Consider the following 144,179-nt stretch of genomic DNA (forward strand, 5'->3'; position numbering starts at 1 on the left):
AATGGACACAAGTGCCATGGCTGGGACTATTATTGACCATGAACTCTGTGATTAACTCACGCTCCCATTATGTATCTAATAGTGACTACTCACTCTCTGTCTGTCTTGTCAGTCTCTCTCTCTCTCTCTCCCTCTCTTGATCTCCAATTATCTCTCTTTATCTGTCTATCTATCACTTAGTAAACTCTTGTTCCACCTCTCTACCCCTTCTTCTCTCGTGTCTCTTTTGCAAGTGCATTCAATTTCAAATTTTCTCTCTTTTTGTTCCTTCTTGTAATTATTTATTACTTATCTATTTTTTATATCATCATCTTTTAGGGAGGGTGTTATTGTACAACAAAAAATCATAATAAAGAAGTAATCATGAGTTCACACAGGAAAACAGTCCCATATTTTATTATTGGCAATATCATTTCCAATTTTAGGTCACTTTCAAACTCTGTACATGTGAATTGTCAGGTTGTCTACGATTAGAGAGTCTTAACACAAATTTCTATCTTTATTTCATCACTTTACAAAAATGTCTTCCTATAGAAAAACAAGAATATTCACATTGTCTTACCCATACTACTTGCATACTGGTTATCACATATTTCTGAATATATACATCATCACATTTCAATGAAATGACACTGCAAACATGATGCAAAAACTCATTTCTGGGGGGTGTTTCACAAAGATCCTAAGTCAAACTTAACTCTAAGTTGGACCTAAATATTATGGAGAGCCATTAGTAGCCTTAAAATAAAATGTGTTCAAAGCGAAAATTCCAAGTATTTTAGACTTTTTATAAATTCCACATCAAGAACATGAATTCTCCTTGATAATAGAAAATTATGAATGATTTGAATCAACATTTTATGCCTCTTAAAAAAGCTTTTACAAAATAATTTCAAAGATGCTAACGGCTTTCCATAATTTTTAAGTCCAACTTAGAGATAAGTTCAACTTAGGATCTTTGTGAAACACCCTCCTGGTGTTACATGGGCAAGCTTATATTGAATACTTACAAACTGACAGCAATGGTTAAGGTACCTGGTACATGCATATTGCAAGGAAATTCTGAATAAATAGCAAATGTCCAGTAACCCATGTATACAAACTCACTCAGTGATTATTTCAAGCCAGGCTGAAAATTTAAATTAATTCACAAATTCTACAACTACAATGCAAATGAGAAATAAGGGGTCACCTTAAAATAACCCTGCCTAGAGAAAACATTCACAACATGCAATTTAGTCATTGGATCTACAAGCCGGGAATAATGTTCCAATTTTCATATATCAATACTTCCATCAATTTAGTGTTTCTCAACAAAATTTGATGACAGTCATCATTTTGGGGGATCTTTGAGATACAAATTATTCACTGACATTTCCAATTCACAAAAACAACAGAAAAAGCTATACATCACTCTAAAGAAGAAAAACAAAAGGACCGTACTCAAGAAACTTATGATGATGCAAGTATACAAATAACCAAGATTATAGATGAACCGAGGCATTTACCACACTTTCACATAAACAAGATGTTACTTGTATCACTGAATGTACTATATTACTAGCATCTTTGGATATCACCAATATACTAACTATTACAATCATATTGCAAAGAAAAGCACATATGTAACATAAATGTAATTTTCTACCTGTCTCCCTTCCCGACTTATTTACTGTTTCTGCTGTTGTTGATGAAGGGAAAATCCTCCTGGGAGGAGAACAATTAATTTTGCCAGAATAAATCATGTACAGTGATACATATTCTTGTACAAAAACAGGTGTATAGAATCAGAGAAGTGTATAAGGCACTTTCATTTGGACTGTAGAGGTATTTTCTTTTTTTTTTACGTCTTTGTAATTTAACTTATACCCAACAACTTTCTCAAAAACTTGGTGAAGTAGAAACAGCTGACTAAAATGAACACATGGCCTTTTTACTTATTATTGTGAACTGATGGTGTTGATGATCTAACATTTCACATATCATGAAAGAAATATACAGGTGAAAGAGACATAAGAAAAAACACTGTGTACGAAAATTACCAACCCCAACCTCACACCCAAAGCCTCCCCCCCCCCCCCCCCCCACCCTACAAAAATAGAGGACAGAGAAGCAAAGAAACTTTTCCACATCTTCACATCAACATAAAATTGCATTTACTAGAAACCTGTGTAATAAAGTATTAAACACAAGAAAGGTTTACAAAACTATCCTTCAATATACCTCGTTCAAACAAACAATTTGAAAGAAAATGCATGAATCTAGAAACTCTTGTAATATAAGCTTGGCATTTGAGGTATTGCCATTTTTATCAGCAAATCGAATTCCGTCAATTTGGCATTCGTTTCAGACAACAAAAAAAGACACAGCTCAACTTATGATAGATTGAAATAGGGGTGATAATTGTTGATTGTCAGAGTTCACAACGATTCACAACACAAAAGTTAACAATCTAGAAACGATACCCAACTGACCAAAAAGCAATGACAATAATGAAAATGTGAACGCATGGAATACAACATTAAACAAAGATTTTTTGTTGACATAATATATACCAAATAAAGTAGGGGGTAAAAGGGGCGAAAATTAGATCAGCCACAGGAAAAACTTTAAAGGAGTCACCCAAAGAAAATTCATGACAACTGATAATCATGGACAAATTAAATATGGATGGAAAGATTTTCTCTTGAATAACATTAATAATTTGCTGAAATAATAATATAGATATCATAATCTTGACGCTCTACGGAGGACCGCTGAAGACACAAAATCTGAATCTCAAAATTAACATTTTTGAGAGATGATTACTGCTGACCCCAAACATATTTTGAAGAGGGAAGTTGTTATATTTGATTAGTAAGGTTTCCTTTTTGCAATGATATGAATTTTGCATCAATACAAAACACTTTTGATTCTTCAGGTGACTACTTTAAGGAAATCTTGACTTCTGGTTATTTCCAAAAAATGGGATTTCACAGATTTAAAAAAAGTATACTGTCATTTTATTAACTACAAAGATAAGATATCTGCTGCACTTGTATCATAGGTGAGATAGGAAAATTGAAGTAGTTGTCCTAACGGCATGTTAAACAATACAACAGTCATCAGTTTCATCGACTGTGATTTCCAGCAAATTTTACATAGTTTGTTTACATTTTGATGATCTAAACTACTTATCTGATGCATGGTAAACAATTCAAGGTTATTTTGAGCTTGTTTTTATTCTATACAATTTTATCACCAGAAGGTTCAGGTAAATTTAGCTTTAAGCCAGAAACCTGGGATGTATCTTGGTTTATAACCAACCAATTGAAATACTGTTGGTCATTAAAGATGATGACAGACTTTGCCTTCTTCACTCTTCACCCATCGATAGAGACATAATTTGAGTTCCACAGCAAAACCATACAATTTGAAAGACATTAACCTCACAACTGGTTTCAAGTCTGAGGCAAAAGCTGCCAAAATAATAGCCTTTCTGCCGTATACAGCACTTTTAGATTACATTCTGCCTTGTAAGCAAAAAGAAAGAAAACCAACAAAAAAATGATAATTTTCTTATTCAACCAAATCCATTAGGTAAGTTCATATCACAGACATAATTTTAAAATAGTAGGAACTCACAGAATAGAAGAATTCATCAAACATTAAATTGAAGGATCAAACTATTTCATATCAAGTCTTTCTGTCATGTCTTTCAAACAGCACCAACTGCATAAGGATCCTCCATCCCTGGCTCACTGAAAATCAAGTGATGAGTTCCTTGCATAATCCTTTTACACGATTCCTAAAATGTAGCATGTAGCCACACAAAGAATCCCAAATAAGTGTTGCATTGGGATGTAAGAAAGGCTAAGCTGTGTGATACAAAACTACCCGACACACCTATGCAGTCCATTTGAAAGACTTAAAGATTTAACTAAACATTTCCATCATTCAAAGAAAGAAGGGCCATTCTCTACAGCTCATTCTCATGTTAAGATGATAGATCACTTAAAATCAACATGAGAAATATTAATAAGGTATCAAAGTTCCCTCTTTCCTTCAATTCCCTGACATGATATCTATCATACTTTAACAAAACATTTAAGGGATCCGGTTACTTTGTCGAAGATCCTTAACCAAAATCCTTGATTTAGCTCATGCTGCAATCATAATTATAAACCTTTAGGTCAGTCAGGAATCCCATGACTTATACAAGCTGATCGCCTCTATGATTATCAAGATATTTATGATTGAAAATCGAAATTTCATTTCGCGTTTTCATGACACTACATTCTATTGGGGAAAATGAGTACGGTAAAACCGGTCACTCAAAGATTTTTACTTTTTTGAGGCACTTCATGATCACTTTGAAGCGCAATTTTTTTTGGGCTTCAATATTACACCATACCACAGAAACCGATAACACGTAGGGCCATGCATCTCAGATTTAACATTGTTAAATGATGCTTTTAATCTACATACCGGTATGCCACTTTCATTTCAATATCAAACCATGCACAGAGAGGGGAAAAGATGATAAATGGAATGGAGGACGGCATTTAAACCAAGGGTACTAACAGAGTAAATTGTTTCAGTGATTAGCGAAAGGATGAAATGAATTGGAATTTTCATGGAAGGAACAGAAAAGGACATGGCAAGTTGATTTCTCAGGAACATAACTTGCATCTCTGACCATTCCAGAGGAACTCCTATGCTTCCAAAGATACGGGAGATTCCACCTTACTCTCGCCATCCTTCCCTCCTTCCATTCCTTTATCTTCCTCCTCTCCACCATCGTCTCCTCCTGCCGCTACACTCTGCACAGCTTCCACCGCCTCCTCCTTCCCTTCCTCTGCCTTCTTCTCCTCCTCCCCCTCCTCCCCCTCCTCTCCAACTCCTCCTTCGCCTCTATCTCCTCCTCCAACCTTCTCTCCCTCCGTGCTTACTGCGGTGCTGTCCTCTGATGGGCTACTCTGCGTCGGTTCGCTGACAGGGTTGGCCTCGGGCTGTGGGTTTGAGATGATCTCCCCGTTGCAGGTTGGTTCTTGGGCTGAGTTGAGTTCTAGGACCAGGTCTGATGCCGATGAAGGGGTCTCATCTACATATAATAATAATAATAATGATAGTGGGTTCTTGTATAGCGCTCATGTCTGTCAGACTTGACTCTCCTGGCACTCCCGATTATTACCCTTGCTTTAGCACGGCTGCCATTACGGCGCTCTAGCATTTCAAGGAATTAATTCCTGCCAGGTTACGAGGTACCCATTTACATCACCTGGGTTGAGTGTGGCAAATGTAGATCAATTCATAAGAAGTAGGATATTTCAATCATTTTACCCCCTCTGTGAAACTATATTCACAAACAAATATAAAGCATTCAAGTGTCAATTTCACAATCATTCACAATACAAAAGTTAACAATTTATAAATGATACCAAACTGGGGAACAAGTAATGGCAATATGAATGCATGGTAGTGTAATTTTTTCATTTCATTAATAACTTCGGTATGAGATATTTCTTATGGGAAAACCCTTAAAGGTAAAGACCAGTTATGGTCGTGCGATTGCATTGTGAAAGAAACGTTGTGGAATCGATCAGAAAAGGTTGATCATCTAGCATCTAGCATCTGCAAGGTTCTGGAATCATCAAAATGATAAGAAATTTGGCCCATTCTTCGTAAAGTTACAAGCAATATACACAGAAAGATGTATATGGGACTACCCTATATCTCTCACAGACCATGAGAGAAACAAATTTACCAAATATATGAATTAGTAGGCGGTTTCCCGGCAAATTTTTTATCATCATGTATTAGTCAAAACATATTCTTTCACATGATTGGTAATGAGAACTTCCATTTCATTTTTTGAATTTGGGGCGTTTCCAATACTGGTCTCTACCTTTAACAACTTAAATTACGGTAGACCATGTAATTACTTTGACAGTATTTGCAATCCACAGCAAAGAAGCAAAGTCATTCAAGAATATAACCCTAACTTAATGACATTCAGCAGTCCAGGCTAGATATTAGGGGTGTGTGGTTAGTGTAGAAAATTACTCTAGAGGATTTGTTGCAGGAGCATGTGTCGTACCAACCGTTGGTAAAGACTGCTTACCTGTTCTTGCTTTGCCTATGAGGGCGTTCCTCTCTGCCTGCAGGGCTCGACATAGCTTCTCTAGTCTGTTGATCTTTATCAGCTTGTCGGACATGTCCTTCTCATGCCGTCCTTTCTGTAACGGGATTGAAATCAATCACAAACTCAACATCAAAAATCGTGTTGAGCACTTTAGAGTCAAAACAAAAGCAGAACAATCAAACATAACAAAACTAGTTCAACAAAAATAGCTATGACATAAATATCAAAATCACAATTTCAGAATGACAAATTGGCAACTTGGTCATGACTTTATGTTATTCCCTTACTTTTTGTTCTGCATATTTTGAAACATGTATGTCCCAATTTTGTTACAAGAAATTAATTTCCTTATTACTTCACGAGGGTTGATGGGCCTATCTTCACAAGTACATACATTTATTTAGGAAACAACTTTTTTTTACTTTCAGAATTATGAAAAAGAGGAATTTTTTTATTAAAATGTAAAATAAATAAAGAATATTTATGAACACACAAGATTTATGAAATTAATATTCTTAATCTTATGAAACATTATGACAGAAAATACTCATTGTGGTGGTGCATACATGCAATAGCATTTAAACTGCTTTTAACTTTGACAGAGGCATGAAGTAAACAGTGTCTTGGGGTCCTATATCTCTTCTGGCGATGGAGTTGCAAATATAGGTTAATATTTTGCCAAAGGACGTATGTGCCATCCTGGTGTTGAACCCAGGACCTTTTGCAGCCCCATTGATCAAACCAGTCAACTACAGCAACCCTTTATGAGAATCTTACCTCTTCCACCATAGTCATGAGTGATTTGTTACTGGTCTCCCATCGGCCTCTCCAAAGGTTTGTCTCTTTCTCTAGCTTCTTGATCTTCTTGGTCATCTGTAGAATGAGAGGAGGATAATAATAATAGATGAATTTATATAGCACAGCTACTATAGAATATACTTTATTGAGCTTAAAGCAGGACTGCACTACTTGGAGCTAAGTACTTGCGCCCTCTATATAGCCAACAATGCCCAAGCGATACCTCTTGATCCCTCATGGCCCCCTTTTTCTTATGTTAATTGAGAGCTGATTTGATGAGATAAACACCTGTCAGTGACAACGCATGGAGGTCTAATCCCTCCAGGCAAAACTAGTGCATATAGGCTTTAATACAAAGTATCATATTATTAACCCCGGCTGTAGCTGAGCCGCCATAAAAAAAGAAACTAAAGCATTTGAGGAATTTCTTCCAACCAGGTTCTAATTGCCTTCACCCACGTGGAGAGTGGCAAATGTAGATTAATGTCTGGCCAATGATCATTGGTACAGTGGATCCACGGTCCGGTGATATAAACACTACACCATATAGCCTCTTCAATATAAGGAGTTACGTCTTAATTCTTGAATGACAACAGGCAATATGATACAGCATTGAGACAACAGCAGACAATTTTATTCAGGACCACACCCCCCCCCCCCCCAAAAAAAAAAAAGCGAGAGAAATATCAATTTTTCTGCACATTGCTGGTGAAGCTAAAGGATGGTTTCCATACTTATTTTATTTATTTTTTACAATACTACGCCCCGAATACGACAGTAGAGTTAATCAGTTCCTCACAAAATTTATAATAATGAATTTAGTCACTCTTGAATCTCCTTTTCCCTCTCTACTCCTTTATTTACTCTCCAGTCTCACACATTTCTAACTTAATTTTTTTAAACATTAAATAGACTTTAAGTCATTATCTAACAAATACCTAAAAGATATTCAATTTGTTTTTTTCTTACCTTGTCCATTTCTTGTTTAAATGTCTGGAAGACTTCATTGCTCTTTGTTAAGGTACTCTGGAACTCTTCGAACTTCTCGGTATACACTGCCAACTGTATAATGAACATAATGTACAGATTAAACAACACGCTTGTCACTACCGGTTTTAGCTAATCTAGAGTCCTGGTGCGAATGAATAGTTAATCATACAGTAGAATTTCTCCCTCCCTCCCTTTTAAAACATATATCTGTACAAAGCAACACATGAACTATACATACATTTAAAGATTATGGTAGCAATGATACTAAATAACTTTAGGGGCCTGTCTTAATTCATAAAGAGTTGCGATTGATCCAAATCGATCGCAATTCCTCCAACTATTGCAAGCTTGCAGTCTCCCATCTCTTGTGTACATAGTTGTGATTAATATAAATCTCAATCAAATTTTGATTAATATCAACTGTTTATAGGACTGGGCCCAGATCTAAATTAATAATAGCTTGACTTATAGGAAGTGAATAAAAACTCTCATAGAAAATACAGGGCATATATATATACATGATTTTGGATCTCACCTGAGCTTTCAACTGTGCCTCTTGTTTCGTGAACATTTCCAATCTTCTTTTTGAATCTACCGATTCTGCAATTAACTGGAGGAATGAAATGAACAAACAACATAAGAAATGAACATACACCATGAGGAATGAGCAACACATCATATGGGCAGCCAATCAGTGATCAGTACATGAGTGAGTAGACAATATACCCGGAACTTTAAGTCCGATATTCAGAGTTCTCAAAAGCAGTCAAATGAAATATAAACAATAAGTGACAATCTTAAATGGAGTTAAAACATGATGTACAGCTATGAAAACAAGCTATGAGTGTTAATCAATACATCAATGCTAGTCAATGTTGGTCAAATCACAATCACAAATCACAATGAACAAGACTTGTCAAGCTCATTGAAACTATGTGCATTTCACCGCGTCTTAATTTTGCACGCACCAGATGTATACATACGATCATCTAATACATGTGCATTATCACTTTTATGATGGGAAATTCTTTGCAAAGTAGGTGTAGTAGGAGAGAATAATTCACATTCATGTGCCTACATTTAAGAACTCATTTTATAAATACTGATATATGTATTGCTGCATTTTTAGGACTACAAAATTACAACTAATATACTAATTACTTACCAATTCTTTTTCTCGTTTATTCCGTTCTTTCTCCTCCGCTAACGCTAGATTTGACTGCTGCAGTTTGGCATCATAGAGCTGCGATTCCAAGTCTTTATGCTTGAATAACTTCTCTATGTGCTGAGGAGGAGGGACAAAAGAGGAAAGATAAGTTACGTTTATTGATATTACATCAACTTATGCAGTGGAGTCTGAATATGGATGAACATGAAAAAGAATATACAAATTTAAACCAATAAAATCTATTGTATTTAATAATCAAATAAAAAATTTGTAATTCCTGTACAAGTAAGCTCCCTAATGAGTAGAGGAAAAGAAAATCTCTTTATTGGACATTACGAATTAAAAATTCTTATTGTGAAAATCTTGCTGATGAGAAGCTGATGAGTTCTTGGAATTAATGGCTACCATTATGCTGTAAGGTACACAAGTATACTCATCCTTATTCTAAATGGGTTGTACAGTCAAATCTGCTTTAGTGACCACCTGTCTACAAAGACCGCGTTTTGTGTTGCCCTTGTATGGTTTCTCATTAAAACATGTACTAAAGGAACCTGTCTATAGAGACCACTTTTTGTGTTTCTGTTGGGTGGTCACTATAGACAGGTTCGACTGTATTACATATGCTTCAGCAACAATTGTTCTGCAGTGTATTCCCTTCACTAACTAAATTCCCAACTGTAACCCTGGATCAAATATCATACATTCAAACCCCAAGACAAAATAAACCTGAAGCAAATATCAGGGACGGTATTCTGAGATGCATTTTATCTTTAATCAGCGAGATAAAATACCCCTTAAAACTTTCATAAACCGGTATTCTGAAAATCAATTTAGGAAGGTTTTATCCCACTAAGACATGCCCATTTGTGATGCGATAACCAATAAGAACTATTTCAATGTCGCATTTACTATGCATCCAAAAGATAAAATAGCCCCTACCCTATTTTCAGCTTAACAATAGCATTAAAGTCAAACTTATTATGCAACGTAACTTAGATGGGCATGTGAGAAGTAAGAGATTAAGATAAAATATTAGATAAAGAGTAGTCTCAGAATACCAATTATTCTATGAAGATAAAATGCATATTTTAGGGATAAAATTGGACTCAGAATACCACCAAATGATAGAATGACAAGGAAGATGTTAGTGCACTTACCTCCTCTCTTCTCTCATACTGCTCTACAAGGTTCTTGAGTTTGGACGCTAGCTCAATGTTCTCCTCTTTCAGTTTGATGTTTCTGGTGTGGTTATCCTGCATTTGTGTCGTGATCTCGTTGATCGTTTGCTGCAGAACATAACAGATTAAATGATTCATTCTCATGAGCATTTTTGATTTCATTTTATTTTTCCAAATATAATATATAACTGAGTAACAAAGAACATATAAATGTAAGGTATAATACAACATGTACACACAATAATTTCCTCATTTCAAAATGATTTTTTACATAATATATGTACATATAATAACGAAACTTAATATTTCCATAACATATTATCATAAATTTTGAGTATTATCCGAACTATCTGTTGAAAAAGTGCAGGAGACCGCCATCATAAGTGATGCTTGACTAGGATGGCGGCCTCAAAAACAAAACAAAATCTGAAGGTAAAACTTCAAATGAAAAAGTGTTTAAATGATCTTTGTGTATGATTTGGTTTGGAAACAAGTGAGGAATACTGGAGGGATAAAGGGGCCTGTACACACTTAATGATAATGTCAGGGGTGGATGACTGCGGTCAAAGTGGTGGGATGTTAATAATAATTCATGCATGTTCACATTTCAACATGAACTTAAAAGTTATTCTGAAACATACAATACAATATCTTTTTAATGTTGTGATGGTGCATATTCAAAATCACTCACTTCACACACGTGTGTAATTGTAGATTGACTACAAAAGAGATTTTGCCATATCAATTGGACTTAATGTGTGATTGTATACAATGCATACGAAAAGGGACTTTATCTTGTTGGTGGTACTCAAGCACACTTCTTGTTTGGATATAACATCTTGCCAATGTAAGTTCATATGACTACCAGCATACCAAGTTTACCATCAATCCTGCAATCCAGACACTTACCTGGAACTTATTGGAAACCTCCTTTCTTTTCTCATCTTCCTCCCTGGCTCTCTGAAGACTCTCCTCCTATAAAAGAATTGAAAATTGAGAGATCAAGAGATGAAATTTGGAGAATAATAAATTATTTGTTTGGGGAAAAATTAAATTGGCATAAATAAATGATATGATGAATGATACGCACCATTAAAACAACAACAACAAAACCACAACAACATTGAGAATATATTCAAAGCAGGAAAAGTTTATCGTGGACAATAGCATATAGTTTTCTTTAGGCATGTATAGGACATTGTTATTCATTCTGGATGTTGTTGGTGATGAATCCTGTTATGTACTTTATCTATGCAAGAAACCAGGTTAAACCAGATACAACTAGATGGAACCAAATACCTTGATAGTCTTACTGTGCCTCTGTAGCTCCCTACACAAGCTGTATGGAACAGCTTCTCTACAAACAAGTGGAAATCTAGTGAAAACTATATACCTTGAAGATATACAAGCTGCATGGAACATTTTTTTTAGAAAAACCAGTTGAGCCAGTTATAGCCAGTTAAAACTATATGAAATCACTTCATAGTCTTGTTATGCCCCGAAGCTCCATACACAAGCTGTAGGGAAGTGGAAACCTGATGAAATCCATGAAGGTACACAAGCTGCATGTAATAGTTAGAGAAGAAACGAGTTGAAACCGGTTGAAACCAATTGCAACCAGTTGAAACTGCTAACCTTGATAGTCTTATTCTGCCTCTGAAGCTCAGTTAAAACAAGTTGAAACCAATTGTACCCAGTTGAAACTTCTTACCCTGATAGTCTTATTGTGCCTCTGAAGTTTGTTAAACTGGTTGAAACCAATTGTAACCAGTTGAAACTGCTAACCTTGATAGTCTTGTTGTGCCTCTGAAGCTCCCTGCACAGGCTCTCCAGCTTGCTCTTCGCCAGGAGTGCTCTCCCATGCTCACTCTGGAGGTGATCTCGTTCACGCTGGATCTGAGAAAGCTGCTTGGTCTGCGTCTTGCTATCTCGCTGAAGAGACTTGTGCTCACCAAGCTGAACGAAACAAGAAATTTCATAAAATCTGATATGCCGTCCATTTACACATCCTAAACACCATTTAGAAAATTCATTGATTTTTAAGACTGCCTTTTACACTTACATTGACACGTATATCACAGTTTTACGAGTATATAAGGTAAACAGAGAGAATATTTTATAGTGATCTTCTTGACGACAGGCTTTTGGACATTGAACATTTTCTATTTTCTAGAATAATCCATTGAAGGCTGGCAAGTTAAAAAATATCCTCTCTCTCTCTCTCTCTCTACAGCCCATAAACATGATGACGTGCCACCTCTATGCACTTCTACAGTGCTTTGGAATTTATCAATCTGTGTTTAAACTCGTAAACTTACCAGCTCTGCATATTTTTTACATAAGGCAGCTATCTTATCCTCTGGCGTTTCTAATCCATTCAAGGCTTGCATGATGGCGCGACTCATGTGTTCGGCATCTTTGCCTGAGAAACAAAGGAAAGGTTGTACAAACAATATCAAATATAGCACATCAACTCTTTACACTGTCTAATATAAGAACTTGGAATCAATTTATATTGCACAGGAAAGATTGGAGGACAAAAGATGATCAGAGAGAAAGATAAATAATGTTGTCTGATTTTAAAAATATCCATAAATACAGAGAGAAAAGGTGATGCTTTAATTAATAGAACTTGAAAATACACTGAACACCTAATTGTAGTTCTTATCTTAACATTCACTCATTTGGCAAGACTAGAAATCATTGTTCGCATCTAAATAAATTCACCTTTACAGGAAAGAAGTTATATTACATTTGTAATTTACATTCAAGCTGGCACAACACAATTTATAGAACCAAAACTATAGATAAGGGTTGTGTAAGCACCCTAATTCGGCCTTACCTTTCTTGCTTTTCTTCCCTTCTTTCTTTGTTTCCTTGGACGTCTTTTCTACGGCTAGGACCGGGGTGGCCGTCTCCGCTCCTTCGGAAAGCACCTCTTCTGTACTGGTTTGCACATCCTCCTTGGTCTGGAGATCACCGTTCACTTGCTTGCTGGACTGTTCCGGCTCAGACTGCACCACGATGGATTCAACAGCCGGACTCTCCTTGCTGAGAATGACCTCATTTACTGGCTCTGTCAGGACAAGGGGTTAAAGGTTAAATAGTCATGCTTCTGTAAGAACTTGAAAGGGCTTGCCTAGAAAAAATTGTTTGTGCATTGAAAGTCTTTAACCACTAAGTGGCTTTAACAGAAATTTTAATTGTTTTTGAAGTATATTTGCATGTAAGTGGGGATACAATTTGAAAAGGAAATCATGAAGACTACAATTCTTTATTTTCCATCCAAGCACCCATATTCATCCATCCCCCCCCCCTCCTCCTTCTCTCTCTCTCTCCTCCTTCTTTTCATTTTCTTTCTCTCTTTCCAACATTAATCTCTGTCTTTAATATCGTCCTTCCCTTTCTCTCAATGATCTCTTTTCCATAACCTTTTTATTGATCATAAACAAAATATAAACAATAAAAAAAAAATCACCATCCTGAGTGGTTAAGGCATCTGCAAAGTTTTCTGAGAGGTTGTCCGCACTTTCTTCCCTGGGGAGCTCTGGGACATCCTTCTCACTTGATGGATCTTCACTGGTCAACAGCTCAACAGAGCTAGACTCCAACGATGCTTCTCCGGTCTCCTCCATTTCTAATGATTCGCTCGTTTGTTGGTTGTTGCTCTGTGAAAACTGCACATTGAAGAGAATATAGTTCCAGTAAAGGCGAAATATGTATTTGTGAGCTACCCATTTCTTTTTTAATTAAATCCTCATGGAACAATATCAATGTAACAATTTTATATGGAAAGAAGTACTCTTGAAATGGCAATATATTTCAAATATAACCAAAAATAGAATGAACTTCTTCTTCTCCTTTAAATATTCATTCTTCTTCTCCTCCGCTTCCTCACATAAGATTTTAATTGTATACTTAATTAGAACTACAGCCTACAGGGCTGCATCTCACGAAACCCGTCATTAGTACAGAAAAAATGTGTGTATTTAGTTTAACACGCGTTTCGAAGGGATGTCGCTCAACTTGTACTTATGACGGTTTTTTGAGACGCAGCCGGCAGCCGAGGTATTGATCACATTGCTGCTGTACAAATTGTTTCAGAAATTTACCTTGTATTGCTTGTTGCAAAATCAATTGTTTCATAGACTATATATTCATTTTCACTTTGTTCTTTTTTCATGTTTTTCATTTAATCCTTATTGGAGTCATAGGCTCATGGCTTCATGCTACTTTTCTTTTGTTCAAGTTCAAGCATGACATCTCACTAAACTAGTTATGTCTAGATTCAAGATTGCTGAACATTAAAATTGGTTTAGATTAGGCCCATAGCCACTAGGGTCTATGGACTCAAGATTTATTCTATTTTCTTTTCTTTTTAACATTTTAAAAAAAAGTTGCACACCTCTTTTCTGCAAAAAAAAAATGAAAAAAATATTATGATGTTGACCTTGCTTGCTCCGTAACTAATCTCTTTCTTATTTCTCAGTCTGTATAAAGTGTAAACCAAAAAATAAGAATGTTCAAGCCGATGCAGTCTAGAGGTCTAGGCCTAGACCGTCCTAGTCTACTTTTTCACTGTAAATTTCACACAAAGACAAAGTTTCAAAGTGGTCAACCCTGGTCAATCGTCGCCTTCAGTTTCAAATTAGAAGCCCCATAATCCTCACCCCCAAAATATTAAATGACCACTCGCAAGAGTCACATTACCTAGCCAAATATTTGGAAGGACAACCCAAGATCAAACTCAATGATCCTTGAAAAGCCATCCACTAAGTATTGGCCGTGGCCGTGCATATTCATGGCACCATGGTCACGGCGCAGCTAGCTCCAGGAGCGGAGAGGACGGCGAAATCTCGCCATAACGACCCGGCTATATTTGGCCATGTTATGCTCCAATACTCGATGCGCAGCGGAACACAAGAAAGTGAACTACGACTTCATGTCGAGCAATCAAAGTCATTCAATATTGAAATAGGCACGCACAAAATCACATTATAACCTGCTAAATATTGTCGTTTCTTTATTATGCATCGTTAAAATATCATATTCTCTTGAGCACATGCACAGAATGAATTCAACCACAGAAAATTTAAAATAAACTTACGTGTGAAAGGATACTTCCCATGCTCTCCGCCATAGCAATTTTCATCATGTTATTTGCTGCCCTCTGCGCTAACTTTGTGACAACAGACATAAATAAAGTTGAATTTGAGTGGTCGAGCTAGCGAAATGTGATTAATTTGTGGGGTTTATTGGATATGTTTAAATAAATTTGACTTCTTAACGTTCACATCATAAGGGGAATTGCGTGATATCTTCGATTGTACTACATCATTGACTCAATCTCGATTTTAAGTGTGTTACAACTTACAAGAGGTGCCCCTTTCTCTTTCATCGAATTGAATACGTGGGCACATCAGATCAGAAGCAAAATCCAAATAAAGGCAAAGAACACGTGCTTCTGCGAATATGGGAGAAGACAAGTCGGACAAAAGTGACAGTTCTGTCGGTTCAAACAGCATTGGAGAACCAGAATATGGCTGCCAACTCAAAATTCTGAAGTTAGACAACCAGATACGAGAGCTTCAGACCCTCATTAGAGATAAGTAAGTAAATTTCCAGGACATGAAATTCTTGAAAATTGAGGAATAGATCTATCTAGATCTATGGATTATGGTGATTTCCCTCTCTTGATTCAAACCAAGTTGTTAAATCAAAAATCCAATTAAAATAATCTGAGCTTCAGTTAAGACTTAAATTTGACCTTTTTTACAAGACTATGTGTTGTTCTTTACTTCAGCAGTGTTCAAATTGCTCATTTGTTAATCATAATGTAATAAAATACTCTGAGTCTGAGTCTGATTTTGATGCTTGATGGGAGTTTAACATTGTGATTGTTGCAGTTTCAGTTTCATAGTTACTGGTCACAGGACTCGCAGTTTGCAATCACTGCACAGCAGAGTGATACTAGTTTATTGAGTATTGACAATATATTTCTGTATTTTTTGTCTTACTTTTTTGCTTTTCAGAAGCTTTATTCAGAAATGATTGATTTGTACTTAGTTTTTACTATATTTGTTCTTGTTTTGTTGCAGGACAACTTCGAGAGGTGACTTTGTATTTTATGCAAACAGACTGGTGAGATATCTATAGTTATTTTGACTTCCACACTTTATGATATGTGATTTTGTGGTTGTTGTTATTGTTATTGTTATATTTGTTAAATTAGTTAAGAGTTTATTAATTTGATAACTTTGTGGCCCAAATTCACAAAGGAGGTTTGTCAACATTTATGTACGTCATATGACACGTTTTTGACTCGTCTTTTACAAACCTGGTTTGTAAAAACGCGTCGAAAACAAAGGTTTGTCAACAAACCTCCTTTGTGAATTCGGGCCTGTGAGTTTGTGTACACTCTGCGCATTTTGCAATTGTCGGGTCAGATTATACACTTTCAAAGAAAGCTGCATATGTTTCCCAAATAACCAGCCCCACCCAAAATGCCCTGTACTTCTTCCCTAATTTTCTTGCCTCAAGACATGTTTTTATGATAGCTTTCTCCACAAAACAGACAATATAATGCAACGATTCATTCCCTAGAAATTGAGAAAAGCCAGTTAATACATTTTCTCTTGCTTCTTGTATTCAATTGTTATTATTATGTTATTATTATTATTATTTCTTTATTGCAACTAAAACTGGAGGTTGGATTTCAAATACAAATAAAAATACTATCATACACATAACAAAGGTAGAAATAATTTAAATGTTTTTCAACATCCAGTGAGGAGAAGAGTATAGAATTTGAATTCCACTTTATGATTGCCCTGTATTGAAGCATGATAAGTGAAAGATTGATGAAATATAAATCTTGTAAGACAATTTGTTTTAAATATACATTGTGCAATTTGAATCATATCATTTTCCATACTTCCTTTGCTCCCATGTTCTCAGATCCGATTGGTTGTTGAGGAGGGTTTGAACCAGCTACCTTACAAGACATGTGAAGTGACTACACCAACAGGGGAACCCTTTGAAGGGGTAGAGTTCCTGCATGGAAACTGTGGCGTCAGCATCATGCGAAGTGGTGAGTTATTTAATTTATTTCCTCATTCTCTCCCCCCCCCCCCATTTTCTCTCTCCCTCGCTCTGTTGCTCTCACTACCCCTCCCTATCTCTCGCTCTATTTCTGTTTTTCTCTCTCTCCCTTGCTTTGTTGCTCTCACTACCCCTCCCTATCTCTCGCTCTATTTCTGTTTCTCTCTCTCTCTCCCTTGCTCTGTTGCTCTCACTAACCCTCCCTATCTCTCTCTCTATTTCTCTTTGTTTCTCTCTCTCTCTTTCTCTCTGTTGCTCTCACTACCCCTCCCTATCTCTCTCTCTCTTCCCCATTTAAAGTGGTGGAGTTCCTGCATGGAAACTGTGGCGTCAGCATCATGAGAAGTGGTGAGCTATTTCATTCTTTCTTCATTCTTTCTTTCTCTCCCTCGCTCTCTCTTTCTATGTTTATTTATATTTGGCAAGGATTCATATTTATACTCACAGAGCTTTTTTTTCCTTCATTGTCTTGCATATATATTTTTTTTCCCAATTATTTATACAATTTGAAATTATATGGATATTATATTACCCATGTAGTGAACTTATTTGGACGCAAACACATGTACTAGAAACGTACCTACTTTTAACCCTTGTATACATTGGAGATTAATCTTGCACAGTTGCACAAGCCAATATTTGAGCTCATATGTTCCATACCGTACTCGTTCGTTTGTACAACCAAATGGAGTGAGAAGCATGTGGGCCCAAGTATCGGCTTGGCATGGTTTTCCTTCCTTCCTTCACACTGATCTTCTATTCTTTTTCATCATTTTCAATGTGTAATGTATGAGAATATTTCTGTTTTGTCTACCTTTTATTTTGATGGTTCTTCTATGATTATAAACACAATGATATAGTTTCTCATATATATATTACCGTAATTAACGGTGTATAAACCGCACTCTTTTGCCGCCGAAAAAAATTCAAAGTCTGGGGTGCGGCTTATACGCGGTACACCAAAAAAAAAAAAAAAAAGTTTTTAAGTTTTGATTTTTGACCCTCCACCTGGCGCTATGCCTGGCAATGTCTCCCAGCTCAGTAATCGGTGTGTTGACTTACCACTCGAAATTAGAACAACACTCAAAGTTGTCTGTCATCTTGGTTTGAAAGTAATCTTTCTGATAGATCTCAATAGTTTATAATAATAATTCCTCCAATTTTTCTTCTATTACATGGCGTATCACAAGGTTCTATCCTACAGTAGGTCCTCTACTGTTTTTTAATTTACAACAATGATCTTACACATTCAGCAGCAAATTTTTTTTTTTTTTAAGGGCGAAAAAGAGAGGTGCTGTTAATACACGAGGGCAGTTTATACACAGTTATTTACGGCATATTTTAACAATGTGTGACCAAAACAAATTTCCATTTATTCTTGTGATATTGGATGAATAAAAAAAAATTGAATTGAATTGACACAGTTTTGAAGCCTTTGGTATATATCTATCCCATGATGAATACAATGTGTCACAGGGAGATTATTTGTGTAGCATTTAAAGATTTTTTTTTTCATGTTTCAAAGATTCGCAAGTTACAATGTTTATCTTAAAATGATAGGATAGAAAGTTAATTTTTTTTTTTTTTTTGTGCTCTATCTAAAGGTGAGGCCATGGAACATGGTCTTAGAGACTGCTGCAGATCGATACGTATTGGTAAGATTCTGATCAAAACGAATGAAGAGACGGATGAAGCCAAGGTGTACTATGCCAAGTTTCCTCCCGACATCAGTAAAAGGAGAGTGCTTCTCATGTACCCAATACTCAGTAAGTCTCTACTTAAAGATATAGATCGGTAGTGGTAAAATTGCAGTTCAAGGGTTTCAAGGGTGCAAAATATTCATTCAATATTGTTTAAATATTGCCTTCAGAGGTTTAGATAGCGATACTGCAACCTAAATTCGCAAAAAAAGCAGAAATATAAGCCCAAATTTTCAATGTTGAAATGCATTCTCGATATCTATCCAGGCCGGATCGATATGATAATTTTCCAAATATATCAATTAGTAGGTGGTTTCCCGGCAAAATTTGTATTATATATTAGTCAAAACATATCCTTTCACACGATTGGTAATAAGAGCTTCCATTTCATTTTTTGAGAGAGGGGCATTTCCAAAACTGGTCTATACCTTTAAAGTGTTTTGTAATTGAAAAGCAGGAGGTTAGTAGGTATTTTCAAGATTCTGATCAAAATAAATATAGAAACAATACAATAAGTTTCTGACCATTTGAGCTGTACCCCAAAATATGTTACATTGTAATTTCCATTAGAATTATTTCCGTCCAGATTTACCCATAAATCATTTGCCATAATTAATGCAATGCTCGTGTGAAGCAGTGAAAAAAATACACGGGGGCTCAGGGCGAAATAGCCCCCGAAATGCCTAAAAGAGCCCCCGAAAATAAGAAAAGAGCCCTGTAAATTTGCATAGAGTTCAATGCAAAACAAATTTTAGAATGTTATTTTCATGCAGGCAAGCTTGAAAAGTAGCCCCCGAAAAAGAAATATTAATTTTTTCCCTGGTGTGAAGGATGCTGAATTCATCTTCTTTCATTTCTCTTGAAACCAGATTCAGGGAACACAGTGATACAGGCAGTAAGGGTTCTACAGGAACATGGAGTCAAGGACAAGAACATTCTTCTTCTCACTTTGTTCTGTACTCCACATGGTAAGAATGGTCTGCTACCGCATTTCCTGTTTCTCTTCTTTCATCACAGTGACACTTCCATTGCGGGCACGATTTTCCCCTAATATCAGGGGGGGGGGTGTTTCACAAAGATCCTAAGTTAACAATTATGGAAAGCCATTAGCATCCTCGAAAACATTTTGTAAAAGTTATTTTAAAAGGCATAAAACGTTTATTCAAATCACTCATATTTTGTTTTTGAATATATTTCATTTTAAGGCTACAAATGGCTTTCCATAATTTTTAAGTCCAAATCAGAGTTAAGTTTGACTTAAAATCTTTGTGAAACACCCCCCCCCCCCCCCCCCGATTTTTTCTATGATTTTTCTGCTTCAGGGAAGCTTTGCATCAATAATACAATTCAAAGATTTCATCTTTATATTGTAATACTTCATGTCTGCTGACGGCATCCAAAAAGAAATGACGCACAACTGTTCAATTTGAGGGCATCATTTTTCTAACTTTTATTTTGGTTTTAAAATTTTTCCAATAATAGAAGATCCTTCAAACGACATGTATTTTGATATAGATTCTAGCATCATCATTCAATCTTAGGGCCATCAAAATAAAAATCATCATCAACATGCTCTTTATTTAAATATATTTGCTATATCTCAAACACACTCAGAGCAGTTAAGCATGTACATGTATTCATTTATAAATTCCAATACCATCAATGATCATTCAATATTACTTTGACCCGTTCCTCACTTTATACAGGTGTACAGACTGTGATCAAGGAATTTCCAAACATCACCGTGCTGTCGTCAGAGAAGGACCCAGTTCCTCCCATCCACTTTGGACAGAAATATTTTGGGACGGATTGACACGGTATTCATAAATGAATGATGGACATTTAATGCAATATTATAAGCTCCAGGATGCCAGTCTTTTAGGCTGTCACCTCTCCGCGTTCAGGGCATTTCAGGCTTCATGTTGTACAGAACATGTAGGGATCTGACGTTCAAAGGTCCCTTTTCGGACAGGGTCAAACCTAGTGGTACCTCCGAAAAGCCCAACACAGCAGAGAGAGGCACTCCAAAACATTTTGTTGTACAGACTGACTGTACTGTTGGCATATAATAGCTTACGTGGTTGTCTTTTGTTTCTTTTCTTTTTTTCTTTTTTTTTTCTTCTTTTTTTTTTTTTCTTTTTTCCCCCAGGCATTATTCCTAGGCTGAAATATTTATTTCATTTTTTGGTAGTTTTGTCTTGTTTTATTTTAAAGAGTATTGTGTAGTATCTGAATTTTGTAAATTCTATATAAAATAAATGAATACAGTCATCCGTATACATGTTTCTCTTTTAGTTTTGTAAACGTCTGGTTTCCAAAACTGTTGTTTTGCTCCCTTTTCAATGCAAAGTCAGGCCTTAAATTTCAATATTTTTAGGGCAAGGCCATTTTTCTGTAGGGCACATTCCTATATTACAGCACAAATAGGAAGAATTGGAAAGGGCACAAAAAATCTCCAAGGCCAATGAGAGGGGCATTGAGGCCAATCAAAGGGGCATCCACGGCCATGGCCTTGGTGGCCTTGGATTAATTTAAGCCCTACAAAGAAGTGTATTTTGGTGAATTTCAGTCAATCAGATAATGTAGATTTTCTCTAACTTTTTTCATCTCACTTTACATGGCTGATTTATGGTATCCATTGGAAAGTTAAAAGAAAAAAATGTCTTTATGAATACTTGTGGCCTCCATCATACCCTCCCCCCCCCCCCCCCCCTCCATACACACACACTCACGACTGCTGCAAAATGTGCCTTTACGCAACTTTTTGTAAAATACCACGACAATCAGTGAGATCAAGCAACACTTATTAGTCAGTTTCAGGCCATAAATGAAACATAAATGAACTTTTTGCACGTTTCTGTACAAACCAAAATGCACATTAATTTCTCTTTTAAGTGGTCTGTGTTCTTAATTCAGAAAAGGGCAGTTTTCTTTTCACAATGCAGTGTTCTGTTTAATAATTTCAAATACGAACAGTTGTCCCAAACCGCTCCCTTTCCAACATGGCAATACTGATTGAAAATAGAAAAGATATTTATATCCATTTGTGTGTGTACCGTATGTGTTTCCATGCGGACAAATTATTGCCCTTCATTTTCAATAATAATGCCAGTATTGTGCTCTTCTACAAAAAATTATGGCATTCCAAATTTTAGGTGTATCAGAGAATTTCAACAATGGAAGGATTTCTCAAAGGTCATCCTAATGCACAAGTGTACATGTTTGTAAAGATTTTGGGTAAATTAATTTGGGACAGTGAAAAACAACTTTGTTTGAAAAGCATTTGGAAGATGTTTGTGCTGGAAGAGACATGGCAGTATGTATGAAAATTTTTGGAATATGTTTTACAGTTATACTTTTATTTATTACTTAGAAGTAGTGGAAACTTGTTATAACGAAGTCCTGGGGACCAAGGAAATTTCCCTTGTTTTATCAGGAATCTTTTTATTTCAGGGTTAAAAAACATAAATGAATAAAGAGCCGATGCCATCAAAATCACCTTGTTATATCGGAGCTCTATGTACTGAATTTCCACTGTATAACAATTCTTGTACTTAGGATTGCAGAACATCTATTAATCATCGAGATTGAAATTTGTGCTATAAATTAATATCCTGTAAAATGTATTTGTAGTGATGTGTAGTTATGTACAGGAAAGAGATAAAGTTAGTAAGAAGTGCATGTGTGTGTACAAGTGTCTTGATAATGTACATGCATTTTGTTTACTCCAGATTTTTTTATGAAAATAAATTTATTCAGCATATGAATAAATGAATGAACTACATGTTCTAGCAGTCTGAATGTTTCTTTTTACATGTGTATTGTTGTGAGCATGCTTTTTTCCCCTCTTCATTTATATATCTCCTATAAAACCAGAAGTTTTAGGGACATTAAAGGGACTTGGTAACATTGTTCAGATGAGAGAAAATGGTGCTAAGGTGGTGACCTTAATGCTAGATGTACAATTCAAAATAATCTGAAAGTTTGAGTGAAAATAGACCATTATTAATGATAACTAGATGGAATTTTGACTGCGCGCAGTCGAAAATGATGCCTCCGCCATAGAGCAATTTAAACAAGTTTGGAGTTTAAATCTCCAGTGGTTCTTGAGATATCATGATAACAATCTCAATGTATGGAATTTCATAAGTTGACCTCTGTGACCCTTGACCTTTGACCTACGTGCTCCAAAATCTAATCAGATTGTCTTCCTATGGTGATACACACTATCATTAAGTTTGAAGTTTAAATCTCCAGTGGTTCTTGAGATATTATGATATGGTGATACATACTATCATTAAGTTTGAAGTGAAAATTCTCCAGTGGTTCTTGAGATATCGCGATAACGATCTCAATGTATGGAATTTCATAAGTTGACCTCTGTGACCCTTGACCTTTGACCTACGTGCTCCAAAATCTAATCAGATTGTCTTCCTATGGTGATACACACTATCATTAAGTTTGAAGTTTAAATCTCCAGTGGTTCTTGACATATCGCGATAACGATCTCAATGTATGGAATTTCATAAGTTGACCTCTGTGACCCTTGACCTTTGACCTACGTGCTCCAAAATCTACTCAGATTGTCTTCCTATGGTGATACACACTATCATTAAGTTTGAAGTTTAAATCTCCAGTGGTTCTTGAGATATTATGATAACAATCTCAATGTATGGAATTTCATAAGTTGACCTCTGTGACCCTTGACCTTTGACCTACGTGCTCCAAAATCTAATCAGACCGTCTTCCTATGGTGATACATACTATCCTTAAGTTTGAAGTTTTTACATCTCCAGTGGTTCTTGAGATATCATAACAATCTCAATGTATGGAATTTCATAAGTTGACCTTATGACCCTTGACCTACGTGCTCCAAAATGTAATCAGATTGTTTTCCTATAGTGATACACACTATCACTAAGTTTGAAGTTTAAATCTCCAGTGGTTCTTGAGATATCATAACAATCTCAATGTATGGAATTTCATAAGTTGACCTCTGTGACCCTTGACCTTTGACCTACGTGCTCCAAAATCTAATCAGATCGTCTTCCTATGGTGATACATACTATCCTTAAGTTTGAAGTTTAAATCTCAAATGGTTCTTGAGATATCGCGCTAACAAACTCAATACAAGGAATTTCATAAGTTGACCTCTGTGACCTGTGACCTTTGACCTACGTACTCCAAAATCTATTCAGATCGTCTTCCTATGGTGATAAATACTATTCCCGAGTCTTAAGTTTAAATCTTAAATGGTTCTTGAGATATTGTGATAATGGTCAAACGGGACGGACGTACGGACGGACAACCCGAAAACATGATGCCTCCGGCACCACCTTCGGTGGCGGAGGCATAAAAATTGGGGATAACTGATCTGATCAATTCCTTAATTCTCCCAACTGTATTATTACAATTTACGGTAAATACATTTTAGGCAAATTTATGTAAATTGTCAAAAAGCAATGTATTTGCTCTATATACTATTCCAGACGTGTAAGTGTTGAAAGATTTTTTAAATCCCATCTTACGTCCTATTTTCATGGGAAAACAGTTGCGAAAATTAAAAAATGGTTGGAAGAATGTACCGTTAGAGGGCGTCGCACAGCGACACCTTCAAATAAAACCATGCATATCTTTGTGGTTTTCATCAACCTTCAACAATGTTACTGAGTCACTTCAAGATTTTACCAATTTTTCATGACGGCTATTTTCACAAAAAGAAGCTTTCCCACAAATTTCTGGTTTGTGCATTATCGTGTTCATAGCACTCAAAGACAATGGGACAGACATTTTGCTCTCATTCAGTAGCACCTCTGTCACTTCACTGATGAAGCATGTAAATGCATCATCTTTTTCTGTCCGATTATCTACAATTTTCACAAAGTCTGTTTCTCTAATATTCTACATTTACAGGGATGAATTTGAATGCTTCATTCCCCTATAAACCAGACACATTACACAACGTATCACACTCGAGTCGCACTGCCAAACCATCGATTCCCCTATAACATATAAACCAGGAACACCACACACCCATATCATTGATACTACTCGAGTCACACTCCAAACCGACTCCAAACCAACAGATTCTTTGCCATCTGTCATGAGCCTTGTTATGTGTGCTGTCGGTTTTATTGCTGTGACTCAAGGTATCAGCATCCATATTCACATCAGGCAACATTCACAACGTCTAACAGAGCTGCCAACCAAACCGTTTTTGCCGGAATTACTGTTTTTTCCTCCATAATTTTTTTTCCCCCTTTTTTTTCACATACCGCACGTCAAACAACTGCCCTAAAATGTTGATTTGATCACAAATTCAATAGAAGACCAAGTTTAAAACATACTTGAAAGAGAAAAGTATTCTCAAAAAGAATGAAATGCCGATAATACCAAAATAACCACACACACAAAATACCTGCTTGAAAGGAAAAAACAGCATGAGGAATGGACATTTCTGCATTGGAAGTGTGTCATGCGTGGTTTTAAGTTTTGTTTTAATGAATTCCTTTTTTTGCTTGAAATTCCTTTTTTTGCCATCATGGTTCCTTTTTTTGGTCGCAAAAGGTTGGCAGCTCTGGTCTAATAATTCAGCAGGCAATGGACATGAAGCTTTCTTTAAGTCAACCAACTCACAACATCAACAGTCTTGCTAAAAGAATTAAAAGACGGACACATTGGCATACTGTAGTATCAACATAATCTTTATTTGTGACTTGGAATTGTCCTTGTTGTTTTACGCCTCTAGCCATGTTGCAATTCATATGACAGTGGGTTGAAGACTTAACAGTTCTATGAATGGTTTGGGTTCATGATGTTGTTGGAGTTCATGATGATCAGATGGTGTCCTGGTAGGAGTGGCGGCTTACACTCTCTGGGCGATCCTCTTCTCGCGCTCCTCTGCGATGGTGAGACGGATTCCCTTGCCCTTGGGGAGGGAGACATAGGCCTTGTTGGCCTTGCCGATGACAAACACGTTGCCCAGACGGGTGGCATAGGTGTGATCTGAAAGCCAAAGCAAGAATGGAAGTTTGTGGTAGGATCAAGATGACACGGGCAACAAATTTCACTCCCAAACCTCAACATTTCTGAATAGTAATTCAGAGATTTACTGCCCCCACCCCTCTTCAAAGCTATTGCTATGCACAAGTTGGCTTGTAGCATTTAACAGGATACTGTAGACTGCTGTAAAACCCGAAACTCTGTGAACTGAAAATTTCAAGCGTTTTTAATCTATTTCCTAGTTTGAATCCCTACTGACATTACTGAAGTTCATTTATGCAAAAGTTGTTTGTTTTACAGAATGTTCACAGTTGCACACTATAAAAATTTGTTTCTTGTCCCCCCCCCCCCCCATTTTGCATCACCCTTTTCTTGTTTCACTCTTTTTCTCTCCCCCCCCCCCCTAACCCCTGCCCCATTTTCTTTTCTTTTCTTTTTTTTTTTTTTGGGGGGGGGGGGGGGGAGGGGGATATGAGCCCCCATCTACGGCTACACCATTGTATATACCGCTGAGTACTTGGGTTGTTTCTTGACTTACCTGAGGCATCCTTGATGTGGACGATCTCGAAAGATCCAGGGTGCTTCTCCCTGTGGGTGATGGTACCTACACGTCCCAAGTTACGACCTCCGGTGATCATGCACAAGTGACCTGAGAAATAAGAAATAATGAAATCAGCAGTGTTCTCAATAGTGCATTAGTGCGCACCCTTAGATAAAATGGGTCAAATTCATGTAAGAGTTTAAACATTCTAAACCATGGTTAAACCCTCCCCTGAACTAAATTAAAGTGTAAAATAGCGTCCAGAAATATACATGTATACATCGGCGGTTCCGGAGGACACTTACGTACAATGCTAATAGAGGTTTAAACCTATGGGTTAAAGCTTATCTGCACTAGTTTGGCCAGGAGGGATTAGACCACACAACATAGCACAGAATAGACCTGTCAATGATATTAGTCTACTGATCAACAAACAAACTCATGTGCTTTCCCTGGGTGATGCCAAAATGGTACCATATTACAACCAAGCTGACGACCTTATGGGAAAGCAATTTGATTTAGGCCTTGATTATGAACAATGCAACCAGTGGTAAAATCAGTTACACTGCCTTCGATGAGGCCACACCAAACTTAATTTTTTTGACGTTTGTACTTTTAATTAATAGTTAAATGGTTTTTAATTAGAGCACATGGGTCAAATTCACATTAGAGTCTAAGTTTAACCAACGGTCTTAACCATGGTTAAACCCTTCCCTGAACTAAATTCAACTAAATATTATTTGGCAGTGAAGACGCAATTGTTGAAACAAATTTATATTATTTGAAGGTGCTGACAGGTGTCCAGGGACACCAACAAAAAAATACAAGTTACACTAATAGGGTCCCAACAAAGGCTATAAACTGCACTCCTGGCACAAGTCATCATCAGTCTACAGCTATATGCTAATTAAACCTTGTAATAGATGATGCCTGCATTTCTCTATTTTTGAAACCCATCATATCCTATAAATACACAGGGTTCTGGATTTCAATGAAGAAGGCTTTCATCTGGGATGTTCTCACTACTCAATCATTAATATTGAACTCATCCTTCCCCCCCCCCCCCTCCCAAAGGTGCGTAAATTTATCATGGTTCTCTTGTTATCTACTCTCTACTTTATTGATCGATTGATGACTGGATTACCCGACTGCTAAGAAAGCATGTGTATGCTTGTAAGTAAGCAACCAGGGGACAGAAAGCTTGAAGTCCTCTCCAAGACTTGGTCATGAGGATTAATGCCTTACCAAAGGGCACAAGGTCATCAACTTGGTTTCAAACCAGGGGCCTTCCAATAACGAGACCACTGCTCTACAACCTAGCATTCACATACAGTCAAACTTGCTTTAGTGACCACCTGTCTACAAGGACCACCTGTCTACAACAAGCACATTTTTTTTGTTTCCCTTGAAAATGGTTTTTCATTGAAACATGTACTAAAGGAACATGTCTACAAAGACCACTTTTTGTGTTCCCCCTGGGCGGTCGCTACAAACAGGTTTGACTGTATTACAATTCATTCAGCAGCACTCACCACTGTCAAACTTGATGTGGTCTGTGATCTTGCCGGTGGTGATGTCTACCTTGATGGTATCGTAGACCTTCACCAGGGGGTCTGGGTAGCGGATGGTGCGAGCGTCGTGGGTGCTCAGGTAGGGCACTCCCTTGGGTCCAGTCCACACCTTGCGTACCTTGCACAGCTTGAACTATAGTCAAAAATTGAAAATGAACATGCATCACAGGGGAAAAAATATTTTAAAAATTTCGGGGGCTACTTTTCAAGCTTGTTTGCATGAAATAACACTCTTTAATTTGTATTACATTGAACTTCACACAAATTTTGGGGGCACATTCGCCCCGAGCCCCCATGAATTTTTTGCCCTGATGCATCATATGAGAGAATTCAACTTGACTTGCTCATACAATATCAGCAAAATAGCTAAACACAAAAAAGGGCAGGTATACCAGTTCGCATACCTAAGCTCAAGAAATTAGGAGCCTGAGATTTGCTTTATGATGTACGAGCAAGAAAACTGTTCATACAGCTTGTTGTTTATTTAGTTTTGCTAGCAATCAAATGATCAAAGATGATGGCCCGAATTCACAAAGGAGGTTTGTCGACAAACCTTGGTTTTCGGACGTCATATGACGCGTTTTTACGCGTTTTTTACAAACCTGGTTTGTAAAGAACAAAAGGAGGTTTGGCAAAACAAAAAGAGGTTTGTCGACAAACCTAAACCTTGGTTTATCGACAAACCTCCTTTGTGAATTCGGGCCGATGAGTTTGTGGAAAAGGGGGTGTTCCTTCTAGTTCCGGAGTGGCCAATTCCCAATGTAAAATGCTTAGCTTTAAAATAAACCTATTGCATACAAGATTCTCTTAATATCATTCAGTGCTAGACTGTTTACCAAGGGTTTATAATCATTTTTTCTCCAAACACATGTATACAAAGCATGGTGGAACATGTAAAATAAAATGTTCTTTCCTTGGGTGATGCCAGCATGGTACAAAGATCAACCGTGATGACGACCTTTAGGAAAGTTTTTTATCTTGGCTGATGTAATAAAACAAAGGAGCATGTGAGAGGCGCATTCTCCATTGCCTTCCATCAGCCGTCTTCTATTTCACCTCCAAATACTGATACAGTCAAACCTGTCTATAGTGTCCACTCAAGGGAAACACATATAGAGGCTGTTGTAGACGGGTGGTTGTTAAGACAGGTTTGACTATATCAGCTTCATAATAAACTAATTAGTAATAGTCTAACTTTTCCATGCATATTTTTAGTAAGAACCCTGCGTTTCTCATGTTTGTTTGTCAACGTATTTGTGAAGGGGGTTTGGAAAGAGTTTAATCATTATTGTGCCATCAAAATAAAGTTTACTACAAAACAATTAAATAATTAACTGTTCTTTTAGAAACTTCAATTTACATTTTCTATACACGTCCTTCAAGGGGAGGAACCTTTTAAACGAGGATGAATAACGAATCTTACCTTGGCTTCTTCGCTGCCGATCCTGTGGACAACAAAGCGTCCCTTGACGTTGTAGATGAGACGGAAGTTCTCTCCAGTCTTGTTGATGGAGATCACATCTAAAAATGAATAATGAAGGAATAAGTCAGCCTATAAGAGCTCACAGAATTATTCCTATGAAAATCTGTCATACAGGCATTGAACTCGTCTATAATGTTTAACCCACTTCACACGATCAGCTTTTAAGGGCAATCAAACCCTTGTAATAAGTTCATTTATATGAAAAACACAACAGACTTATCGATGATATTAGTCTACTGATCAACAAATTAACTCATGTGCTTTCCCTGGGTGATGCCAAAATGGTACCATATTTCAACCAAGCTGACGACCTTTAGGAAAGCAATTTATTTTAGGCCTTGATATTGAACAATGCAACCAGTGGTAAAATCAGTTACACTGCCTTCGATGAGGCCACACCAAACTTATTTGTTTGACGTATGTACTTTTGGGTCAAAGTCAGGATGGAGGCTAAGTTTAACCAAAGGTCTTAAATGCTTTTAAGTAGACAAAAGAATCCGACAACATCCATCATATACCCCCAATTATTCTCTATCAACACTATTAGGTTGTGAGCTTTTGGGAGAAAAACATTGTGTGTCATCATACCAAAAAAAAAGTTGAAGATTTTGAATGAATATTTTGCATCACCCCCCCCCCCCACAAGATTGCTAGATCTTAATATTCTCTACAGACATGTATGAACTTCTAACCCGTGCATAACACCCTTAGTCCTTACAGCTTATACCAAGCGTGGGGACGAGAGGAAGATAGTGAGGGCACATTCTCCCCAGATACCACAAGGGAGGGAAATACGTCACTTCTTATTATAAAACCTACAGAACTGATTTGATCCTCCTAAATTAGGCTCTCAATGCTGCACAGCCATATTTCACTCAGTCACGACAACAGTAAACAATTTCAGCCTAGAAGCTTGCACACACACCAGGGAAAATTTTCAAAAATTGGGGGGGGGGGGGGGCTACTTTTCAAGCTTGCTCGCATGAACATAACACTTTATAATTTGTTTTCCTTTGAACTCTATGCAAATTTCTGGGGGCATTTTATGACTTCCTGGGGCTCTGTTGGGCATTTTGGGGGCTAATTCGCCCTGAGCCCCCCTTTTTTTTCCTGACACACACAGAGATACAAAGAGCTACTAACCCATGAATCCAGCCGGGTAGGTGATATCAGTGCGCACCTTGCCGTCAACCTTGATCAGACGCTGCATCATGATCTTCTTGGTCTCGACGTAGGTCAGGGCGTACTTGAGACGGTTGCGGAGGAAGATGATGAGAGGTAAGCATTCTCTTAGCTTGTGGGGTCCGGTAGATGCACGAGGAGCCTGAAAACAATCGACAGGTTGAATACACATTATTACAGAATATATGAATCAAGCATATATTATCTAGGTCTACCTCTTACAAACAATTCTCACTTATTTCATCATCCCACTGTGACCATTCCAGCAGGAAAAGATGAGCAGATAACAATTGTTCTCATTCACTGCCTAACCCATGTGAATCGCTCATCTCACCAAAAGTCGATCAATGCTGTAGAAGTAGTACCAAAAACTTGCATTGTGTTCCGTTTCAAGAATAAGCATTTGTAATCCTTTACTAATGATTGCATATTTCTCTTCATATCAGTGGAGAACAGGGCTACCGAGAACGAAAAATACTTGACATAAACTCTTGAATTGACCCAAAAGGAATGTTGGGAAATTCATGTTTCGTCACAGTGAACAACAGTTCTATCAATAACATTCTCTGCGTACCATTACTCCTTTTCTAAGCTAACATACAATTTTCCCTCTCTGTAACTACAGGCTATCAATACAGTCAAACCTGCTTTAGAGACCACCTGTCTACAAAGACCACTTTTTGTGTTTCCATTGGGTAGTCGCTGTAGACAGGTTTGTCTGTACTTTGCAATTTCAAATTTCTAAAAAAAGAAAATGAAATGGTCATACTTACAAAATTTCCGGTGAGCTTCGCAAGCATCCAATGCTTGGGAGCATTTAAGCGCTTCAGATGCTTCTTTGGCCCGCGTGCCTGTAACAAAGAAAAAACAAATAAAAATATAATTATTAGCCTACTACCAAATAAACAGAGGTTGGAATTTGTTTTATTTTATTAGCATCTAAGTTATCATAGGATGTGTGGAACAAATCATGTCACAGTGGAGGTTTAATCTAAATCGTGAAATTTTTCCTTTTCGATGTTGTCATGCTGCTGTACACTAACAAATTTCATACCAGTTCAAACAATTAGGGTGGTTTCACAGCGATTATTCTTAAATTCTTGACTTGGCCAGCACTTTTAATGGAATCGCATTCCAACATGTTACAAAAGTGAGTCAGAATGATGATGAAACAGACCTCTGGGCCCTGCTCCAGAATGTCTATCTTAGACTTAGGCCACTATATTATCATGGTCCAATTGAATGAAGAGGAACTGGATATGGCTGGAATTTTTTTGCAGCAAGTTTTATCTCTCCTTTTAATCTGGTTGTCTCTTGTAATTATGAATTAGAGTCTAGTTCTTCCTAATGCCATTTTGGGAAACAATCGGTGGCATGGCATATGCTTTGCGCCCTCAATCCCACTTCACATGTCCATGGTTGTGCAACTGTAGGTGCACAACTGTTTATTAGATTGGCAGTAGGGGCACTGATCCGAGATTGAGGATCGTCCACATTAACGAGGATATTAATTAAGATTGTCCGCATTTTGGCGGAAATTATTTTGTCTTCGGCTCTCTGCAGGTGTAGATCTAGGGTTCCTTGTCAGCGCGCTGGCAATGCGAGAAACTGATTCTTGGTAACTAATAAAATACCCTCAGTTCACCGTCTACTTTTACAGGTTGTCCATCTTCCCGTGGATTTATCGATCATAACGTGAAAACCTCTGTGATGCATCAATTAGAAATGCATCATGGACTGATGGAGCATCACCGCGGAATCTGTTTATCGCATCGCCAATGCACGGATCGTCCGCGAAAAATGCAGACGATCCACATTATTAAGGATGTGATTTGTCCGCGTTTACGAGGATATCCTCGTTGATGGCGCGGACGATCCTTATTCTCGGACCAGTCTACCGATTCATTCTTGGACCAGCACCCCTACTGATTCGGACTCTTTCTGTTTCTTTAGTCAAACAGACACTATCGTCTATATAGTCAAGATTTCGGTGAGTAAATTAGGAGACAGTGACCATGGTGACAGTCTCCCATTCAGGATAGGCTATCCCATTTTTCCCTTTCATAAAATTAAAAAATCATGTTGCAAAAAGGTGAAAAGGAATGTTTCAACTGAACTTGAACAAGTGATAAGTAGATTCCTTACAAAAATTACCACTTTAGACCGTCTTATCTAAGCATTCATTGTATAAACTTATTTTGTTATAACAATTTTTGTTAATAATGATACAAAATCAACCGAAAAGCTGGGCAGGTAAAAATATAATTCCTACACATACGTACGATACGGGGACACGCACACACAATACACGAATCTTTCACACATGAACATACAGACTGCGGCGAACATGGATACAACCATACATTTGGACCCTATTTTGTCTCTTTTACAAAGGTATTTTTCATCAAATACTTATATCTTCATAACGAAATTATTCTGATTTACATCATTTGCCTTCCTGGTGTAATCTAATAAACGGATTTTAAAGATTGACAGAGATTTTGATTGAGTTTCATGTATGATCTACGTACCATTTTGCTTGGCTAGAGTTAAAGGCCGATTGGAGGAGTGTCTCATTAGAGCGGATTTCGGTCTTTTTAATAATTTGTTTGAAGTCTTAGAATTATTTGACGATGTTTTATTCATAACAAAAAATCTTTAAATTATTAAATATTTTTTAATATAATTTTTAAATTAAAAACTATTGATAAAATTACTGTTAATTTTATCTGTAATGTTCTTGTAGATCATAGACCGGAAGTGAATTGCTCTAAATGAAAACAAAAAGTCTTGATATTTTGTCGCAGTGCATGCATAGCAAATTGATTACCTAACGAGATCTGAGATAAACCCTTAATTAATTGTTAGTCTATTTCTCTTTGTTTGTTTGTTCTTGACAAGAATATGGATATGCTAAGCAACTGGTGGGGTGGAAAGCCAGAGAAGAAAATATCGGAGGAGAAAATAGCAGATCAAGATGCTGGTGGCGGAGAAGCTGAAGTGCCCACGGACCGTAATGATGACAGTGCTCCAGCTTCGGAAGACACAACTCTACGTAATGATGCGCCAGCAGACACGGCGGCGGGGCAAGGGAAGAGCTCTCCCGCCACCGATGAGCAGCCGAGTGGAGATAACAAAGAAACTGCCGACAATACAAAAGTGAACGACGAAACGGAGAAGGCTGCAAATAGTGAAAACAAGGAAGCTTCTGCGCCTCTTGGTGGCTTGACCAAAATGACTAAAGAAGAAGCAGCTGAAGCTGCAGAGGCCGCTCTTAATTCCGCATATAATTTTGGCAGTGAGTTGATCCATCAAAAAATCAACTTGAGAGTTGAGAGTCGAGATCGAGGTTGAAAATATTATTTTTTGTATTAAATAATATTCTGTAATAGAGTCTAAATGATGATGATGATAGTAATGGAAAATCATAATATGCCTCTGCCATAATAATAGGTCTAATGATGAAAAAAGCAACAATAAACAAAGATGACGATGTTGATACTATTACTTGTTCATGCATATTGCAATATTGATCATTATTTTTACTCAAACGCATTAGATTGCTGATACAAATTTCATCCAACAAAAATAGACATTAAATACCCCTCTATTGATGCCTTCAAGGTCTTCTTGAGTGGGATGCAGATGTAATGTCTAAGTACAAGACCGGGAATGTTGTATATGCACCTGCACAACAAGAACAAATGTTAAAATGTGGAATTACAGGATATGTGAAAGTCTCCACATATACACACACAATCAGTGCGTTTATCTTCATCAACTTGAAGCAGCACTTACACTGGAAGAAGAAGAAGAAGATTGAATCAAAATTATCAAAATCGGACTTAAAACTTGTGAGGTATTGGCGAAGAGTGAATAAAAGAATGGTGTTCTATGAAATAAAAGAAGAAATGTTTTACCTAGTACTATTTAGAAAAGTCCACCTAGAATTCAAGTTCAAGTAGATGAAATAACATTGAAAGTATGAAAAACAAATGAGGCTGATGAAGAATTACCTTTCTGATTCTTTTTTTAATCTTTTTTTTAAAGATGAATTGGCAGTCTAGATATATGTCTGCATCTGGGGCCCGTTCCTAGAAACCGTCATAAGTCTAACTTCTTGACTATCCCTTTGAAACGTGTGTTAATTATATAACACGCATTTCAAAGGGATGGTCAAGAAGTTAGACTTAAAGTTATGATGGTTTCTAGGAACGGGCCCCAGGGGCCTCTCAGAATTTTTTGGTTACCATACCCACATCTAACTATGCTCGAGGCAACATTGTACCTATTACATGTACATTTATTACGCACTCCACCTTTATGAAAATAGATACAGGTGTAACTATATTTATTTTTTAATGAAAGATAAAATGGTAACTGATAGGAGATTACCAGTAGTGAAGTAACAACAAAAGGTGTTGGCAAAACTTGAGAATGGCAAGATAATTTGGTAGTACATTTATGCACTCCCCACAAGAATGTACCGTAATTAACGGTGTATTAACCGCACCTTTTTGCCGCCGAAAAAAATTCAAAGTCGGTTTATACACGGTACGCCAAAAAAAAAAAAAAAAAATTTAAGTTTCGATTTATGCCCCTCCATCTGGCGCTATGCTTGGCAATGTCTCCCAGCTCAGTAATCGGTGTGTTGACTCACCACTTGGAAACTAGAACAACTCTCAAATTTGTCTGTCATCTTGGTTTGAAAGTAATCTTTCTGATAGATTTCAATATGTAGTTTATAATAATAATTCATCCAACTTTTACACACGGCGTACCACAAGGTTCTATCCTAGGTCCTCTACTGTTTTTAATTTACATTAATGATCTTACACATTCTTCTAAAAACGACATTGTTACTATTACTTGTGACAAGTTCACAAGCACAAATCAGCGCCTTCAAATGCACCTCGCAGTTAAATGAAAGTCCTTCCCGCTTTTTCACATGGACCTCGCTTGCTGCCGACAGAGTCGATCAAAAAAAAAAAGATTTAAAAAAAAAAAAAATTATATTTGTTTTTATTTTATTTTTTTAATCGTTTAACCGAAAACCGTCCGGTTTTGACTGGCGGTTAAACGGAATTGGAGATATCCGTGATCTGCACTAATTTATGCACTCCCCACAAGAATGTATACCTGCAGGTAGACTACCTTTTTAAAGTTTTCTTCTGCCTTCATTAGCTCCTTCAATCCTGAAGAGTGTTGGTGGCAGTACTTTGTATGTTGTTTGTGCATCAGTATGATATATGCCTTGTGGTTTTGTTAATGATTTATAATTTAGGTTTGCTTGCAATTTAGCTAACAAAATTATCATTTTGTTATCTGTCATTTTAACAGGCTTCTTGTTCAAGAAGGTGTCAGATACTGCATCTAAGACAGCCAACATGATTCAGAAGACAGTTGAAGAACAGGTATAACTCACTTTTTACTTCTTCTTTTTTTACACAACAGAAAATAGATCATTGAATGTGAAATCCTGCTACTAGCCTCTCAAAGGAATACTATATCTTATCTTATTGATATTCGTGATATACCACTTCTGCATGTCATTGAATTATCATTAGGTAAAAAATGTAGAATATTTAATTAGAACATGAAAATTGTCAGTGCTGCAACATCAGCATCTATGATAAAACTCATACTTCACAGGCATTTGTACTTGTTGTCAGGAGGAGCTTGCCAATTGTTTACCAAGTTCACAAAGTTTTATAATTTTTACAAAGCAAATTAGGCACCAAAATAGGTTCATACATGGTTACTGGTGGTTTACTGATAACATAAACAAATCATGAAATTATGTTTCACAAATACATGGGCCTGAATTCACAAAGGAGGTTTAAATTTAACCCATGGTTTAAAGTTTAAACCCTCATTTACATAACCCATGGTCTAAAATTAGCGCAAAATAAGCGGACCTTGTCTTGCGCGCGTCAAATAGTGGACATCTGACCGTTCCACGCTTATTTTGCACTAATTTTAGACCATGGGTTATGTAATGAAATGTTATGTACCGGTAATGTAATCTGTGATTTTTTTTTTATTTTTTTTTTGACAGACAATAGTTGGAGAGTTTTCCAGGGAACAGCAGAAGTTTGTGAAGGAGAAGCATTCCAAGAGATCTGATGCAGCCGTTCCACCATGGGTTGGGTACAATGAAGAGGAACAGATGAAAGAACAAATACTTGCATTATCACAGGTATGCAAGAAAGACGTAATAGTGACAAAATTGGTTGATAAGCCCCCCCCCCCCCCCCTCCCCCCATCGGCAAAAGCTAAGATTTTGTTAAGATGGTAGCAATCCTAAGATATTTACAGGTATCAACTAAATTATTCATACCGTTACTAAGTTTTATGATTTTTTTTTAATATTTGATAAATTCGTCCTTGTTTTCACGAAGTGATGGTAGTGAGGAAAATCGTAACGCAAAGTGAATGCGATTTTTTTTTCACTACCGTCACTTCATGAAAACAAATTGATTTGTCCCAATTTATGTTTCTTGAGAATGTGACAAATCAAAGCATACATAAAAACAAGTATTTGATAAAGGCCCGTAGAATTCAACAGTCCACCTTTCATTCTTGAATTAAACCAAAAACAAAAACATCAAATTTACAAGGCGTATTTAGTTGTTGCCTGTATATGATATTGAATGGCCTTGAGTGGGATGCAAGGGTATATCCCACATGCTGATATGAGCATATTTCAGGAGTTGTCACGATGAGCGAAATGTTCTCAAAGTGAGTGTGATTTACCCTTGTGTCCCATTAATTAAAGAAAAAAACAGTCAATATTATTATTAATTACACCTACTACCTCAATGAAACCAATATTTGGTTACTTTATTTTTTTCATTAAAAAGTATAGAAAAAATGTCAAATTTCATAGCCCACATTTTAGTTAGGGTATCTCTTATAATATTGTGTAAGTATACTTACTGAAATTCCAAGGACATTTCAGAAAATGTGCACATAATCATCAATGGTATGCTATTTAAAGACAGGTGTACTTATGAGATACCGATATGTTCTTATGGAGATACTTTCTTTCTTTTTTTTTCTTTTCTTTTTTTCGTCTTTTTTTCTCATGACAACTGCATGTACTCAAATACTCTTCATGAATTAGGAGATTTGTTTGTTTAATTTGATTTCTGCATTTTTCAACATAACAAAAAGTAATATACAAACTAGGCTCATATAACAAAATTCTAAATCAATTCAATAATTATACCTTTCAATAACACATAGTTGACGAATCATTTCAAAATTGATGTATGCAAGAAATCACCATCTTAAGCTAAAGCTTGAACGTGAAAGTGGCCTTTTGTTTTTGCCATGCTCCTTTGCCCCTATTTTTCTCCTCTTGGGAACCTACAAAAACAAGCTATGCTTTCCAGATGGTTCCTGTTTCATTTCATAATTTTGAACTTACTTTGTCAACTATGTTCTTTATTGTGCAAACAATTGATATATGAAATGGAATCAATTCAAATCAATCAATCTATTATCATGATTTCTTCTTCTTTTTTCATCCGATAGGACAAGAGAAATTTCATGAGGAATCCACCAGCAGGTGTCCAGTTCCACTTTGACTATAACACCATCCATCCAATCGCCATGGCAACCCTCCAAGAGGACCCCAATCTCCAAAAGATGAGATTTGCGCTGGTCCCAAAGAAGTAAGTGCTTTAAATACTTCCAAAAAATTGAGTTAGAATTGTATATATCAGGAGGCAGTCAAATGAAGTAAGATGTATGTGTCAAGATAAGTATAATACCAGGAAACTTAAAGACATTATTATGTATGTGACTTGTTAGCAATAAGAATAATAATATTCTGCGTATATAGCGCTTAATAAAATGTCTCTAAGCGCTTTACAGATATCATGTCAATCTATACTGAGAAAATGGTATTTCACAATGATTGGTTAAATTTGCTAAATGAACATTCCAGACTCAATAACATGAAACTTTCATGATTGTAGTGTTCCAGCTTTGTTTTTACTGCAAGAAATCTCCATGAAGTGCATAAATTCAATCTTGTATTCGACTAGCACTTGTGCTAACTTCTGGTACCCCCTTTAACAACAAAAGTGTACACATAATATTTTATTCCATTTGTATACGACATACTTTGTAAAACAATATTTATATTATTCATGTGAAATGTTATCGATCTTGTGTTATATTGTTATATTTTATGTAATCATGCTTGATATATTATGTTTTACTTGTTATTATTTTTGTTGTTAATAAACTCAAACTCAAACTCAAAAAAAAAAAAAAAAAAAAAATCATTTTGTGGCCTGAAACTTTCACAAAGCTGGAACACTACAATCATTAAATTGTCATGTTATTGATGCTGGAATGTTCATTTAGCTAATTTAACCAATCATTGTGAAATACCATTTTCTTAGTATAGATGGACATGATATCAATCTTTTGTTTTCAGCAATTTCTTTCAGGCTTCTCTGTTCTTGTGAATGATGTTGCATCAATTTTTGTTATTTTCGTCCAATTTGAATTGTCCCCATTCATCAAATTCTAATAGGAGGATAAAGCTAGGTATAGCATTTACGTGACATACAGTGAAACCTGCATGTTAAAGGTACTATGTCCCTTTTGCAGCCAACCTCAAATTCTGTAGAACTTTGCAGGAATTATGAATATGTCATGTATGTCCTATCTGTGAAATTTAAACGTTAGCAGTGTCCTCATATTCAAATTATGCAAGGAAACCCGTTTACTTGCTAGACTTCACTGTCAAACACTATTGAGTGACTGACTGGCTTTTTTTCTTCTTTGGTAATAACATACATGAAAAGAGTTGTAAAGGGTACATGAGCATTTTTCTACATCAATAACCCACTTCTTGTGATGGCCAAGATTAAACTGATTGAATCTTTGCGCAGCATAAAACATATGACCATTTGGTACAATTGTCTGAAAATCAAGACTATTACTTTTGGGCTCTATAGCCCAAAGTCGATTTGACAACTAATAGTCATTATTTTCCTACTTGAAGACATTTTCAAGCCCCACCTTTTTTAGGGAAGTTCTAAATAAGTATTATCTTTCAAATGCAGTTGGAATTTAACTTTTTCATTTTTTTGGCCTGCAAATGGGACATAGTACCTTTAAGACCACCCACGGGAGACAAGAAAAGTGGTCTATATAGGCAGGTGGTCTTGGTAGGCAGGTGCCTATAGTACTTGTTTCAATGAGAAACCTTTTTCAAGTGAGACAAAAAATGTGGTCTTTGTGGACAGGTGATCACTAAAGCAGGTTTGACTGTATACATGTAGATTGGTAATCTTCACCCAGTAGTAACCTGATATGTCATCCTTGATATAGTGTTAGGAATAGGTTTAGTGTATGATCTTGAGGTTGTTTCACAAAGACTAAGATCGACTTTAAAGTTGGACTTTACTATGGCAGGCCGTTCATGCCACTGTTTGCTCTAACCATTTACTGGCATTGGTCTCTCAAGGGACATACAAATCATGGTCGCATATCTACAGAATTATTATCTACATTATTGAAGGAAAAAAAAATTAAAGATCATAATGGTGAGAGCAAACAGTGGCATGAACAGTCTGCCATAGTTAAGTCCATCTTAAAGTCGATCTTAGTCTTTGTGAAACATTACCATGGTGTTAAAATCAGGAATGTGGTAAGCTTGAAAAAATTGATCACGGATCAATTCCTGGGATGGCATTGCAAGATTGAAGAATATTTCTGCCACCAATGTCCTAGACCCTCACCAGGTATAGGATCTGAACTTTTTTCATCTCCTCCAAAACATGAGATCACCTATATTTATTTGATCTTTCAGGATATCAGAAGAGAATTTCTGGAGGAATTACTTCTACCGTGTGTCCCTTATCAAGCAGTCATCACAGCTAACGTCATTGGCAAGCAAGTCAGGTGAGGGGTAAAGTGCAAATGGAGATTCAGATTTTCAATCCATTTTGGTTCTATTTTCAATCAAACATTGATTCTGCATAATAATAATTAAACATTTTTTATATAGTGCATAACACATGGGAAAAATAGCATGTCTCTATGTACTTCAAGAAAAAGAAAAAACAATACACTGGGTTCATGATTCTGATTATTATGAAGTGGTGAAGAAATATGTCTTCAGAGAATCGATAAAGGTTTTATAGGATCCTATACATTTCAGTTGTTCAGGCAACTTTATTTCAATTCCTGTTGTAAGCTGGTATGCTGCATAACATGTTGGACTAAATAACCTGTAGTAAATACTTAAACACCGGGCTACTACCAGCTTAATTAAAATAGGACCATTAAATATTTTTACTGTCGGGTTATTGTCAATAATTTGTTTTATCATTCATCTCTTTATTAAAGATGTTACATTCTTGGTCTCAACTCTTTCATTCATTTCTTTATTAAAGATGTTACATTCTTGGTCTCAACTCCAGGACCTTATAGACAACTTTAACCAAAAAAAAAATTCTGCTTTCTGCTCTTGATCTAAACTACTTCTTAAATTACTATCAAGTACAATAATTCCAAATCATGATTATAGGAATCTTTAAATCTTCAATCTTATCAAAAGAATATCATAATATACCCAATAAACGTAGAATGATAACAAAAACAGTAATCAGTTTCTGGAAATACATGATTAAAATAACTCAAAATATTGCAGGAAATAATTTAATATGGGTACAATTCGTGTATACATGGTTTTTAACCAAACAATTTTAATCCTTGTCAATTCAATTGGAGGTTTGCGATTATGGAATATTTTTAAAAATTCTTCTAATCAAAAAACAAATTTTCATAAAAGGATTCTTGTTTTTTGTAAGAACAGACATGAACATCTTCCCAATTTAAATTATAATAGAAATTATTCAAATAATGTTTTAGCAGTTATTCTTTGAGGTGTAGATGATAGCGATTGTTTTCTAAAAACCAATCCAACCCATGAAGTTGTTCTACCAGATCATGATAGTGACGAGAAGTTGGTGGATAGATTTGGCGAATTCTTTCATGGCAAAATCTTTCAATAGTTCTTATATTTGAAGTTTGAAGTTTGAACCCGTCCCTGTGCAAGTCCGACTGGTTATGCATATATTAGGAGAAACATTTGAGCCAGGACCAATTTCAGTTGGCTATAACAATTAACATACTTATCACTAAAATGAATTTATTTATGAAGCCTATTTGATTATCATTTACAAAGAAAATGTTTGACAATATTTTGACTTGCAGGGGATGAAAAGAGAAAGAGTGGTTCTGCTTCACATTCCTCAGATGAAGGTTCATCACTCAAAGGAGGTGAGCAATACAAATCATCATGCCATTGGCAGAAGGGCATATATGCACGTTTGCAGCATTCTGCTAGTTTGATAAGCAGAAGGTCGTTAGCATTAGATTGTCCATAACTCAAAGAAATTGTGTTTATGTGGTACGAAACTAGCCATATTCACATCTTCTACAGCTCATTAATCCCAGTTTTCGAGGAGAATATTCTCAGACTTTATTTGATTAATGGGGTGTATAAGATTCTCTTCCCTTTTGGGACCAGGCAGCCACAAATAATTGCTCCGTATGTTTGAGGTTCCATGGAAATATGCCGTTTTCAAAATCAGCATTGAATATTTGTTGATACCATACTTTTTCGAGATATTGCAAGTATAGTGGTATTGTCATTGCATACTTAAACTTAAAATTGCATAATTCCACTTCAAATATAAGGGAAAAGTAACAATATGTATACATGCATGGAAAGTTACCCTGAGTTAACTTGTAAGCCTGGATATGAAATTATTTAATCCTCTTTTATCCTTAATGAAGGTCTCTTATAATTTGTATGTCTTTATATGATACAAAATGTTCCTAATGGTATACAAGATCACCTGAAACCAAAAGGTGATTATTTGCTTTATATTTCACATCAGAAACATTTCACTTCTTCCGTCATTTTAGAGCAACAAATCATCATTACATACTGCAGGCAACAAACTTTTCTTCTCCCATCAATCAGGGAGGTGAAAGAAAAGGAGGCGAAAGTCTTGTAATTTATTCAAACGCATTCTTGAGTTCTAAAGCGTAACAATGGGATGTGTAACATTCCACTTGGCTTTGAAGTTCCATGCTCCGAACCGTGCTTCCATTGCGGGGACTTTCGGAAGCCAGGCACCAGTTTTACATTTATTACAAAATATTAAATTACCGGCAAAATTTCAGTGTAAGTCAAAAACTTTATATGGGGATTTTATTGGGAATAGTGCATCAAACAAATTTTCAAATTTAGAACTCCGTCCTTCCTTTAATTTGTGTGCCAGAGTTGGTAAAAGAAAAATTACATCCTTACAATCTTCAATAATATTAAGTTTGCTAATGCGTGTTTTCGCGTGTTTTTTGTATTTTTCAAGTTTAAAAAAGGATGAAAGTACACAAGTTTGTGTTCACTTGTTCTACTCTTTACACATTCAACAATGGATGAGAAATCATTGGAAGGGACAGCGATCAGTTGCAGTGATACCATTTTCTGATGTAGGAATTCTAACTCCTGAAATTTCATGCGCTCTTTTATCTCACCACCTGGTCAACAGTTGCAGATAAGCGCATAACTTTTCGGCGGCTTGGAGCATGGGGTCAAAGGAGAGCGGCTTGATTCCAGTCCTTCTCTATCACGTCCCTGCATCAATGATGGGTGAACTATCTTTCATCACATGATTTACTCTTGACCAATCGTAGCGCAAGATTCTTTGTATACATGTGGAATTTAATTCCTTGTATACATGTGGAATTTAATTCCTTTTAGCACATGTTTCTGTTGATTGATTGGTATGTGTAATCACTTTTATTAGAATAATAATTGCACATTATAAGTTGACACACTCTCATTTTCTATTACTCTCTCTCTCTCTGTGTCTCTCTCACTCTCAGACAAGACTCCTCCCATCACTGTGAAGGGCGCCCCCAGTGCTCCAGCAAAGCGCAGTAAGTCTGAAGAGGACCAGCTGGATATCGAGACACCGGATAGTCCACCGGGGTCAGAGTTCATCAGTGATGCTTTCAACTCTGAGCTGGATGAAGATGACCTGATGAAGGGAATGGAGCAGCTGGGAATGGATAAGAAAGGTCTGTTGCTGTGTTGTTTCTCCTTTTTAATTTTTTTTTTTTGGTGCCCTATAATAGTTAGGATCAAGGTTTCTACTTTTCCTATCTGCACTAGTTTGGCTAGGAGGAATTAGACCTCCCTGTCAGTTCTCATCAAATCAGCTCTCAAATTAACATAAGAAGAGGGGGACCATGGGGGACAAGTAGGGCACATACAGAGGGCACAAGTAGTGTAGTTACGCTTTAAAATGCTGTGGACTTTGTAACCAATGATTGTTATGGTATTGACGAATTTCATGTTTGACAAATTTTTAAAAGGAATGGACTGCACTCCCTGTTAAGTGTGGTTAATGTAAAAAGAGTAATTTTGGAAGCTTTCTCATTCTGTTAATTCCTATATGGAAGAATAGCATAGTAGCAATGTGACCCAAAGAATTGCTCTTCGAATACCCTCTTACTAGGCTTCTTCAAATTATCAGGTCATTGCATCCGGTCATCTAGCAACACCAGTGTTAAGTCGATCTCGCTATCATTATTATCAGCTAAGGAGATTTGATGGGCCTATTCTATGTATTAAAATGGGCGTTTTGGTCACTTTTGGGCCCCAAATGGCAATTTCCAAAAATCAGGCCAAATTTTCAGTCAGAATAAATTGATTGGTGGGTTTTAACATCCCAATTCAATATAAAAATCAATATCATTGAATGACTTTACACAGTTCGGACCACTATGGTTATTTAGATCAGTGGCCAGCGTTTTGCTGGGCTGCACTAGTTGAAAGATGTCGACCCATGAGCCAAAAAAATGGCCTGTCGCAGCTTGCTGGCAGGGGTGCTGTTAATTTTGAAATCCACTGTATTATGTTTGTACTTGGTTGTTAGGGCGCACAAGGTATCAAGCTGTGGCCAGTTGTGTTTGAACTTTGAAATATGTTTATCCTTGAAATGTATTGTTTTCTATAAACTGATTCACATTCAGAATGAAATAAATAAACGAAATGTGGTATTATTTTTATGTTTCCAAAACATCACATCACATTTCTTTTCTTCATATGTTTTTATGATTCTCTTTCATGTTTGAAGAAGAGAAAGTAATCTTGTATTAAAATCAATATTCAAGAGTTTCATCTTGAGAGTCTATTTGTCATTACTATGTTTCTGCATTTACATTATTTGGAAAGTTGCAAATGATAGCAATGATTTAGCTCATAAGATGGATTCATCGCTTTGTATTATTTTTTTGCTTTATAGCTATTGAACATGTTAAATAATTATACTAAGTTAGACAGCACCACCTGTGCGCTTAGAAACACCTGTACAGTATAAAGCGCCCTATAAATGTAATTATTATTATTATTATTATCACTTAGTATTCTTTCTTTTTTATTGACTCTTATCGTAGGTGAGGATGGAGCAGAAGAAGAAGTGCCTGAATGGGAGAAAGAGCTTCAGCAGGAACTACAGGTAATTAATTAAATATTTATTAATCATTCTATCAACTATCGACATTCTATTCGTTGCCAACATTGGTCAGATTAAATCATGGTTAGACCACCACAGATGAAGGAGACCCGATGGCCCAGTGGTAGAGCAGTGGTCTCGTAACCGGGAGAACATGGGTTTGAAACCAAGTTGATGTCCTAGTGCCCTTTGGTAAGGTATTAATCCTCATTACCAAGTCCCTCAGAGAGGATGGAAAGCCATTGGTGCCCTGCTTGCCATCTTACAAGTACACACATGCTTTTTTTAGCAGTCAGGTATACAAAGCATCAAACCAAACCAAAATAGATTTGCTAAACAATTTTACATTAACAAGTTTATAAAGGTTTGATAAAGAATTTAGGGATGGTCACACATTACCAATAAAGATAATGATGCCTGTGAAATTGGTCCATTTAGAATAGGTATTGGATCTGATATTGTAAAATGCTGTAGACTCATTAGACTAAACCAGTGAGTACCATACATTTTTCGATATAGACCAATTTCATAGTTATTATCATTATCCTATCATTAATATGTGAATCCCTCATGATAAAAAATACAACAACTAAAAGATATGATGTTTTTCGCCCTATTCTTTGAGGGAAATTCAACCATTCTAACAAAAAACTAGGGAGAAACCAGAAAATGTATGATGAAGAGGCTGGTGAAAGGTTTAGGGAAGGAGAAGCAGAGAGCATAAGTCTCCAAAGAGAAAAATATAATCCTCACAAGTTTATTCTCATGTATTTTTCTACTCTGTGCATATTGAAAGTGTGGCAGATTAGGTTGGGCCAAGGGGGAGGGGGCATATGTATCTGTACCATCCCCCCCCCCCCCCCTTTCCTGGATATGCCACTGTTTCACCCATTATAAGTTTAATATTATACATTTTACATTATACAAAAATGTATGACTCATCAGTAGGGTCTTTTCCTTTATTATATTGAGCTACCTACACTGTATAATGTATTTTGAGTAGTGCCCCAAAGGAAAAGGCACTTAGGAGAAAGATAGAAATTAATGATAATTTTCTATTCTACAACCGGGAGAGTTGTCCATGACTGTCACAATCCAATGACAAAATTGCCAATTTGAGAAAAGCATAGACTTAGTTTTCTCACATTTCAAACCTTCATAACTCTATTATTTTTCTGCTTTCATAGAAATGAAATAATTGTAAAAATTGAGTTGTCCTTTATTAGAAAATATGGCTCCATTTGTATGTTCCTCTGTGGAAGTATGGCGTCGGTAACTTCTTCATGTATAAATGCAATACATTTAGACAGGCAACATATGTCATGTTCTCCAAGTGAGAAAGGTGATTGCAGCATTTTTTACATACTTAGCTTTCCTCATGAATTCTGATGCAATCTTGAAGTTAGAGACCATTCCAGTGCCCTGTCTTATAAAGAGTTGCGATTGATCCGAATCAATTGTAAGTCCCCAAATCAATCGCAAGTTTGCAGTCCCCATCTCTTACCTACATACATGTAGTTCCAATTGATATAAATATTAAATAAGTTGTGATTAATCGCAACTGTTTATAAGATGGGCCCCATGTGTTAAAATGTTTGTACCAATAACTTCTTTGTTTTCCTGGTAGTCTACTTTTAGTTAATTTTACTTTACCATTTTACTGTATTCCTTCAAGAAATTGTGAATGTCTTTTATAGTAAGAACATGCCATTCTTTTTCTTTGAATAGCTCTTAAAGCCTATCTGCACTAGTTTGGCCAGGAGGGATTAAACCTCCCTGCATGGTCACTGACAGGTGGTTATCTGTAAATTGTGAATGTCTTTTATAGTAAGAACATGCCATTCTTTTTCTTTGAATAGCTCTTAAAGCCTATCTGCACTAGTTTGGCCAGGAGGGATTAAACCTCCCTGCATGGTCACTGACAGGTGGTTATCTCGTCAAATCAGCTCTCTGGGGGACCAATGGTCACCGATTAGGCATTGTTTGCTATATAGAGGGCGCAAGTAGCTATAAGTAGTGCAGTGGGGCTTTAATACCTCTATCAACAGATACTTTTTTCTTTTTCTTTTTTTTTTGATGCTGATGTGTGTAATGTATCTGTGCTAGAGCTGATGTGAATGCTTGCACCTGTTGCAGCCTCCTACATACGGTAGAATCATGAAATCATTATGTCAATGTAAATAAGTTGCATGTCAATACAAAATTACTAGGTACATGTAGTACATCCAGGGCCCGAGAAGCACCTTGCTTTATAGTTTTATTAAATTACATAGAAAAATATGGAGGTATCCATGTCAGGCAAACTTCAGTTGGCCTATGTTGTAAGCTTCATTCGCAGATGACATGGTGAATTGCCTAGAAAAAAACCCACTGTGAAATCAATTATATCACACTAAAGAATGATCGACGAGAATGTTATGTGTTTTTAATTACCGGTATTGATTTGTTATTATTTCAACAGTCAATACCAAGAGCAGTAAACCTATGGAGTTTAAATTAAATAAAATAACAGTTTGGAGCAAGCATTAGAGCACCCAAGCTAGTAGTTTACTGGGGCTATTTAAAGGCACACTGTCCTACTTGTAGCTACTTGCTCCCTCTATATAGAAAACTCCCCCAATCGGTGCCTGTTGGTCCCCCATGATCCTCTTTTTCTTATGTTAAATGAGAGCTGAGTTAATGAGATAGCCACCTGTCACAATGACCTCGATGGCTCGCTGTGTTGTCTAATCCCTTCTAGCTGAAGTAGTAACGCCTCCCTTTAAGACATCATTATTATTATTTTGATAAAGTGAGGGGGTTAAGAAATGATAACTGTGCAGTGTGCACAACAGAGGCCCCTTCTTTGTTTGTAATGAGATATATAGAAATGTAAAGTCTGTTGGTTTGATGTGAATTCATGCACCTGTTTTATTCTTCGACAAACAACATTTAAACAAATGATTAAATTCCATGAACAAAAATGAGAACAAATCCAGGGCAGCATAAGCAACTCCAATAATAAATTTTCTTTTTATTTACATGGAAAAATATGCAGGTACCTTTATCTAGCTAACACATGATCAGATTTTTCACTTGCACCCAGTCATTATTGTTCACACAAAAAAGAACAAGCTTATTTGTTAATGCATATTTCTGTCTTTAGGTTGAATATTATCATACATGTATACAACACTACCTGCATCTTTCTCTTTTCTTTTTAAAAATTTCATTTTCTGGTTGCCTGTGTCTAGTTGTGTTGCCTAAAATTTAAGAGCAAAATGCAAAATCTCTTCTCTTTTGCACATGGGCAGTGATGCAATATTCGCTCCAGCAACAATTGCTCTGAGGTTTATTCCGTTGGGGTTGCAGTTGTGATTTATGTTATGGTTTCCTGTTGTAGGTACCCGGTAAACATGTCGTTTTTAATCCAGGGTTGAAGTTCAGACATTTGGTTGGTTTAGGAAATTGAGGAGGAGCGAGTGCCGTACAATGATCTAGGAATCCAAGGAGCTGTAAATAAATCATGATTACAGGAAATTCACAAATCATGTGAGAATTTATAGCATGTAAACAGGAACTACAGGTAATCTAATATCCATTTATTGATCAATTCATCGTCCCCACTATTTGTTAGGGATAATTGAGCAGAGAAAATCATAGGTAGAGCCCCACAGATTTTCTAATCAGTCAGTTCAACTCTATTCAATTCAACAATGGTCTAATCTTATTTGTAATTTACATGTTTTATGTTGCATTTTCCATGAAAGCGGCACAGGCTGGACGATATATTATTCCCAAACAACGTCATGTGGCACATGCAAAAGCATGGGCTGCTTGGTGTATCTCAGGAACATAACGTAGAGGTGTCGTGGTCGAGTGGATATGTCACCGGACTGTGGATCACAAGGTCCGAGGTTCAAGTCCCGCCGCGGCACTAATGTCCTTTGGCATAACATTGATCTATATTTGCCACTCTCCTCCCAGATGTTAATGGGTACCCGGTAGGATGTAAAAGTTAATGTGGTTGGATGAGCAAGTGGCCCTTGTAAAATGGCGACTGACCGGAATGCTCCCCAGGAGTGGAGAATGTGCATACATTGTTTGCGGGTAGGCCTGAATTCGATGACTGGGGGGTAATAATACATGTACCGGGTATGTACTGCGCCTAGAAACAAAGTATTAGGCGCATTATAAATGTGAGCTCTTATTATTATTATTATTATTGTATAGACTATGCATTTAAAAACAAAGAACAAAACCAAATATTTACAGTTATTCTATTACTTTCTTTATGCATCAAATATTTTAAGAATTTGGACTTGAATGGAATTTCAAAAAATGTATACATTTTGTATTTCAGGAGACAAACAGGTCCACACAAACTAGTCCTCCCTTTGGGAGTAGTCCTGTTGGTTACTACTACTCTCCTTTACAATGTTGCTCTAGGCCCAGACTAAACTAGAGGTGAATTCTGGCATGTGCATAGAATGACAAGCACATGTGCATTGTGGATTAGGATCTATAAGACTTTGTACAAGTGTTTATGGGAACAAGACTTTGTCTTGTTTTTACAGAGATCATTAGCAAATGATCTTTCATGTAAAGTAGAAAACACCTTCGCCAAAATACAATATTGGAATTCAGTTCCTGCTTGCCCCCTTCATTTTATTTGTTAAATTGAAATTAAAATCTAGTGTTTTTTTTATATTTCAATGTAACAGAGATATATGAACTTAAGTGTAGGTAACTTGATACATATATTGAGGAAAAATCACTTACCGGTAGACTCATAAGTAATGTAATTTCTGCTTTCATTCTGGATTTTTCCTTCGTATTATCCTGCTTTTTTTTTTTTCTCTCTCTCTCCTGCTTTTTTGTCTTTTTCTCCCAGATTTCTAATCTTCATGTTTATGTTTACAAAAATATCCACTTCTTACGTGTTTATAAATCTTTTGCCAATTTTAAGGGAGAGATGGAGAACTTTAGTTAAAACCAAAATCATTCTCAGAGATAAAATAATGACCTATAGCATTTTGGCATGCGTTTGTATTGATAAAGGCTTTTACGTGGAAGTTATTATAGTTATAGTGCATGGAATCAAAGAAACATGCAAGAGTTTGCCATTTCATAATGAAACGGTGGAGTAAATGGGATCTTGTAAAGCACATGTGTCCACTCCGCATGATACTCCTGTTGCTCCAGTGAGAAGTGTATTACGACCTATCAAAGCCATGTTCACTCAAGATCAGAAAAACTACCTCCCACCCCCACCCCCCCCCCCCCCCCCCCAAAAAAAAAAAAAAAAAAATCAAAGAATGAAAGATGGATTGGTTGAATTAGGGCCTGTGTTGAATACTTTCATATATGTAAGCTTTAATATGTCACAATGTCAAGAAACGTAAATCGGGACAAATCAATTTTCACATACTTAAAACATTACAAAACTTAGTAAGGGTATCCGTATGAATAATTTAGTTCTGGAATAGATAAATGAGTACACTTAGAACCTTTGTTAAACAAAATTACTTCTTTTGTCATCTCCATTCGACATTCATTTTACACTGTACACAAATAAACATGATTTTCTCCGTCATGTTTGAACTGTTGTTAAATGAACTCGTTTCCAAAGGACGTTAAGTGCTGTTCTTCATAACATTAGTTTCACTTTCTGAGTTATAGGAAAACTGCATATTTCTTTTCAAGGCCTTCCCTCATTGCTTTATAACAGAAATTTAAATTCTTTAAATTGAAGGGAAAAAAAACAGATTAGCTTGTTTATTCCTGATAGAGAAGGGAGGAATGGGGTAATCTACACAGGAGTAGAAAGCAACTTACCTCTGGAAAGCTTTAAAAGCCTCCAGAAATTGTAGAAAGCTTCTGGAAATCTAAAAGAAGAGCTCTTGTTTAAAAACAATAATAAGACATGGAGAGAAAATCTCACATTTTAACCAGAAATTAAATAAGGAATTCCTGTGGACATACCAATAATTAATTGGGAAGGTGTCATTCTGGTGAAAATATTGACATTGTATGCAAGGATGGAAGTCATTCAAGTGAGTCAAAATATGAACATGCTAACCTACATGTACAAATGAAATTTACTTCCCAGAATGGTAATATTTACTATTTATGCCCATGCCCGCATCGTTGCACAATTCAATGGTTTTCATGAAGTCAGGTGGTCATTGTACCTCATGTACAATTAGATGAAATGAATTTGAAGTATTTTTTGTGTAAATATATTAAAATAGAGCATTAGCCATGTGTATTTTAGGATAGGAGAGCCCTTACGTGACGAGAGCATACGTGACAAGACCATTGACTACCTTTGATGATGAAAGTTCACTGAATATCTCTTTCTTCCTCTCAGGAAGACAACAGCTGCATTTTAGCTATACACTACAAGCAAAAACTGTTTATTTTTCTCACATTCCTGTGTTTTGTCAGTGAGTTGCACAGCAACTTCCGGCTAACAAGACGAAAACAAGAAATCAAAAAAATTCGCTTCTGGAATCTGGAGTGTGGTTTATTGAAACGCCTGCTGAAATTTCACTGATTTTTGCAGTGTAAATCAAAACTTCGGTACGATGCCGTTTTTTCATCACGTGACTCTCCTCGCTCCTGAGCAATCGCACGCGGAGTAACGACAAGTCGTGCATGCGCACTTCTTACCAACAAATCAGTATGAACAAACACCAACGTTTTTTAATGGGTTTTTCCAGGAGTGTGAATGGCAGTCCAAAAATCAATGATTTTTCAGAATGGTGTTTAGGCTGTGTAAATGGGCCGAACAAAAAAGTTCATTTAATTTCTGAAACGGAAGCTTTACAGGAGCTTATGATTTATTAATTATTTGGACAGAGGCCAACAACAATGGGAAAATACTCTATATGGTATTTCCTCTTTTTTAGCGAGGAAAGTGGATCTAGTGTCTGTCCTGAAGATTCCATTTAGTAAATCAACAGCTAGTTAACCCATAAAAGTGTACATGTACATGTTTACAACTACAGTTCATTTATCCTATTAACTCCTTTGTTTTAACAGCAACCTTGATAGAAACCCTTATAAATCTATTGGGCATTTAATTGAGAGATGTGGGAATCATTGAATGAATTATATTTTTGTATTTCAAACTGAGTACAGTCAAACCTGCTTTAGTGACCACCTGTCTACAAAGACCACATTTTTGTTTCCCTTGAAAATGGTTTCTCATTGAAACATGTACTAAAGGAACCTGTACATAAAGACCACCTGCCTATAAAGACCACTTTTCTTGTCTCCCTTGGGTGGTCTTTATAGACGGGTTTCACTGTATTACATGAATGTTATGGTGTCGTGGTCTAGTGGATACGTCACCAGACCCTTTGGCAAGACATTAATCTACATTTGCCACTCTCCGCCCGGGTGAAGTAAATGGGTACCCAGAAGGAAGAAATTCCATGAATGCTTTGGCGCCTTATCATGGATGCACAGCTACAGCCATTGTAATAATATGATACTTTGTACTACGTGCAGTAGAGTATATTCATATATATATATATATATATATATATATATATATAGTATCAGCGCAATGTAATTGGACCTATTATTATTATTGTTATACATCTTTTGAACGTTTTAGTTCTTATCACATGTATATCCTGATATGCATCCTCTGTATATATCTCTGTATACATGACTTCATTGTTTTTGTTTGAATAGAATAATAGATACAGTGATTGTTTCTAGTGAGAGCCCTGAGGGCAGCCATCTAGTCATTCTTGAGGGGTGGTAGTTTATGCCCTAGTTTCGCTTGTGGCTCTCAATATACAACAAGCAGTGATTGTTTGAACAGGGAAACAAATAGTCAATATCATTTTGATGAAGAAAAAAAATCATACTTCCTCTTTTGAAGTGAGTGGCAGAGTAAGGGTTTCAATGGTTGGGTAGATACTTATTTTTCTCAGGGTATTCTTTAAATAATTCTTAATTATTTTTCAGATTGGTAATTTAGATCACCAAACTAAATAATACCATAGACTTGCTCTTCTAAATTTTATTCCAAAATTGTAGCCAGACACCGGTAAACATGCACATCTTGAACATTCAGTGCGAGTTTAATTCAATACCGGTAGGCAATTTTTCGTAATGTAACCAAATTTATACTTAAATGCCTCTGTACGAATTATTTCATTCACCTGCTACAAATAATTGTATTTCAATAGTCAAAATACAAGTTGCATATATATATATATTATGTGCTAGATAGGGCAAGCCATGTTAGTCCTCCCTAGCAACAACCACTATGAATATGGCGGACAAAGAAAGCGGACAAAGAAAGCGGACAAAATATACAGTTCCTCAGGTAGACAAAGGAACATCCCTTCACTGCTATTATGTAAAAATGTATAGAACAGGTGAATATGCATGTGACACCTGTTTCACACATTTTTACATAAAAGCAGTGAAGGGATGTTCCTTTGTCTACCTGAGGAACTGTATATTTTGTCCGCTTTCATTGTCCGTCATGTTCATAGTGAACTAATGTTTGAAATTTGACTTCTGACTATTAAGATACATTTATTTGTAATGAGTGAATTAAATAATTTGTATCAAGGTGCTTCACAAAAGTACATGCATAATTAGGTTATATTACAACAAAATTGCCCATTCCAGAGGTAATATGTATTTTCTGCTACTCCATGTCAAAATGACCTGAAGCTTGACCCATGTTTGACATTTAATTCATGTCATGTTTCTATTTATGTTATATTGACATTGTCATTGTACATTTATATTTCTTTTTTTTTAATGTTTTCAATGGTGGTGAGTAAATAAATTCAATTCAATTCTAAATGGCCTGAAGCTTGACCCCTGTTTGACCTTGCAAATGTCCCACTTTTTTCCCCCCATCACAGGACTATGAGGTCGTTGGAGAGGAGCAGAACGAGGAGTGGGAGAGAGAGATCAATCAGATGCTGGATGATGAGGTCGATAAACAATCATAATAAGAGCTGGAAACACACCCAGATGGACCAAAGAGCATCGTGACGCTTACTTGGAATTATCGAGTCAAGGGTCGCGTCACATGACCTTTTGTGAAACCATAGCGGAAGGTCATGTTAAGGTGCATATTCATGACGCGGCCTTTTGTAGATTCTTTCGTAGGGTTTCTTTCCAAGTGCCAGGTAAATTGGACTAGACCATTTGTAGTTGAGAGGGGTTTATTTCACAAACGTTACCCCCGACAATAAAGGGCATGTTTTCGCAAAAGGTCGGGTGACCCTAACCTGACCTGACGCGATGACCTGATGATTCGAAGTAAGCCCATCATGACTGAACTCACAGAATTTTTAACCAATGGGCTACGGGCATTGTGTAGTTCTTGTACTGGGCCTAGGGGTGTTAGAGAATACAGTCGTTGATGGATTAACTCATTGCCTACAAGAACCGGGTAGATCCTATGTCAAGTATTAGGGGAATGAGAAGATTCACTAGTGGACAGGTTAAACTATTGCATGTGGGTACCAGGACTTCCTGTATTAAGCTGATTGGAATGGGAGAATTTGGCAGTCAACAGCTTAACTAATCATCAATGAGATTGAGAACCGATTACTTCTTAGACTAATCTGTAGGAAATGAGAGAAGTCAACAAGGAATTCATCTTTGTAATATATGTAAGAGAAGCTGTCTCATTCTCAGCTGGAATAGTCTTTTGTGTAGAAGTCTTCAGATCATGGACAGCCCTGTGTTCCAGCACCTTATCATCCATAACATGGAACTTGATAGGAATATATCATATGGGACACACTTGATGGAATCACCCAAATGTGCTTTGTCGCCTTAGACTAACATATCAAATGTAATTCTTATTAGCCCAGGGGGGTGTTTCACAAAGATCCTAAGTTGAACTTATCTCTAAGTTGGACTTAACAATTATGGAAAGCCATTAGCATCCTTGAAAATATTTTGTAAAAGTTATTTTAAATAGCATAAAATGTTGATTCAAATCATTCATATTTTCTATTATCACGCAAGATTTCATGTTTTTGATGGGGAATGTAGGAAAAGTCTAAAATACTTGAATTTTTGCTTTTGAATATATTTCAAAATAAGGCTACAAATGGCTCTCCATAATTTTGAAGTCCAACTTAGAGATAAGTTCAACTTAGTTTCTTTGTGAAACACCCCCCATGGGCTAGCACACTGGAACAAAGGACTCGCATGTATTCACTGAGCTCTGCGTTATAAGATACAGAAATGTGAGGCGTATTACATGTTACGTTTTTAACCCTTTGCTTACGGGAACCTGGTGGTCCCTGTGTTAAGCCTATGGGACCTATCAAATTCAGTAGTCAACGGATTAAAAAAAATTGATGAAGTTTTGCCGCATATTATGTGAACGAGCCTTTATGTTACAAAGTGGTGCAGAACAGCACAAGAAAACATTGGTAAATTGTCTTACATACACAGAGGTGCCAACCAGTACGATTTAATTTAGTTTAGTTTATTTAGTACGATAATAAGAGTGGAATACGATAATACGATATCACCTTTTAAAATACGATTTTTCACCCCAAAAAAAAAGTTTTTTTTTTTTTTTTTTTTTTTTTTTTTTTTAATAATTTTTTTTTTTTTTTTTTTTTTTTATACCCATAAAAATCACGGAATCGCATAGGAACATTTACAAGTAAACCCCCACAACCCCAACAAAAACTTTGATTTGCAATTTTCTTTTAAAATTTTAATGAAAGAGCAAACATTTTAATTGACTGTACATACCAGTATCACATTTTTCTGAAATTTTACTGGCCCGGCCAACATGTACAATTGAATATGTTTTAAAAAAACTAATTACAGCAAAAATATGTTCTTTACGGTATGCATTTGCGCTGCGTACAACATCAATAGGTTTTTAATAGGTGAAAGGAAGGCCAGTTGAAAATACTTATTTTGATGGTAAAATACTAATTTTGGAGGTGCTGAGTACTAATTTGTACTTCCAAAGGTTGGCAGCTCTGCATACATGTACTATACCAGATAGGATCTTCAATCACAGCTTCCATTGATTAATCTGTACCTGTTTTATGTCCTTTGTCTTGTCTATTCAAGTTGCTCAGAATTAGTCTCAAGTCCTCCTAATTAATCACAAAGTTCAGATTACCTTACACTTTATTAGGAGTAGTTACCAAAATCAAACTCAAGTTCATTCCCAATCCCTTTTTTTTTACATTGGGCTCTGGAATGATTGTTTTGGCCAGATGTGACCCCTATGAAGAATTGTATGTGTTTATTTGATCGTCATATCTTTCATTAGCCAGACAGAATAAATAAAGAAGTGATAAGATGAGAGAGAGAGGGCGAGAGAGAGAGGGAGGGTGGGAGGGAGGGAGAGAGAGAGAGAGGGAGGGAGTGAGGGAGGGTGGGAGGGAGGGTGGGAGGATGGGAGGGAGGGAGAGAGAGAGAGGGAGAGATTACAGAGAGGGGGAGGAGGAGAGAAGAGAGAGAGAGAGATAGAGAGAAAATTTGCTTTTAATACATCAATATAGTATCAATATTACAATTGTTTGGGGTTTTTTTAGTAGGGCTCTGTCCAGGTATTACATAAAACTAAATTTGCTATTTGTTATAGATGTATGTGACTTTTTTTTCATATTAAGAAAGTATGTATATTTCACTCAAGTATTATTGTAAAAAGTCTTTGTTTTTGTATTAAATAATACTACCACATTACATTATTCCCATACTAAAATAAACATAAGTTAACATGAAGGTGCATGTAGGTCTGTATACATATAGTATGGAAAGCAATATTTCATTTTGCCTATAGCTTTGATATGTTGTCAAATCTTGGTATGTGTTGATGAGTCATTAAAGGGGAAGTCCACTCTGATATTAAATTGGTTTTAATAGAAGCTGAAAAAGAGGAACAGGCCAGTGAAAGTTTGAACAAATTCTGATTAAAAGTAAGAAAGTTATGAATATAATATAAAATATTATGAATATATACAACAAATATACTACTGATCATATCATGTGAAGAATCCATTTAAAGGAAGCCCAGAAAATCTTGTTCGTATAAAGGCCTGCGTTTTTATTTTTTCTCTTACAAGTCCAAATTTCTGTGCCTTTTTTCATAGCATTAAAACTTCCTTTGAAAGAAAGATGATTTTTTAAATAAAAATTGAGATTGTTTCTTGATAACTGAGTGGAATCAGGCTTTTATGTATTATTAGCTTCATGGATTGAGTATGTCATTAAAATACATACTACTAAGGTATGTGTTATAAGAGTAAATTTGTTCAATTGTTACATACACAAAACTACCGTCCCAATAATTTGTGTTTTTAAATTTAGCAAGAAAAGATGAATGTTTTGTTTTCATATTGGACAGTTTGTTGACTGTGTTTACATGTGCCCTTGACAAATGTTGATAATTAAAACATGACAAGGCTCAAGTCTTCAAAATTTGAAAAAAATTGCTTTTGCTGATAAGCAGGGTCATTGTGCGATATAGTTTTGTGAATCATAGTATTGGATTCATACTGAACTTTCTTTCATGTTTTGTAATCTTTATTTTTTATCAATTATGATTTATTTATTATTATTATTGTTTTTTTGTTTTTTTCCTATGTATGGGCCCCTTAGTAGAAGTTCTAGATAGACCGTGCCATACAAATACCTATACTTATTATAATTCTAAATACATTACCCTTTCTTATTCTCACTTTTCAAAGTCGGATGTATTTTATCTGACAATACTTTTCTTGCATGTTCTTTTTCTTTCATTCTCATCTCCTGCTTGTCAAATACATGTATCGCACTTCTTGTGTTTTGTGTAAACTTTCATAATTTTGTTTTCCTATTCATATATTCTTGTTTGTATATTGAGTATAATAACATGTTTTATGCTGAAAAGATAGTGCACGATTGTATATCCTGTGTATACATCTTTTGGGGAAGGGGAAGTTTTGATTCGGTGTAAAATATTATATTAATTGTCGATATATGCCTCTATATTTAATACATTATGATCAACATTGCTGTAACATATTGAAACATAGTAATGCAATATGGATTGTAATAAAATGCTATAATATATCATTTTTGTGTCCATTTTGATGCGTTCTTTCAATGTTTGTGTGAGGTGGGCTAAAGGCTTGTTCAGATATGGCGCTCTGTGTTATAAGATACAGGGTTGTGAAACGTAGTACACTGTACATCTTCATAAAATAACCGCTGCGGTTTTGTCGCGTCATTTCTGAACGAGGCTAGGTTTACTTACTTTTTTTGCCAGAAATTTGTACAGCTCTTTAGTTGTATATCTTTGTCAGTTGGGAGTTCAATAAGCATATCCTGATTGATTTTATTTTAATTTTTTACTGAGGGAGAATTAGTTAATTCAATTCAATTCAATTCATATTTATTTCATTTCCAACAGAAAGATAAACAAAGATATTACATTTTTTCACACATAATTCATTTTTTCTGGTAACTATACAAATACATAAAATTATAATAAAATTATTACAAGAAATTCTTAATTCTTAATGAAAGGATGGACAGGGGGAAAGATCGATACATGGATGGACAGATAGTCAGAGGGAGATTGGTTGACAGATAGATTGATTAATGAATGGCCACAGGGAAAATGGATGGGTGGATTAATAATGGTCTGAAAGAGAGATAGATGGATTAATGGATAGTCAGGAGAGAGACTGATAGAGAGTCAATGGACAAATAGCGTATCAGAACAATAATTACCCTCTGGACAATCATCCCCCTGAAAATTACCTCCCGGAATACTACCCCCAAGGACAAGGGCAATACCCCCCCCCCCCCCGAAAATTGCCTAAGGACAACCATCCTCCGAGGCCAATTAGCTCCCCCCCCCCCCCCCCCCCTCGACCCTTAAAAAATTACTCCCCAAGACAATTAATCCCCCCCCCCCCCTGTTCATTAAAGGGGAAGTCCACCCTTATAAGTTAGTTGTAATATTTTTTTTTTTTTTTTTTGTGGGGGGGGGGGGTTATTTTACTGGAGGGATTGTCTAAGGGAGTATTTTTCAGGGGGTGTAATTGTACTAGGGGGTAATTGTCCTCGGGGGGGGGGTAATTTTCCAGAGGGTAATTGTCCTCGGAATCGACAAATAAGTGTACAGAGGAATAGATTTACAACAGGAAGTACTGTCTTCTCCTTCTCCTTCTCCTTCTCCTCCTCCTTCTCCTTCTCCTTCTCCTTCTCCTTCTCCTAATTCTCCTTCTTCTTCTTCTTCTCCCCCACTGTCCATTAACGTTTATAGTTAAAGAGTGAGACAAATAATGATTATTTGCATGGGTTTCTTAATCACCGAAGATGACAAACCTTGATGATAAATAAAGGGCTATCGATTAAGTCATGTAAACAGTAATTACGTAATGCATCGTAACACGAGCCAACGGCGTACAGTTATACGCTAATTAGCTCCCGAGCGGATGTTCATGATCCATAGATAATGATCATTATCATGTAGACCTAGATCTATAGGAAATTAAAACAAGTACTTAAATAAATTGATGGTTTTAAAAAGTAATGCGGCATTTGGTGTCTGACGAAGTGCAATCATGGGTTGAACGAGTAGGCCTGTAATTATATGAATAGAGTATAAAAAGCAGTTAAAAATGAATAATAACAAACGAGACGATCCCTGACCGCTGTTTAGCACAGTTACGGTAACCCGTCAATGCAAAAACCACAACGTCGTGCGTCCGTGTGCAAAAGAAAGCTCGAGTTGTTTACTCGCAGCTCTATGCAAATTTGTAATTACATCATCATGGTCCAATCAAGGAGCCTAATACTTCGCATTGTGCAGGCTCGGCCCAATAGCAGTCTGTGAACCAAATATGCTAATTTGAAGATCTGGGCACCGAGACACGCCTCCAGCGGACCCATGCAGATCATAACAATCATTCTGAAAAGCGTGATACGAACCTCATGTGTACTTGTTTACATCATAAATTGGACTGAATTTGGGGATTTATCAATACCCCGTTACTACCATTCTGTGTAGAATGTAATCGTCTTTGTGTCTGTCGGACAGCCATGCCGTTCTCTCGCGATGATAAACAGCAAAGAGCCGACCAATTTCGGCAGCAAGTAGAAGAACAGCTGGTTGAGGAAGATGCAGGCGATGGTGATGGCGAGGTAAACAACAATGAACACGAGGAGCCATGTTGTGTGCCGTTGAGTTGCACTGAAGGCGGACCTGTGCACACAGACGATCCGGACGACTGTCAAAAAGTCGTCTGCAACAATCCGGAATGCACCCAGGGTCAGCACATGCACAAGTTTTGCTTCGATGTATGGGAGGATGAAGTGCTGACATATCTACGGTCGTCTGGCAGGGCAAGAAGCTGGTCGGAGAAGCAGCGTCGCCAGAACTTGTGGACAAAGAAAGGCTACGATTTGGCATGGAAAGCCTGCTCGTGCAAGTGCGCCAAGGGTCATCTGCGGAAGGACCTGGAATGGATACCACCGAAGCTCCCGGAGGGCGCCGCGGCTGAGAATGCCCAGCAACGCAGGCATCGACGACGCAAGAAGTCCAATGAGAAACCGAGCATTGGCAGAGCTAATTCCATCAGCTCAAACTCTGGAAATGGTAACGGAAATGGCAATGGACATGGGAATGGAAATGGTCATGGAAACGGGCATGGAAGACTGCGACACACTTCAGCTTCATCAACAGCTTCAACCGAGAGCAACCTTACCCCACCGCAGAGTCCAAATGTTTATCAGTCCAGCTGCAAAAGCCAACCACGTTTTCCTCCACATGCAGCAGTGGTTTCCATGACAAGTCCCACTTCTGCTGCTCCTGCAACTTCAAGCCACGCAGCAACATCTCCAACAACCGCAACATTGACCACAACAGCTTCTGATGGAGCCTCTAGCCACAACACCCAAGCAGCACAGAGTCATGAGAGTAACACCAACTGGAGTAAGTGGCAACAACATGGTGGGAGCAGTGGTGGGAAAAACCAGAATCAACCCCACCACTTTGTGTCTCCGATGCCTCAGCAGCAGCAGTATCAGAGCCCTCCCTCTCACCACGACTACCACGGGCCACCCATGAATATGCCCCATCACCAAGGTGGCAACAACAGGCAGACCCCGCCCACCAACAGAGCATCTCAATTCCACCATGGAGGAGGACCCCCGATTTCAGGTCACAGGGCGAAAGATCCAGCAACATGCAAACCTACAACGCCAATTTCTTCAGCAGCAATGTGTACTGGAATCCCTCTACCGATAACATGCCTCCTAGCAGTAGTTCAAGCGGTAGTGGTACCGGTGGTAGCGGTGGTAGTGGTGCCGGCAGTAGTGGTGGTAGTGGTACAAGGGGCTTCCTACCACGCATGGATCTATCAGCATTCTACCAGGTGTTGCCAGCGCACAAGCTCAACTCCTACCACATCAAGATGGAGGAAGATAGCCAGCCGGAGTCCGAGGAAATACGCTCCTTCATATTCGCGACTCTCAATATACATGGCACTCGCGTCATTCCATGCTCCGTGTGCACCAGGAAGCTTCCCGTCTTTGATCGCTACCCTCTGATCGACGGCACGTTCTATCTCACGCCGCAGCGACAAGGCGATGGCAACAAGGGCCTACAAGTTGGTCTGCAGAGCTCCCAGTACCTGAATGCTGTCTGCATGCAGTGCCTAGAGGGCGTTCAGCGCATCGTCTGCCGTATATGCAAGTCTCGCTGGGATGGGAGCCATCACCAGCTGGGTACACTCTACTCCTACGACATCTTCGCCGCCTACCCCTGTTGTCCAGGGAGGGCAGGATGCAAGCGGTGCGGCAAGCCGGTCATCGACCCAACCCGCGGCACGCACTTCTTCAGCGAGTACTCAAGGAGTATACAATGTCCCCACTGCGGCGTTCCTGACTTCCACTTCGTGAAACCGCTGAGCAGCTACGAGGTCCACTCCAATTCTGTACAGCAGATCAATGTATGTTAACCATTGCTTAGGAGAAGGGTGTTGATTTGGTGATGGCACTTGCTACACCAGTAGCAAGAGAGGATTTTGAGTTGCAATGGAAGGATCTTAGACTGATATGAACTCTCTAGAGCCTGATACGGTGTTATATTTACTTCAACCTTTTCATATATTATACGTAACCCTTATTTTCTCAGCTTTAATAATCTTGTTTGATATTGACATTATATCTTGACTATATTTTTTGAAAGCATGGGTATTGAACATTTACCAAGATGCATAGTTAGCATCTATATTTTGTTCCTATAAATAACAGTTCATATAAATAGTGATGTTTTTGTATCTAAGCATGCAGTATACTCGTTTTGTGTCTAAATCAATCATTAGTGTATTTGATTGTATTAGATAGTGTGCTTTATACAGATGATGACGTACAATTGTAACAGTATTGATTTTCTATTCAACTGAATTGGTAAGGCCAAGGATTTTGCCAAATTATTAAATTACAAACTTGGCTGGAATTCAATTGAGCAACTCTTAGTTCCATCAGGTGATGAAGGTATGAAAATATTTTGATTTGATTTAGATTTTTTTTATAGTAATATTGGCTTTGAAGAAATGCTGATCATACCAGTCGACCATATGTTCAAGGTTAAAGAAGGAAAGGAATAAAGAAACGAGGGCTATTATAATGTCCAATTCTCTAGATGGGTTACAATGCTTCATTAATGAAATGAGTATGACCATTTTAGAGCACCACAAAATCAATACTGTTACAACTGTTACAATTTCTGAGCAGAAGGATCATATTAGAGGGAACTTTGTCCCAGGTCACTTCAAAGTGAAAAGATAGAAAATGTGAATATGAATGTTAGTTTTGTTGAGTGTCTTAGATTCTCTGGATCGTTTCCATTTTAGAGAGTCAGACTTGAAACAGTTGAACCCTGGTCTGTTTCCTGTGGCCAAAGTTTCGGTCAGTTTGAGTCAAGTCATTGAAGGCATTATAAACATTAGGCCCTGTTTCATTAAGTTTATATCTACATCAAGCTACAGTTATTGCTATAAAACAATGGAAGTAATTCACTTGATTGATTGAACGCAATGAGTTATTGATACCATCAAGTCTGTATAGAATTACTACGGTATCCAGGGAAGCAGAAAGAAGTGTTTATACATCATTTATCAGGCATGTGGTCTATATACCTAGTTTCTTATTGCTGTGTGCGTCAAAGAAATGAAAAAATTGTTTCAATGAAAAAGAATCTTCCTAGACGCATTGTTTTTCTATACAAAGTACATGTAGATCTGATGTGGCTGTTAATTGTAATGAAACAGGGCCTTTAATGTGGAGAAATGATAGTCTGGGTAAATTAGGTCATTTTTTTGAAGAAAGTTGAAAGGGTAGTCGTGAGTGTTACCGAAAATGTATTTTTAGTGAAACTATCTTAAAATCATTCAGAGTCGTTGATAAGTGAAATTCAAAATCAAGCTGATTACTGCGTAATGAACAGTTCTGAATTTATATGAAAACAGTATGCACAATTTGCATCACCAGAACTCAAGTTTTACGTATATATAGCTTGAAGGTAATAAATCTGTGATTCAACCCTTTGAATTTTCTTCTTAAATTTGTCATACACTGTAGATAGGAAGAAGTCTTGCATAATCCATGCTAGTTTATTAAAGGCTTTAAATGTGATGTTCAAGAAAAGTTAAAGGGGAATCCAACTGTAGATGAAAGCAGAAGAATCAGAGAAGTGTACTTGTGAAAGTTGAAATGAATTGGACAAAAAATTAGAATGTTAGTGAATTTTTTAAAGGTATAGACTCTTGAAAATTGGCTGAATCAGTTATGTCTCTGTGATGTAGTCGCAAAAACTTTCCCATTTGTTCCAACACACAATGACTAAAACCTATGGCTCAGGAGGGTTAATGCTCTTTAGATAATCTCTTTAATAATTTTTATCCATACTATATTGTGAATAGTGCTCCAAGGGAGAAGGCACTGAGGAGAAACAAAAAATAATTGTGTTTTTCTGCGCAACAAACATGAGAGTTATTCGTGACTTCTGTACAGTACATGTACGTCACGATACACTGACCAAACTGCCAATTTGAGATTCACATAGACTTGATAGTGATCTCATATTTCAGGCATTCATAACTTTCTTAATATTGCTTCGATACATTTCAAGCTTTCGCCATTATGTTTATATTATTTTTCTGCTTTCATACAAATGAACTTATTACAATGGTTGGATTGCCCTTTAGTGTAGCCTGTAAACGTACTTCGCCTTCAAATTATGTTGGGAAAGGAGACAGCCAGGCAGTTTGGAAAATTAGTTTGATGTTTTGAATTTGAAATGCATTATTGGACCAACGATGAGACAGATATATTTTCTACTTCCGTGCAAGAAATCGAGGAAGAAATATTAAGGGTACACTGTTATTGAAAGATGTGCATTGTTCTTGTGGGATAAGGAGTTTTGAAAGCATTATTTTTGTGTTCCATGCTCGTTAAATATAGCAGCTGCTTAGACATAAGTTTTTTTTAATTTTTTATTAATTATCTGTGACATGCCAAATTACATCAGTTCACTTTTCCAAGCTACATGTATCTAGAATTTCTAGATAAAGGGTAGGATTAGAAATGGTTTATCTGCTTACGTGTACATTGTGATATTAATATGGGTTGTCTGCTGAAAATTTTAAGGTAAAGTTAAGGTCCTGGCATACAGAGAAAGAGAGAAGCTCGTCTATTTCATATCATATGAAAGATGTATTTCTTTTTAACAAAACAAGAAATGAATCTTTGAAAGAATATTACAAAAATGGGTCATCTGGCCATTCAAATGTTGATGAGCATTACCTTCTTATAGAGTCAAATTGAAACAATGGAAAATACAATAATCACAAGAAACACAAAACGAGAGGCATCTTGCCCATTCTTGTCAAGACAATGCAGTCCTCGGACTAGAGTTGATATTCCAAGCTCAATCCTCTGAAGTCATTGTTTCTCAATCCTTGTTTTTAATTGTTGAACAAGAAAATATTACCGATGCACATGTTCATTAACATTTGAATGGATACTCGCTCTATTTTTGCAATTTACTTACTCAGACCTATAAAGTTCTAACTGTTGAATGCATGTACCAATCCAAGCATTAAAGTTAGAATAATAATTTTGATATAATATTTTATTTTATTTTATTGACAGGTTATATGAAAATGTTAACAATGAAGAGTGTCCAGTGTATTTTGAAAAAATTGTCATTCATTCAAATCAGTATTTTAATTCACTGCATTATATTTAAGTTTAGAGAATGTTTTGTATTTTGTGAGATTTTTTTTAATCAAGTTATATCAGCAATGATGCTGGTTGAACTTAAAGACCTTTTTACTTTTTTGTTTAACATTTAAACAAATTCAAAGTCAAATACATTCAGCAAGATACAGAATATTTCTTTGAAATGCAAAGATCATGCCTCAGATGAGCATATTACTCTAAAATTGACCAAGTGGTTTGACTTGTTGTTGCAATCATATTCCAAGACTTGGTTTGCTTTTTACTTTAAGAGTTTTTCAATAAGTCTCATATTTTACAACTCAACTACATGTACATGTTTATGTACTGTATGTACGAAATCCCAACTCCCTGGTACAATGTTACAAATAAAAGGTGAAATTAAACAAAGATATATATTATTTTTCAACTTAAAAGTGTATATTTTTGTTTACTTTACTTCTAAAGGAAAAGTCTGGTATACCAACCATTTGAAATTTGAGTCATTTATTTTCGCAACTATAGAATGTGTCATTATGTAAGGCATACAGAGTATCTCATAATGATTATTTGTTTCTTCATTGTAGGTTGGTTGCATATTTATCACTTTTCTGTTGGGTACATGTACAATGTACATACTGCTAAAGATTATAATAAGGGCTAGAACATGTCCTAAATATGGAAAAAAGAATGTCCTTGATAAAGTTGATATTTAATGTTACAATGGCAGTTTTATTACATGTAAATTGTTGTGTGCCCCCCCCCCCCCCTCTTGTGGGTTGGTTTAAAAATTTCAAAAAATTCAAAATTTAGGGGGTCCAGACTCGGATTTTGGGGCACCAATGTACATGTATCTTGGGCGCCTGTTAGTGTCAAGCCCTGCAGTAAAATGTAAATCAAACTTGGTTAGAAATGCACCCTTTCACGGTTACAAGAGTGCACATGCGCTGACATGAGCACCAATTTTTTTATCGTGAGTAACGCCGTTTTAAATTGCGAGTAACTTTTATTTGATGCCGCATGCAACGCAGATGCGTCGATATGATATGAGCGCACAGGGCAGTCAGTGACGCAACAATACATGCGCTTCTGAAGAAATTGATGACCCAATTATGTTTACTCGCAGATTGAAATGGCGGCCTTAACCGTGAAGGGGTGTATTGAAGTAAAGAGGTTGGTGTCAGACACTCATGGGCAAGTCTAGACATACATGTACGTGTATTCAGTCATTTAGTTTCCCCCACATGTTACCAAGCATATGGAACAGTGAACATAATTAAAACAATATTTATAGTTTTCTCGTATATTTTTGCCTAATTCATGAGGCTCTGAGTCTAGGGTTCTCGGCTTATAATCAGTGTGCGGGAATACCAAAATCTTTGCAGTCTGTAATGTTTTTGACAGGACAAAATACCATGCATTTGCCCACACACATATCATGCATGCCCCTATATGAATTGTAGCCATCGTCTGTGCAAGATTTATTTGCTTTAGGATTTTTCCATTTCAGTCACCATATGTCATATGAAAGAACATTAATGATCAATGATATATTTTGTGCATATGTACTGGTAGTCGAAGTAGGAATACAGATAAAGTGTTTTATGAAAGAAATAGAGAATTGTGATTTGTCACCAGCCCTGTTTATTTGTCAGTATCTTTTTTTCATTCAATTCTGAATTTGAATCTTCAGGCCAAATGTATATATGGCAAACCTTTCTAAAAGATTAAAACATTAAGTCATCTTGTTTCCAAAATAAGGTTTGTAGTTTTATATGTGTGCCCATCGAATAGAAGAGAATCTGTTTTATTTGGGAGTCGTATCTTCATCTACATTTTGTCTTTTTTCTTTCCATTTTGAGATTGCATATCCAAATACATGTACAATTATTACCGGTATCATTAGAGAATTTAAATGTAACTGATCACGCTCTGTTTGCATATTGAATGTAATGGTGTGAAAATGCAGTTTCGTTAAAAATAAAAACTTGGTTTTAACAACATCTACATGTATGTCTGTAGGTCCAAATGCTTTTAACATGATCGCAAAGATGGAGAAAATCAAATTGATGCAATTTCAGTAGCCTTGTGGGTCACATAGAACTGTACAAACGTCGCAGTGACATATTGCGTAATCCAAACATGATTTCTACAGGCAGTATATTAAGGTATTGAATTGCCATTGTTTTTTTTAACTCTCTGCGACTGTGTTCTTTGTTATGGAGTTCTAGTCTTAGTCTTAGAGACGGAAGAGCTGTAAAGAAAGTATTTTTTGTTTAATATTGTACACATTGAAGAAGATATTGTGCATTGTGAAAGAATAGGGAAGTTGTTGATATTGATGTACAAGATTAATGCTTGGTACATTGTTGAACGTGCCATAAAGGGTAATTTTAAGTTCTTGTCAGTGACGGATCGAGAGGTCACAGGGGTGTCATGCCCCCCCCCCCCCCGGCATTAAATTGAATAAATAAACATTCAAAAGAAGATACAATGTAGATGAAAAAAAAGTCTGCTGTTCTCAAATGCACACTATATCAAAACAAGTACTTGTGTCTATAAAGTCTATGTGCCCATGCCAAGTTTAACGGTGACAACCTTTCTTTTCATTTTGTTGCTTTAGAAATAAAATCTGTAATTCCCCCGTGTGAAAGATTTCCTGAATCTGCCACCGAGTATTGAAACTGCATTACTTATAAATGGCATAACATATGGTTACATTTTATTAGATGTATTGTTAAGTAGATGTCAAGTCCTGTAATGTCTTGAAGAACACACTGAATAGCAACACAGATACATAGGACTGGGCAATCTATTGTGTATCGGTATGTATTTTTAGTTCCACATGCATATTATATTGATCTACAGTTTCATCCAGTCGGATGAGCAGAAATTAATTTATTTATAGTTTTCACTGAATTTTGCTTGACTCTATGGAAATGGTACAAAAAAGGTTGAGTTTTATTTCAGATTATATTATCACTTTCTCGAATATAATAAAGATATTACCATTACTTTTTCTCCTCGCGTTTATTTAGGGCATGTATGTATCTTAATATTTGAAGAAATGTTAAATTTGTACAACACAAAAACTGGATGGCCTATATTCATTATCCATATACTACCATTCAACTGAAAGTTCAATCATCAGATTAATTGCACTATTATAATATTGCTGATTTTGTTTACTTGAGATGTGTCTAGCAGTCCAATCAAATTTTGGTTAAAGAGAAGTTGAGTTATGGGAAGTTTTGGGAAAGGTGAAAAATAAGTTGTGAGCTGTTTCATTCTATTTTTTGTATATCAGTGTGGAAGAAAATCATAAGGAAAAAAAATGGCCCGAAAAGGATGGCTCTTCAAATGTCCTCGTACTTGTAATATGAAAAGAAATGACTGAAATGTTTGGACCAAACTCTGTGCTGCAGGGTTGTGTAGTCCCATAAACGCATTTCTGTGTACAGTACAGTCTGTGTTCGACTGTTCAGTGAGACTGAGTATAAATTTCTTATAACTTTAATTATTCCCAAACCTAAGCACCAATTATTTTTTTTCTAATTAAATCAACCCTCTACAATTGCTTCAAGATGTTTTCTCTCATGATGCTATAGCATGAAAAGAACTCTACTTTATATTTAATGGGTAGTGATCTCTGATTGGAAAGAAAGAAGAAAGACAAGATTTGATGATGTTTATTTGTACAAGTAATATGTATTACGTAAGATGTCGTAGACAAGGATTGGCGCCCCTCCAATGTCGTGCACTTGGAAATTTGATTGTATGCCTATGCCTTGCTCTTCAGATGGAACGAGAAGTGATTTATTATTATATTTTACATTGTATTGTTCTCTGACTTGATATTCATTGTAGAACAGCTTGTTTTGTTACAAGTCAACTAAGATGCTCGAATAAACTGGAGAATTTATATGGTTTGAAAATATTGTGGATGTTTTGTTTTATTTCAGAATTTGGCATCTCTTGTTTCAGCAAATCCAAAGTATTTTTCCTACCAGTATACAGTTAACTCTGCATAAGTCGAATCTGTTGGGACAGCAAAAAATAATTTGTCTTAGGAAGTTTAAGTAACACAAGTTTTGCATAGTATGGGTAAAACAAATTTAATTCGATTTCGAGGAAATGGTTTTGTATACAGAGTTAATTATACATGCCAACCCAGTAATGTCTATGAAATACATGTATAGCCATAACAATGTATTATACAGCTTGGGACAGAGATTCTATCAAGGAAAACTATATTTTGATGTTTTAAAGCTCGTTATTCCTCTGTCCTTGATAACAAATGGGACCTAAAATGACAAAACATCTTGGACTTCATATTTCTCTGTTTTGTGTGTGTTTGTGTGTGTTGATTTTTGTTTTTGTTTGCATGTGATGGCATGAGCAAGTCATATTCACCTTTTTCTGTACTGCTTTTAATGAGCATTTTGCTTTCTCTTTCTACTGAACCCCATCTTTTAAAAAAGTTCTGTTTGAAGTCGAACCGCAAGATTACCCCACCTCCATTAGTAGACCATTGAGGTTGTCATGTATTGCAACTCCTGTACATTATTATTAATCACAATTCTTTGAAAGACAACAGGGCCACCTGGTATTTTTACTACTACCATGCATTATTGTCAAACATACAACTAAAGTATCTGAATCGTCATAGTTCATGCATTGCGACTTTATTTAGCATTTCTTATGAAGGCTACAATTTTTTGTTAGTTTTTTTACCACGCTTTGTCACCTAAAGTAAAAGAAACCTAAATAAAACTAAACACACACGCAAAACTGATTGCATTGATGCATTTGGTGGGGAATCCCCGCCATGACAATCACAATAGCATCGCTCTGACAATAGATAGTCTTTTATCGGAGTCGGGTGCCAGTTTACTATGCTCATACTTTTTGAGGTCTCTTCTCTTAATACAGGTCTTAATCACCATTGCTCTGAAGATTATTATAACATTTTTTTTAACAAATATCTCAATTCGTGTTAAATTCTTTTACACAAGTTTTTACAATATTTATTCATGAAGTTATTATGGATTTAAATAAACAATATTGATCTAATTCGTTTAAACAGAAAATGATTTTATTGTATTCATCATGGCAGTTTTATTCCGACTTGTGTTTGTTTAATTAAACATAAATGCCACAGTTAACGTTAATGGACTTTGAGCTGTTTACATTCTCACCATCTGTCTCCTTCTCTCTCTCTCTCTCTCTCTCTCTCTCTCTCTCTCTCTCTCTCTCTCTCTCTTCATCTTTCTCACCTGCTATGTTTAGGCTTCTTGTTTGAACAAACAACGCACCCTTGTGTGAAGTCGTCACAATTTCTCAAGTGCTGCCTGCATGTCACATAATTAGATCATGACTTTTGTGTAGCTCTCAGTTTCTTGTAAAACAGCAAGCTAGTTAAAACTTTTTTTGGGGGGGGGGGGGATTTGTCTCATGATGATCTGATGTTGATCATGTACTGTGTTTTTTTTAAATTTGTTTTGTAATGTGTCAGAACGGTCTGGTAAATAAGTGCTAAATATGGATGCCCACGTTGTTTGATATTTTGGAGGGAATGTTTATTGACATAAACACGTGGAAGCATTGAAAGAAATTAAAATAGGGTAAACTTTTTGGGAGTAAATTACTCTAGTGATTTATGATTTCAAACAAACAAAGGTTCTATATTAAACTGAAACGAAGAGAGCTACATGTGTTTAAAAAAACTGCTCGTTATCAAGCTTTGACATATACACAAAATAATCCCTCTTGATTTGAAATTTTAAAACCATTTTTTTTTTTTAATTTTAAATGTAGAAAATTATTTTCGTCTGACTCTTACATATTATATTGTGTTGCTTGTTCCTGTCTATAGTGTAAGATATGCTTCGTGGTGATTCTAACATTTTGAGATATTTGAAATATCCTATATAAGATTTCGAGATATTTATATTATCCCCCTGTTCTACCACTATGAAATCCGCTATCCGAATAAAGTTCTTGGAATATAAATTAAGAATGATATTGAGTTTGAATGACTGTGTCCTCTTTCCTTTCTTGGGCTAAACGTATGCTTATGCCGACCCCGGAAACTCACAAGCTCATGCTCACAATAACACTAAATTTATTTATAGTAACAATATTATCAATATATTGTTGATTTTCCCGTACACATACCGCGGACCTATATTCAAGGTTTGTGAAGCGACAACATTTCCAGGGGTTATTGAGCAGAGATCAAGTCGGAAATCCCATTTCTATGCACAGCTAGCAAAGAGCTCAGCTAGCTCCGGAACCATAATATTGGGCGCGTGCCAATGTTTTTTGTTGGCGAGATCGAGCACTAGTCTACAGTGCACAGACTCTGATATTGATACTTGACCACGATTCCTAACGTCTTGAGCAGGGCCAACTGTATCTTTCACATATCCCTGGTCTGTGTCTGGAGCAGCTATAAAAGTACATAGCATATGCAGTATGATATCAGTGTAGTCTCAATGTGCAGACACTGTTTGGCACGGTGACTGACAAGGGTTTGGGTCTGTAAACTAATGGAGAAATCAAGGACCCAAGATTGTCCTTCAGAGACACTGTGATGTCGGGACTCCATCTGCATACTGACGAATGAGTGCTCTCGAGGATGGAGTCAAGTTTTTTTTGTCTCGATATCAATTTTTTGGGGGGGCTCGCTATCTCCGTCCCCGCTCACCCTCCCCCCCCCCCCCAACCTTCCCCGGGAGGATATACAATCCAAAAAGGCGCGACGGAGTTCCGAACCGGGGTCTATCGGGGGGGGGGGGGGGGAGTCATTTAGGGGCTTGCGCCCCCCCCCCCCCCCCGCCCCAGAACCGCTAGGGTTTAGACTGTCCCCGAAAACATGGCTCTATGTTGCCTCAATATTATTGTACTGTTGCCCATAAACTTATAATAAGATAAATGTTATGATTATTGTGACAAACGGTTTATTCTTGATAAATAAAGTTGATACCTTCCCAGAACTTTATAGATTAACCTCTATGACCTTTTAGATCGATCAAGAAAGATTTAGGAAGGTAATCATGAACTTCTATCTGTCAAGAACAAACTTTATTGTCATAATAATGTGAAATAACGCTGAGAACTTAATGTAAGCGCCTAGCTGTTCACTGTTTACTGGGATGTTTATGCAGTATTATACCTAGTTTCTTCCTGTCTTATTCTTTTTTCTCTTTACTTTTCCCTTTTCAGTTACACAGTATTTATAATAAAAAACAATCACTTATTATTTGTTTTTAAATGTACACCATACCGATAGGCCGCTTCTTCAATTAGACATTGTATTATTAATATACAGTTCGTATTAAAAAAACAATATACCCAACTTTAGTTGCTTATAATTAATCTTTCATGATGAATGTGACATTGAAATTTATTTCATCGTAAAGAGTAACTCGTTTTCTGTCTAATTATACCCAATGCATATTTTTTCTGCCACGGATGACTGAGTACCAGGTTTTTTAAAACGTGCTGTCAAAATCTCCTTCTATATAAGTTTTGGCTGATACACCGAATGTATAGGTCAGGCATGGATGTCTTCTGTTGTTTTTGTTTTTCAGTGCTTCATTGTTTAAAGTTATCTAATGTACCTAAACTTTCCCAGGACCTTGTTTTAATCCACAGGTTGACTCATGATATCTAAAATCTTACTTCTCACTTGGTCATTGCACCATTTCAAATGCTCAAGGGATAATGTATCTGTCTTGAACAGCACATGAAAACTTGGAGGTTTACCAACCTCAAAGATTTAGTAAATGCGTGAAAGAAAGTCACGAACTACCAAACATAAAGACAGAAGACTTTCATGAAAAGAAGATAGGTAAATAGCATCCATGTAGGCAGTGGCGTCATGAGCAAAAACGTTTTTTTTTTTGAGGGAGGGGGGGCTGACAAAAAAAATCCGCAGCACACCACTCTAACATGCAGGCCCCGCTGAACGTTTCGCAAAGTGGGGTCTAGGGGCAAAGCCCCGGCGGGGGTCAAGGGGCGGAGCCACCGAAGCTCAAGGGGTATGGGCTTTAGTGGCGGATCCAGGAATTTCTTACCGGGGGGGGGGGCACAAAATGGCATGGGGTTAAATATATGTAAAACGATGAAGCGACAGAACGAGGCTTCAGCGGCGAGGGAGTGGAGCGACCAAACGGGGATGGGTCTGGGAGGGGGTTCTGGCCCCCTTCCAGAGTAAGAAGCATTTGCAATTTTAGAACCAAATTAGACGCATTTTCAGGCACTTCCTGGAGTAATATGACGTAAAATTGCTTTCTCCTACCCCTTCCAAGAGTTGGGATCTTTTGCAATTTAAGAACCACATTTGGCGCAATAATGTCCACCGGCACTTCCTGGAAAAAACGAGGACTTCTGAGTGGTTAGAAGTTAGAGAAAAGTGATCTGTCACGTCGCGAGACGTTGCAAAAAATGTTCTCGAGTGTATAAACTGTCTCGTTATCAGGGGCGTCGCTAGATCTTTGTCAGTGGGGGAGTGGGGAGGGTGTAGAGGCCACCGATTACCGACAAAACGAGCAACCAATTACCGACAAATATATTAATGCCAATGTCCAAATGTTTATAAATTTAACCCTATAAACCAGGGGCCAGGAACTAAGTTATTTTTCAGTCTCTACCCCCCCCCCCCCCCGCGCGAAGCGCGGAAACTTTGACACTTCATTAAATTATTAGAGAAAGAAGACGATCCGTTGTACCGTTCTCGACTCCTAATTCTTGTTTGGATCCAGTTCCCCCCCCCCCCCTCTTCCGCGAAGCGCGGAAGCTTTGACGTTTCAATAAATCAATACTCTTATTCCTTGGCCACCGATTACCGACAAAACGAGCAACCACTTACCGACAAATATATTAATGCCAATGTCCAAATGTTTATAAATTCAACCCTATAAACCAGGGGCCAGGAACTAAGTTATTTTTCAGTCTCCCCCCTCCCGCGCAAAGCGCGGAAACTTTGACACTTCATTTAATTATTAGAGAAAGAAGACGATCCGTTGTAGGCTACCGTTCTCGACTCTTAATTCTTGTTCGGGATCCAGTTCCCCCCCCCCCCCCCTCCCGCGAAGCGCGGCAGTTTTGACGTTTCAATAGATTATTACTCTTAATCTTTGTCTGAATTCACTTTCGCCCATCTCACGCGCAAAGCGCGGAAGCTTTGACACTTTATTAAATTATTAGAGAAGAAAGACGATTTTTTGTACCGTTCTCGACTTTTAATCCTAGTCTGAATTCAGTTGCCCCCCCCCCCCCCGCCCTCCCCCGAAGCGTGGAAGCTTTGCCGTTTCATTAAATTATTAGAGAAAGAAGACGATCCGTTGTACCGTTCACTACTGTTAATCTTGTCTGAATTCAATTCCCCACTGGGCCCCTTAACGGTACATGTGTAGTGTTACATGATGTAAGTATGGAACGCCTGGCAGTGCTTGCCACAGTTGCTTCTGGAAAGGATCTTTTGTTACTAGTGTTACTGTTAGTGGCCACGGCCCCTTAGTGACTATAAAAAAACATATGCTTTTCCTGGCCATTTGGGAATGTGTCAGTTTGCAACAGAAATGGAGAAACGCGCACTTTGTTGAAGATCATGTGATATCACGAACATATACATCACTTGTATATGGAATTGAAAATAAGTCATGATTCAATTTTATTTGGGGGGAGGGGGCTGGCGCCCCCCCCCCCCAACCCAACCAGTACGCCAGTGCATGTAGGTAAGCTTCGTCCATTTTGAACGACTCATGACAAGGCTAATCTAATGTAAGGGATCCGAGAGAAGCTGCAAGATTGATCATAACATTCACCATAATTTCTGAGTTTATGTTATTACCATTTTTATTGTAATGTACAAAATCAATGCGAAACATGTTAACAATTTATTGGTTTCGGACTGAAATGAATTATAAAGGCTTTTGACCCACATTCTTTGCTTCAGCGAAAACTTGGTATACTAGAGGATTTTCACACCTATTTAAAAGGCTGTGTCTCAATCATCCGCAGTAGCAGAGTTATGAATAAGGTATCATTAGACAGACTATTAGTTACTCTTTAATATGAAATATAATACAAGGTCAAACAGGTTATATTAATTTTTAATGGGAATCTGACAAAATTGGGTATACTTTTTAGACGCACTAACTTGTAGAGCGCATATCGGAGGGGGGGGGGGGCACGTAAAATATACAAAAAGAAACTATCTGGGAAAGCATGATCAAAAGACTGTCACATTTAATAAGATGAAGGTATCCTGCCTTTCTTTTCAATTTTTAATAGTCAGCTTTGTGTTTAAAAGGTATATCTATTTAATTGATTTATATTATCTTATGATTATATATATGTATTTTGACTTACGTTGATGATTTGTACCTTGATTGTTTTTTACTTTTTATAATGTTGACAAAATGCAGAAGAAAAAAATCAAACAACAAACAAACATTCCCATTTTTTCATGTGATCCCTGAATTGGCGAAATTTCCTTTGACGAGAGATGGCGCCTTACAAAATGCTTATTGCACCAACACTGAACTCTGGGTCAGTGTGCACCATAGAGATATATATCTCTATGGTTAAGCCAGTTCACGGTTGCAGTCTGAGCATGAGCAGATCAAGGTCATTGCAGAACAAATTGTGAAATACACGGAGACGGAATACTGGATACGTGCTCATGAAAGTTATGTAATCATTATTCATTTATGCACTAGCAGAGCACTCCATGATACACAGGTGGAAGTATTCTTTGAAAAGGGGAAACAAAGGCTAAGTATGTAGCATCTCCATCGCTGTAGGAGTGATAATTTCAAAATGTACAAAGTGGGACCTCTTCATGTTTTGAAGATCTGTGGATATTCGGGGTCATTGCAGCCATGTGCTAACCGTGAACTGGTCTACTAGGAGCTTTATTCCAGAGATGTCCCTAACGAGCCAATCACAAACAAATACCCCCTCCCTCAGAACTGCAGCCAGGGGCGTCTCCAAATGGGGGGTGTGGAGTGCGACACCCTCCCCCCCCCCCCCCCCCACCTGTCAGGATATTGTCGGTACAATTGCGCTGCCGTCGGGAAAAAAAAGAGAAAAGGGGGAGGGGAAAAAGAGAGGGAAAGGAAAGAAAAGAAAAGGAAAAGAAAGGAAAAGAAAGGAAAAAGGAAAAGAAAGGAAAGAAAGGAAAGAAAGGAAAGAAAAGAGAAGAAAAGAGAAGAAAGAAAAAGAAGGAAAAAAAGAGGGAGGAGAGGAAAGAAAGGAAAAGAAATAAAAGGAATAAAAGAAGAGAAAAGGGAAACAAAAGATACGGGGGGGGGGTGAAAGAGAGGAGAGAAATGGGGAAGTAAGAGCCTGAGAGATGGGGGTTGCTGGGTGGAGTCGTCTCGTCGAGGGAGCAAGAAAGACACGCATACACGTAAATATGTTGCTGCATGTGTCGGGTCAGCTGTGTCGGTATTCTTGCTCGATTCTCGTGTACTATATCAATGCAGAAGTTTGAAGTCGGTGAGATGGATAATGTCGGTCGGCCGACAAGTTTTTTTTCCCCTATACGAACTGTGACTTTTTATCCGCTGTGACGACTTCGAGAGTGACTACAACTACAATACTTGTATTTTCTCGAAGTTTCACTTTAATATCAGCTAAAGAAATCAGAGGTTCGAAATTTTCGGTGAGACTAAATTCAAACAAGGATTAAGAGTCAACAACGGTATACAATGAATCGCCTTGCTTTCTTTAATAATTATGTTGATGAAACGCCAAAGCTTCCGGGCTCCGCGCGGAAGGGGGAAAATTCATTTAGACAATGATTGAGAGCCGAGAACGGTACAACGAATCGTCATTTATCTCTAATAATTTAGGGAAACGTCTAAGCTTTAGCGCTTCGCGCGGGAGGGGGAAAACTGAATTCAGACAACGATTAAGAGTCGAAACCAGTACAACGAATCGTCTGCTTTCTCTCATAATTTAAGGAAACGTCAAAGAGGGGGAAACTGAATTCAGAAAATTAGGATTAAGAGTCAAGAACGGTACAACCAATCGTCTTCTTACTCTAATATTCTAAGGAAACGTCAAAGCTTTCGCGCTTAGCGCTGGAGGTGGGAAACTGAATTCAGACAAGGATTACGAGTCGAGAACGGTACAACAATAGTCTACTTTCTCAAATAACTTAATGAAACGTCAAAGCTTCCGCGCTTTGCGCGGGAGGGGAGAAATTGAATTCAGACAATTAGAGTTAAGAGTAGAGAACGGTACAACAAATCGGCTTCTTTCTATGATAATTAAATGAAACGTCAAAGCTTCCACGCTTCGCGCGGGAGACCTCTCACCCACCGGCCCCTTTAAGTGATTCGCTTGCTTACTACTGTCCCTCCCTAAAATAAGATCTTATAGCTACGCGCCTGTATTAAAATATATAGCTCTGAAGCCTCTGATGCTGACTAAGTTGACGAAATAATTCGTATATAAAATTATGTCGTCGAGGAAAATGACCATTTGCGCATATGCAAGTATTATAGATAGTTCATAGGAAAAACAATTTAGCCTTCCGCCCCGGATTTGTAGGGTTAAATTTGTAGATATTGGGACATTTAATTTTGTCGGTAATTGGTGGCTAGTTTTGTCGGTAATCGTTGGCCTCTAGTCTACACCCCCCCCCCCCCCCCCCCACTGAAAAAGGTCTAGCGACGCCCCTGACTGCAGCTGCCAATTAAAAGTTGACCCATGATGAATGTGACAGTGGGATTGAGAGACGTAACAAAATGAAAGCAAAGAGAGATTCGATGAAAGACAATGTCTCCATATATTTTATTGATCAATATAGATCCAACTCTCATGAAGAAAACAAATGTGGGTATTGCTTGGTTAAAATACTATGGTATTTAAAAAAAAAGGGTCAATTAACTTTCTTTGAAAAGTATCTGGTAATGTTGAATAGAAGAGGTGCAATCACTTAATGTCGATTCCGATGCAGGTCACACCGCTTACCAATTAATAATGGAAGGTTTGAAAATAATCCTGAAGAAAGTAAAATTGAATGTCCTTGATGTAATTTAAAGGTTTTTGGAGATGAATTTCACTATATTTTTGTCTGCCCTTTTTTCAAGAAAGAAAGGCAGTTATACTTAGATAGACAGTTTGTTGTGAGTAACCCTAGCACATTTCACATGGACAAATTATTTAATAGATCTAGCGTTAAACAATAAGAAACTCGTAAAATTCATAAGAGTAATAATACAATTCTTTTCGTTGGTTTCTATAAGGCTGAAAGGCATGGTCCTATTTTTGTTACTAAAAGTGTAGTTACTCGTTATGGTAGACAAACCAAACCACGTGATATTTTAGACTTATTATAACTTAAAACTGTATAGTGTATACTTAGTCTTTAGCTCATGTTTATTGTGTTTTAGAAATATAAAAATGTATGTATCATGTCTATGTATTTTATTATCATATTTTACTTTGTTTTTATATATCTTTCTGTATTGTGTTGTAAATATGTTGTGCTCTCATACCCCTGAAGGGGGTCGATAGAGTCGAATGAAACCTTACCTTATCTTATCTTATCTTGTTAATGATGCATTGAATCTAGTTGTGTTTACTTGATGAGTTGTTCTTTGGGAAAGATGGGTTTCTTCTTTTTAAAGAACACACTGTGTTATTATAGCCATGTTTTGGAGATGATGGAAATGCATTTTGAGAGAAAGTGACGTAAGGGGAACTTAAGTCTAAGAATTTTCCATTCTCAATTAGAGAAATAGATTAAAGGAGTATGAGGAGAAAAAAATTACTTTAGAATCGATATCTGTTGTTAGATAATTAGGTCACACATAATAATTATTATTTGATTCTCTCATTATTCATCAAATGTATTGATTTATGTTTATGCCATGATCTTCACTAAGTTCCCAAAAAGAAAATGATTTCCTCATGCATTCATGGTTCCCCAAGTCTTGATGATAATGATGTTTTTTTTTTTTTAATACATGTATTTCTATAAAATTGTCTTTCAGAACATAGAAAGGGGAACATTTTTATAAAAATTATAAAAACATAACTCATTTATGCTAGATTATCGGATCTTTATAAAATGTGTTTATCTTGTCAACAATTATATTCTGTTTCTCTAGGTACCAACTAAATGTTCATTAGGATACCTGATTTCTCTTAATTCGATATTACATGTTTTAGAGTAGAAGTACTTTTGTAATAGTCCTTTTGGATTAAAATTGGCCTTGACTTTAAAACAATTTAGATCAATATTTGCTGTGTTTGCTTATTGCCATAGCACTTGTAATCCATAAATCTCTTGTTTCTTGTAAATTTGACGTTTTAAGAACAAATTCTCCCCCCCCCCCAACTCTCTCTCTCTCTCTCTCTCTCTCCGGCTTCTATCTCCCTATCTCTCTCTGTCTCTCTCTGTCTGTCTGTCTCTCTCTGTCTCTCTCTCTCTCTCTCATAATTGTTTTGTTTTGTTGTTGTTCTTGGTTTTTTTTGTATTGTTTTTGCTGTTGTTCTATTTTTTTTGTTTTGTTGTTCTATTGTTCTATGTTGTTCTATTTTCCTATCAATTCAGCGGAATTAGAAGAGTTTATATTAAAGGGTCGATCAGAACTTGCTTTTTAGTAACAATTTGACAGTTCATGTAATTTAGGTCTATCTATATCATTTACACGACGATGTCAGATGGTGATGATAACAATAATGGTAAAGATAATTCTGCAGTCCATTAGCCTATCTGTCCGATTTTACCTCTCCTATCTATGTTTGTCCCGAGTGCCCTGCCCCTGCCCCGCCCCTGAATATCCGCCGCGTCATCGATCGTATACATTTATTTGAACCTAGAGCTCTGCCCTGCATCTGCATTCATGCACGAACGACTCAGCTCAGCTCACGATTTCCTCTTCTTTCTTCTTCAATTTCAGAGATAATTTAAGATTTTAAAGGTAAGTTTTTGACTGCATTTGTTTTCATTAGACATTACAGAGAACAAATGTTTATGGAATTTGGTTGCAGAATTACCACCATATCTAGTTGTAAAAGTTTTGAGGTGCGTCTCCGTCAGTGCAGTTTTTCGGCGGTACCCCGCACTCCGGGCCCGCACTGCTAAGCTGCCTGAACTAAGCCTAGGGGTTGAATTCCAGCAGTAACGGCCTCGCTGTCTGGCAATACTGCTGACGACTATTAGATCTAATTATTATTAAAGTTGATCTACACACAATGTAAATAAGGTATTCTTGATCATTTTTGGGTATATCGCAATTATATATATATATATAGGGTCTATATATATATAATATCGCAGTTGTCGACAGTCTAGTTGCAGACCGCAAAATTGACCACGCCCACGGCATCAGAAAGACGAGGGACAAAACCATTTATCCAGACATGGATCGAATCCAGATCAATCCTGATCCTGCTGGAGTGTACAACTCTACATAATTATACACAAGGCAAGGCTACTGGTCCAGATGGTCCACAAGCAACGTTCCTGAAGGAACTTGCCATGGTACGTTGGAGCTTACAGTTACACCTATCTAGTATCTTCACTATCCTCTTTCAAGCATCAGTCGACCAAGGCATCATTCCTGATGACTGGAAGAACGCTGATGTACCGGTACTGTAGATATAAAGCGGAAAACTACAGACCAATCTCACTGACCTCCTTGGAACATATTGTTTGCAGTAGTATTCTTGACCATCTCGACAACCATTACATCTTAAGTGATGCCCAACATGGCTTTCGTAAGAAGCGCTCATGCACATCTCAACTATTACTAGCTGTGCATGATCTTGCTAGAGGTATTGAGGATGGCGAACAACTTGATGTTATCCTTTAGGACCTGTCAATTTTGTCAAAAACCTTTGACAAGGTTCCCCATAGTAAGCTGATGTACAAAGTCGACTATTATGGAATCAGAGGCAATATCCATGAGTGGATTGATAATCTACTCAGCAACCGTTCCCAGAGGGTTCTGCTTGAAGGAGTAAAGTCACGTACATCACCTGTTCTTTCAGGGGTTCCTCAAGGTTGCATGGTCCGACCTCTGCTCTTCCTCCACTTCATCAACGACCTCCCCGAGTATGTTTCAGCACAGTCTACAGTGCAGCTCTTTGCTGATGACTAAAATATCTTGATTTTGGTATCGGATCAAACAGAAAATATGCGATTAAAAACTACCCTGGCTTCCCAGGTAAGTTTGCTTTGCCGAAAAACGTCCACAGGCTAAGTACTCTGCCCAATCTATGACACCAGTCGCCGATAGGAAATCTAGCAGGTGTTTTAAGATAAAGGTGAGTTCTGGTCATCCGATTGCATTGTGACAGAAAAGATGTGGAATGGATCAGAAAAAGTTGATGATATAGCATGTCAGTATTGGTGTGTAGGACTGCAAAGTTCTGGAGTCACCGAAATCATAATAAATTTTGCCCAGTCTTGGTAAAGCAAAAAGCACTGTACGCAGAAAGATGTATATGGGACTACACAAATGGTGTCGGAGCTACTAACCTTGATTTCCTAATCTTTCTATGCTCATTACTCAGCCAGCATACATTTTATACCAAAATTGTTTGGCATATGACATTTATTTGCAATCTTGAACATTCAGTGTAATTTTCGTTTGATTTTGTGAGAACTAATTTTCTTTTTTTTTACCAGAACTCACCTTTATCTTTAACTGGTAAGTTAAGAGATTAAAGTTCCTTGCTCACCGGGCCATGCGTAGAGTTGCGTAGTGTTGCGTACCGACTACGTCTAGCGTACGCTGTCCTACGTAACTATACGCTGAAGAACGCAACGTAGCATGTGAGATGGACGCAAAAAAATCAACATGGTTAAGTTTTTGCGTACTTTCGTCGTAGATGCAGAAAGTACGCTTCTTCTTTTTTTAGTTCGAAATTTAAAATTTGATATTGTTTTGTAGTTATTTAGATGGTGTTTGTCGCAAATAGGCGTGAACGTTGTATGTTGAAAAGGTGTGTACCCAGAGTCTCTAGAAGTACGCACCCCTTTCCTCCATTCTTTCATTCTAGTCGGGATGGTCCATTCAAGGAAAAGGAGAATTTGTTTAAAACTTGACAAATTTAGCGTTACAAGAGATAGACAATTATTACTTGGGTTACCCGTAGTAGTTTGGTACATGCTTTGATTGTGACGTGAGGCATATAACGTTATGACGTACATGTATCGTAGCACACAGATTGAAAGAAAGCAAGAGGTGCATCGATCTCAATCTATGTCATGTCTCGATCTCGAGCATGTTATCAAAAAAGAAAATACTTTGAAAGAATGAAATTATCGTACCCATACATTAAATATTCAAATTAACAATGTGATAAGGAAGGTTTTATACATCAAGGCTTTTGATCTAATTATATTCTATTAGTTCAGTAATTTCTTTGTTTAAATGGGAAATGGATTAAAGATTCATTAATTCCTTCCTTCATTTTTTTTTGGAAGGGGGAGGGGGGGGGGTTATAATTGTAGGCCTATGTCGTGGCAGCTGATATCTTTGTAGTCTCCTAGTATTTACTTTCTTTATATTTCAAAAGCTGCTTAATAATGGATGGTAATGAAAATAATGGTAGGATAATAGCAAGTTCTAGAAATGCTTTACCTCCATTGTAATCTGCATCGATCTTCTTTCAATATATTTTCTCCTATTTTCTAAATTAACAGAAAATGCCAAAAAGAAAATATACAGAGGCATCACTGGCGGAGGCCATTAATAGAGTTCGGCTGGGCGAGCTCTCCCAAAGACAGGCTTCGGCAGAGTACGGTATTCCGAGGGCAACAATGTTCGACAAGGCATCAGGTCGACGACCCCCTGAAATGTGTGCCATGGGGCCATCTCCGTACTTGACCGTGGATGAGGAAGCGAGAATTGCAACCTGGGCAATTCAGATGTCTAAGATTGGGTATGAAAGGACCAAGCCCCAAATATTACAGGTAATAAGATACACCAAAATACAGTACCATACTTAATGATAAAATACAATTCCACAATCGGCGTGTTTAAATTGTGACTTTATGGAAGATAAAATAATAAAGCTCAATTCTGATTTAGATTGAAGATTCATATTGAAAGTATTTCAAATTAATTCAACAAATTGTTCATTTCATTTGAATTAATTACATCATTAAACATTAATTCATATTACGATTATACTTTTTCTTCTTTTTCTTTTCTTCACCTCATGCAGATGGCCCAGCAGATCATCCGAGAAGATGGGAGACCCAACCCTTTTAAGGAGGACAAACCGGGGAAAAATTGGTTTAGCAGATTCATAAAGAGGAACCCCACCCTTTCCCTGAGGACCCCCCAAGCTTTAGGCAAGGAGAGGGCAGTACTCACCCCTAAAAAAATTGACAGGTGGTTCGAGGGACTTCACTCCTACCTTGTCGAACAGAATGCCGTCAGCATCCTAACCTCACCAGATCGGATCTGGAATGCTGATGAGAGCGGCTTTGCTCTTTCGCCGACGAGTGGCAGGGTCATAGGAATGAGAGGGGCAAAGAACAACTTAAGTACTTTGGAGGCGGCATCCGCAAGTGGCGTCTTCTGCCCCCCGTTTATTATCTACCCAGGGAAGAGGGTCTCTCGTAAATGGAGACCGATGGAAGGAGCACCGGAAAGTTGGTTTTATGGCTTCAGTGAGAGTGGATCGATGAACTCAGAGCTGTTCCTCTCGTGGCTCGCAGACCACTTCCATCCGTTTTTACTGAGCCGTGGAACCCACTTTCCAGTGCTCCTTCTTGTGGATGGTGATGCTAGCCATGTTGATCTTCAAGTAGCCCAGTATTGTCAAGATAAGCAGATCATATTGTACCGGATTCAGGCGAACGCGAATCATGTCATCCAACCACTAGGCCTGTTCGTCTTTGGCCCGTTGAAGAAAGCGTTTAAGGAGAGGAAAGGAGAGTGGAAGGATGGTCATTCTGGGCAGTTTGTCACCAAGGCTTCCTTCGCCGGCGTGTTCGCCAAGGCTTGGGCGGACATCAAACCTGAGTTGGCCATAGAAGGATTCAGAGCAGCAGGCATATTCCCTTTTACTAGGGGATATTGCCGGGAGAAGCTGGCTCCGTCACAGGTGCTTACCATCCAAGCAGCACCACCTGCAAGAGCCGCTGCAGCAACACAAACAGCCGCCGCAACACAACCACAAGTCGTCCTAGCACTTCTAACAGCCTTCCCAGCACCACTACCTGCTGCACCACCAGCTGCACCATCCGCCCAAGAAGCACCAACACAACCACAAGTCGTCCCAGCACCACCACCTGCAACAGCCATTCAAGCACCACCACAAGTCGTCCCAGCACCACCACCAGCTGCACCAACCACAACAGATAATCCCGCCATGCCAAGAAGATCTTCTTCGTGTCCAAGGCCACCTAACTACGTTTCCTCGGCATTGGACAGGTCCCTAAAATCCCCGGAAGCTACGAGGATGGCATCGAAGAGGAAAGCGGGAGATGAGCTCCCAGAAACCATCTCTGTTGCACATTTGATCAGTTACCAGAAGAAGAGGCGAGAAGACAAGGAGGCAGGAGAGGCCATAAAGAAGAAGAAGAGAGAAGAAAGAGAAGTCAAGAAGGCAGAGAAGGAGAAGAGGAATGGAGGGAAGAGGTCCAGAGAGGAACCCAGGGACGAAGAAGTAGACGAGATGGTGTGCAGCAAGTGCCAAGATCGTTTTTATCCAGCTAGGGTATATCCTCAACTGCGACGCAATTTTATGACATTCTTATTGATTTGTAACTAACTAACATTATTTTTTAGAGCCAATTTTGTTAATAGGGGTCTATTATTTTTTCTTCAAACATCAGACTTGTCTCCATACCATTTGAGATGAATTTTTCTTCTTCTTAAATGACTTTAAAGCCCCACTGCACTTCTTATAGCTACTTGCGCCATCTATATAGCAAACAATGCCTAATCGATGCCCCATGGTCCCCTTTTTCTTATGTTAATTGTGAGCTGATTTGATGAGATGAGATAACCACCTGTCAGTGACCATGCAGGGAGGTTTAATCCCTCCTAGTCAAACTAGTGAAGAGGGGCTTTAAAGGAGTTCCCGTCCAATGTGTGCTGTTGAACCCATGAAAGAATTTTAAATCTCGGTTAAACCTTGGGTTGGCTGGACCAGTCTTGATTTGACATTCACTAGACTAGCGATTACTCTTTGCTTGATTTTTTCAAAAGTATAGGGCTAGGTTTAGGGTTTGGGTTCAAGTAAGGGTTAGTTGTTTGGACTAGGATTATTGATGTTAAGAAATTGTTTTGTGTAGAAAATAGACCGAAAGCTTCCGTCTCTGATATCGGCGGTTGTTCCGCTGAGACTAAATCCGGCTTCACTAACTCCCTCTATAAGGAAGGTTGACACATGTCAGTTTTATTATAGAATTCCCCATACTAGATGGTTATTTCTGTCTATGATACTAGAAGCATATTGTGTAGAACTAGGCCCCTGTTTCATCAAACTTTTTATCAATATCAAGTTCGATAATTGTTATAAGCTACTGAAATCCTGCATTTGTTTGGCTGTGAGCAGATGTGTCATAAATAAACATGTTGCAGCTGTGATTGATAACAAGTTTTATGAAACAGGGGCCTTGACCAATTTATTAAAAAAGAAATGAAAACAAAAGGTAAGGCCTAAAATAAAAACTTGTTGTATTGCCCTTTGGACCTACCCCAAAATCTGAAAATCTACGGTCAGCATTTTTTTTTTTTTTTTTTTTTTAATTAATGAATAAAAAATATGTATTTTGTTTGTTTAAAAGGGATATAAATGCATAAAACCAAATTATTCCAAAATTCTCACTTGTGCAAACCATGGGTGATTATGAGGTGAAAAAGATATCAATGTAATGATGACATTGAAACACATGTATTAAAGCATTAAAATCTGAAAAATATCGGCCAAAAGAGGGCAAAAAAAAAAATTAAAACAAAAAAAACATTTCCGACTGACCGACCCATGTTTTGGCACCCAAAGGGCAATACAAGAAGTTTTTATTTTAGGCCTAAACTGAAAACTTAGCATGGAGCCTATGCATAAATTCTTTTCTTCTACTTTCTAGGACCTTCGATTGCAGAGGGTACCAATGATGATGATGCAGGCTGTGCAGCAAACGGGTACGGGAGGACCGGAGGTACTGAGCGTGGCTGAGGTACCCATCCCCAAGCCTGGACCTCATGAAATCCTCATGAGAATACATGCATCGGCGATAAACAGAGCTGATACCCTTCAGGTGAGATTGACATAAATGTTTTGCCAGGCCCAGCATTTACAAGTCTAGTAGTCACTAGTCAATTACTGAGCCCCCAAGATCTTAATGTGTACCAATTGTGTACAGTTAGAATGTATTTTTTTTTTTAAAGACCTAACAAATTTTTAACAAACAATATATGGGCTAACAGTTAATGAGTATGAATGAAATAAAGGATAAAGCAGAACCCAAGTCTGACTTGAGACTAGAGTGGGCGTTAAAGAAATATTATTTGCAGCTCGTATTTAGAGTATGAACCCATGAAATTAAGAGCTAAATACTTGTTGGTGATTGGTAAACTTTGAGTCCTAACTACAACTGGGTTTTGAAAGAAATTGAAGTGGGATTAGGCATGGCATTTTGAAGAAGTAATTCCAACTTGACCACGGTAGTAGTAGTAGTAGTAGTATTTATTTTCGTATAAAAAACATAGTAAAAATGCATAAAATACGATGGATAGCCCACATTCAGCTAACCCGACATGGGAAAGCTGGTCTTCCGTGGGGTCCGGAACAATTACATAAACAAAACAAAACATAAATACATTATATGAACAACAGTAAATACATTTTGAAGAAAGAACAAAAAGAAGTAATATAAGATAAAGGGATTTTTAAAAAAATAAAAAAAATAAAAAAAAACATTTCATAAAAAACAAGTAAGGGGAGCCTTCCAAAGTTGCGACTGTGCCCGGACGCGTCGGGGCGCGATGAATAGAACAGTCGCGTCTCAAGAGACGCATTGAGGCGCAAAGGGGCGCGAAGGGGCGCAATAGTCACCCTCATCTGATTCTTGCATATGAAAAGAAACTGTCTATTGTTGGTATAAACCCGCTCTATTCTTCTTGCGCCCTTTTGCGCCCTACCAGGCGATGGAAGATTATCTTTCGCGTCATTGTTCTCGCTCGGGATGCGCGGTACAGCTTAAACTTGATATATAGCAAGTATTTGTCGGCCAAAGCCTGTCTTCCCCTCCTCCGGTTCTCGTTCTGATAAACACTCCATTGTTTGTAAAAACTTGATGTATTCTTCTCGCATCGCGATCTATTCTTCTCGCGCCGTTTTGCGTCGTAACGGGCGGGGTATTATCTTTCCAATCATTGTGGAAGCTTTGCGATGTACATTGCTACAGCACAGCATGAACTTGTCTGGTGGGAGCGTCTTTGTTTCGGGGGGCAATCAACACACATTTTATTTTTGTTGGGTTTAATACGCCTCCTTTTAATTTTTGTGACGACTGTATGAAATGTGAAATAAAGATGACTATGTACGATTAATGGCTGTTTAATTGCGAGCTTGATTGTCCCCAACAACAAAAAATAAAAGGCGAATGATGTGAATGAATACATGTATGCGGTTATAGTTGGCAAATTGATTACTGTTTAGGACGCTTGTTATGTTTGTAATTTGAATGATTATCAACATATTTGTATAATTCCCACATCGCGATATTATTCTAGCGTCCTAATAATGGACAAAGGAATTATCTTTCTCTCCCGTCATTCATATTCACGCTACGCGTTGCCACAGCCTGAGCTTGGAAGAATATATATTTTGTCAGTAAAATCCTCTTTTTTTCTTCTTCTCCTCCCTTGACTTGGTTCTAATAAATTGAAGGTTTGCTTATTAGGGATAAGGAGGATAACATCAAACAAAACATCAAACAAAAGATCTACTTAAGATGACGCTCTTTTCATTTCAACTCGCTGTTTGATAAAGTAGAGTTCTGTATGGAGCGAATACAAAAGAAAAGTTCGCTCTAAAGGAAAAAACATAAAATGCTGTGGCAGGATATCACGCCAGAGATTTGCCTTCGAAAATTGCCCGTCCTTAATGCGTTTTAATATAGTATTAATGACTGCTTTGAGAGAAATAGTTGTTTTATTACGCTCAAGGGAAGGTTAGAATTGTGCTATTCCCCGAGGCTTGCCGAGGGGAATAGCCCAATTGTAACCTTCCCGAGAGCGTATGAAAACAACTATTTCTCGAATATTAAAGCAGTCATTAATACTTTTATATGCCGAAAAAAAATAGACTAAAAAATGAAAAATTAAAAATATTTATCATTTTGTCGAAGACGGGATTCGAACCCTTGCGTACGTACAACAAGAGGTGTACCGAAAACCAACGCTTACACCACTCGGCTATGGCCCGCCGTTAACATGCTTGGCAGTTTTCTCCAATATATACATTAAAATGGATTGAAACCGGCTTCGCGTGTGATGAATGCTTTGCAAAAGCTCCATATACGGACTCTTCTTTTACTTTTGCAATGCATATTGGCACGAACTTAGATCAAGATCTATCGGCAGATGTTGTTTTTTTGTTTTTGGAAGTTTATTTTCGTCTTCATGTCAACAATGCAAGATAAAATTGTCGGTAAGATCGATCGAGATTCAATTGTATTGAAATTACCGACCAATCCTTCGCACACATACGGCATCCTCCATCGCTCAAACCATTTTTTAACATGTAAACCTATGGGGTAACCATGGAGGCTGACCAACTTTTTTTAATAACCATGGTTATTAAAAATATTGAAATGTTTTATGCATGGTTACCGAGAATTTTACAGGAACAGTTGAAGTTTATGAATGCAATTCGACCAATCAGATGGCTGGATTTCTTAAGTGAGGTATATAAATCATAATAATTCCATAGCTCTTTTTAAAAGTGGAATGAATAGAAAAAAGAGTCTAGGAACTATATCGAGATTATAAAACATGTGTGTCATGAAGATGTAAACAAAAAGCGTAGCTTGATGGCGATAAAGTTGAGCAGCAAATGGAAATGCCATACAAAACATTAAGCAGTTCATGGTGATAATTTATCATTCGACTTCTACTTTGCGCTATATGTACTAAATGATCGCAAAACGGGCAGGGACACAAATACAAACATCGAGTTCTGCTCTAACATTCGAATCATTTATTCGTAGATTTGTATAATTAAGTGGCGAAAGTGAAATTTTGAAATCATACTGCATAGATACAAAAACATACCAAACATGTTTTGATTCTTAATCCAAAAAAAAAAAAAAAAAAACACACGCAAATTTTAAAAGATCTTTTTAAAAGGAGGGAGGCGCTTGAGCCCAGTGGTAGAGCAGAGCAGCTCGTAACCGGGAGCTCCCTGGTTAGAAACCAAGTCGATATGCTAGTGCCCTTTGGTAAGGCATAACTCAACATTACATTTCGTTCGGAGAGGTCTTAAAGCCGCCGGTCACCTGTTTGCCTAATTCAGAGCATATGCTTCATGTAGCAGTCAGGTAAAAAAAAAAAAAAAAAAGCAAACGGTACAGGAAGCTACCTTTTATGGATAGGCCTAAATTGAGGTTTGACTTAACTAGGGAGAAGAAGGATAACATCAAACAAAAGATCTACTCATGATGACGCTCTTTTCATTTCACCTCGCTTTAAGATAAAGTAGAGTTCTATAGAACGAATACAAAAGAAAAGTTCGAATGCTGTGGCAGGATTTCACGCGGCCGAGCAAGGCTATTGTTTGATCGCTATAATTGTCCGATTTGCTATAGATTCTTGTTTAGGTACACTATTAAGGCTGCGTATTATGTGTGTGTGTGTGTGTGTGTGTGTGAGGGAGGGGGGCGGCGAAGTGAACGGCCGGACGTAAATGGCAGAGGCCCATCAGGAGGGCTCCGCTCGCTAGTTATAAGGACCGCTATTCATTGGACAACTATTCATGAAGACCGCTATTTGTAATTTTAGAACATGGTCATTATGCATAAGGGTCATGAATTCGTAATACGATATCCCCCTCCCCAAAACTAAATAAATAAATAGAAAACTAATGATGCAATAACAAATAATGCCCGGTAATTGGTGATAGCCGCCTATGAGCGGAACAATGGGCGCACCAACTATTAGCTGCTCAAAGAGCTGTCTTTTGTCATTGCGTTGCAATAACAATGTCCTTGTAAAAGTTACATGTACTATAACATCCGTATGCTATATAACACCCAATGTGAACATGACGTGTTCAGGCCTTATAACTAAATACAGTGCACCAATGCAGTGCACGTTAAAACAAGAGACTTTACTAGCGTTAGCTAACAAATATGAAACGTCAAAACCTCACGAGCAATTGATGACAACAAATTGTTACGTCAAATGCCACCACCAATACAGTTTCTTCACGAAGAAATATTCAATCAAATTTCATGTTTGGAACATATATAGGCGATTTCGAATGGTTCGAGGTGAAAATAACGAATATCGTGTCCGATAAACACTCCTTCTTTCTTCAAGGTCCCATACGATTCAAACATAATTTACAATGTTTATTTGCAAATAATAATCTCTCTGGGAGTATATCGATTTCCCCGATAATGCAGATATTCGTGTTTTTTTCGTAAAATTAGTTTTATAATTTTGCATAGAGACAGTGTTCCTTATGATTCGAGCAGAATTTTGGTGAGTGCATTTCGAAAAAGAGCGTCTTCCATCTACCGAAACGTTTTGATAATGCAGGCTCCCGACAATACGATTATCATTTTTGTAATATCTTTAATTTGCAGATGTTTGTTCGTTTCGTATGACATATTTATAAACGCCCTATAATCGTATTTCAAGCAGAATCTTACAATGTCTTTGATTATAAGTATTTAGATTTAGAGAACCTACGTTTCTATTCTTTAAATCGATCTTGCATGAGAATGAACAGATTGATGATAAAGATATATGACCTATTTTGATCGGATGACAGAACAAAATAATGCAATATGAAACAATAATGTGCCAAAACATACAGAAAGAATACAATTATACATATCGTTTCTGTTTTGTTTGTGAACAAATTAATATAATTGAAGTATTGAACACATTGATGAACAGAAATGAACAATCATGCCAACGTCAATGCCTAAAACACTTCGATGTTGGGAGGGAAATTAACAATCAGAATAAGAATCTAAATCAATGTCATGTACGTAAAATAATAATGAAACAAATCAGTAGCCAAAGTGAAAATTTTAGAGTCAAATCTTTCAAGACGAGAGCGGACACACACGCGGGGATTACATGAATAACTAATGCGTTTGAACGGGCGCGAAAGCTTTTCAAAGTTAAGCTCCCATTCACAAATTCACAATTCACAAAGAGCGCTTCGCCGTTAAGCGCACCGCCCCCCTCCCCCACTGAGTGTTATGTAGGGTACGCATATGCATATTCCCTCCTTTTGAAAATAGCCCCCTAAGTCCGGTGTGTAAAGTCAATACGGGCCGGACTTTTGTGTACTAGACGAGCCGGACTTTGGTGCGTGAAAAGTACCCCTTTATAACAATAAGTCTCCAAACAATAGCCAGATTTGAAATTCATATTGTGAGCATGTGCTTAAACAGTTATATCGGGATTTCCTGGTTATATTGAAGACGTGGGCTAATATTGTGTACATGTGTGCCCAGTATTTCTCCCTGATTGTTCGACCAACATTAAATTGCCATTGTCCAGCTGACTTTTCTATAGGCTTTTCTACCCTCGGCGCTGAAGGACAGTGGCGGATCCATGGGGGGGGGGGGGGGTTATTTTGTTTACCTTTTCTGGGGTTTGCCCCCCCCCTGGCGCTCAAGGGGGGGGGGGTGCAAATTTTAAAATTTTCGAGGGCCAAAAAAAAAAATGTGCTCACTACCCCCCCCCCCCCCCCCCCCCCCCCCCCCCCCCCCCCCCCCCCCCACTGAGCGAATTTTCGGCCGGCGCGATTTTCAAATTTTCGGCCGGCGCGATTTTCAAATTTTCGGGAGCAAAAAAAAAAAAAAATTGTGCTCACTACCCCCCCCCCCCCCCTCCCCCCTCCCCCTCCCCCCCCCCCCCCCCCCCCCCCCCAACTAAGCGACTTTTCGGCCGGCGCGATTTTCACATTTCCAAGAGCAAAAAAAAAATTGGGCGCCCTCCCCTAAGAAATCCTGGATCCGCGCCTGCTAAAGGGATTGCGGAAAATTTAAACACTATTTGTGTTTCGTGATGACCCAGTAGAAGATGAATAAGGGCTAGCCCCCCCCCACCCCTAAAGAAAAAAATGGCCCAAAACAACGCAATCATTATAAATTCCGTCTACTACTTGATACCAACACGCGCATGATGGATCATTATTTAGACAGCTAGTGAGACAGTTCTGTTACGAGAAGCAATTGAACGAATTGCCATGGCTTGTATTATTTGTTTTAGAACGCACTACGCTCTTTCGATACCACGTGGCCCCAATTAAGCACAATATATACGTATTTCAGTTCTTCTCAACAATGACCTAGATCTAAAACTGGCCGCGGCTGTAACCCCCCCCCCCCCCTTCTTCGTAAAGAAATATTCGTTAAAATTCTTTGGAACAGAATGATAAACTAATTTCTTCTTGAGATATGTTCGAGGTGAAATTTCAAACATTATTTCCTGGTAACGCTCTTCTTTTTTTATGCATGTTCTATTCTTACGATTTAGGCATAATTTACTATGTTGATTTGCAATTGATAATCTGCCTGGGAGTTTTGCGATATCCCCGATGATACGGGTACAGTGTATTTAATTTTGTTCGTAACATTATTGTTTTGCAAAGAAAGAACATTCTGAAAATGAGCGTCTTCCTTCTAACGAAACATATTGATGATGTTCCCGACAATACGGATATCATATGCATAAACAAAAATCGTAATACAGATAAAACGCTTTTTAAATCAAATTCGAGGAGAAACTACGACATTCTTGATTAAGTATCATTTTCAACATCAAGGATTTAAAAATACGTTATCTAATTTTAAGAAGATTCAAAGGATCTATGTATTGAAATAACAGACTGATGATATAATTATATGATTTATAATGATCATACGACAGAACTGTTTACAAGATGCAACGAAAATTAAAGAAAACAAAACATGCGATAACATCGCTAGAGGAAATATACACAATTTTAATGTAATATGAATCAAATAAAGTGTCAAAACATGCACGAGGAAAACAATGTCAGAGAGAGTGGGGTAAGTATAAAATAAAGTTGTTTTTGTCGTGAACAAATCAATTTGTATTAAAATTAATATCCTGAACACAATCATGAACAGAACAGGAGGAGATGAAATAATGAACAATCATGTCAACGTTAACGCCTACAGAACTCCGATGTTGAGAGGAAAATAAACAATCAGAACAAACATTGTAACCAATGTCATGTACGTAAAATAATATTAAAACAAATCAGTAGCCAAAGTAATGCTTTTCAGAGTCAAATCTCGCAAGACGAGAGCGACACACAAGCAGGCACTATACATGAATAACTAATGCGCCGGACCGGGCGCGAAAGGGCGCGAAAGCTATTCAAAGTTTAAGCTCCCATTCACAAGTGTCAAGTGCTTCACCGGGGCGCGCCCCGGCGGGGTAATTTCGTAACAATGAGACTCCAAACAATAGCCAGATTTTAATGAGCTGGGAACCATCTGAAGTCCTCTCGTATCCGACGCAAAAAGGCGCAAATGGGCGCAATAAGGCGCCTCCTTTGTTCTCATATCCTGCTCTGCGCCCCGACGCGTCGCGGCACAGTCGCAACTTTGGAAGGCTCCCCTAATCATAACAAAATAAGGAGGGGGACCATGTGCTACTGTAACAGTTCTGCAATCTTAGATTTGACTTTATTAACACTAGGGGAAGATTTGATATGAGGAGGAAGTGTGTTGTAGGCCTTTGCGTTTCTATACTTGAATGATCTTTTGAGGTAATTTGTTCTCGGTTTGGGTAATTTTATTTGAGCTCCAATTCGGGAAGGGTAGGAATGGGTTCTCAACTCAAATTCATTTCTTAAATACTCGGGGGTTAGATTATTCATTATTTTATACATAAGATACGGTCACAAATCAATGTGTGTGTTCCTTTATTTAATAGCCATCGTGGTCTTATGCTATGGTCACATTAGCCAAAAGTTGCCTGCCCGGCGGCCGAGCGGCGAGTTTTTAACCAATTCTGCCCGGCGGCGGCCGCCCAGGCACCGCTCGTTTTTAGGGCATCACCCGGTCGCCGCTGAAGTTTTAGCGCGGAGTTAAAATTTGGGCGGCGCTTGCTCACTTTTCACTCGCCGCCCAAAATACGCCTGGTGCCTGGTCAGTCGCCGCCCGGGCACCGACCTAATCGCTGGGCGATGCCTAATTCCAGCAGCGACCGAGCAGGCTACTGATCGGTCGGTCGCTGCTCTGATTTGTTACCATAGCTTTAGGCACTGCTTCATTTTATTAAGGCTAAAAGCCAAACTACCAACAACAACATAAAGGATTTGAAATCCTTACTAAAACTTTGTTGATGCAAATACATTCTATTGAGAATACACCGCTTTACTAAAATATTCAGATTTTATGCATACTTTTTAAACAAAGGTTGTTCTTGACAACCCAAAATATTGCCTGAGGCTTGCCTGACATAGAAAAAGTAATGTATGCAGACTGGTCATCACTAGTTACCCAGGAAAGAAACATTCATAAATTTGAATATGTTAGTGAACAGGTCTATTGTTTAAAGCCCCACTGTCCTACTTGTAGCTACTTGCTCCCTCTATATAGAAAAATTCCCCAATCGGTGCCGGCTTTCATCGAAAGGGTGCGGTGCGGTGCGGCGTGGTGTGGTGTGCTCAACGCACCCATTCGATAAAAGAGGGGGGCCTTTTCTCGAAAGGGTGCGTTGAGAGCGGAGTACCGTTTTAACACACCCTTTCGATGAAAGCGGGGGGGCTTTTCTCGAAAGGGTGCGTCGACTAGTCTTTCGCATCAGTCGTTTAAAATGAGGATCTCGGACAGAAGGTAATAGTTGCCAATTTAAGTATATCGAAAATGTATTAAATAAAATGGAATGGTCTTGATTACAGAGTGGTCTCTTTGATGGGGGAGACAGAAAGAAGGAAAAAAGGGAAAGGGAAAGGGAAGATAAAAGGAAAGAAAGAAGAATAAGAAGAGAAGAGGGAAACGGGGGGGGGGCGAAGGACTCTTGCCCCCCCCCCCCCCCCGCCAAAAATAAATCAGAGAGAGAGAGAAGGGAAAGGGAAAGGGAAAGAGAAGATAAAAGGAAAGAAAGAAGAGGAAGAAGAAGAAAAGAGGGAAACGGGGGCAAAGGGCTTTTGCCTCCCCCCCCCCCCCCCCCCCCCGCCAACAAATAAATAGTAGAGAGAGAGAGAGATAGAGAGAAGGGAAAGGGAAAGGGAAAGAAAATATAAAAGGAAAGAAAGAAGAAGAAGAAGGAAAGATGGATACGGAGGAAGGGCGAAAGGTTCTTACCTCCCCCCCCCCACCCCCTCCCGCCAAAAAAAATAAATAACAGAGAGAGAGAGTGAAGGGAAAGGGAAAGAAAATATAAAAGGAAAGAAAGAAGAGGAAGAGGAAGAAGAAGTTGTGTTCTGCCAGTGTCACAAATAGATATATAAATATGCTCATCTGACCGTTATTTATTGCCCAAAACCCCTGAGCTTCCGGGTGCTCCACCCCTGGACCCCACGCCAATTCGTGACCCCTGTGTCACAAATAAGGTATAAAATAATAATTATTTAATGGACAAAACTCCTGAGCTTCTGGGGGCTCCGCCCCCTGGACCCAACACCAAATTGTGTCCTGCCACTGTCACAAATAAGGTATAAAATTATGCTCATCCGACGTTAATTTTGATGTTTAATACCCCTGAGCTTCTGAGGGCTCCGCCCTGGGAAAAAAACGTGTAAAAAAAAAACACGTTAATTTTTACCGTTTTTGGGAGATACCCCCCCCCCCCCTGGCGTTCAAGGGGGGGGGGGGGGTACGATTTTTCAAATTTTTGAGGGCTCCAAAAAAGATTAGTGCTCTCTAGTAATTTCGCGACTACTCCGGAACCGCGGCAGATATAAAGTTTTTCTTTCATGACTTTTTTTCTTTCGAGTCTTACGCATCTTTTGAAACATTTTTTTGTTGAAAATCGGACGTATAATTGCGGAGTCACGTGACCTTTTGTTTTTGCATGTCAGCCCTAAAATCGCTCATTTTTGTGATTTATGTACCAAACATATGGAAATACCATTTATTCTTTTAAAAAAAGAGAAAACATTGGTTATTTGGTCTTGTTTCAAGTAAATGTGTTTGATTTTGGGTAAAAATCGTTGAATTGTGGATAGAAATGAAATGAAATAACAAAATAATATAATACATAAATACAAATTATCAAAACAAGAGATAACATAGGGATAAACTGGCTCTTCCAACTTTGTTGTCGTATTATTATTGTAACGAATATATGAAGTGAAAAAGAACGCTCGAATATGAATTATATATGATTTATGGGTAAAAATGTGAATTCTCTGACCTTGTTTGCATAAATTACCATAAATATGCATTTTCGCGGCGATCGGCTGTGAACGGCCGAGATCTTAGAGGGACCCCCCCCCCCACCCTCAAGTCCACTCCAATCACATTGAAAAAAAGTATGACTTAAATCATCTCTCTCATCATTATACCGCTATAGTATTCATGTTTTTAATATTATTTATTGTCCATTAAACAAGTTCATAGAGAAAATACTTATCTCTCTGCAACATTAAAAAAAAATCTTCATTAATATGTCTTAATTTGTATTGATAGCCTTGTGGTCGCCAACAGTGGCGAAGGCAGGGGCGTCTCCAAAGGGGGTGTGGGGGTGCGACACCCCCCCCCCCCCCACCTGTCAGGATATTGTCGGTAAAATTGCGCTGCCGTCGGGAAAAAAGAGAAAAGGGGGAGGGGAAAAAAGAGAGTAAAAGGGAAAGAAAATAAAAAAAGAAAAAGAAAAGAAAAAAAGAAAAGAAAGGAAAGAAAAGAGAAGAAAGAAAAGAAAGAAAGAGAAAAACGAAAAAGAGGGAGAATAGGAAAGAAAGGAGGCAAGAGCCCTATGCCCCCGTTACCCTCTTTTCTTCTTCTTCCTCTTCTTTCTTTCCTTTTATATTTTCTTTCCCTCTCCCTTCTCTCTCTCTCTCTCTCTCTCTTATTTATTTTTTTGGCGGGAGGGGGGGGGGGGGTGGGGAGGTAAGAATCTTTCACCCTTCCCCTTATCCATCTTTCCTTCTTCTTCTTCTTTCTTTCCTTTTATATTTTCTTTCCCTTTCCCTTCTCTCTCTCTCTCTTATTTATTTGTTGGCAGGGGGAGGCAAGAGCCCTTCGCCCCCTTTCCCTCTTTTCTTATTCTTTTTCCTCTTCTTTCTTTCCTTTCAGATTTTCTTTCCCTCTCCCTCTCTCTCTCTCTCTCTCTCTCTCTCTCTCTTATTTATTTTTTTGGCGGGAGGGGGGGGGTGGGGAGGTAAGAATCTTTCACCCTTCCCCTTATCCATCTTTCCTTCTTCTTTCTTTCCTTTTATATTTTCTTTCCCTTTCCCTTCTCTCTCTCTCTCTTATTTATTTGTTGGCAGGGGGAGGCAAGAGCCCTTCGCCCCCGTTCCCTCTTTTCATTTTATTCTTCTTCCTCTTCTTTCTTTCCTTTTATATTCTCTTTCCATTTCCCTTTCCCTCTCTCTCTCTCTCTCTCTCTCTCTCTCCCTTTCGCCCTTCCCCCGTTTCCCTCTTTCCTTCTTCTTCTTCTTTCTTTCCTTTTATATTTTCTTTCCCTTTCCCTTTCCCTTCTCTCTATCTCTCTCTCTCTCTCTACTATTTATTTGTTGGCGGGGGGGGGGGGGGGGGGGGGGGAAGAGGCAAAAGCCCTATTTGCCCCCGTTTCCCTCTTTTCTTCTTCTTCCTCTTCTTTCTTTCCTTTTATCTTCTCTTTCCCTTTCCCTTCTCTCTCTCTCTCTCTCTTATTTATTTTGTTGGCAAGAGCCCTTCGCCCCCTCTCGCTCTTTTCTTATTCTTTTTCCTCTTCTTTCTTTCCTTTTAGATTTTCTTTCCCTCTCCCTTCTCTCTCTCTCTCTCTCTCTCTCTCTCTTATTTATTTTTTGGCGGGAGGGGGGGGGGTGGGGAGGTAAGAATCTTTCACCCTTCCCCTTATCCATCTTTCCTTCTTCTTCTTCTTTCTTTCCTTTTATATTTTCTTTCCCTTTCCCTTCTCTCTCTCTCTCTTATATATTTGTTGGCAGGGAGAGGCAAGAGCCCTTCGCCCCCTTTCCCTCTTTTCTTATTCTTTTTCCTCTTCTTTCTTTCCTTTCAGATTTTCTTTCCCTCTCCCTTCTCTCTCTCTCCCTGTTATTTATTTTTTTGGCGGGAGGGGGTGGGGGGGGGGAGGTAAGAACCTTTCGCCCTTCCTCCGTATCCAATTTTCCTTCTTATTCTTCTTTCTTTCCTTTTATATTTTCTTTCCCTTTCCCTTCTCTCTCTCTCTCTCTCCTATTTATTTGTTGGCGGGGGGGGGGGGGGGAGGAGGCAAGAGCCCTTCGCCCCCGTTTCCCTCTTTTCTTTTATTCTTCTTCCTCTTCTTTCTTTCCTTTTATATTCTCTTTCCATTTCCCTTTCCCTTCTCTCTCTCTCTCTCTCTCTCTCCCTTTCGCCCTTCCCCCGTTTCACTCTTTCCCACTTTTCTTCTTCTTCCTCTTCTTTCTTTCCTTTTATCTTCTCTTTCCCTTTCCCTTTCCCTTCTCTCTATCTCTCTCTCTCTCTCTGATTTATTTTTTGGCGGCGGGGGGGGGGGGGGGGGGGGGGGGGGCAAGAGTCCTTCGCCCCCCCCCCCGTTTCCCTCTTCTCTTCTTATTCTTCTTTCTTTCCTTTTATCTTCCCTTTCCCTTTCCCTTTTTCCTTCTCTCTGTCTCCCTCATCAAAGAGACCACTCTGTAATCAAGACCATTCCATTTTATTTTATACATTTTCGATATACTTAAATTGGCAACTATTACCTTCTGTCCGAGATCCTCATTTTAAACGACTGATGCGAAAGACTAGTCGACGCACCCTTTCGAGAAAAGCCCCCCCGCTTTCATCGAAAGGGTGTGTTAAAACGGTACTCCGCTCTCAACGCACCCTTTCGAGAAAAGGCCCCCCTCTTTTATCGAATGGGTGCGTTGAGCACACCACACCGCGCCGCACCGCACCGCACCCTTTCGATGAAAGCCATCGGTGCCTGTTGGTCCCCATGATCCTTTATTTCTTATGTTATTTGAGAGCTGAGTTGATGAGATAGCCACCTGTCAGTGACCTCGCTATGTGGTCTAATCCCTCCTAGCCACACTAGTGTTAATAAGCTACAGGTGTATAATAATAATCTGATACACCATATACTTACTTTACATATATTTGAATAGTACCAGCAGGTTTGATAAAACCCTAGCTGGTCCATGGCAAATGCCCTATCATGTTCCTTCTCTGTCACGTTTTCTGTATTTAGAGGCGTGGTTTGTACCCTGTCCCCCAGGGTCAACACTCGTATTTGGACTAGAGGCTGCGGGGGAGGTGTGTGATCTCGCCAACTCCACTCCGGGCAAGTGGAAGATAGGTGAGAATCTTTTATTCTTTGAACATCATTTAGCTTGAGCCCCCTCCTGTAGATGCTATAACACTGCTAATAGTCTTCTAACCTTTCTATAAGAGCTTTGTTTGAAAATAGAAATCATGATTGATGTAGTATTTTTGAAGCAGTAATACTGTTATAAGAAAGTGTCCCTTGTTTAATAAATGTACACATTCTGCACTTCCAGGGGAGCATTCCAGTTAGTCGCCCTTTTTACTGTAAATTTTTAAATTAAAGGTACACATTTTATAGTAAAATTTGATCTTAAATGGCCTAAACATTCTATGAGGTGGGGGGGGGGGGGGGGTAAAGTTAATGTTTTTGTATACAATATTAAATTGTTTTATCTCAGCTTTATTATGATATGTATTAACTAATTTGAAATGAATATGAAATTTGAAAAAATTAATAAATTCCATTTATATTATGCCAGGTGACCGAGTCATGGCCCTTCTTCCAGGGGGAGGCAATGCACAGTATGCAACGGCCCATGAAGATCACCTGATACCTGTTCCTGATCACCTGACCATCCAACAAGCAGCTGCTATCCCTGAAGTGTGGCTGACCGCCTTTCAGTTGTTATTCTTTGTTGGTAGGTTGAATAGGTTACGATCGATGTCGTAATGTTAAATCAGTGTTTTAAGAACGATGTTTATTTTTCAGCCTATCCTCATATATTTCAGACTTGTAATTTGTTTGTGATTAAAGGGTTTGATCAACCCTATTAGGGTTTACAAATGTAATTTCTTTAATTTTGTAATAGTCTGATGCGAGTAGAATATCATTTTGGAGAAAAAAACCCTGCTCTTGCATTTTTTTCAATCATATGCCAGGGGCCCGTTTCACAAAGCCTTTTTTTCAATGACAAATGACAAAAATCAGTGACAAATCTGCTGATAACCAATCAGAAGCAAAGATGTCAGTAGCTTATAACAAAAACTGTCATTTGTCACTGATGACAAGTTTTGTGAAATGCCACCCTGGTGTTGATTTTTCGGATTGATTCATCAGAGATAGATTATTGTGATACAGCCAATTTGCTCAGTTAAGAACATCCAACAGTAGACTGTATCTGAACGTATAATTCCTAGATAAGGTTCTATATATGTTTGTAAATTTCAAAAGGAGAACAAGATTATATATTCGTCTTGCTTGACAGATGAGCATGCATGACCAATGCTGTCCTATTATAGCTTCAAAGCTAATTAAGGAAATCATTGATTTGGTCTTATACACTCCAGGGGGTGTTTAATCACAGAGACTAAGATCAACTTTAGGTTGGACTTTACTTTGGCAGGCTGTTTATGCCACTGTTCACTCTCACCATTTACTGGCATTGGTCTCTCAAGGGACGTACAAGTCATGGTTACAAATCTACAGAATTTATGTTTTTTCATTGTACATTATCGAAGGAAAGAATATTATCTAAAGATCATAATTGAGAGACCAATGGTGAGAGCTACCAGTGGCATGAATGGCCTGCCATAGTTAAGTCCAACTTAAAGTCTATCTAGTCTTTGTGAAACACTTCCCAGATATGATAGTTACAGTTGTTTGTTATGTAGTATTTATGAAAACTACATGACAAACAGACACTACACTTCATATCGAACTCCAACCAAGTCATGCTTCTATTATGTCATCCTACAGCTAGCCTGAAGAAAGGAGACATAGTCTTGATTCATGCTGGTGGAAGTGGTGTTGGTACAGCAGCCACTCAGCTCGTGAAGGAATTCGGAGGAATCCCTATCGTGACGGCTGGTACCGAGGCTAAGCTACAGAAAGCTAGGAGTCTCGGGGCAACGGAGGCTTTCAATTACAAGGAGGTGGATTTTGCAGAGAAAGTTCTGGAGGTTACTCAAGGTATGTTTCAAGTAAAAGTAACATTCCTTGATTGAAGCGGTGTCCTGAGGGTGCTTCACAAAACCTTTTTTTTAATGACAAATAACAAAAATCAGTGAAAAGTCTGCTGATAACCAATCAGAAGCAAGGATTTCAGTAGCTTATAACAATTCTGTCATTTGTCACAGATGACACGTTTTGTGAAACACCCCCCTGGTCTTGCCAATACGTCACAGGACTGTGGATCACTTGGGCAAGACATTAATCTACATTTGCCACTCTCTACCTATGTGAAGTACATGGGTACCCGGTATGATTTAGGAAGAAATTTCTTGAATGCTTTAGCGCCTCATAATGGCTGCTCAGCTACAGCAGGGTAATAAAATGATACCTTGTATTAAGTGCAGGAGAGTATATTTATATAGTAACTGCACTTTATAAATTGACCTATTACCAGTATTATTATCATTGATTCTTTTGAGTAGAAGCAGAAAATCAGAGAAACAGATGACTAGTGAAACATTTGACAAAAGAAACTTAAAAGGATTAAGAAATTTCTGCCATTTATGATTAGGAAAATCATTTATAACACAACATTAAAGGTAAAGACCAGTTTGGAAACTGCCCCCTCTCAAGAAATGAAATGGAAGCCCTTATTACCAATCATGTGATAGAATATGTTTTGACTATTACGTGATCATACAAATTTTGCTGAGAAACCGCCTACTAATTGATATATGTGGTAAATTATTATATCTATTTGGACCTGATAAATATAACGCACGTGTCGCGCATGTGTGCGTAGCCCCATATACATCTTTCTGTGTAGTGCTTGTAACTTTACCAAGACTGGGCCAAATTTCTCATCATTTTGATGATTCCAGAACCTATCAGTACACACCAATACTTTTATGCTAGATGATCAACCTTTTCTGATCGATTCCACAACGTTTCTTTCACAATGCAATCGCATGACCATAACTGGTCTTTATCTTTAATGTGAATATTTAGCAGACAAAATCTATTTTCCTTCCTCTTTTATTTATATCAATGCTCTGCATTATATCTAATTAGGGAAATAGACAGGTACTTTCTTCTTTTTTTTCATGGTAGATGTGATACAAACATGATTTTTAATATATTTATTTTGACCATATGATTTTGATTCAAAACAAAAAATATTGCTCCTGCTGGTTAAAACGGAATAATTTTTTATTATTACACATATCGTGAATAATCAAGAGAACGTATTTGACAATTCCATCCTAGGAAAAGGCGTAAACATCATCTTGGACTGCGTTGGTGGATCATACTGGGAAAAGAATGTGAAGGCCTTCGCTCCTGACGGTACATGGGTGCTGTATGGATTGATGGGTGGACGGAATGTAGAGGGCGCCCTACTGGGTGACATTCTTCGTAAACGCATCAGCATTCGAGGCACTACGCTCAGACCAAGATCTGATCAGGTACGATATTTTTTACGAAACAGGCCCCAGTTCTTAGTTCCCACACTAATCACTTACTGTTGAAAAGAGGTAGACCCAATTTTTAAAGATTTTTATGAGAAATATAAAACTTAATGAATTGAGATATAGTATTCAACTATTGCATGAATTTTGTGGTAAAAGCAGAAACAAGATTGACACATGTCCAAAGCATCATTGTTTACTCTGTTTTGCCTCTTGTATTTCTTAATTTTTAGAGATCGGGTTTTCATAGCTGCTAAGTTTACAAAAGGTTATGATTAACAGTAACACAAAACCTAAATGCAACTTGATTTTGAACTAATTTCTGAACTAATATGTATATGTATATTTACATATATTTTATAAGCTACTGAAATTATATAGTTTTATTGGCTGAGAGCAAATTTGTCAAATAATTTTTAGCATTTGTGATTGATAACAAGTTTTATGAAACAGGGCCCACATCTTCATGTCCAAAAATGATAATCACATACATGTACTGATGAGAGGTAGACCCAAATTTTATATAATTTTTGGAGAAATATGAAACATATTGAATTAGGCTGAATATTCAACACTTAGTAAATTTTGTGATAAAAGCAGTAAAGAGATTGCCACTATTCTTTTTGGGCCAAAAGCATTGTTGTTTACTCTGTTTTTGCCTCTTGTATCTCTTAATTTTTAGAGTGTGGTCGTCATAGGTCCTGAGTGGAAAATAAGATTGTGATTAAAATTAACGCAAGACTAACTGCAACTTGATTTTGAACTAATTAGGACAGTATATTTGCACCTTCCATTTTATTTTATTTTTAATATTAAAAAACAACAACCTATCTGCACTTCTTTGGCCAGGAGGGATTAGACCTCCCTGCTTTGTCACTGACAGGTGGTTATCTCATCAGATCAGCTCTCAATTAACCAAAGAAAAAGAGGATCATGGAGAACCAACGGATACCACTTAGGCATTGTTTGCTTTACAGAGGGCGCAAGTATATAGCTACAAGTAGTGCAGTCCCATTTTAAACACAGCTTTTTATGCAAGAGGACCTATCTATGCAATCTAATCATGAATTTGTTCCATTTCCCGATTCAACATATCATTATCCATTTATCTCCATCCAGTACAAAGCCGAGTTGGTCAAGGCATTCACCGAGAAGGCTCTCCCTCACTTCACACCCTCATCCCCAGGAGAACAACCTCACTTCCAGCCGATCATTGACCGCGTCTTTCCCCTGGAGGAGATCTCGGCGGCCCATCAGTACATGGACGAGAATAAAACACTGGGTAAGGTCACACTCAGTGTAGCGCACACCACCAGCAAGCCTTCAGATGAGCTATAAGCCCCACCGAGGTACCGTTCACATATATGGCGGAAATCACTGCATTTCTTTTGTTGGGGTATGGGGTTAAAAAAAAAATATATAATGTCATAAGAGTAATATGTTTCGCATTTCTGTATTCCATAATACACAATCAATGAGTATGTGTGTGACGTTTTTTGGGTGCATCTACGTTTTATCTTCCCTTCTTGTCACTCATGAACATGTAATAAAAAAAACGCTGAAATTCCCTGTGTTGCGTGTGAACAAGCTATCAAGGTCCGTTCAGATATGAAGCAGTAAAAGGGTTAAAGGGGAAGTCCACCCTGATATAAAGTTGGTTTTAATAAAAAGTAGCAATATGAGAGAAACAGTTTAGTGAAAGTTTGAGCAAAATCTGATTAAAGATATTCAGGTTATGAATTTCTCAATTTGTAATCAATGAAACACAAATTGGCAATGTTGCGGCAGATCATGCGAGCTCCTCTCTCATTCGCTCTTTATTTTCTTTCTTACGGGTATTGATGAAGTAATGGATATTTTCGCATATAGGGTTTGTATTTGCAATAATTACTTAGGTGTGGATGTATATTTAAAATTTTCTTCATGGAGAATAGAATTATACATTAGCAAATGGGAGGGAACCTCACAAGATATCTAAGACAGAGTTGCCATTTTGTCTTTGATTGAACACAACCTCAAAAATTTAAACTTTTTTTATTTTCAATCTTATTTCGCTCAGACTTTCAGACCTGTTCCTCTCATTTTCTGGCATCTATTAAATTCAACTTTATATCAGGCTGGATTTCCCCTTTAAACAAAACTGCCACCACAAAACCATTGTGCTCTTTTGCATTCCTGTATGTTGTAACACACAGATCAGTGAATATATATGTGTAATGAGGATGATTGTTTTTTGGAGTTTTGATTTTTGATCTACCTCTCGAAATATTGCCTCTTGCCTGTCATTTACGCACCGAGTTTTCATCTTTAAAACAATTAAAAAAAATTACTGCATTACGTTTAAACAGGGCCATAGAAGACGGCTAGTGTTATGGTTCACAACGAATATTTAATATTTTGTTAACAAAGTTCTACCGGTATGTGTAATATCAAAAACAACATATCATGTACTGTATAGTTAGTGAAAATCTATTTTCATTACAGTTTTGTGCCTTAGTACTGTGTTCTTATAAGAATATTATTGTGCATAAATATATTTCCTGCTATTCAGAATCATACCTAACACAACACAGGATCATAACTTTTTATAATTTTTTGAGATTTTTGGTGTATTCAATAAACGGAACACAAGACTTTAAGAATTTAAGATAGGGGTTACCTATGGGGAGTCTGTAGACTGACTGTCCTTGATTATTTCATACATGAAATTTCATATAGCGGTATTGCATCTTGTTAACCAATTTTAAATTTCCTCCAATCCATAAAGGAGGTGTGGTTGTTCAGTGGTAGAGCGATGGTCTCTAAACCAGGGGGTCCTGGGTTCAAAACCAAGTTGATGCACTAGTGCCCTTTGGTACGGCATTGATCCTCATTACCAAGTTCCTCTGAGAGGTAAACCCAACCAACCATCTCAATCTATATAGAAGAGGCAGCAGAATTTCAGAAGAAACAATGTGACACACGACATGAAATTTGACCCCATGGCCAGTCTTTAATACTTCATACCGGTATTAAAGTTAATTTGTTGCCAAACTCTATGAATAGATTCATCATATTTGCTCTCTTATGTCAAGGTGACATAATTTCTTGCAATATTTGATATCAAAACATCTTAACATTTTGCTGTTTTACATTGCGACATCACAATTGTCAATATCTTACGCCAATTACGATTACATTATATGACAATAAACATCGATGAGTAACACAATGTTTGAAGCATGGTTAACTTGTTTCGAAACAAAAATGTAGAAGAAATGTTGGTTCACCACATCATAAGTGTAATTGTCTGTCATCAGACTTTAGATCGTGTTGTATACAATATTATGGCTTGTGTATTCTTATGTACGTGATCTGTAAGTAAAGAAATACAATATCAATAAAATTCACAAATTTTCTTAACTTTTCTTCATTGTGTTCTGTTTATAAATGCCAATTTCAGAATGATTTGTTTTATCATTTGCAATTTTTCCAGAAATAAATAATCTGCTTATGATTTTGTTGTCGACTTCCTTCACTCTAAAATAAGTGGGGAAGATCTTTGTTGGGTTAAAAAAGGGAACATGCGTTTCTGTTATGAAAGATTTTCTTTATATTGGCTTTAATTGTACCCAACAAACATACATGTCTCCCTTAATTCTACCCAACGTGTCTAAAATGTTTATCCAACTCTGTTTACTGAAATACAGCAGTCACAGCGGTAGAGTTGGCGATTTTAGAAATTGATAAGCGACTTTATATTAGCGTCTTCTTTCCCTACATTAAGAAAGTATGGTTGAAAGGTTAACCGTCTAAAACCCACGTGAATGATAAATTAGTTCAGTAATTCTGATGCAATAGACGGTTCTAATCTCCCAAATTCTAAAGTTGTACCTGATGATTTTTTACTTCTTGCAAATCAAATGGGTTTGTGATGGTGGATAAATGATGCAATTGTGTATATAGAGACTCCAGGAGAAGAAGAATTCCTTGTTCAGATGTGATGCAGGAAAACCAAGGTGTGTTGTATTGGTAATGATGACGTAATAAGTATTCCACCCCCCCCCCCAGATCTGCCAATGCCATCATGTGCACCTTGCAACCAGCACTGGTAGCAGTATACTAGTAGAAGTAGAAGTGGTGGTTCTAATAGTAGATGTCATCAATTAAAGTTTAAAAAGTACATGTATCATAACCAGTTGCCTACCTTATAAAATAAAATGGTAGTGCTTCTGATTTATGTGTAAATCAAATCAGGGAGTACCTTAATGAAGGAAGATGCATCCCCAAATATGTATCAGTTTCAGAAATATTTGTATATAAAATATATATTATAAAATATATATTCAAAACTAAATTCAGACCACCCTCGCACACAACCTTGTCCATGCATATCCACATCGAGCTGGTAAAATAATGTCACATCACAAACAACCCACGCTTTGCACCTACACACACCCTTATATGAAATATCCCATCAGGCCTACAGGCCCGGCCCCCCCCCCCCCCCCCCACTCCAAAAACGACGGACCCCATGCGTGTTACCAAAATGTTCGGTAAAGGGGTACTTTTCGTGCGACAAAGTCCGGCCCGAGATTTGTAAAAAAAAGGGGTGTATTAACTTTTCACCCGGAAATTTCTTTAAAAAGGGGGTGTTTTTTCTTTTTTTCTCTCATCTCTTTGGACTTCTGAGAAATTATTCCGAATTTAGGGGGGTACATTGAGCATTTTTCATGATTTAGGGGGGGGTCTCCAAGGCAGGAAAAGCCCGCGAAAGGGGGGGTTCGGAAATGTTGGCAATATTCAGGGGGTGCTTTCAAAAAGAGGGAACAAGCATATGCGTACCCTAAATAACACTGAGTGGGGGGGGGGGCCGGGCCTACAGGTTGGAGTTTGCAGATGGCAAACCAGTTCAAATAACCTTTACAAACACTCTAACACAACCCCACGCGTGGTTTACTCGTAACTACATGTTAAGTGCTTGTAATAACTTGTAAGAATGATACTTGGGTATAGTGAGTAATTAAATTAACTAATCCGTAACTCCAAAAGGAACTACAAAATGGAAAGAAAAAATGGGAATGCCAACATAGACAAGAAAGGGACGAGACAATGCTTTACACGACAAAGATAGAAAAACATGGTCATAATACAAAGAGTAGACAATGACAAAAAGAAGTGAGAGATCGGGGGTACAGAAAATAATACAAAATGATGAGCTGCATGTGGGGTTGAGAAGAAGATAATTGGAAAGAGAAATGTGCATTAGAAAGGAGAAGGCACAATATAATAATATATCAAATTACATATTGAGTCAGCGAGTGGAGAGTGATCTTGTGTTCAACAAAAACAACAACGACATATAGTTCAATGAGGTTTATATGATTGTAATAAAAACAATTTCATTTTTTTTTCCTTAAAAGTATTAATTGATGGAGCATCTTTTATTTCATTTTCATTACTTGTTATTACTTGTTATTAGAACCATGACAACATCAACATTATAGACATGTTAGAAACGTTAACAATATCAAATGCAATCAAGGCAATACCGGTAGTCACAATTACGAAACAAACACTTTGAATATAAATAATACAAACCTTATTAAATACAAGAAATAAAAAAAGTATATAAATTGTTTACTAGGAGCAGTTCTTTTTAGATAATAAAACCATTAAGGATCATATCAACTGTACAAACTTTTCCAAGGAAAAGATTATATAATATATATACAAATCATAATGACATCCAATGTTACTGAAAACTGTACACAGTAGGAAAACACTGCACATACACTATGAACATGACGGACAAAGAAAGCAGACAAAATATACAGTTCCTCATTCTACCATCAACAATTGTGGCAGACAAAGGTACATTCCTTCACTGCTATATGTAAAAATGTGTAGAACAGGTGTCACATGCATATTCACCTGTTCTACTTATTTTTACATAATAGCAGTGAAGGGATGTTCCTTTGTCTACCACAACAATTGTTGAGGGTAGAATGAGGAACTGTATATTTTGTCCGCTTTCTTTGTCCGTCATGTTCATAGTGATACATGTGGCACATATGGGATATTACATGTGTGTCATCAATACCTATTTCAAAGACTGAAACTACTTTGTCAAATTTTGAATTTATAATAGCATTTTCATGAGCAGTCATCTAAAAGTTTCATTGCTCCGATGATATTTTTCCGCCTAAATGAAATGAACGATAAACTCACAAATTTAAGTTTGCCTATACCACACAAGTTATAATTGGTGCAATACGTCAAAAACAGTTTTCATACAAATTTACAATTACAAAATTATCCGGTGCACTTATTCTTTTATGTACATGATTGTTGTGGCAATACAACTGGAGAAGTGTTCATACAAAAAGTATAGACGAGCACATATTTACTGCAGTTATTACGTAATGTACACGATAATTGCAAAAATAGATCAGGGGAAAAAGAAGGTTTCATACGAGCTTGCAATAAAGAAAATATCCTCTGAAATTATTAAGCTATCTAATATACATGATTGTTGTAGCCATACAAATGGAACCGTTTTCAAACAGCCTTAAAATAATGCACACATTCATTTCAGTTACTACCTAATGTACATAAAAAGTTCTCACAAAACCTTGAAATAAAGAAAATATCTTCTGTAATTATTGTCTTATATATATATATATGACCATTGTAGCAATGCAAATAAAACACTACCGGTAGTCATATATCCTCATGGATTTCAACAAAAATTAGGCTTGTAATTATTGTATTATTAACATGGTTATTCTAGCAATATAAATCGAACAGTTTTCAAACCACCTTATGATGATCATATATCTATTATATGTACATTACTCTATGTGCCAACTCATTGTATCAATAGAACTGAAATAGTATTCATACAACAAAATATATTCTGTAATTGTTATCATAATGTATATGATTATTGTAGCAATAGAACTGAAAGAGAATTCATACAACTAAGAACTTTTTGTTTGTTAATTAGCTTTCAAACAACATTGAAATAAAGAAAATATTCTCTGAATTTATTGAGCTACGTACCTCACATACATGATTGTTGTACCCATACAACAAGAACCGTTTTCATACAACCTTATAACAACGCATATATTCATTTCAGTTAATATCTAGTGTACATGATCATTGTAGCAAAAGAAATGAGCAGTCCTCGTGCAACCTTGCACTGAAGAAAATATCTTTTGTAATTATTGTTCTATGTACATGAGTATGACCATTATAGCAATACAGATGAAAGACTAGTCATACAGCCTCATAGTAAATACAATTTGGAATGTAATTATTATTATCAGGTGGGCTGTATCTAATACAGACCACCTTATATTTTTGTTAAAATTGCTTTTATTATTATTTTTATTTATTTATTTATTTTTCTTATTTCGACCCACTTTTTTGTTAGCAAGATAACTTAAAAATGGTTGAATGAAATACCTTGAAATTTGGCACATATATGTATAGGCATATGGAGAAAACACAGTAAGGTTTTCAACCTTGACCTTGACTGATGACGTCATCTAGGCGCCATTTTGTGAAATTTTCTGAAAATAAACTCATGATCATATCTTCATAACCAAAAGGTATTTCTCATTCATATTTATTATGATCAAGGTCAATATCAGTCCAGTCAATTTCAGGTCAAAAAACGCGCGCGTGCGCGTACGTCCGCGCGTCAATGCGCGCGCAAAATTTTTAAATGCTCAAAATCGTCTCAAATTTATTTTGCCTATGTTTCAGGTCATTTTAAGCATTTTATAAAAAATCGCGCGTACGAGCATGCGCGCGCGTTTTCGCGCGTAACACCATTAAAAAACATAGAATCGCCATTTTTTTTTCTTTCATGATATTTCTCATATTTTTTCAAGGAATTTGATTCCATGTTTATCTCTTTATGACCATTATTAACAAGATGAGCGTAAATTCAAGATAAATGTCAGTGCGCGCGAGGTCTTTTAATACATAGCATATATGGGTAAAAACATGCCTATACAAAATCCGTTATAGCTCTTTGGAATGCACCGGGATCCTCAATTTTTTTTCATATTAAGATAGAGTATGAGTCGGAAATATGATTCCATGTCTCATTTGGCCATTAAGTGTATCGTGACATCATCACAATGGCCTTGGAACTCAAAATACGAATTTGCATATTATGACGTCAGCATATTTATGTAAAATTGATTGTATCTCTGTAAATATTGATCAATTTTCTTCAAAATTTCGATATGTTGTAGCTAAGACAATTCTCTACAAGCGCAGTAATAACCATTTTTCATTTTGATGACGTCATCATAGTGAACATTTTGATTAAAGGCCTCATGTCAAAAACTTCATAATTTGCGTGTTATGCCTATAGAAGGTGAATTTAGTTCACGTTATGAATCTACATGATATTGTCTTTTAAGAATTTGTAAGCAGTATGTCGCTTATTTTTGCTCTATTTTGTCTCAAATGTTAGTTGACCAGCCCACCTATACTTGTTCCAAACAAGTATTATATGTCTAGTTATTAAATATTTTTCTTATTTCTAACCACTTTTTTGTTAGCAAGATAACTTGAAAATGGCTCGATGAAATGCCTTGAAATTTGGCACACATATGTATAGGCATATGTACAAAGCACAGAATTTTTTTCAACCTTGACCTTGACTGATGACGTCATCTAGGTGCCATTTTGTAAAATTTTACGAAAATCAATTCATGATCATATCTTCATAACCAAAAAGTATTTCTCATTTATATTTATCATGATCAAGGTCAATATCTTTCCGGTCAATTGCAGGTCAAATAACGCGCGCGTGCGCGTACGTCCGCACGTCAATGCGCGCGTAAAATTTTAAAATGCTCAAAATCGTCTCAAAATCATTTTGTATACGTTTTAGGCCATTCTAAGCATTTTATAAAAAATCGCACACACGCACATGCGTGCGCGTTTTCGCGCGTAAAACTATTGCACAACATAGAATCGCCATTTTTTTCTTTCATAATATTCCACATATTTTTACAAACAAATTGATAGCGTGTTTATCTCTTTATGACTATTAATGACGGAATGATCGACCGTTAAACATAAATTTTCGTGCGTGCGAGCTATTGTAATACATAGCATATTGACCCCAATTCTTTTTTCATATTTTGATTGAGTATGAATCGGAGATATGATTTCATGTCTCATTTGACCCTCAATAAACTCATGACGTCATCATAATGGCCTCCGAACTCAAAATTTCAATTTGCATATTATGACGTCAGCATATTTATGGAAAATTGATTGTATCTCTGTAAATAGTGATTGATTTTCTTCCAAATTTTGAAATTTTCTAGCTGAGACAATTTTCTACAAATGAAGTCTTCACAATTGTTAATTTTGACAAAAGCATCATGGCGTATTTTTGTGATTAAAGGAGGCATGTCAATTTTCACATTTTGCGTGTATTCTCTATGGGACATGACTTTTTCTCAAAACTTGATTCTACATTCCCGTCTTTCGCGAGCAATCTCTACGTCGTTTTAGCTTCATTTACGCTGAACTTCGAGTATGTTGTAGCTGAGACAAAAAGCTTTCTCAAATGTACCCTTCATTTTGTCTCAATTTTTTGTTGGATCAGCCCACCTATACTTGTTCCAAACAAGTATTACAAATCTAGTTATTATTATTATTATTAACATGATTATTCTAGCAATACAAATTGAACAATTTTTAAACCACTATATGATGAACCATATATGTCTTGCATTTATTACTTTATGTGCACTATCATTGTAGCAATAGAACTTAAACAGCATTCATGCAATAAATAGAATGTCTTCTGTTAAAATTATCTTATGTACATGATTATTCAAGCAACAGAACTGAAACAATTTTCATACAACCTTGTAATAAAGAAAAATATATTCTGTACCGGAAATTATTATCACATACATGTATAGTGTGAGTCAAAAAGAAGTTTACACCTAAAAAATTGCTACCGGTAATTATTTAAAAAAATATTTATGAACAGTAAAATATTGTACATCTAACGAAAAAGAGTTTTATCCCAAATCATTTGGTATAACTTTTGTGTGGTATGTGGTCACGCTTGGATGAACAGGAGACATTGTTTGCGAGAGTGCCAAAGGGATGCCTATGTGATGTTTGAATAAAACAATTGGGATTTGGGTATTAATTCGGTCTTTGCAGATCCAAATAACATCCCTTACAAATAATTTCTGTAGTTATGCTACGCACATAATTAATGTGGCGATAGAACTGACTCTTTTCAAGCAAAAATTGTCACAAAGAACATTGCAGCCAACTGAACCAAGATTGATACATCTTGAAGAGACAGGAGTACTGGTCATGCCACTGCATTGAAAAGGAAACTGTCTGTATGTTACTTGGACTGTTTGATAATTTAGGGTGTATCAAAAAGCTGTAAATTACAAAGATATTTGTAATTTTTTTGAAATTATATAAAATGTACTCGATTTTGCAGAAAGTGTAAAGGACTGCGCACATATCTGGCTTCGATATTTAGTAGATTTTTTTAACAGCATTTCTAGTCACCTTTCAAATATGATGACATTTCAAGAAAATTTTTGTAGCCAATTTGAAGTGCCTGTAGGTCTAGTGATTATAACTGTAAAATATTCATAAATTAGTTACCAGTATTTTTTTGTCCAATTTTCTCCAAATTTAAATAGTCTACTTCTCTGATTTTTCTGCTTCTTTTTGTTTAGTCTACTAGATTGGATTTCCCTAAATCATTAAAGATGATTAAAAAGATTTTATTATAATATGTAGCTTAACTTCATGACTCCAGGTAGCATTGGCTAGGGAAGAAATATCAACTTCGAGATTCAGACTGAAAATCATGAAGACTTAGAATACGTGTTTCAATCTATTTAGTCTTCTTAGAATTACATCTGATCAAAGACATGCCGATTGCTCGTGCAAACTAACTTCCGTGGAAGAGGCCCTTGGCTGTATAACTTAACCCAGCTTCCTCCAAAGCTAGACAAAGTTTATTAACCTGCTAACTCGATCGGACACGCCGTCTCCAGTCACGAAGCATCTCCCTGAATCCTGAACTTGAGACGCTGCCTGCCGAGGATCGAGGAGTCCGCTCTGTCAAGGTATTTCTCTACCACTTAATGGGAGAAGCCAAGGTCACGTGCATTCGTCATAGCACAAACTAAAACAGGCAAGACTTTTACCACGACGTCTGATGCAAAATTCATTCGGCCGCATCTGTAGGAGTGAGAGCAAAAGGACAAGTGAAGTAAGAAAATAGACAGAACAATGAAATACAATGTAGAAGATGACATGGCTACATCAAATATTTGATCAATGTTATCCCAGCATCAATGTTCACCCAACTCTTGTGTCGATCCACTGCTTCACGAGTGAATTCAATGACTGGCATAGAGCTGCCAACCATTCCGTTTTTCCCGGCATTATTCTGTTTTTTAATCCAAATTACATTTTTTTTCTTCACCAAATATGCTTTTCTAATAATTTTCAGAATTTGTTATACATACCGGTACCTCACATAAAAAACTGACCTAAAATGTTATTTTGATCACGAAGTCAATAGAAAACCAAGATTAAAACGTACTTGAAGAAAAAATTATATTAAAAAAGAATAAAATGCCCATAATATCAAAATAATAACAACAAAATACCTACTTGTAAATAAACTATAGGTCCTAATATGGACAAAAAACTGCATGAGGAATGGACATTTCTGCATTAGAAGTGTTTGGTTGTAAGTTTCGTTTTAATGAATTCCTTCTTTTTTTTGCCATCATGGTTCCTTTTGTTGATCGCACAAGATTGGCATCTATAGATGTGGGTTGGCATCTCGTATATCATAATATATCTGTACAATTTTGAATATTTTTGATATAGTGCTTGACCTAATTAGCATGGTATATTAATAATCCAGGATTAGGATGCACTTTTGACTGCATTAGGACCAACACTTGATTTACTTACGTGTCAGAGACTTCATCATCTGGCTCCACTGTATGGATGAAAAAGGGAAGACAATAATTGTGCAAACTTCAATCGCACTTTTCTTAAACTGCAAAAAGTGAATTATCACACTCTTCATTTATAACAACGAACACGTCTTTAAAATACAAACTAAAAATATCAGGGTTATTAAATTTGCCGCTGAAATTGTCTTTGTCGGTTTTGCTCAATAGCATTTCTCTGACAATTTGTTTATTCGAGATTTGGGGTTTGTAGGGTTGGTTAGGTTTAGGTTTAGGGACAGGGAAAAGGTGTAACAATGGATGGAACGTTGAATTTCTGGGTATCCGGCTTGTACATTTTATTATAGAGCGATTGTAGCGGCCAGCTACTATCTTCCATGTAGGCCTACTGTCGTGTTGGGGATCAGTGTATTAATTATTGCAATATTGAGAGGTACATAAAATAAAGAGATGCTGAGACTTTCTTTGAAGTGTAATATGCAAGAGTATAATTTATTATAACTCTCAAACGATGAGTCGCATAGTCCAGATTCACAAGTATATTTACAAGGTATAGAGCAGACAAAGTATAGGTACTAGCTTGGTGATGGTCTGAACTCTTCCCCTCTCTATCATTCGTCAAACTTTCCCAATCAGGAAAGTTTGGGGAGAGAAACAATGTTAGGATGGGTGATTTAACATGCTACGATTGATCAATGGTCAGGGTTGTCATGGTATTATGGGGAGTGGCTATGGAGAGTGCAAGTGACTGGGGTTTGGGCATATGAGTCATGGTTCTAAGAATGTGGTTCGATCCTTGAAGCTATAACTCTGGGGTGGTCATTAATGGTCAATTGTTTATAATAAAAGTAATGGGATAGTGGGTTCTGTTTTGTCATGGAGCAGGTGGGAGAAAGGTGAATGCAAGGTGAATGACTGAAGGGTGGGGGGAGTGATCATATCACTACAATTGACTCCCATGATAGGCTGAATATTGTGCATAATATGCAAAAAGGTACGATTTTCCCTATGATTTACCATCACGAGTGACTTCGATTAAATGTCCCATTCGAGGGGTGGTCATGGTGTAGTAGGTTTTTTTAAACCTTCTTGTCTGGATAATTCAGGTTGATGTATCATGCAAACTTTCCTCAACCGTACTGGCAAAATTAAGTCCTTTGAATTATTTTATAACCCAGAGTTGACATACCTTCTATTGAGATGGGTATTTGTTGCTCTGCGAGTGTTGATGTGCCCTGCTCAATACGTAGACAGATACTCTTTGCCCCGCCCTCAGCATGTGAGGACAGCAGCTCGAAGGTGTCGCATTCTCCGTTCAGTAGACAACGTACAGGGACCTGGTAAGCATTTTAAAACAAGATGGCGAGTAATGCAATGTCAGAGATTGTTAATTAGTCGGTATTCATAACATTTGACTTTTATTATCTTTTGTGTGAGGAAATCTCTATGGGGGGGGGGGAGGGAATGATTAATCATAGATTCTTTAGAAGGGGAGGTTGATAACATTATCATTTTGTGAAGAAATCTTGTGGAAATTGACTGAAATAACAGTTCATACACATATATGTTCTAGTGCAATACTTACAGTTTTCTGAACCTGTTCTGAGTCAGAAAGACACACAAGCTTTAGATCATCTTCCTTTGATTCAAGAGAGAACTTGATCACGGTCGCCACCTGGTAGAATGGTTCCATCAAGGTTCCCTGCCTTCTGTACATATCCTGACAACAAAACATGATTGAAAACTTGACTGAATTGTGAACCTGGACTACAAACCTGAGCAATTTAAATAAACGAATGGCAAAGTCATTCATGTAGTTTGCCTGCGGTTGTTGTTTTGTCTTCACGCTACTTTGGGACGCTCTTTAATTATTTTTCTATATTCATTTTGTAATTGGAGCTCCTTGGTGGGGGGTAATAATTTATAAGCACTATTAGCATGACATTGTGACGTGTATGAGTGCTACACTGTATACAAATGATATAAGAAGCCACTAATAATATACATACGTCAGGATATCTGTTGCAGGGATGAGCTATGCAAATACGCATTGTAGGTTTCTGTGAAGAAAGCATAAACCGAGGCTGAAATACTTCACAGGTGAATTGAACTCCACGAAAGTTGCTTGATGACAACGCCCAGAGTTGAAGATGATGTGTAGAGAATTCAACCATGTCCTCCGAGATATGGAAATCTCTTGATGAATTTGGAAGTAAACTCCTGTAACCAAATGTACCTTGGAAAATGCAAGAAGAGTGAAATTGGGAAAAATTATACTACCGTATGTAAAATTTAAAAAGTCAAACATAATGGGGTGGTATTCCGGTAGTACGTACTAAGTTAGTCCACACTTTTATAGAGTGCCTGTTGCCAATTCATTTACCCTGTGCAGATTATTTTAATCCTTCAATGAAAAGTGTCTAAAAAATTAACTTTGCAATGAAATGAGGAGATAAAGATAATATAAGTATGAACTGAATTTCAACAAAGTCTTTGATAGATTATCTTTGTCATGATTATTGAAGGAGGAGAAGATGACACCTAGCATTCCATAGAAGTGTGAACTAAAATTCTTGTTTAGTCTGGACTTAGTCCCGGCTTAACTTATGAGAATACCACCCAATATATTTATGTAAACCACACACACACACACTGGCCCCCGAAATAGATTTCCGGGTAATTTGAAATATGTAATCAAATATCATGCACCATCATTTTATAAATATTAAGGATATTTATTTACTAAAACTATTTACATAACTATATATTTTCACCTTGTATCATGATTTATAACCAAGGGTAAATCATTTGGAAGTTTTTGGATGTTAAAACTTATAACCTTTTTTCTGCATATTTAGAAGAAAAAAAAACTGTCACAAAGAAGAATAGAAAAGAATAATAATAGGTCTACCTGGTCCTAGCTTGGTGTAGAGGCTAAGACATATTAAGTCATCTTGATTTTGTTCCGGATGGATACAGTGTGGAAGACTGACAGTCGCGGGTTTGAGAAGCTTTTGAGTGAAAGAGCATTCAATGACTGGAGTAATGAGAACGTCTCCATCCTTAAGGGGAATCTTAGATGAACAACGATTAGGTACACTGAGAGTAACCACAGATCTCATCCCTTTAGGGATTGCTCCTGCAGGGATGGATACTCTGATGTCCAGTTCATCTAGCTTCAGCTCTCCACCGTCGTGATTAATGATGCTATGAGAGAAGGGGTCCAGGAAACCTGGGTGGTGTTCCATTGCTATCAACAGATTATACAAAGACACAATTAACAGATAAAGACATGTCAGAATTATACACAGGTTAACATTATCAGAATACAAGTTCTATATTTCATGAAGAATAATGTTTAAAAAAATACTTGCAGTAAGATTACAGCGTTCCTTGATGAGAAGGTTGTCGAACTATGACATAAGATGCAAGATATTTTTTCAAAAGGTTTCTTTATAAGGAGACTTTCAACAACATTATGTTAACTATAATTACCTGTTGCTATTTCGCCTGCTGCATCGTTGAAACGAAAAGCTTGAGCAATTTCGAGAAGCCTCCTTCTTGTTCCTCCATGTCGTACCCATTCTTGAAGCATTTCTAGAACGATGTGCCGTATTAAGGTTGGTGGAAAGGACACAGATATGGACATGACCTGCAGGATTTCAGAAGCTGCTAGATCAAGGCGTCGGGAGAGGTCAAGTAGATCTGGAGTTGTGCACATTCGTTTGGAGATTTCATCAAGACCTGAAGAAAGAATGATAATTAAGTTAATTAATTCTGTAAAATGCATAAAATAAACATTTTGCATATTAGGAAAAAACTAATAATACCATCTTGTTCCTTACGTGAGTATCTACAAACATGCAAATGTTAGTGTTCTTTGGACATTCAACGGTTGAGATCATAGGCCCCCCCCCCCCCCCCCCTAGGGACGGAGAAACGGCCCAGTACAGGGAGGGATAAATTGGACTCAAAATTCGTATAATTCTAACATGAATAGTAATTGCAACTTTCCATCATCCTGTTCACCTCTTAATACAACTTACGCACTGTAAAAAAAACACATGTCATCTCAAATGATTTCTGACATAAGTCAACGTGATTGGAAAAAGACTTTACGGTAGTAGGGCTTAAAATTCTACATAATTGTATCAAACCTGCATCACAATCCCGGATGTTGTAATCTTGAAGAAGCTTTGTCATCAGGACTTTCTTCTCTTGTATTCCTAAACGTTTGCACCGTTTGTTGAGGAGTTGCCATGCAAGTCTGTTCATTGCTGCGGAATCGAAAGGTGCAACGTAACTAACAATAGCGTCATCATCCAGACAAAGGGCTTTCCCCAGTTCCCATGCCAAAGACAGACTCTTCACCGGTAGAGCAACGTTCTTCTGCTCGCTCTTAGACGGTGAACCTCCACATAGGTTGACGTCCTCACTGGTTTCATCACCATCTATGATTTATGAAATAGAATATGTTATATATAAATAGTCAAACCTTACCACCTCTCTTTAAAGGCCATATGTCTATAGTGTCTATACATATTGTCTCCCTCTCGAAAGAGAAATTTGCGTCGTAGTACCCGTCTGGAAAGTCCACTTGTCTACAGTTTTAAACAAAATTCAGTTTTTCTTGAGTTGCCTTGGTAATAGACAAGTTTGATTCTTGCTTTGTATAAATAGACTTTAGTTATCGTATTCACTAGCATCTTTACAAAACCTTATTACAGCCATGAAAGGCCATCCTTAGAACTAATGTGAGTGACTTACCCAAATCTGAATTTCTGATGATCGCCATATCTTCAGGCTCTACAGAGTCGCTCTGCTCTGTTCTTTGTTCAGGCGATAAAGTGGAATTTCCTTCAGGTTCTTGAATAGCCACGTCATTGTCCTCTTCGACTTCGCCTTCGCCTTCTTTGTCTACAAGTAATAAAGTACATTGTATAAGGCTATTGTAACCTTAGCCTAACAGCATCTTTAATTTGCGTATTTCGTTTAATTACTCATCAAAATGACTGCTATGAATGACATTATCAGCCCTATAATAGTTAAGCGGAAGCTTCAAAAAAAAATGTTATTACCACTAAACATTTCAATCGTATGATTACATTGAAGACAAAGTTCAGTTAAGATTTATGTTTGTTTCTACATTTGATAAGAATAACCAATCAAATAATATATATAAGTCATAGAGCTTTTTTTTTATTAACAATGAAGAACAGTTGCCTGTATTCTCAGCCGATGCCAAGAAGACAGATTCCCAAATGCACTTCAACGTCTTAGTCGCTTTAGCACCCGATCTTTGAGATGCCTTCCACATGCAGAGCATTTGGATGTTAGCGTCTTTGCGATTCTGCAATGTCCTGTGTTTGATGTTCTGAAGCTTATTCTGACTGATTCCAAGCTTTGTGCCAATCTCTGTGAAGTCCGTCCACTTAATAGTTCTTGCCAATTTGAGCAAGTCTTGGTCAGAAATGTCACTAAATAATTTGAGAAGAAATGATGTTCATTATACTAGAAACAAAGCTTATCTTGAATTCTGGTTAGTGAATTGCTTTGGACAGAAGCGTAATCCAGTCAATCGGATATTTGTCATGCAGTTATATAGATCGTCGCTTCGACCAGCAAAACATATATAAACAAATTAAGCTATGCATCATTGATAATGAAATCAATGAGACACATAATTCGCTTGACACGCGGTTCGAACAGAATTTTTTTTTTTCCACAATTTTTCAAAGCTTTAAAACATTTCTACCATATTTATCTCACTAATATATCATTTATGGTATTTATTAGAAGGGTCAATGTAAGTTAAGAAATGTGAACATTTATTTTCTGTCATATAACCGAAGATTACTTTTTAGATTTAAAGTTATTACCTCTTGTAACTCTCAATCGAATCGCGGTTGTTTCTCCCTATTTTTGTATTTGCAAAGACAAATCAGATAAACTCACCAAACTTTTTGAATAGAACCATATGCATGGAACTGTAAATTGACAATTTACTTGGACAGAAGTATACCGAATTGTGAGCATTTTTATAATTTTCAAAAATACTGTAGGTGGCCTTTATAAGTCACGGTGTTGCCAATTTGTGTATCACGGATGACAACTTTAAAAATTCATAATTTTCCTATTTTTAATCAGATATTGCTCAATTTTTTTTACTTCTTATTTTCAACTTTTATCAATACCAGCTAATCATCAGGGTGAGCTTCTTCTTTGATAATCTTGATGTTCTGACTTCTGGTCCTACGAAATTTACTCTGGGTTTATTTCGTGAGAAAAATAAAACACCCTCAGTTAAAATGTTGAGTAAGGGTTTAGGTTTGATTTACGGTAAGGGTTACTGACCCCCCCCCCCCAAAAAAAAAAAAAAAAAATGAAATCTTACCTGGTTGAAGCAATGTCTGAAGAACCGTGGCCCAATATATAGAACGTCATTGTTGTATTGAAAAGAAATTAAATATAGTAAAATTAGTTTCTTCTGCATAATCACAAATGATTAAATGCAGAAGTGTAATGATAGATACTTGAAAACATAGCTTTAAATGTGCTTTTTCACAATGTCTTCCTTCTATAATTGGCTAGTCTATTTTTGAAAAATAAAAATCTCTGCACTCTATGGTCATTGCTACAACTATCACCCTTATTATTGTTATTATTGTTACTATTATTGTCATTATAAATATGTAAATATTATTCTTTTTATTTATGTCTATATTGCATTTTTTTCATTTTGAATAAAAGCTGTTCCTATATGCCAATAATTAAAAATCAGGGTTTTATTTTTCCTTTTTTAATTTTTTTTTATACAGGCCTGCGGCTTTTAATGTTGTCATATAGAAACATATTGCGCACACTAATGATGACTATGATCATCATTGGCGTCAAATTGTTTTCCCTCCCCCATAGAAACAACGGCCAATGTATAACTATATCAAAAGATTATTACAGATCCATACACAGTTCAGGTAATATACATTTTGAGTCATCAGGCATTATGTTTGGTATGCTTAAGAGTGTTAAGAATCTGCTGATAAATTTAAATGAGTAACAGTAAAACCTGTCATTTTCGTCTTTTCTGCCTCTGTTTCTGCAGACTTCAGGAGTGAAAGAAGCACTTCCTTCACGTTTTGATTTGGTAGTTGGCTTTGTTTCCATGTTATCAAAATTTCGTGGATGGCCTCTTGTCGGTCTTTGAGCCTCTTATACTCTATTGCATCCAGTTGTTGTATTTGGAAACCAAGTGCAACTCCCAGGTCATAAAAGTCGTCTATCGAAAGCTTTTCAGCAATGTTCTGGATATCTACATCAGGGAGATCATTTCGAAAGGTTCCTTCGATTTCTCTGTAAAAAAAAATATATGTTACTTTTTTTTTTTCATCTTCAACATTTCCTGCATGGGGAAAAAAATATTGAAGGAAAATTAATACCTTGTATTTCAGACAATAGGCCTTGTCTCACCTTAAACGAAATTGTAATTGAACTTAGAGGAGACACTCTTGTAATTGACCTTAACCTAATACAGATATATGTCGTACCTTATTACGTAACAATCTTTATTATTGTCACATGTGTACACAATCGTATCCTAGTACCGTAAATCTCTGTGTATAAGGTGCACCTGTGTATAAGGCGCACCCCTATTGTTTTTTGTTTTGTTGCCGAAAACCCACGGGAAGGACCTTCATTTTACATCGAGGTGCAGTTGAAGTTGTGAACTTGTCACAAATAATAGTAGTTGTAGAAGAATGTGTAAGATCATTAATGTAAATTAAAAACAGGTCCAGACTCTAAGGCTTCATGATACCAAGTGTCCCACACCAGCCTCATGACATCACCTAGCAGAAGCACTGTGTTCTATGCCAAACATCAATAGTCATGCATGATTATGAATAGCATCCTCTAAATTTCTGACAATGGAGTACCTATAGGATAGAACCTTGTTGTACACCATTTGTTATAGAAAACAAAATTGAGGAATTATTATTATAAACTACATATTGAGATCTATTAGAAAGATTACTTTCAAACCAAGATGATAGATAAATTTGAGTGTTGTTGTAGTTTCCGAGTGGTGAGTCAAAACACTAATAACTGAGCTGGGAGACATTGCCAGGCATAGCGCCATAAATCGAAACTAAACAAAATAAAAAAATAAAAAATAAATAAAAACTTTTTTTCTGTAACTGTGTATAAGACGCAACCCCGACTTTCAATTTTTTTTCGGCGGCAACAAAGTGCGCCTCGTACACGGAGATTTACGGTAATGAATGGAACCACTATTTTTGCTCTTGTAAATCCTGCTTTGAACACCTTTTTCTTTTTAATCAATTAAACAGCACAGCCTTTTGTGATGCAGTCACCTCAAACATTTCTGCTTCTCGGTGATAACATCTTTGATCGCCTCTCCCATTTACACTTTAAAAATTTGTAGCGCATGAAAATCTTGTCAGAAATGATGATGTAGACCTCGATTTTCAATTTTATACGGAAAGCCTAGGTGACTCCCAATATTAATTAACTCGGTTTTAAACAAGAAAAAAAATTCTTGTACATTAGAATGTAATGGTGAACTTTCAACAGATTCTCAGAAGATCGCTGACGCTTTTAATGATTTTTTTTGTAAACATTGGTGTTAGTTTAAATAGTCTCGCGCCTCAGAGCAATATTGACTTTGGACAATATTTGCCCCAGCCAAACCCTACCTCGTTGTTTATGTCACCTGTCACCGATAACAAAATATGCAATATTGTTAAAGCTTTCAAGAACCATAAGGCCCCTGGTCTAGACGAATGTTCCCCTAAAATTATCAAAGCTGTTATTGACCTAATATGTAAACCCCTATCCCATCTATTTAATTTATCTTTTAGTACAGGTAAATTCCCAGATAAAATGAAATTAGCAAGAATTACCCCAATTTTCAAAAGTGGAGTAAAGGAACAAGTTAGCAATTACAGACCTATTTCAGTACTCTCTGTTTTCTCCAAGATACTAGAATGTATCATTTACAACAGAACCTACAGTTTCCTAGAAAAACACAATTGTCTTTTTGTAAATTAATTTGGCTTCCGGGAGGACCACTCAACTCAACTCTCAATTTTGGAACTTACCAACAAAATAATTGATGCATTCGAAGATAATTCACTCGCTATCGGTGTAGTTATACTGATCTGCATGTCAAAGGCCTTCGATACAATCGACCATAATATTTATCATCTAAACTTAATTACTACAGGATTCGTGGAATAACACATGACATTTCTTCTAGCTACCTTAGTAATCGTTGTCAATGTACTATTTATAATTCTAAAATGTCTGACTTAAAAGATATTACTTGCGGGGTCCCTCAGGGGTCACTATTAGGCCCCTTACTTTTCATACTGTTTGTAAATGATATTTACCGATCATCCAACCTGCTTTCTTTTATTCTTTACGCTGATGATACAAACTTATTATACTCTCACAAAAAATTTTGATATTTGTAAAACTGTTAACACCAAGTTAATAAATGTCTGCAATTGGTTTGCTGACAATAAATTAACAATCAACTTCAAGAAATGTAACTACATGATATTTTACAACTCTCCAAAACCTGAATTAAATAATAATATTCTTCCCAGAGTGGATTCCACTAAGTTTCTTGGTATTTTCATAGACAGTAAACTAACATGGAAAAATCATATAAATGAGCTTGAAAACAAAATAGCTCAAAACACATGTGTTTTTTACCGCCTAAGTATGTTTTTACCGAAAACGATATTACATACTTTATATTGTTCTCTGATTCTCCCATCCCTATCCTATTGTAATATTATATGGGCAAATACATATTGAACAAGTCTAAAAAAAGCTCTGTGCACAGCAAAATAAAGTTTTACGTATCATATCAGTTTCTCACCCACGATCCAGTAGCGATCCTTTATTTAAATCTCTTACGTTGCTTCGTATTAGAGATATAAATAAACTTCAACAATGTACATTATTATATAAATGTCTAAACTCACAACTACCTTCTCAGTTCTGCGGCCAATTCCAACGTGTTTCAGATATACATAAGTATGGTACCAGATCATCTGAAGAAATCTATATTCCCAAACACCATAAACGTATTTTTCAAACTTATTTCCGTCTTACTGGTTGGAACAATTTACCTGTGAGGAAATCTGTATCTCTATTAAGCTTCTCTTGGAAGCCAAAAAAATGTATCATTTTAAATGTACAGTGCATAAGTATTAGCCCTACACCCAATTACGTTGACAAGTGTATGTACATGTATATTGTATAAGGGGATTTGTATGGATGTGTTAGTATATATATGTGATGTATGCGTGTTTATAATTATGTAAACATACATGTATGTATGTATAGGCCTATGTTGTATAAATGCATGTACTTGTAACAAAGTATATAAATATATATGCAGTCAAACGTTTCAACATTATACCCTTCACCTATATCTTGCCAATTATGTTATGCATGCCATACACTCCATTGCTACTATGTTGCAGTCCTCTTCTTTTCCTCTCTTCTTTTCTCTTTCTCCAAGCTCTTTATCCTCTTCTCCTCCTTGCCTATCCCTTTCTTCTATTTATAATGTATATTATGTATTTGTGTATTCCGGCCTACCCATTACAAGCTTTGCCTATCAGGTTTCGCGCCTTCTTCCTTGTAATACAAGTTCTTTAAATATATTTATGTTCCTATGTATAAATTGTATTGTTTGAACAGTTGTCAAATATGTTGTCAAATTGAATGGAAGAAAATAAATGTTCATTTGAATTGAATTGAATTAACTTAAATTTATTTTTAAAATGTGAATAGATTGATAACGACTTGCTTACCGGATAACTTGAGTAAATTCAGGACCCTTGATTTCATCTGCAATCACGAAGATAGAGGGTTTTAAAAGAAAATGTACATACATTAGGACAAGTTTTAAATCATTGTTATTTTTAAATCAGTCATTGTCCGAAATTAATGTCTGGAGAAAACAATTCCAATGAATAGAAATGATAGATATCAGTGAATATGTAATGTCTACCAATTAATTTCAAACAAGTGTCGCTTTTTAATTGATTGAAACATTTTTTGTATCATAAGAAACTCTCCTAAAAGCTAATAAGTAAAGAATTTCATAATACGTACGTCTGTGCAGGTATTTCTTTAAACGAAACTAATAATTACGTTTATTCCCGAGTAATGCTTTCCCGTTTAGTCAAGTTTATGAAAGTAACAGCCAGAGCTAAGGAAAATTAACTTGCTGATTAAAGAAAAACATGGACAAAAATATTGTTATATCATGTAAAATCATAGCTCTTCAAAAAAAAAAAAAATAATAATCAATCTTTATTGCAATACTGGGATGGGTTACATATTGTAGACTAACCTTCGTATCTAATGACGAATGCCATTGATCGAGACACCCCTAGCTTCCCAGACTGTGTAACTGTGATGGTTATCACGTTAAATGGAGTACCGGTATCGTTCTCCATCGGGGGCACTTTCAAGAGCACATTATGACTCATTCGGTTTTGAATTTGCTGTAGAGAGAGCAGCTATAGGACGAGAAAATTAGAATACAAGGTATTAAAGGGATCGTTTAACAATTTATATCTGAGATACACGGTCCTACGTGTTATCAGTGTCTGTGATATGGTGTAATATTGAAGCCCTAAAAAAATTGCCCTTCAAAACGATCAAGAAGTGCCTCAAAAAAGTAAAAACCTTTGAGTGACCGGTTTTACCATACTCGTTTTCCCCAATAGACTGTAGTGTTATGAAAACCGTCAGGCGAACGGTTTTCAAAATTTGTAATTCCAATCATAAATATCTTGATAATCAGACAGGCGATCAGCTTGTAAAAGTCATGGGGTTCCTGACTGACCTAAAGGTTTATAATTATCATTGCATCATGAGCTAAATCCAGAATTTTGTTTTTAAGAATCTGAGACAAACTTACCGATTCCCTTTAAGAAACAAACAACATTATTTTTTTTCTGGAAAGAATCAAAACAAGTAACAAGAAAAGGGGTTTCATATCTGATTTTATGTTATTATTTATTTTCTTCATAGTCTTTATCCGTTAGCCCAAAGAAAGCGGCTTTTAATAAATAGAGGAGGTATAGCGCGGCGCTGAGCGGCTCGGTCGCTGGCTGAAATTGGCAATACATTTTGGTATGGCACCTTGGAGTATGTTGTATCAGGATAAAATTATCGGAATTATTTTCTGGATTTTAGGGAATCAGATATTCAGTAAAGATTTACAGCATTATATTGGAAGAAAGATGTTTAACAGATGCTCAAATTTAAAATATTTTTAATTGAAACCTCTCCAACACAACTATTCTTCTTATGTTATTGAGACAAACACGTTTAAACATTGTAGACTTGCACACACTTCCGCCTAGACAATACCCTTGCCCAGACAATTACCTTCAGGTAAAAATGCAACAAACAGTTTATTCCGGGCAACCACTGCGGATATTTGCACACAGGACAATACCTCCCTGGACAAATTATCCCACTACAATTACACCCTTGGATAATTACCCCAGGACAATTAAAAGAGTTTGTTGATTTTATATTTCGAATATCATTAGGTAAAGAATTCCATACATCTGGACCTCTGTGTCTCATTGATTTCTGGGCTAATGTAGTGTGAGGATTGACCACATGCAAATTCTATGACTGCCTTGTTGAATACGAATGAACCATGTTATTAGGTTGGAACATTGAAGATAATGACGTAGGTAATAATTTGATATTAAAACAGAACATAAATATAGCAATTTGGAGGAAGTTAATATCATCAATCTTTAAGCATTTTAGTTTAACAAATAGTGGGGTAGCATGGTCACGATAACCAGCTCGGGTACATATGCGTACAGCTTTCTTTTGTAACAGAAGAATATTATTAGTCACACACTTGGATGTTGCCCACAAAATATTACAATAAGAGATGTGTGGTAAAATTAGACTATTATATAGCATAAGTAATATTCCATCAGAAACAAAACATTTTATTCTATACAGTACGCCAATATTTCTGGAGATTGGTGTAACAATGTGTTTTACATGGTCACTCCAGTCAAGTTTTTCATTGATATAGACACCAAGGAATTTCGTATATGTCTTTCTCTCTAAAGAAATATCATCTAGTTTAATATTAAGAGCAAGGTTGTCATTAGATTTTCTACCTCTAAAATAAATATAATTTGTTTTAAGAACATTGAGAGAGAGCACATTACTTCTAAACCATAAAGTCAACTTTGGTAGTTCCGAATTTAGTTTCTGTTCAAGAGTGTTGATTTCATGATGAGACAAGAAAACACTTGTATCATCTGCAAATAAGGTATAATTTAAATTACACATGGAATTAAAGGGGCTTATATGAAAATAATAATACCTCTGGCATTTTTACCTCTGACATTTTTACATCGAAATTCTCTCCTCTCACAACTCCGCCCCTCCCGCATCCCCCCCCCCCCTCGAGAATTTTGTATTTTTGTATTTAAAAAAAAAATTCTCCCTGGTCAAATATACGTCTATTTGATTACGAAATTTTGTTCGATGAGTGTTAAGAGTTTAATTGGTCACTTCGCTCGTTTGCACAATTTTGATACCGGATAGTTGATAATCAGGCAAAAGATGTCAACCACACACACTTAATTGTCTTTAGGCTATTTGTCTTGGGGTTTAATTGCCCTAGAAGCAATTTTCTTTGGATAATTGACTTGGGTGGTACATGTATTTGTCCAGGTTATGCTTATCCTGGGGATAATTGTCTATGGGTAGATGTTCCGAGGGGGGGGGGGGGTTAAAATTGTCCTGGGGGCTGGGGGTCAGTTGTCCGGATAGGGCTGTAGTCTTATTATGTCTCAATACCAGACCTACAAGAATTGATAATTTGTTTAAAAATATGGAGCCTGGGAGAACAATAAGAGTTTCTAACATTAATTTTTCATCTTAATTTTTCTCAAGTATTAGACAATATTCTTTCATTATTATCATTAAACTGTATACTTAAGTTTCTGAAAGGCTGAAATATGGAAAATCTCTCCGATAGTCCGGCAGCCATCTCGATATACCTTGTTTTAGGGTCTATAGTTTTTTTTTCTTCGGATTATAGTTCCTTAGACCATCAATTTGAAGAATTCGATTGCTGACACTCTGTCAGCATTGAGCAATTTGAGATATGTGACGTCATACAAAATGGCCGCCAAAATCCCCTTTTTAACCAAAATTAATGATATAAAAAGTTTTAACAGCATTTTACTACATTAAATGGCAGTCAAATATCTTAATTTTTTTCTAGAATCATCACTAAATAAAAATTGCGATGCTGTATGATCACAAATGATATGCAAATTTGCATAATTCGGAATGGCGCCCTCTATAGACACATTAACTTGAATAGTTCAAAATGATGGCCAAATACCAATTTCTAACATGAGATTATCATATGTCATGAGTCAGATGCACTGGATACAGTGAGTAAAAATTGTGCTGCACATTTATTTTTATTTTGTAATTTTATACTCGAAGAAAACATGGTTGAATTTTATGCTCTCTGTCCCATAGATATGAGGTGGCATATGGTGATAAATGCCCATTTTCAGTGACAGCGTTAAGAAACTAGATTTGTATTCTAAGGTACTAGATTCTTTTAAATTAACCTACAAATTACGAACTACCGATACGATACAGGACTATATCCGTTTATAAGTTTGCTTCAAAATCTTGAAATTTGTTTAAAGGCTCTCTAAAGTGTTGGGAGCCCTAAAATATTCCATGCGGAAGAGGGTGTCATTTAACACTTAATTCTGCAAAGTGAGGTCGTGACTGTAATGCGTGCTTCCACACGCATGTTTGCAAATGAGCTCTCTTTTAATAACATTTTCTACAAACGCTTGAGGTAGTTTCAGGTAGTGAGGCAAGGTTTGGGGGTATTTGGAGCTCCTAGTCTTCGGACCCTTGATAGCCACACGTTGATACGAGCCTCTGACATTCAGTTGGTTGTTGACTGTCCATAACATGAAGCAAAGCATTAAGTAGGTTGAGTGATGACATATGACCATGCTGCATCAACATTGCCAACTGAGTCCTAAGGGAGTCGAATCTTCTGCTTCATCACTTTCAGCATTGTACCCTATCCAATGCCAAAGTATGCCCCAAGAGTGTCGCATCCCGTCAACGCATGTCCTGCCAACATCGATGGAATGATATCTCCTAACTTGTCTACATTAGCAGGAACATCAATAACAGTTCAATTTGTGAAGGGGCGTCTTCATGGTCATTGGCGTTTTATAAGTCCGTCATGTAGATAATGATCGATGCAAAAGTAGTACGTAGACGTCTGTGTCATCCACTAGGACCCTAACATACATCTTCTCATTAGCATCAATTCAAATCGCTTGCTGTACTTTGATGTTGCCTGCTTCATCATAACTATGTTGTGGACAGACCTTTCCTTGCCATGACATCACTGCCTGGAATCACTTCAACAGCAACCTCATCTTGACGGTAAAGGCCTGCTTGTGCTTTTGCCTATTTCTGAGCACCCAATCATCCTGCAGACTCGCGCATATAATTACGATGTCGATCAACTGTAGTTTGTTGTCATGAAAAGATAGTGAAGTTAGCAACACTAGAGACACGTTTCAACAACTTCTCTCCCTAGCTTTATTGATCTTTCCAAAGCTTTTGACTGCGTACAACATAAACGCCTATGGAAGATTATGAGCTGGATGGGCTTTCCAGCATATATAATTCAACTCATCCAGTCGCTCTACCAATACCTAGAAGCAACAGTAAGAACAGAGAATGGCTACACCGAACGGTTCACTATTGGTCAAGTTGTCCGTCAAGGCTGCATCCTATCACCATCTATGCTGTATTCATTATGACAAAGGCATTTTATGGTCAAGTTTCTGTTGGTGGACGAACGATCACCAACCTAAGATACGCCGACAATACAACACTCTCTGGCGTATTGATGGGGAAGGGTTGGGGGGGGGGTTGGGGACATTTAAACCCCCAAACAAAATTCAAACTGTTTTTTCTATATATTCGATACCAGTGATTTACAAATGTTGCTGAAATGACATGATTTTCCTGGGTTTTTTCTCACTTTTTAGTAAATTATTATTTGTTAAGCATATATGTTGGAAAATGACAAATCCTAAATTCACAGTCAAGCAAAAAATATGCTTATTTAAAAGCCTACATGTCAGGGTCCGCAGAACAGCGGGGCTCAGGGGACTCGAGCCCCCTCACTTTTTGTATAAAGTATGTTGAAGAGAACTAGAAAGAAAGAAAGAAAGTGACCCGAGGTGAAATGAGGTATCAAAATGTGTTCATCTTACAGTTAATAAATGCCTGAAACCCTTGAGCTTCCAGGGGCTGTGCCCCTTGAACACCACGCCAATTTGCGCTCCCCTCTTACTGATCGTAAATACTTCACCCCCCTCCCCCCACCCCGATTTTAAAAAAGTTCTGCGGGGCCTGCATGTAACATGTATGAGTGGTGGTGATGCAGATTGTTTTTCTGCCCCTCTAAGTGTTTTTGCTCAGTATGCCACTGACAACACTTATAACGAGAACATCAGAAGAACTACTAGAACTCTTTAAAAAAGAGTGAAGGATGCAAGTGAATAATTTGGACCCTACCTCAATGGGAAAAAGACCTAGATCATGATTGGTGGAAATTAACTACATGCAACAGAGCATGGTGGTTGATGGAGAAGAAGTTGATCAAGTGGACAAGTTTATATAATGTTCTTGGGTCAATGATTGTCAAGGAGGGTGGAAGCTCGGCAATATCTGCCTTTGAAATGTGGTGTTGGAGGAAGCTACTTGGGATATCATGAAGAGATTACAACACCAATGGACACAATTAATGTCCATCATCGGAGATCAACTGCCACTTGCTACCAGGATTGACGGTACAAGCTACAATAGTTTGGTCACGTTAGCAGAAGATCAGGTGACAACCTTGACAAATTATCATTCAAGGTACCTTTGAAGGAACACGTAACAAAGGAAGACTCAAGCTCAGATGGACTGACGACCTTCGGGAAATCACTAGTCACCCTCTAAATACTAAAGACACTCTACCGGATTGCAGGAGACAGATGCCGATCAAAAGGTCTCATCAAACGGGTCACAATGGTGAGCCATGATCTATATGACAACGACGACGAATAGTAAGAGATAGTTTCTTGGAGGGCAGCAGTGACGCGGGACTCAGTTGGAAGACTCTCGACCCGTTATGACCTCTAGATACTCTTGGATCTGTCAAACACCAAGCAAAAATCATCAGATTTTCATCCACAGCAGAGCACAACCATCAATGACTGTACAAGGTTGTTCCAGTGTCTCATGCCTGGCTGACATCTCAACTTTTGTCAAATTCTATAAGTCCGTCTTTGACATGGGAGTGCTCGTTTCCAGAATCATCAAAAAGTGCTGTTGGGACTGGTGAAAGCTCTTATGACAAAATGTCCTTGATATTGACCTCTCTTGAACTTGTCTGCAGTCCTATTACTCTGGAGCAGATCAACTTTTCATAGATTTTTGTATCCCAACATTGACTTCTTCATGGCAGCCATGGTTTGAACTTTCTTGGAAATTGTGTCATAGAATCCACCAGGTAATATCTTTTGAAATTCATGCATCTGTCTAGTATAGATGTCAACTGCTTTATCCACATTCACTGACGTTGGAGCAATGCTGGTCTAAATAAAGCCTATCAATTGAATAATAATGTGTGCCGTAAAACCACTTCTCACCGATTTGATGAAAAATGAATTCTTTCATAGCCATTTTTTTTCTTGACATATGTAGGGTAGGTGTAGGGAATTGGAGACCACCAAGCTTGAACCCATCACTGTCTGTCCGTGTTGGCTCCAATATTGATATAGCGACAAATGTGGCCTTAAACAACACTTCTGCATATATCCAATTCATTTCGAAGACTACAATGCGTTCTCTCTCCGAGAAAATTGGCAAAATTGACCAAGATATTAGCAATTTTGATCGTAAAAATTTGCTCTGATATAAAAACACAATTTTCACTGAATGTTGTGGTGTATGCAGATATTTAGGGGTGGCTCTTAAAAATTAGTTTTAAAAGGAAGTTTATGAAATGTGCCAACCATCACAGAAAGCTTATGGCCATTGTATGTTGTGAATGGGTGTTGCAATTCACATTATGAATGGTGTCTGATCAGAAATGTGTGTAGGTAATTGGGGACACCAGGTCAAAGATGGGGGCCTACTTCTCCCCAGTTGTCCATTTCATGTTGAAAGGCACTATCATGAAACATATTTGGTCGTACGTGTCACCATTCTAATTTGAATGCATTCAATTTTAAGAAGTTGTTTCTATGCTGTGAGTTTGATCAATGTAAAATTCATATTGCCAGAACATTATTCTGAAAGTATTTTAACATAATTGAGAACACCTTTATTACTGTAAACAAAAACTACAGAAATATTTTGGGCCACATTGTTTTAAAATCGTTTCAAAATTTCAGTAAGTTCATTGGCTCCATATATCTCTTTCAAAAAATGTTTGAACTAACTATAACAATCCCATTTTCATTCAAATTGTATTTAAAATGTCTTGGTTTGTAACTGTCCCTTATTACCTACACATGTAGGTAATGAGAGACCTTTGGTGATGATGTTATTAATCATTGTTATCTTATTAATCAGTTACATCATGACCACAATTTCATTACAAAATAAAGAGAAAAAATACTAAAGGGAATACAAAAATGTCTGTATGTGTAACATTGTTCATGTTTATGTAAATTATGCAAATGTGCTTAAGGGTCTTCCATTCCCCACACCTACCCTATCTAAATTTGTACCAAACACGATGAAAGATTATGCAGCACAACTGCAATTGTTGCCCCCCAAAAGCATTTAATATGATTTCAACGTGACATAGATTTAAGAAATTGGCATTTGGCTGGCACATATATTTTATTCAAAATAATATGGTTATAGAGGGCGCTATTTCAAAATATGCAAATAAGCTGGTCATCTATGGCCATGCAACATCACAAAACATTTTGTTAGTGATGGTCCTAGAGAGATACAGACATTTGGCTGCCAAAAATTGTAGAAAAAATCCTTATTATATATTTATTATTCATTTTTAAAGGAAAATCATGTACTTTGGCGGCCATTTTGTATGACGTCATATATCTTAAATTGCTCAAGGCTGACAGAGTGTCAGCAATCGGATTCTTGAAATAGAAGGTCTAGGCAATCAAAATCCATTGAAAAAAAAACTATAGACCCTAAAACAAGGTTAGGCCAATAATCTGCATTTGGCTGCCGGACTACGAGGGGGACCTGTTTCTTTTCCCCCTGATACAAGACACTTGGAGACACCATACAAAACGATGGGTGTTAATTTCAGCAGGGCGCCGCGTCGTGCATGCTGTGCCAGAACCCTACTGTTAAACAAAAGCATAAAAAGCCGAGTAAAAAAATTGAGGTTGGTTTATACATGTAGATTCTACCTGTACACAATTTTTTTTTAAAGGTTATTGTTGTACTTTAACTGGACCTAACACTGCACGTAACACTAAACTAACCCTAACCTTTACCAAAATCTAACCTTAGACCTTACTGCAACCCTACCTCAAAACTCTAACTTTTGTATCACAAAATAAAACAAGAGCAAATGTCGCAGTGCTTAAAGTCGGCCGGAACATCAAGCAGGGAGATTATCAAAGGGAAAGTCGAACCTGATAATAAGCTGGTATTAATAAAAGCCGAAAAATATGAGAAACACAAATTTAGTGAGAGTTTGAGCGATATCCGATTAACAATAAGAAAGTTATTGAAGTAATGTCATCAGTGATATCCAATTGGCAACACTGTGACATATCTTGCGAGGTTCTCTACAATTTGCTCTGTACAGAAAACTTCATAGACTTCCATTTTCTTAGTGATTGACATAGCAGATTTGTTTCATTCACGGATTGTATAAAAACATATTTGCAATAATTGTATTTAGGTTGCACATATGATTGAAATTTTATGTAAGGAAAATAGTAGGTTCTGATTTTTCTTTAATGCAGAGCGAATGAAAAGGATTCTAGCAAGATACGTCACAAAGTTGCCAATTTGTGTACGATTGATCATAAATTCAAATATCTATAACTTTCTTGATTTGAATCAGATTTTGCTCAAGTTTTACTGACCTGTTTTTTTCATTTTTCTGCTTCTATTAAATCTAGCTTCATATCAGGGCGGACACAATTTATTTTCGTACCTTAGTTTCTGCCATCTTCCCCTCACAATCATGTGCCACTGTAACGTCACCTGAATGAGATGTGATGCTAAATGGGACCGAACGATGGGCCTTGCGGTACGACTGATGCTTCTCCTCGTGTAGAACTTCCTATTTCAAAGAAAGGAGGACCAGCAATTGAGTAATTCATGGGCCTAATGAATCGGACAGTTTCTCTGGTTCTCATGGAAATTTATCTTGACAACATTGGGGTATAAACCGGGGCTCACTATTAAAGCAAAACTATTTTCACGACCATCATCATGATTCCATTTAATTTTATTTCCATTGAATTCAAAAGCATTAATTGGTGAAAATTGGGAGTTCACCCAACTGTACACATTTCGGACAAACCCATGGGCCGCTGATGAGTGATTCTTGAGGACATTAGAATGCCATTCCGTACTTTATCATGGTACTATCCAAGAAAATTCAGCTTGTTACCAGCATTGTATAGGCTTTGGCATACAGGCCATTCTCGGAGTAATTTTTAATGAAATTATGTCTCAAGACATTTGTAATGGCGTACAGCAATTTTAATCACACTTCTAGAAAATCCCATTAATTTTGGTGTAAGCAAGCTGTAAGGCCTTGCACATAATAACCCCAAGAAGTAAGATTTTAAACAACAACCCTATAATCTTCCGGAAATTTGCAGTAGTTAACAATTTACTAATACAATATATTAACAGTACATACTGTATCCATGCCAGGAACATCGGCATGCACATGAAGATGAACTTCTATCTCTTTGCCTCTTTCTACGGTTTCCGGGATGTATGGAGTGCACATAAGTTGGTGTCGGATCACCTGCTGTTCAAGAGAAATAAGAACCCACCACTCAGCACAGTGACCGATGTACAGCTCAAGATGTCTCTTGTACACTCTGCAGTATGGTGGTTCGTCTGGTGAGCTGGATGATCTATTTCTCGATATTCTTGGTAGATCTAGTGTCAATTGTTTAAAAATAAAATGTTTTTAAGTTGAAGTAGCAATCCTAAAGAGCACGAAAAACCCCTTCACTCCTTCCCCTATTAAAAATGTCCTTAAAAAAATAGGTATTGCGGATTGTTCATCTTTACGGTATGGATGACAACGATACCTAGAGGCTAGAGGGTGAATTACCAACCAAGTGATCACTTTGAAGGAGTTCTAAAACTACAATCAGAATTCAAGATTTCTGGGTTTATTGTCTATGTAAATGCACTTGCGAAGGAAGAGGATATACAAGATGAGATATTATTTTCAATTGTTGTTTCACGGAAAGTAAACGGTAAAAGAAATATGGTATCATACCCTAAGAAATAAATTTAAAGTGTTGTGTCTGACAAAGTAGAAGTGGATTTCCGGACATCACTTTCCATATATCCCAGTATTAAAGATAAAGACCAGCTATGGTCATGCGATTGCATTGTGAAAGAAACGTTGTAGAATCGATCAGAAAAGGTTGATCATCTAACATATAAGTATTGATGTGTACTGCAAGGTTCTGGAATCATCAAAATGATAAGAAATTTGGCCCAGTCTTCGTAAAGTTACAAGCACTGTACACAAAAAGATGTATATGGGACTACGCACACGTGCACGACACGTGTGTTTATCTCTCACACACCAATAGATAAACTAATTTACCAATTGTATCAATTAGTAGGCGGTTTCCCAGCAAATTTTTTATCATCATGTATTAGTCAAAACATACTCTTTCACATGATTGGTAATAAGAGCTTCCATTTCATTTTTTGAAATTGGGGCGTTTCCAATACTGGTCTTTACCTTTAAGAATGGGTCATTTTCTCAATCTGATCCAATTGACTTACCCTTCACTGAATCCCATGAACGGCAAACGATATCAGGCTTCACTCGATCTGGGTTGACGATGAAGGCTGAGTGAGGTATCTTGATCTTAACAGGCTGGTGAAAGATCATGTTTGGAGGCTCACATCTGATCCCAAGACAGGCCAATGATTCATCTCCCTGACTGTCTATACTTGGAGGATCTTGTATACTGGTTAATGTTATCTCGCAGGAGCCACTCTCTTGTACAGCCCCTGGTGGGATAGACATGGATATACCAAGGTCCGCCAGTTCTATCTGCTTTCCTCCATTACCGACATGAGCAAACACCGTAACCAAGGGTATGGCTTCTTCAGCTGTACACAAGATGAAATCAAGAGATAACCAACTACTGGTGGAAATGAAGGGTTTCTAATATTCAGAGACTACCGGTAGTGAATGACTGAATCTCGGGAACATCAGATATAAAGCTGGTAATTACAAAAAAAGGAATAAAATCTATAATTGTTTATTAAAAAGGCGGAGTACTACACAGTAGTGCAATAATGTGTATCACCTCGTACTTAAATGTAAACGTATGTTTCATAAATGTATGAGTTCTCTTTAGCAGCGAAATGAAGACTGGATGAGTAATATATATAGTTGGAACAATGCACGATAAAGTAAATTTTGTTATCTCGCTGTATCCTACATTACCTCGATATCTTGTGATCATCTCTATTGACGGTAACCTATAATTTTGAGGGAACAAGGGAGACCAAAGAGTCATTACAAGTATTGATGATTTGATTTATAATCATATCATGGACAACACGTAAGAGCTTTTGATAATCATCTTCAGCCATGGTATGAATATAGAGAGAATATAGAGAGAATGAAAGAAGGAAAAAAAAAAATCGACATTTCAATAGGCCAATTAAGAATCCAGGGTTTAAAGGGGCCATCACACTACAGTGTGAGTCCAAAAAAAAGTTTACACCTAGAAAATTGCTAATTATTTTTAAAATCTTTTATGAACAGTAAATCATTATAATATGAAAGAGTGTTTTATCCCAAATCATTTGGTATCATTTTTGTGTGGTATGTGTTCACGCTTGGATGAACAGGAGGCATTGTTTGCGAGAGTGCAAAAATCAACTTGCGCCAAAGTTGCTTATCTGATGTTTAAATAAAACAATTGGGATTTGGGTATTAAATCGGCTTTTGTAGATCCAAATAACATCCCTAACAAAATCAATCATGTCACACATATCAAATATCGAATATCAAATATCAACGATCATTTGTGCGCGTGTGTGTGTGCGTGGGTGACTTTGCTTCTGCAAAAAGCATATGCTATGCATTTCATTTGATACATTCAATTCATTCTCTCACTCCGCTAATCTCAACATAATACATGCTGTAGGCATCACTTTGGCGCAAGTCGATTTTTGCACGCTCGCAAACAATGCCTCCTGTTCATCCAAGCGTGAACACATACCACACAAAAATGATACCAAATGATTTGGGATAAAACGCTCTTTAATAAGATGTATAATAATTTACTGTTCATATATGATTTTCAAAATAATTAGCCATTTTCTAGGTGTAAACTTTTTTTTGACTCACACTGTATAATACATTCAGGAAATAAACATGAACGAATTTCAAAAGTCTGAATAGGTGCACAGACCTCAACACGAATACATTCCAGATGCTGGACGAAAATTTCTAAAGAACGAACCAGAGCGGATTGTGAAAGAAACAAACGAACAACTAACTCTGCATACGCCTCCACCCCCCCCCCCCCTCCCTGTATGTTCTGCGACTTTAATTAAATTGAGTCAGTCCAAATTCCTTACGTGATATCTCCATATGTTTATCCGGGTATTTAATGAATTAAATAACGAATTCAAAATAAAATGTTTACCGGTACGCGAACTTCGGCGTCTGCCAGCTAATAATCATTTTGTTTCGTTTAAGCCAAAGCTGGAATAGACTATTTTGAAGACAGCCTATGTTCAAACGACCCCCAAATATCCACAGATCTTTAAAATATGGATAAGTATCACTCTTTGCACTTTACAATTTACAGCCAAAGGGATAGAAGTGCTTCCTGATTAAGTTTTGTTTCTCCTCTTTAAAAGACTTTCATTCGTGGGAGCCTATCACAGAATGTACCATCAGTGTATAAATGAATATTGACTTCTGGAACATGTATCCAGCATTTGTGTCGATGAGTTTTACAGTTTGGTACAATACCGTAATTAACGTTGTATAACCACCCTCTGAGATTTTTTTTTGTGTGTGTAAGATCATTAATGTAAATTAAAAAACAGTAGGGGACCTAGGATAGAACCTTGTGGTACACCATGTAATAGAAGAAAAATTGGAGGAATTATCTCTGAAATGGTCCATTAATCATCAAAAGACGTAGCCTGTGAACAAAGATTTCCCTACCTTGAAAATATCTCCTGTCGGATAACTTCATCGGTAGCATAGTGAACTGGTAGTTTGCCTTCACCATCCCTTACGTCCAGTTTCGCGTCATGCTCCAGAAGGTATAAGACTAGTTCTAAAGCCTTCTCTGGGGAAAGCTCGTGATGATAGGAGTCTTCTGAGATCTGAGTAAACAAATGTGATGATTACCTTATCAATTAATATAATCATTTTTTTTAATTATGAAACAATATGTATCTTATGTATATTTTGTTATCTGTATTATTTATGCATGTTAAATGTGAAATCAACTCAAACTCAAACTCAAACTCAAACATACCAGTAGGTTATTTAAAAAATTCAAAAAATGTGCAGCGATAGTTTTTATGTCTATATATATGTTTATAAACAGGTCATTTCAAAGTTTGATGGTAAAGACATCATTATTTTTCATCAATGTTTTGGTTAAACAACCAAGTACGGGAACCACCCCAGCTGATCTATTAAATTACACGTTTATTTCCCATCAAAACACTTCTAAAAATACCATCAATCTAACAATCTGCCTAATAACTTTAATAGCACTTCCGTTCATCTTGATTGATAGATTCTCGTGCTCTTGTTCATTACCCGATTCTGAAATCCCAAAACTCTGAAATCAACACCTTTCTCAAGGATTAATGGTGTTATCCAGTTACACCAAGAACTTAATCCCATATATGCATGATAACGGTGAATCAAACGTAGGCCTAGTAATAATCAAATCTTTTGATTTGAGCATAGTCTTGACTGGCACTTGTGCTATACAACTGGTACGATGTGGCCTAAAAAAGTCATCTCTAAGTATTAAGTTCTGACTATTCTGACATGACTGTTCGGTTACTATGCGGGAACAAGCTCTAAATCACAAGTGAACAATATTAAACATCCCGCTTAAGAAAAGTGCATGGCAACATAATTACGATTTTCTACTTGCAGACCAGCTTAACGGTTGTTAGTGCTATGTGAATTTTCAATCATCTTTACCTGTTTGGATCTCCCTTTTAATTGCTCTTTTCTGCCCTTGTGATCTGAAAGTATGATGGCTTCATGAAGACAGGTCTTTCCATTGTGCGACTGGATGTTTAAGGAAGCTCCATGGGAAACCAGCGACTCGACAACCGGTGTGTGGCCATTTTGAGTGGCGAGGTGAATGGCAGTCAATCCTTCATCATCACGTTGATCGAGAATCCCAGAGATCTATATAACAAAAAATAATAATTAAAAAATAATATATAAACAAGTCAACGCAAGCGTAGCATCCCCTCGCAGGGTACAAATGGGCTATAGCTTAGAACAAGTTACCTCACTAGGCAAGGCATTTTTGCATGTATAATTAGGTATTTTAGCATATTTAATGAGCTATGACATTTCATCTTTGACCTACATACTCCGAAATTGAACTTAGGCTGTGTTTTAATATCATGTACCTTCATTAAAATCCGTCAAACTATTACTAAAGTTATTTACACCTATTTGTTTGTGGCTTACACCCAGTAAATAAGATCAATTGATTGATCTGTAATTGAAAAACAAGTCAGAATTTTGTTTTGGAACCAGCAGGACTTGAACCTGCATCTACTGCTTGCCGGGCAGCGACTCTACCACCAGGCCATCACTGGTCCATGGCGCCGCCACGATGAACTAGAAACAAATACCCAAGCTCTTCTGAAGCTCTCCTGATGCAGGTTCAAGTCCTGCTGGTTCCAAGATTTTTTCTGACTTGTTTTCAATACTGATTGATCAATCGATTTTATTTACTGGGTGTAAGCATTTCTCCCAAGAATTATTACATTTATAAAAGTTCTTATAATGAATATTAATAAGTCAGAATAAATCAAGAGAGCTTGGGTATTTGTTTCTAGTTCATCGTAACTGTGCCATGGACCAGTGATGGCCTAGTGGTAGAGTAACTATACCCACCAAGCAGTAGATGCAGGTTCAAGTCCTGCTGGTTGCAAGATGTTTTCTAACTTGTTTTTCAATTACCGGTACAGATCGATCAATCTTATTTACTGGGTGTAAGCCACAAATATATTTCAATAATTGAAATTTCTCCAAGGAAGCAGACAGTACTTTGTTGGCGAGGGGATAATTATAGGTGTATTCCTTATGATAGAGCACTGGTAGCATTCCATAATTACGTGAACTTTCAACTAGCTTTGAAATGCAACAAAATTATCAGGATTTAAAAAAATCTTATTAGCCTACACCTTGAGGAATCTGAATGTGATTATATCTAAGCAAAGAAACATATGAATCTTCGAAATAACCTCCACTTAGCTATGTTAGCCTTTATTATTACCTATTTTTTTAACTGTAATTTGGAGCTTGAATTATCATTATTTATATTGGCTCCTCACTATGTAGAGGAATGATTTATTACACACCTTTGCATGCATTGCTAAGATGGCTGAACAGTTGGTACTTCCTTTCTTTGAAGATAGATGCAGTGGGGTCTGTCCATTGGCATCCTTTACATCAACTAGGGCTCCTTCCTCAAGCAGGACCTTAACAATATCAAAGTCACCTTTCATAACAGCAACGTGCAAGGGGGTGTAGCCATTTCTGTTGCCCATGTTCACACTTATTCCTTGAGCTAGCAAATACTTTGTGACACCAAGATAACCCTCCTGGACAGCACTGTGTAGTGCAGTAACGTCATTATCTCCCTTATTCACCTCAGCACCTTGACTGATGAGATATTCGGCGACATCAAGATGACCCTCTTGAGCAGCACTGTGTAATACAGTCCAACACTTATTATTTCCTCTATTCACCTCAGCTCCTTGACTGATAAGATATTTGGTGACATCAAGCTGACCCTCCTGAGCAGCAAGGTATAATGCAGTGACACCCTCATTAGTTCCCTTATTAACCTCAGCTCCTTGACTGATCAGACATTTGGTGACATCAAGGTGACCTTCGAAAGCAGCATTGTGTAATGCAGTCCTACCCTTATTACTTTCCTTATTTACCTCGGCTCCTTGACTGATCAGATATTTAGTGACATCAAGGTGACCATTTATAGCAGCGAATTGTAATGCAGTCCTACCCTTATTATCTCCCTTATTCACCTCGGCTCCTTGACTGACAAGATATTTGGTGACTTCCAGGTGACCTTCGGAAGCAGCACTGAGTAAGGCAGCCAAACCATCATTATCTACCCCATTCACATCAGCTCCTTGACTGATGAGATATTTTGTAACTTCAAGGCGACCCTCCTGAGCGGCCCTGCGTAAGGCAGCGAGACCTTCATTATCTCTCTCATTCACATCAGCTCCTTGACTGATCAGATATTTGGTGACTTCAAGGTGACCCTCCTGAGCGGCCTTGTGTAAGGCAGCCACACCGTCATTATCTCTCTCATTCACATCAGCTCCTTGAATGATGAGACATTTGGTGACATCAAGGTGACCTTCGAAAGCAGCATTGTGTAATGCAGTCCTACCCTCAGTATCTCCCTCATTCACCTCAGCTCCTTGACTGATCAGATATTTGGTGACATCAAGGTGACCTTCCAAAGCAGCATTGTGTAATGCAGTCCTACCCTCAGTATCTCCCTTATTCACCTCAGCTCCTTGACCGATGAGATATTTGGTGACATCAAGGTGACCATCGAAAGCAACAGATTGTAACGGAGTCCTACCCTTATTATCTCCCCCATTCACCTCAGCTCCTTGACTGATCAGATATTTGGTGACATCAAGGTGACCCTCGTGAACAGCTAAATGCAATGCAGTCATACCGTCATTATCTCCCTTATTCACCTGGGCTCCTTGACTGACGAGATATTTGGCGACTTCCAGGTGACCGTTGAAAGCAGCACTGCGTAATGCAGTCCTGCCCTTATTATCTCCCCCATTCACCTCAGCTCCTTGACTGATCAGATGTTTGGTGACATCAATATGACCATTCTTAGCAGCACTGAATAAGGCAGGCAAACCTTCATTATCTACCCTATTCACCTCAGCTCCTTGACTGATCAGATATTTAGTGACAT

General features: G+C 37.2%; 9 protein-coding genes across 10 annotated transcripts in view; 5 read left to right on the top strand and 4 right to left on the bottom strand.

Annotated features, from left to right (window-relative positions):
- Positions 1–1,156: 1,156 nt before the first annotated feature.
- LOC575189 (alpha-taxilin) lies at positions 1,157–15,462 on the bottom strand. The gene is made up of 14 exons (XM_775606.5): positions 15,366–15,462; positions 13,737–13,935; positions 13,101–13,334; positions 12,577–12,680; positions 12,044–12,214; positions 11,168–11,233; positions 10,238–10,366; positions 9,078–9,197; positions 8,448–8,522; positions 7,892–7,984; positions 6,902–6,997; positions 6,104–6,218; positions 4,881–5,083; positions 1,157–1,162 (listed from the first exon to the last, which is right to left on the bottom strand). The coding sequence occupies exons 1-14, from the start codon at positions 15,453–15,455 to the stop codon at positions 1,157–1,159; spliced, it is 1,701 nt and encodes a 566-aa protein (XP_780699.5). The 5' UTR covers positions 15,456–15,462.
- Positions 15,463–15,696: 234 nt separating this feature from the next.
- LOC575128 (uracil phosphoribosyltransferase homolog) lies at positions 15,697–20,894 on the top strand. Of its 2 annotated transcripts, XM_030994576.1 has the most exons (7): positions 15,705–15,867; positions 16,357–16,399; positions 17,216–17,348; positions 17,660–17,707; positions 18,964–19,125; positions 19,929–20,027; positions 20,766–20,894. In XM_030994576.1, the coding sequence occupies exons 1-7, from the start codon at positions 15,731–15,733 to the stop codon at positions 20,870–20,872; spliced, it is 729 nt and encodes a 242-aa protein (XP_030850436.1). In that variant the 5' UTR covers positions 15,705–15,730; the 3' UTR covers positions 20,873–20,894. The 2 variants fall into 2 exon arrangements, with proteins under 2 accessions (XP_030850437.1, XP_030850436.1); XM_030994577.1 differs by lacking the exon at positions 17,660–17,707 and having other exon boundaries at positions 15,697–15,867.
- Positions 20,895–25,742: 4,848 nt separating this feature from the next.
- LOC583495 (40S ribosomal protein S4) lies at positions 25,743–33,403 on the bottom strand. The gene is made up of 7 exons (XM_030994578.1): positions 33,370–33,403; positions 31,612–31,689; positions 30,800–30,980; positions 29,597–29,694; positions 28,135–28,306; positions 26,600–26,710; positions 25,743–26,064 (listed from the first exon to the last, which is right to left on the bottom strand). Exons 1-7 carry the CDS (start codon positions 33,370–33,372, stop codon positions 25,925–25,927), a joined length of 783 nt encoding a protein of 260 aa, XP_030850438.1. The 5' UTR covers positions 33,373–33,403; the 3' UTR covers positions 25,743–25,924.
- A 216-nt stretch (positions 33,404–33,619) lies between these two features.
- Positions 33,620–54,942, top strand: LOC574928 (synapse-associated protein 1). The gene is made up of 9 exons (XM_030994579.1): positions 33,620–34,136; positions 36,179–36,252; positions 36,897–37,037; positions 38,378–38,517; positions 40,674–40,765; positions 42,083–42,148; positions 43,766–43,960; positions 45,341–45,402; positions 54,282–54,942. Exons 1-9 carry the CDS (start codon positions 33,743–33,745, stop codon positions 54,369–54,371), a joined length of 1,254 nt encoding a protein of 417 aa, XP_030850439.1. The 5' UTR covers positions 33,620–33,742; the 3' UTR covers positions 54,372–54,942.
- Positions 54,943–60,291: 5,349 nt separating this feature from the next.
- Positions 60,292–69,560, top strand: LOC574851 (headcase protein homolog). The gene is given in 2 exon segments (XM_003723272.3): positions 60,292–61,698; positions 61,701–69,560. Coding segments are annotated over 2 exon segments (1,917 nt in total). The 5' UTR covers positions 60,292–60,444; the 3' UTR covers positions 62,364–69,560.
- Positions 69,561–80,466: 10,906 nt separating this feature from the next.
- Positions 80,467–100,846, top strand: LOC115928039. Its single transcript, XM_030994581.1, has 6 exons — positions 80,467–80,576; positions 83,309–83,578; positions 83,833–85,335; positions 86,711–86,881; positions 100,179–100,286; positions 100,735–100,846. Exons 2-5 carry the CDS (start codon positions 83,312–83,314, stop codon positions 100,227–100,229), a joined length of 1,992 nt encoding a protein of 663 aa, XP_030850441.1. The 5' UTR covers positions 80,467–80,576; positions 83,309–83,311; the 3' UTR covers positions 100,230–100,286; positions 100,735–100,846.
- LOC591462 (quinone oxidoreductase PIG3) lies at positions 100,746–104,950 on the top strand. Its single transcript, XM_030994354.1, has 4 exons — positions 100,746–100,893; positions 101,952–102,164; positions 103,413–103,609; positions 104,732–104,950. The coding sequence occupies exons 1-4, from the start codon at positions 100,746–100,748 to the stop codon at positions 104,948–104,950; spliced, it is 777 nt and encodes a 258-aa protein (XP_030850214.1).
- A 10,644-nt stretch (positions 104,951–115,594) lies between these two features.
- LOC105442984 lies at positions 115,595–120,621 on the bottom strand. The gene is made up of 8 exons (XM_030994582.1): positions 120,376–120,621; positions 119,766–120,059; positions 119,104–119,352; positions 118,520–118,858; positions 117,618–117,844; positions 117,194–117,328; positions 116,798–116,945; positions 115,595–115,634 (listed from the first exon to the last, which is right to left on the bottom strand). The coding sequence occupies exons 1-8, from the start codon at positions 120,401–120,403 to the stop codon at positions 115,603–115,605; spliced, it is 1,452 nt and encodes a 483-aa protein (XP_030850442.1). The 5' UTR covers positions 120,404–120,621; the 3' UTR covers positions 115,595–115,602.
- Positions 120,622–120,678: 57 nt separating this feature from the next.
- The window catches only part of LOC575103 (ankyrin-3-like), a 24,333-nt gene continuing 832 nt past the window's right edge, over positions 120,679–144,179 (bottom strand). The window contains exons 2-13 of the mRNA XM_030994355.1: positions 142,567–143,654; positions 141,164–141,376; positions 140,159–140,322; positions 138,416–138,450; positions 137,743–138,075; positions 136,625–136,872; positions 135,908–136,036; positions 127,001–127,169; positions 126,456–126,492; positions 122,675–122,958; positions 122,003–122,018; positions 120,679–121,085 (exon numbers count right to left, since the gene is read on the bottom strand). Coding sequence (XP_030850215.1) covers positions 120,728–121,085; positions 122,003–122,018; positions 122,675–122,958; positions 126,456–126,492; positions 127,001–127,169; positions 135,908–136,036; positions 136,625–136,872; positions 137,743–138,075; positions 138,416–138,450; positions 140,159–140,322; positions 141,164–141,376; positions 142,567–143,654 — 3,074 coding nt within the window. The 3' untranslated portion in view covers positions 120,679–120,727. The remainder of the gene's footprint in view (positions 121,086–122,002; positions 122,019–122,674; positions 122,959–126,455; positions 126,493–127,000; positions 127,170–135,907; positions 136,037–136,624; positions 136,873–137,742; positions 138,076–138,415; positions 138,451–140,158; positions 140,323–141,163; positions 141,377–142,566; positions 143,655–144,179) is intronic.

The sequence above is a fragment of the Strongylocentrotus purpuratus genome, unplaced genomic scaffold (assembly GCF_000002235.5).
Source record: "Strongylocentrotus purpuratus isolate Spur 01 unplaced genomic scaffold, Spur_5.0 spur5_scaffold_21, whole genome shotgun sequence".
NCBI classification, from domain to species: Eukaryota; Metazoa; Echinodermata; class Echinoidea; order Camarodonta; family Strongylocentrotidae; genus Strongylocentrotus; species Strongylocentrotus purpuratus.

What these genes read in the sequence shown, in the direction of transcription:
- LOC115928039 (XM_030994581.1), top strand. Translation starts at nt 83,312, where the DNA reads ATGCCAAAAAGAAAATATACAGAGGCATCACTGGCGGAGGCCATTAAT. An exon ending in CCAAGCCCCAAATATTACAG is followed by an intron (nt 83,579 to 83,832) that starts GTAATAAGATAC and finishes CACCTCATGCAG; the next exon opens with ATGGCCCAGCAGATCATCCG. An exon ending in ACAGAGCTGATACCCTTCAG is followed by an intron (nt 86,882 to 100,178) that starts GTGAGATTGACA and finishes TTCTGTATTTAG; the next exon opens with AGGCGTGGTTTGTACCCTGT.
- LOC574928 (XM_030994579.1), top strand. Translation starts at nt 33,743, where the DNA reads ATGGATATGCTAAGCAACTGGTGGGGTGGAAAGCCAGAGAAGAAAATA. An exon ending in TTCCGCATATAATTTTGGCA is followed by an intron (nt 34,137 to 36,178) that starts GTGAGTTGATCC and finishes TCATTTTAACAG; the next exon opens with GCTTCTTGTTCAAGAAGGTG. An exon ending in GTCATTGGCAAGCAAGTCAG is followed by an intron (nt 40,766 to 42,082) that starts GTGAGGGGTAAA and finishes TTTGACTTGCAG; the next exon opens with GGGATGAAAAGAGAAAGAGT.
- LOC575189 (XM_775606.5), bottom strand. Translation starts at nt 15,455, where the DNA reads ATGTCTGTTGTCACAAAGTTAGCGCAGAGGGCAGCAAATAACATGATG. An exon ending in GTAAAAAATATGCAGAGCTG is followed by an intron (nt 12,215 to 12,576) that starts GTAAGTTTACGA and finishes TGTTTCGTTCAG; the next exon opens with CTTGGTGAGCACAAGTCTCT. An exon ending in AGGCACAGTTGAAAGCTCAG is followed by an intron (nt 7,985 to 8,447) that starts GTGAGATCCAAA and finishes TTCATTATACAG; the next exon opens with TTGGCAGTGTATACCGAGAA.
- LOC591462 (XM_030994354.1), top strand. Translation starts at nt 100,746, where the DNA reads ATGGCCCTTCTTCCAGGGGGAGGCAATGCACAGTATGCAACGGCCCAT. An exon ending in TCAGTTGTTATTCTTTGTTG is followed by an intron (nt 100,894 to 101,951) that starts GTAGGTTGAATA and finishes GTCATCCTACAG; the next exon opens with CTAGCCTGAAGAAAGGAGAC. An exon ending in AGTTCTGGAGGTTACTCAAG is followed by an intron (nt 102,165 to 103,412) that starts GTATGTTTCAAG and finishes ATTCCATCCTAG; the next exon opens with GAAAAGGCGTAAACATCATC.
- LOC575128 (XM_030994576.1), top strand. Translation starts at nt 15,731, where the DNA reads ATGGGAGAAGACAAGTCGGACAAAAGTGACAGTTCTGTCGGTTCAAAC. An exon ending in TATTTTATGCAAACAGACTG is followed by an intron (nt 16,400 to 17,215) that starts GTGAGATATCTA and finishes CCATGTTCTCAG; the next exon opens with ATCCGATTGGTTGTTGAGGA. An exon ending in TCTCATGTACCCAATACTCA is followed by an intron (nt 19,126 to 19,928) that starts GTAAGTCTCTAC and finishes TCTTGAAACCAG; the next exon opens with ATTCAGGGAACACAGTGATA.
- LOC105442984 (XM_030994582.1), bottom strand. Translation starts at nt 120,403, where the DNA reads ATGGCGATCATCAGAAATTCAGATTTGG. An exon ending in CCTGCAACAGATATCCTGAC is followed by an intron (nt 117,329 to 117,617) that starts GTATGTATATTA and finishes TTTTGTTGTCAG; the next exon opens with GATATGTACAGAAGGCAGGG. An exon ending in CAGAACAGGTTCAGAAAACT is followed by an intron (nt 116,946 to 117,193) that starts GTAAGTATTGCA and finishes AATGCTTACCAG; the next exon opens with GTCCCTGTACGTTGTCTACT.
- LOC583495 (XM_030994578.1), bottom strand. An exon ending in CCACATCAAGTTTGACAGTG is followed by an intron (nt 26,711 to 28,134) that starts GTGAGTGCTGCT and finishes CTTATTTCTCAG; the next exon opens with GTCACTTGTGCATGATCACC. An exon ending in CCACATCAAGGATGCCTCAG is followed by an intron (nt 26,065 to 26,599) that starts GTAAGTCAAGAA and finishes TTTGGCTTTCAG; the next exon opens with ATCACACCTATGCCACCCGT.